Source organism: Pecten maximus, chromosome 2 (genome assembly GCF_902652985.1).
Source record: "Pecten maximus chromosome 2, xPecMax1.1, whole genome shotgun sequence".
Classification (NCBI taxonomy): domain Eukaryota; kingdom Metazoa; phylum Mollusca; class Bivalvia; order Pectinida; family Pectinidae; genus Pecten; species Pecten maximus.
In genome coordinates, this window is record NC_047016.1 from 48,381,080 (window position 1) to 48,525,258 (window position 144,179).

General features: G+C 35.7%; 6 protein-coding genes and 1 long non-coding RNA gene across 9 annotated transcripts in view; 4 read left to right on the forward strand and 3 right to left on the reverse strand.

Moving 5' to 3' along the window:
- LOC117322333 overlaps nt 1–2,641 on the forward strand; it is a 4,349-nt gene extending 1,708 nt beyond the window's left edge. Inside the window, 1 exon segment of the mRNA XM_033877194.1 lies at nt 1–2,641. This exon segment is cut by the window's left edge and continues 40 nt beyond it. Within this exon segment, the coding sequence (XP_033733085.1) occupies nt 1–225 (225 nt within the window). The 3' untranslated portion in view covers nt 226–2,641.
- A 6,216-nt stretch (nt 2,642–8,857) lies between these two features.
- On the reverse strand, nt 8,858–48,565 carry LOC117322332 (condensin-2 complex subunit G2-like). 2 transcript variants are annotated; one of them, XM_033877192.1, is made up of 23 exons: nt 48,496–48,565; nt 46,429–46,505; nt 45,780–45,932; nt 44,727–44,844; nt 43,884–44,038; nt 43,377–43,511; nt 42,016–42,110; nt 40,617–40,686; nt 40,096–40,173; nt 39,380–39,472; nt 36,022–36,147; nt 33,896–34,075; nt 30,345–30,497; nt 29,420–29,642; nt 28,946–29,079; nt 22,873–22,992; nt 22,561–22,638; nt 19,638–19,708; nt 14,973–15,153; nt 13,519–13,689; nt 12,841–12,954; nt 11,170–11,522; nt 8,858–8,996 (listed from the first exon to the last, which is right to left on the reverse strand). In XM_033877192.1, the coding sequence occupies exons 2-22, from the start codon at nt 46,501–46,503 to the stop codon at nt 11,247–11,249; spliced, it is 2,799 nt and encodes a 932-aa protein (XP_033733083.1). In that variant the 5' UTR covers nt 46,504–46,505; nt 48,496–48,565; the 3' UTR covers nt 8,858–8,996; nt 11,170–11,246. The 2 variants fall into 2 exon arrangements, with proteins under 2 accessions (XP_033733083.1, XP_033733084.1); XM_033877193.1 differs by having other exon boundaries at nt 48,461–48,543.
- A 37-nt stretch (nt 48,566–48,602) lies between these two features.
- On the forward strand, nt 48,603–76,115 carry LOC117322334 (membrane progestin receptor gamma-B-like). 2 transcript variants are annotated; one of them, XR_004531516.1, is made up of 3 exons: nt 48,603–48,753; nt 68,740–74,570; nt 74,769–76,115. XR_004531516.1 is itself a non-coding variant. In XM_033877195.1 (2 exons), the coding sequence occupies exon 2, from the start codon at nt 68,758–68,760 to the stop codon at nt 69,736–69,738; it is 981 nt and encodes a 326-aa protein (XP_033733086.1). In that variant the 5' UTR covers nt 48,603–48,753; nt 68,740–68,757; the 3' UTR covers nt 69,739–76,115. The 2 variants fall into 2 exon arrangements, 1 of the variants encoding a protein (XP_033733086.1); XM_033877195.1 differs by having other exon boundaries at nt 68,740–76,115.
- Nucleotides 76,116–77,297: 1,182 nt separating this feature from the next.
- Nucleotides 77,298–100,863, forward strand: LOC117322335 (serine hydroxymethyltransferase, mitochondrial-like). Its single transcript, XM_033877196.1, is given in 13 exon segments — nt 77,298–77,415; nt 79,550–79,699; nt 80,161–80,240; nt 80,668–80,868; nt 81,683–81,764; nt 90,723–90,845; nt 91,562–91,701; nt 95,210–95,252; nt 95,255–95,371; nt 96,019–96,118; nt 96,825–96,980; nt 97,980–98,087; nt 98,814–100,863. Coding segments are annotated over 13 exon segments (1,464 nt in total). The 5' UTR covers nt 77,298–77,379; the 3' UTR covers nt 98,942–100,863.
- A 1,749-nt stretch (nt 100,864–102,612) lies between these two features.
- LOC117322336 (GATA zinc finger domain-containing protein 1-like) lies at nt 102,613–105,595 on the reverse strand. The gene is made up of 4 exons (XM_033877197.1): nt 105,121–105,595; nt 104,289–104,351; nt 103,408–103,588; nt 102,613–102,986 (listed from the first exon to the last, which is right to left on the reverse strand). The coding sequence occupies exons 1-4, from the start codon at nt 105,424–105,426 to the stop codon at nt 102,697–102,699; spliced, it is 840 nt and encodes a 279-aa protein (XP_033733088.1). The 5' UTR covers nt 105,427–105,595; the 3' UTR covers nt 102,613–102,696.
- A 1,448-nt stretch (nt 105,596–107,043) lies between these two features.
- LOC117322337 lies at nt 107,044–109,717 on the reverse strand. The gene is made up of 2 exons (XR_004531517.1): nt 109,561–109,717; nt 107,044–109,087 (listed from the first exon to the last, which is right to left on the reverse strand). It is a non-coding gene; the product is annotated as an uncharacterized LOC117322337 (long non-coding RNA).
- A 3,695-nt stretch (nt 109,718–113,412) lies between these two features.
- LOC117322339 lies at nt 113,413–117,264 on the forward strand. The gene is made up of 2 exons (XM_033877198.1): nt 113,413–113,525; nt 114,228–117,264. The coding sequence occupies exons 1-2, from the start codon at nt 113,463–113,465 to the stop codon at nt 116,775–116,777; spliced, it is 2,613 nt and encodes an 870-aa protein (XP_033733089.1). The 5' UTR covers nt 113,413–113,462; the 3' UTR covers nt 116,778–117,264.
- Nucleotides 117,265–144,179: the final 26,915 nt, after the last annotated feature.

Consider the following 144,179-nt stretch of genomic DNA (forward strand, 5'->3'; position numbering starts at 1 on the left):
AAGGCGAAGATTCCTCCCGTTGAGAAATATCGAGAGAGGAGAGTCAAGAATAATATTGCGTCCAGGAGATCTAGGGAAATTCGCAAACAGAAGTTTGCGAACATGGAAGACGAGGCAGAACGACTAGTTGTCGAGAATGCCAAACTTCGTGAGCGCATCACTGAAATGGAACAAATGGCGAAAGAGATGAAAGCTACTCTGATCAGTAAATTGGCAGGGAAGTAAATGACATGTACCTTCGCGGCCGTGAAGGGACTGACAATTTACTGAGAAGATAGAATTGCCTCCAAGCCATTGTCCAAGCCATTGTGACAATTCCTAATATGTTGCCATAGCTATGGTAATTATATATTCTATTTATCATTAATGGAAAAAAATGTATTGTACAGTACAATGTACAAAAAAAGTTTAAAATACGAAATATAAAAAAAAAATGAATTTCAAATCTGACAACATGTATATGTTTTTGTTGGTCAGTTTGATTATCATCTTAAATTCATTTTGAAATGTTTTTATTGAAGCTTTGTATTATGTGTTGTTAACAGTGAAAGCTGTTTTTCATTATAATTTACCTCAGGAGCAAGTGGTTTTTAATTATCATCGGGAGTCCGAGGTTATACATCTTACGAGCAAGTCTATGATGTTGAAATTATATTTGTGCTAGCAGAGGCCAAGCACTGCCCTCCCATGTACATATGTTAAAACCATGGCGAGGGCAAAAAAAAACCTGGTGTCCAATTATTTGTTAACATTTATTTATTTTCCATTTTAAGTTAAATACTATTTATCATTTCATTTTGATTGTTCAAGATACTGATTTAAATAATGACAATATTTTTTATGAAACAAAATTTTGAATAATTGATGTTTTAATTGTCAAGTGCTAGAAGAATTCTGTGGTAATGATCAAGTACCTAAAGACGATGAATGGATATGGTTTGAATACATAATTTTGTGAATTTGGCATACAATAACTGTTTTATGCAATTTAGTAAGTGGGTATCTTGCATAAATATAGAATCAAAATGAAATGTATTTCATTTTCTTTAAGTTTTGATAAATGGTACTATTATTATTTGTTATATTTTTGTTACTAGTAATGCAGATGATGTTTTTTTTAAAGTAAATAATGTCAGCAATTTTTCTGTGACTTTATTGAATTTTCAAGTTCTTTTTCTTCAACTGATGATTGATATTCATAAATCTTGTACAGTAAATCCTTGGTACAAGATTGCATGCATCTCAACATTAGTTTGTTTTTGTCTTTATTTTCTTTCTCACTTTTTTTAAACTGTTTACATTTTTATATTCTTGATATAATGCCAAATCTATAATGGCAGTATAAGGTTTTACTGTTCCAAATTTTGTAAAAGTATTGTGTAATTGATGAAGCTGACATTGCTTACTGAGTGAACAAACATCTGAGAGAGAGAGAGAGAGAGAGAGACAAAGACTTGTAAGGACTAAGATGTAACATGGACATTACGGTTAATATGTATTGGGTGGGAACATTTTAAAAGTTACAACTAGGACAGTGTGTTGTGAAAAGTGACCCAAAATCTGATGTGTAGTAGTGATATAAATTAATTACTCCGGGATTATTTTAATGACTTAAAAAATATTTTGGAATGTATTGAAATAAAAGATGGGAGTTGGGGAAGAACAAAGAAAAAATATAGAAATATTTTAGAATGTATTGAAATAAAAGATGGGAGTCGGGGAAGAAGGAAGGAACAATTATTTTTTAATAAACCGAAATATTTTCTAATAAGTGAAGGGTTGGTTGGAGAACATTGATGAGAATTATTTACAATATGATGACAATTATTTACAATAAGCTTGCAAGGACTGAGACCATTAAACCAGGTTTGCTGCAGTCGTTATAGGGTTACACAGAAAATCATATACATTTATGTATATGTATATGTAGACAAAATCATATAGATTATTCATGATGCATGGCAACTAGTCGTATTTCTGACAGAAACCTGGTTTAATATTTGAATGTTGTACATAAACGGTTGTCTACCTTAGCCTTATTTTCCATGGTATGCCATCATTTTGCACATTAATTTTACACTCGCTTATCATTTCAATAACTTTTACATTATAATGGCAATCAGGTGGGGAAAACGTTGAAAAAAAATAATTTTTTTTTGCAATTTTTTGTATTTGAACTTTGTAAAATTGATGGATGACATTTAGTATAGATTACATTGAGATTTTATTGTGTAGATTGATATGTTTTATGTTGAGACAGCAGATAAACATTGTGATGTGATGGTGAATGTATAACTTCAGAATAAATTTCACAAAGTACTAATTATAAGACCATGGATAATGTGAGAGAGTGTTCGATATTTACATTTGGTGTTTTTGTCAAGGAAAAATTGTTCATTGTTTTTGTGATGCAAAAAGTATAGAGGATGAGGAATTTGGAATATATGAAATTGGGAAAAATATTTTAGTACTTGCCTTTGATATACTGTAAATCAGCTCTTTAAACAGTTACTGATACACTTGAAAAATATTTTGAAAGAGAGAGTTGGTGGGTAAAATTGTTACAAAACCTTGTTGAAGTTGATACATGTGAAGAAAAGAAAGAAAAAAAACCTTAAAAAATAAAAAACATCAAAATGAAGTTAAGTGTCTATTTTCTTTTAGTGAAGTGTTATTACCAGTGGAGGGATTTCATTCCCGTTAAATTATTGACAGATTTACAACGGAGGAGTGGACAATTTTGTAGAATTCTCCGACATTCTTTAGAAATTACAGAAAAGGCACAGGAAATGCTTCATTCTGAGAAATAAAACATTTCATTTGATGTTAAGTTTTCACACTTCATGAACTTTATGAACAAATTTGTTGTCATGTTCCTGTGCTAATACAAAGTTGCAATATCCTACAGAAATGAAAAAACATGTTTCACAGAATGAAGAGATATCAGTGATACTGAAAAAATCCTTTTCAGGGCATCATATAGTTGAAGAACGTCGCAGAAGGATTAAAATAATTTAACAGTTAATGCCAACTTTATTCTTATACATTGTGGCTGACATGACTTGGTGAAATTTTTGAGATGGCAGCAGTTTACATATCCAACAACACTGCCAATATGAGAATGATGGATGCTGTAACACCAAATCCTTATACTGTACTAAGGTTTACCACAAAGCAAAGCAAATACACTTATACAGTGGAACTTTGTTAACTCGAACTCGGAAAACTCGAATACCCCGCTTAACTCGAAGTACTTTGTCAGTCCCTGCCAAATTCTCTCTTAATCATAGTCAAAAAACTCGGAAAACTAGAAAAACTCGGATAATACGAAGTGAAAATTTGGTCCCAACAATAAAAATCCTACTTAAAATGATGGAATAACTCGAAGTATCATTTTTGTGTCCCAACGATCGGTGGTAAACGCCGACATTTTTTCAACATCGAAATTCCGCTTGTATCGGCACCACAATTCTACCGATTATTATACACGATTATAAGTGTTTCATAAATTCATGAAAGAAATTGTCGGTGGAATCTTATAACAATAACTGTCGGTGATAAAAAGTACTGTTTTACTTACATCAGGTAATTTCCTAAGGCGGTCGCCGATAATAATACACACGATAGTCAACAACTCATCTACCCGCTCGCTCAAGCGGAACTAATCTCTGACACACCGGTAGATCTACTCGGCTGATGTTTTTACAGGTGTAGAAATGACACAGTCACCGGTGCCTATTAAATCTGTAAACTGCTGAAACAATAGCGTAATTACTGCCGAGGTGTTCAGAGTACAACTGTAACGGTCAGTGCGGTCTATTAAATCGAATAAAACGACAACTCAGTTACAGTAACATTTTATATGCACATGCGCAGTACCAACTTCCTGTGTTAATACACATGGAAATGGCGTGGTTTTCGGTAAAACGTAAGTTGGACTATCAAACACTATTTTATATGTCAAATATAAGGTAATGGTTCTGTTACGTTTTACATACAATCTGTGTTAAATTTAAAAGGTTATTTGATATAACATTAATAAATTGTTATTCGGTTGAATTCCATTTTATCGGTATTCCTTTTGCAAACATGACATGAACACCACATCGTTATTGAAGTGACTAAGTGAAAGAAACTTTATCGAGACTGTGTATCGGCAAAACTACACCAAACTACAAGTGACAGAACGAAATATTACATATACATTTACATGTATTGACCAGTCTTTACACTGAACTGATGAGTGACAGAGCAGAGTTATAATGATTATATAATGTTGACAAATATTGACCAAACTTTGCACCAAAAATGACAACTTGCTTAATTCGAACACTCGGATAACTCAAAGTTTTCTCGTGGTCCCGTCGACTTCGAGTTAACGAAGTTCCACTGTATTAATAATTTATTCTATATAAAATTGGGCAGTTATTGCACGAAAATGTGTCGACACTGACATCAAAGATAGCTTCCACATCTAAACTAAATGTTTTTTGTTATAGTATGCGATAAATCCTTAACCGAATACAAGATTAAAGATACCAGTAAAAAAATTGCGAAAATCCTTTTACGATACAAAAGGTTTTCATAATTGTGGTTAAACTGTTTCAGTTTTTCATTGTTCACTGGAATTTTTGACACAATAAATAAACAATCTTTCATCGTGTATCTCTATGCCTCTCTCTGCGGCAGCCGACTTCCTCAATGCCAGTAGGATTCGGTTATGTAGCCAGTCCAAGAGTTTGCTGACATTCACGCAGTTTTGATGCGAGGGACTGCAATAAATCCCTGGAATAATACGTATGGTATAATTAGTCAAAACTGCTACAGTGGTTGCCTTGTAGACATTTGAATATCATAGTTTAATACAGGTTACAACAATTTTTCTACAGATTTAAGAAAAAAAGAAGAGAGGAATGAGAAATTATTTCAAACTGAGACTTGACTAAATATCTTGAGCTATCTTTTTATATCATTTTAACTCCCACTCCCCAACCCACACATACTTGTACTAAATAAACTAAATCCTTCAGCCTAAGGTACTAATGACAGCCCTTTCTCCTCCATACGACATTATAGTACATACAGGGTTTGTTAAAACTTTCTATGGCCTCTAACTCTATAATAAACCTACGTCTCTCTCACATCCTCCTCGTCGGTTTGGTCCCGCTTCATCTTATCCGACTGATTCTGAACTGCAAGCCAACATTCCTTCATTCCAGGTATCTTGGGTTTACCTTTGTAAAATCAGATTGAAAATATATTGATAATAATTTGAAGAGTTTATATACCACTTCATCACAGCTGTCTCAAAGCGATTCATAAATCATTATTCATGCTTATTGGGCCTTCAATCACCACCTGTCTTTCTCAACTTTCTGGGGAGCATACAGCCGGAGCTGCCATTCCCTGCTAACAGCTTACACATCACATTTCTTTGACTGCCATGTTATTATAACACAATGAAGTAAAATATTATACTCGAACTAGCAACCCTTCAATCACACAGCCCACCACTACAGCACTGTGCTTCCATAAAGTGATCATTGAAAATGAGATGTACATATTAAAATGGAGATTTACAGATTCCATGTATTTTTTTTTTTTTTTATTAAAATCTTTTTATTCTAGCAAAACATGTTGATATTACAAATATGTCCTCTCACAGTAGGGCTTGCACACGTCATTCATATATTTCCACGCTACATATTTTTTTTTTTTTCACTTTCATTCTACTTGCATATTTTGTCTTTAAATAAAATTGATAAAGTACTCATTTCGGTAATATACTCTCTCTCTCACCACATAATTGATTGGACCAGTAAATATACAAATAAAGTAATAATAGATAAATAATTCAACAACTCTTTCAATAAAAGAGTACTACAAAAAATAATGACAATCAAGTGAATTCACTTGATTTTCTTCAGATTCCACATGTAATCTTCCAATGTTACAGTTAATAGTCATAGGAATGCAGTAAGTAGTGATGATGATCTATTGATGTCAGACAAAGGGCAAAGGACAGAAAGGAAGCAAGAATGAATAACTTCTCTACATCACACATCAATGTCTAAAAGCTGATAGTCAGCTATAGATTGTATCCAACCCTGAGATATGTAATATATTAAACGCTTGACAAAAGATAGCAATGCACTCCAAAAGATCACAAAACTGAAGATGTGTGATGATATGGGGTTGCTAAGGGTGATATCCTGATTTATTTATTAATAGGGCGGGTCAGCGGTGTACTGACCTCATTATTACTAGGGCGGGCCAGTGGTGTACCGACCTCATTATTACTTCGGCGGGTCGGTGGTGTACTGACCTCATTATTACTAGGGCGGGTCAGTGGTGTATTGACCTCATTATTACTAGGGCAGGTCATTGGTGTACTGACCTCATTATTTATTACTAGGATGGGTCAGTGGTGTATTGACCTCATTAGCAATGAATCTAAGATAATGGTACTAGTAGAAACCCTCCTCTTCAGCATGTCTATCTCATGTTATGATACGTGCCAACAGGGTCAGTTTTGTTGATTTTAGTCCAAAAAAACAGGACAAATTGGATGAGATTTTTTTTTTAAAGCCTGAGCTAAGGATCTTATTCTAAGGATATTATTCTACTAACTAGTAAGCCATGACAAAGATTTTCGAGGTCTGTATAAACATCTGACATAGACAAACAATTTTGTCCCATTGAACTGGACTCAGATTTGAGATAACTACTACATGCATTATCCATACCAGATACTTACATTTAGCAATGGACCCTAGCATGTGGATGGCACCGTGCAGGCTGTGTAGATCATCTACAGAGTCCGACTCCAAACATTTGGTCAACTCAGCAACAAAATGTCTGTAAACATAAGATTACTAGACTATACAACCAGTAAGTAGTTGGAACGACACGGATGCATGCGCTGTTAACCGAGGCAATGTTTGGAACTTTTAAGATTTATTGATTCTGCAATATGCATTTTGTCTATACTAAAGAAATGTTTAAAGAAAAAAAAAGTAAATGGCTTTAACAATTATTGAGGGACAACAAGAGATTTGTCACTTTTGCTAAAAAATTTGATGACATCATGTGATCTTTTTCAAATTTCTTTGAGTTAAGCAAAGCTTTCCATTTTGGTCACATAGTTTTTGTGAAAGACATAATTAAGATTCTTAAAAGTTTAACAAATGACCATAACACTAGAAAATATAAACTGTACCCGGAATGAAAACTCTATATTTAGTTCTGAAATTGACTAAAGACACAAATGTGGCATCTTTGCTGATCAATTAAATTAGCCTCAAACTGGGAGCAAATATCTTATCACAATGCAGACTGGCACATAAATCTGAGGAGAACCTGGTTACCGTACATACTTTGCTATATAGTTTTTCTTGCACACTGAATCACACAGCCAACCAGACAAGGGGGGTAACTGTGTAAGATCACCACTGGTTTCTTCCAAATCGAACTGAAATTGAAGCCATGCAGATACATATATCATGAAGTAAAAATAAGACATTTTTTACCCAAAATTACTCTTTCTGAAAAGTGATCAAGATAAATTTGATGCAGTCAAGAATTTATTCCAAATGGGCTCTAAACTGATTGATAAGTCAACTGAAAGAGCAGTAAAGATTTTGTGTCAATTTCTCAAAATCTTTTTCAGTTTTAACCTAAAATACAAAAAAAAAAACAACAAAAAAAAAAAACATTTAAAGTCCAGATTCCCAGAGCATGTATTCTTTATTTCCAGAGTCACTAGACCATGAATTCTGATTGATATTCCGTCAATGAAAAGTGTGTTGAGATATTCATTATGTGATCTAACATATACTTATACTTTTTGAGCCACACATCTTAATAATTAACACAAGTTTTAAAAGAGAAATGTTGGGGACAATGCTACCCCAAAAGCAACATGGTCTTGACTTCTGTGGCTGAAATATTTTAAATTTAAGAACCTTTTACCTATATATTAAACTTTCTAATCATTTAGACAAATAACTAACCTTTTGACTTGTGTGGACAAGTTCTCCAAACAGAGCTCCAATAACTGTGGCCATGATCTCACTTAGTGTAGCATTATCCATCAGAGGACTGCCGTATACAAGGCTGAAAATTTCCATTAAATGATTCCGCACCCCTGGCAACAACTGTCAAACACAAAAATGTCACTGATAATTCAGGGTAGTGATTCATGTGTTAAAACCTATATTTGGTAAAACATTCATAACACTTTTTCTACCTTTATGGAGCTGAATATGAAGTTTTAATATCCGAAATTGCTGAAATAGAGAATTTAGGTATAGAAATATATTTATGTGACACTAATACATGAAAAAATAATGACTGTGTTCAAAAATGATCACTGATAAGACTGAAAGTAACACACCAAATACAGAAGTGGAGTATGATCATAGACTATCTTTGGGATATAATTAATTGTTTATTCACTTCAAATTAAAAAGATAATGAGCCATTGCAACAATTTAATCCTCTTGCAATAAAGACTAGTACATGTATTAGTAAATGTCCACCATATTTAATTTTAATGAAACATATCTATTGTTTGATAATACATTTTTCCTGCAATAACCCCCAAACTTTTTACTGGGAACGACAGAATGAATTAGAAATCACAGAAAGATGTGCAATGAAGAACAAAAGAAGACGATTTTGAGTAAGAGTATGAATTTTCAAAAATAATTATTAAAGTCTTGTTTATCTGTTTTAAATTTATCGTAAACAGTCATCACCTATTTAATCTTTAAAAACAAATTATTTTCCAAGTCTTTAAAGTGAAGGTGAGGCCCAAGCACTGACCTTTGCCACATGGTCTTTCTCCTTCAGTAGGGCTGTTGCTATGGCTACAAAGACTTTACCCAGATAAGCAGCGATACTGTTGCGATGAGCAGTGGTTCCTTGCAGGAGAATGTGAGCTGTGACACTACACAGACAGTTCATCACAGAAGACAAGGCAGACAGGGACTCGTCTGGAAGGTAAATTTCGTTATATATCATCCACACTGGAGAATATGAGAAGATACCTCCAGGGAAGTTTTAGTTAAACTACAATGGTTTTCCTCATTCCAACAGAGAAGTGTTGACTCACAGATTTTTCTAACTGATACAATGTGAGAACAATGTGAAGTTGTAAAATCACAACACTAATAGTGTATTTTTAAGAAACTATTTATAGGAAAAGTTTCCATGTGAAATCACAAATCACAGTTTAAAAACCCAAAATACACTTTTTAAGAATTTTGAATGTCAAGACTTCAACAACAACTGTATGAAGAACACCTGTATGTACACATGATCATGTACACAATTTATTGTAAACCTGTATGCTTCATTCATGAATACTCTGGATTCAGAAGAAGCTATCATCAAAAAAATTTATCTGTTGAATACCGTATACGGGACTATGTTTGTCCTACGACAAAACTTACGTTTTCATTGAATTCTAAGTTAGGCCCAACGATATGGGAGATGTTTATAGTAGGGAGTAAACGACAAAAGTATATAGATATACAAATTCCTGGTATACAGTAAAATCTGATGATACAAATTCCTGGTATACAGTAAAATCTTAAGATACAAATTCCTGGTATACAGTAAAATCTGAATACAAATTCCTGGTATACAGTAAAATCTGAATACAAATTCCTGGTATACAGTATAATGTGAATACAAATTCCTTGTATACAGGAAAATCTTAAGATACAAATTCCTGGTATACAGTAAAATCTGATGATACAAATTCCTGGTATACAGTTTAGTCTGAATACAAATTCCTGGTACAGTGGAACCTCTATAAACCGAACATGCATGGGACATGACTATTTGTTCGGTTTATAGAGGGTTCGGTTTGGAGAAGTTGATTGAAAAATGACCGGTCAAATTCCGGATATAATTGGTTGAACGATGTTTTATTAGAATGCACCCGATTACAAAACTTAGACAATTTGGATTGTCTGAATAATATGCATATTATGAAAGTTAATCAATGTTTATATTGCAGAATATATAAGAAAGGCAAATGACTATAACAATAGTTTTAAACAGTATTTTCACATGTACAACTACACTTTACGATCGGCCTACATTTTGTTACATCCGGTGAAGCTTCGTCATGTGGATGGGGCCAATAGTCCGATACAGAATATTTTACACATCAAATAATATTAAAGGGCGTGAAGATGTTTTGTTTCAATATCAATTACAATTGATCAGATGATACTGGTCGTATTTCCAACATCGCTGTTGTCTAAAAAAAACATCACGGGCTTCTTTACGAAAACAACCCCTTTTGGGCCTCATTTAAATTAAATGCGAAACTCAGGCTTCTAGCTCTACTTGCATTGAGAAAATAAACGAACCGACGCGCTTCAATGAAGTGTGGCATTGTTTCATAATTGTCGTGTTGATTATACACTAGGCCTTCGGTCATAATGCACCCTTGGGGTATATATTGGATACCTGTACAAATCACCTACGTAGGTCCCGAGACAATAAGGCTTCACACAATACCTGTCACAGTTGTTGTTTCACGGTTGACTGGCCTGACCTCGTGTCATAATCGCTCAGGTAAGGCCGGTTTTCAGAAGTAATTTTTGGTATATTTTAACAGGAACCGGACACAAAATCAGACCGGTGTTCGGAATTCAGAGGGATCGGTATTTGGAAGTTTTTTAATACTATAATAAAGAAGGACCAATTCCGTACAATGACAATTCGTTCGGTATTCAGAGGTGTTCGGTTTTTAGAAGGTTCGGTTTTCGGAAGTTGCACTGTATACAGTAAAATCTGAAGATACAAATTCCTGGTATACAGTAAAATCTGAATACAAATTCCTGGTATACAGTTTAGTCTGAATACAAATTCCTGGTATACAGTAAAATCTGAAGATACAAATTCCTGGTATACAGTAAAATCTGATGATACAAATTCCTGGTATACAGTTTAGTCTGAATACAAATTCCTGGTATACAGTATAATGTGAATACAAATTCCTGGTATACAGTAAAATCTGATGATACAAATTCCTGGTATAGAGTAAAATCTGATCATACAAATTCCTGGTATACAGGAAAAATCTGCAGATAGAAATACACAACCCTTCTTATGAATTCACACAAAAGTAGATCGGGAAATGGCCCTTACCTGTCTGTAGACAAAGAACACAGAAGTTGGCGAGGTGTACAGCGAAACTTGTATCTCCTACCCCTATCAGGAGGAAATCACCTCCAGCGGCCAGAATCATCTCTAAGACAGATGTAGCCAGTGTCAAAGAGCTCTGTCCGGCCTGTCCTAGATGTACGCTTCCTGGACATGTCTGTCAGTGTATCCTGTGGGTCAGGGCTTGGCAAGAGAAACGTATCTGTCAAAGAAAGTAGTGTACGCTTCCTGGAAGTCATGTCGGCCAGCTTTTCCTGGTTGCCGAGACTGGGTAGGAGATGTACATCTGCCCAAGAAAATAATTCCTCAAATATGGAGGTGGCGTCATTTTTTGTATTCTGCAGAAAAAAAAATTACATTTGAATTATGGATATACGTTTGAGTAGCTATAATTAGTTAATACCTCCTCATCCAAAGAAATCAGCCATAAATTAGATTAACATTTTTGTGTACAGTGTAAATGTAAACCCCGAGTGTCCTCATTACAGATACAGCTATCATGATCTGGACCTAATACTTCCCCCTAAGAATTTTACAAGCCAAAACAAAGTAATTCTGATTTCAAAGATATTGACAAGCCTTTTTTTGTACAATGTCACTTAATTTGCTACTGTGACCAGTGTTTTGATCATTTAATTCTACACAAGATAAAGAGTTATATCTAACACTGGTCAGTCTAATCCATCATCCGAGATAAACTACCTTCATCTACCTTTAGGTAGTATCTATGAATGGAGTAAAGACTTCCATCAATGGTTTGATTTAGTTTGGTTTATGTTGTTTATCGTCCTATAATTAATTTTTCTTTGTTTTCATGGTAAATACTCAAATGTGATTGGTCAAAAAATTCTTTTCATTCTTCTATGAAAGAAATTCAGAGAATGGCGCGAAAAATGTGACGTCAAAATATGACAATTGACGTTGCGTATTGATATGAGAAAAAGAATCCCATTTAAAACCAGTAAAATTGTACATAAAACATGTTTTAAATTAGAAAATCATTTTCAAAAATTAATTTAAATATAAGCGTTGATGTCAATTATTTTTTAGTTTCATCGGGGTATGAAACAAATTTTGTTTGCAAACTTCTGTAAGAATCTGCGTAAAAGGGTCATTTAAGCACGTGCTAGGTTTTGAGGGGTGGAGGAACGCCGGAGTACCCGTATAAAAAACCACCAACCTACGGACAGTACCAGGCAACTGGCCCACGTGGGTTTTGAATACACAACCCAGAGGTGGAGGGCTAGTGATAAAGTGTCGGGACACCTTAACCACTCTGCCAGTGCAGCCCCTTAATGGTACATTTACCAAACGGTCAAAAAGGGGAATTTATTAATTTATTTTTCATGTACAGTAACTCATATTTTATTCCAGAGACTTTTCAAAGACAATGAGAAAACTGCAGATCTTTTTCCATAACTTTTTATGGCCTGCATATCAAAGCAAAAAATAGTACAGTACTATTTGTAAGCTTCTGCATATTGAAATCTTCATATGCAGTGTATCAACACAAACTTTCAGAGATTTCCTTTTGACTTTTAATTTATGAGATAATCTCTGGAAAGAAATATGTTGACAAACAAGCAGACAGTTTGATTACTTAATACACTTTCAGATACAGGGCCTGAACTCTACCAGTACGTATGGAAGACTTACCGACTCATGGAGAATGCCCACTAGCTTACAGTAGAGACTAAAACAGGCAGTCAGCAGCTCATCGGGAACGGGTTCTGTATTGGACGCTTCAGATAGACCCTGCTCCACACATGTCTGTTGATAACACAGAATTATCTCCCTTGACTAATGCTCATAATATCACCACCTATATATAAAGTTTTCATTTTGAGAATGTGATATCATATGATGGGGGGTATCATCACTGAAACAGGAGGTACTTACTCTTCAGGAACACCTGGTCCTATTATTGTAGTTTTAGGGGTCTCTGTGTCTATATACTGACACTGTTTAATCAGTTTGAGTTTAGAATTATGGTTTTGCTTGTATGTGGATAGTCTGTCTAATCTTGGCACCACTTGTAACTACAAAGCTCAGTAAATCAAGATTTGTCAAAAACACTCACTCAACAAGGAAATAAGAACTCATATTGGTGGCTAAGGAGATGGCATTTACACATATTTAGTTTCAATTTCTGATACAAAAAAAGCATGATTTTAACTATCTCTTGTATAACTTCGAACAGGGAACCTCAGTTTTACTAACCGGTCAATTTGGCCGGCGACCGGTTCTAAATGAAAACACTGTAGAAGATATTTCAATAACTTTTCCCAACATTTATTGTGAACACTGTATGAGAGCACTACATCTGCTATTTACCCATGCAGTCTTTAGTTTAGTCTGAAGTTGTGCAAGTTCGTTAACATGACTTGTGAGGATGGGACGACATATCGGGCTCCGCAACATGTAGGTCACAAAATCTATCCCAAGTGTTGGTGCTGGTACATGTGGTACAATAAACCCAACACTCTTTCGGGTCTTCTTTCCCACCTAAAAAATACATAAACTGTACGTAAAGATTTATGCTCTTGCAAATTACAAAGGTAGAAAATGTAATATGTGTGTCTCTAATCTCTGTCCTAGTGTGAACACAGATGCTAGAATAAGATGACATCTTTATACATTTTATCTCTTTTTATTCATATTCAGATCACTGACACAAAATATCTACAACAGCATAAACAAAGCACAATAATTATGAATAAGAATAAGAAATATTTTTCCCTTTATGATTTCCTCCAAAGATAGACCCCGAAGAAATCAGCACCACAAAACAGTAAACATGTATACATGTACCTTGTGAGTAGGTATCTGTGAGGGGAATTCTCTCTATTATAAACTCTCCCACCACTAGAAAATACATACCGTGGCAGTAGGTGTCTGTGAGGGGAATTCCCTCTATTATAAACTCTCCCACCACTAGAAAAACACATACCTTGGGAGTAGGTGTCTGTGAGGGGGATTCCCTCTATTGTAAACTCTCCCACCACTAGAAAAACACATACTTTGGGAGTAGGTGTCTGTGAGGGGGATTCCCTCTATTGTAAACTGACCAAATGACTAGAAAAACACATACTTTGGAAGTAGGTGTCTGTGAGGGGAATTCTTTAGTGCTAACTGGGCCCAACAACAAGAACACACATACCTTGACAGTAGGTGTCTGTGAGGGGAATTCTCTCTGCTATAAACTGTCCCAACGACTAGAACACACATACCTTGACAGTAGGTGTCTGTGAGGGGAATTCTTTAGTGTTAACTGGCCCAACAACAAGAACACACATACCTTGGGAGTAGATATCTGTGAGGGGAATTCCCTCTATTGTAAACTGACCAAATGACTAGAAAAACACATACTTTGGAAGTAGGTGTCTGTGAGGGGAATTCTCTCTGCTATAAACTGTCCCAACGACTAGAACACACATACCTTGACAGTAGGTGTCTGTGAGGGGAATTCTTTAGTGTTAACTGGCCCAACAACAAGAACACACATACCTTGGGAGTAGATATCTGTGAGGGGAATTCCCTCTATTGTAAACTGCCCAAATGACTAGAAAAACACATACTTTGGAAGTAGGTGTCTGTGAGGGGAATTCTTTAGTGCTAACTGGGCCCAACAACAAGAACACACATACCTTGGGAGTAGATATCTGTGAGGGGAATTCCCTCTATTGTAAACTGCCCAAATGACTAGAAAAACACATACTTTAGAAGTGGGTGTCTGTGAGGGGAGTTCTCTCTGCTATAAACTGTCCCAACGACTAGAACACACATACCTTGACAGTTGGTGTCTGTGAGGTAGCACCGTCCTGTTGTAGTCCCTCGGTCAGCCACTCGTCCACTAGGTCCAGAATGTTGACCACCTTGTCCCACTTACAAAGGGCATCCAGATAACAGCTGTAGTCTTCTGCAACACTATCCACCGACATCTTTTTCAACTTGGATAGGCATGTACGGCTGTAATGGAAAACAGACCATGATATTGGAATTATTTCTGGTGAATATGACAAAGAAGTTATAGACATATTTTTTTGTTGTTGCAACTTTTAAGGGGCCATAGTTCAGACAGATTTTTCTATCCCAAAATTCAAGCACTTTTCAAACACTTTTTCTCAATTTCACATCTCCATTTTTTGCCAAACTTGTAGGGAAATGTATTTTTTTTCATTAAATCTTTGATGCCATAAAAATAATAGAATATTACTATTTATGTTTTATATATTACTATTATCCCAGAATTGATGCTGAAATCTGTCTTTTTTTGTCTTTGGAACTCATCAAATAAAATGATGTGATCTTTAGTCAACATCTCTATATTGTTCTGCAATGCCATATACGCCCATGCATGCTGTTTTTCCCTCTCAAGCAACAGCACTTTTCAGAAACATATTGTGATGAAAGTCTTGGAAACGTTTTCATTCAATATATAGGACATGTGATTTATTTCAGTTTGCATCAACCACAAAATTTCTGATTTCAAAGAGGATGATTTACTTCAACATTGTAAAGAAAAGGAGATCCTGGAATGGTTTGAATTGTTGGCCGTTGAGCTGCCAGACCTTTTCAGTATTGTACTTGTGTGACGAAATTTTCCCATTAGCATCAACCATTCTTTAGTTTCAAATGATTCTCCGACTACCGATGGGATATGAGGGCACTTTTACTCATCTAACCAGTTTCTTTATCCACCAAGCTGTATATATGTCATACCACCAGTATCTGCTTCTGGTTAGTATTAATAGAAAAACTATCAGCCCCTACTCCTACTATATCAACAAGTTCAATCCAGCTAAAATATCAAATGCACACTAAAGGTGGTCCTAGAAACCTACCAGCAAAATTCATGATTATAGGACTTTCGGTTTGTGAGAAAAAGTCATTTGAAAGTTTTAACAAAGTTGACACCTGTGATATTGATAATAGGTCAAGGTCATGTCTTTTCACAAATTTTGTGGGGCTCTATCTCAGAAACCTTTCAGCCAACTATGACTCTGGGCCTCTTGTTTAATGTCTTTCAAAGGAAAAGGTGACGCCAGACCACGACATATGCTCACTTGGCTCTTCAGAATAAATGCTGTCAGAATAAATCAAAATATATATTTTTTGTATAATATTAGTGGTTGCTGGATAGTAATACATTCGTTGTTCCAGCCATACCTGATTGTAGGAACTGAGTTGTAAGGAACAAAGCCAGCCAAGTTAACCAGGGCTGCACACACTTCAGGATCCTACAATAAAATTAAACACTATTATAATCTCAACAACTCAGTGTGTTTTAACATTACAAACAAGTTTATCATTATTGGGACACAATGCAGGACCTTTTTGAGGAGTTAAGGTCAATAATGATTCCCAAATGAAATTATTTAACAAGAGGCCCAATGGGCCTGTATCGCTCACCTGGCTCTACAGCAACTTTGAAGTTGAGCGAGGTCATTTCTACAGATACTATGCTGATTACCTCTTTATTCAAATATCATAGTAAGCTAGGTTTATTCATATTAATAAATTGTCTAGTCCTTCATTCCAGCATTCTATTGGCCTAATATCAGGTCTCGGAGGCTCTTGGCTATCGCAAAATTATTGTTTACAGATTTAAGCCGATTTCACCCCTGTGACCTTGAATGTAGGTCAAGGTCATTTATTTGAACAAAATTGGTAGCACTTCACCCCAGCATGCTAAAAGCCTAATATCAAGTCCCTGGGCCTCTTGGTTATTAAGGAGAAGTCAATTGAAGATTATAGCCTATTTGAACAATGCGACCTTTAGTGACCTTGAATGAAGGTCATTTATTTGAACAAACTTTGGAGCCCTTCACCAAAGCATGCTACAGACCCAATACCATGTCCCTGGGCCTCTTGGTTATTGAGAAGAAGTTGTTTGTAGATTATAGCCTATTAGACCCATGTGACCTTGAATGAAGGTCAAGGTCATTTATTTAAACAAACTTTGTAGCCCTTCACCCCAGCATACAACAGGCCCAATATCAAGTCCCTGGGCCTCTTGGTTATTAAGAAGAAGTCGTTTGAAGATTATAGCCTATTTGACCAATGTGACCTTGAATGAAGGTAAAGGTCATTTATTTGAACAAACTTTGTAGCCCTTCACCCCAGCATGCTACAGGCCCAATATCAAGTCCCTGGGCCTCTTGGTTATTGAGAAGAAGTCGTTTGAAGATTATAGCCTATTTGACAAATGTGACCTTGAATGAAGGTCAAGGTCAATTATTTGAACAAACTTGGTAGCCCTTCATCCCAGTATGCTACAGGCCCAATATGAAGTTCCTGGGCCTCTTGGTTATTGAGAAGAAGTTGTTTAAATGAACAAGAGGCCCATGGGCCTTAACGGTCACCTGAGATTTGAAATATTTCAGTTTATTTAAATGAACCTTTTTGAATTCCAATAGAAATCAAAACAAATCAGTCAAAAATGTGATTTCCCTATATAAACTATAGTAACACAATGGTGACAATGTTTACAAAATAAGAATGAATTCCAATAGAAATAAAAGTCAAAAATGTGATTTCCCTATATAAACTATAGTAAAGTTTAGCCCCACCCCAGGGGCAAACTTGAGACCCCAGGGTCCTAAATTCACAATTTTGGTAAAGAACCTTCAAACCCAGCCATCTATGAAGTGTATTTGATTCCAGCATATCTGAGAGTAGAGAAGAAGATATTTGAAGTTTTAGTCAATTTGGCCCTTTTTAGCCCCACCCATCAGCCCCTGGGGGTCAGTCAGGGCCAACATGTGCATGCCATCAAACTGTCATCTCATGCTGACAATGTTTACAAAATTAGAATGAATTCCAATAGAAATAAAATAAATTAAGTCAAAAATGTGATTTCCCTATATAAACTATAGTAAAGTTTAGCCCCTCCCTAGGGGCAAACGTGAAACCCCTGGGTCATGAAATTTACAATTTTGGTAAAGCACCTTAAGACCCTTCCATCTATGAAGAGTGTTTGATTCCAGCATATCTGAGAGTAGAGAAGAAGATTTTTGAAGTTTTAGTCAATTTGGCCCTTTTTAGCCCCGCCCATCAGCCCCTGGGGGTCAGTCAGGGCCAACATGTGCATGTCATCAAACTGTCATCCCATGCTGACAATGTTTACAAAATTAGAATGAATTCCAATAGAAATAAAATAAATTAAATTCAAAAATGTGATTTCCCTATATAAACTATAGTAAAGTTTAGCCCCTCCCCAGGGGCAAACGTGAAACCCCTGGGTCATGAGGCTGTAATGGAAAACAGACCATGATATTGGAATTATTTCTGGTGAATATGACAAAGAAGTTATAGACATATTTTTTTGTTGTTGCAACTTTTAAGGGGCCATAGTTCAGACAGATTTTTCTATCCCAAAATTCAAGCACTTTTCAAACACTTTTTCTCAATTTCACATCTCCATTTTTTGCCAAACTTGTAGGGAAATGTATTTTTTTTTATTAAATCTTTGATGCCATAAAAATAATAGAATATTACTACTTATGTTTTATATATTACTATTATCCCAGAATTGATGCTGAAATCTGTCTTTTTTTGTCTTTGGAACTCATCAAATAAAATGATGTGATCTTTAGTCAACATCTCTATATTGTTCTGCAATGCCATATACGCCCATGCATGCTGTTTTCCCCCCTCAAGCGACAGCACTTTTCAGAAACATATTGTGATGAAAGTCTTGGAAACGTTTTCATTCAATATATAGGACATGTGATTTATTTCAGTTTGCATCAACCACAAAATTTCTGATTTCAAAGAGGATGTTTTACTTCAACATTGTAAAGAAAAGGAGATCCTGGAATGGTTTGAATTGTTGGCCGTTGAGCTGCCAGACCTTTTCAGTATTGTACTTGTGTGACGAAATTTTCCCATTAGCATCAACCATTCTTTAGTTTCAAATGTTTCTCCGACTACCGATGGGATATGAGGGCACTTTTACTCATCTTACCAGTTTCTTTATCCACCAAGCTGTATATATGTCATACCACCGGTATCTGCTTCTGGTTAGTATTAATAGAAAAACTATTAGCCCCTACTCCTACTATATCAACAAGTTCAATCCAGCTAAAATATCAAATGCACACTAAAGGTGGTCCTAGAAACATACCAGCAAAATTTCATGATTATAGGACTTTTGGTTTGTGAGAAAAAGTCATTTGAAATTTTTAACAAAGTTGACACCTGTGATATTGATAATCGGTCAAGGTCATGTCTTTTCACAAATTTTGTGGGGCTCTATCTTAGAAACCTTTCAGCCAAATATGACTCTGGGCCTCTTGTTTAATGTCTTTGGAAGGAAAAGTTGACGCCAGACCACGACATATGCTCACTTGGCTCTTCAGAATAAATGCTGTCAGAATAAATCAAAAAATATATTTTTGTATAATATTAGTGGTTGCTGGATAGTAATACATTCACTGTTCCAGCCATACCTGATTGTAGGAACTGAGTTGTAAGGAACAAAGCCAGCCAAGTTAACCAGGGCTGCACACACTTCAGGATCCTACAATAAAATTAAACACTATTATAATCTCAACAACTCCGTGTGTTTTAACATTACAAACAAGTTTATCATTATTGGGTCACAATGCAGGACCTTTCTGAGGAGTTAAGGTCAATAATGATTCCCAAATGAAATTATTTAACAAGAGGCCCAATGGGCCTGTATCGCTCACCTGGCTCTACAGCAACTTTGAAGTTGAGCGAGGTCATTTCTACAGATACTATGCTGATTACCTCTTTATTCAAATATCATAGTAAGCTAGGTTTATTCATATTAATAAATTGTCTAGTCCTTCATTCCAGCATTCTATTGGCCTAATATCAGGTCTCGGAGGCTCTTGGCTATCGCAAAATTATTGTTTACAGATTAAGCCGATTTCACCCCTGTGACCTTGAATGTAGGTCAAGGTCATTTATTTGAACAAAATTGGTAGCACTTCACCCCAGCATGCTAAAAGCCTAATATCAAGTCCCTGGGCCTCTTGGTTATTAAGGAGAAGTCAATTGAAGATTATAGCCTATTTGAACAATGCGACCTTTAGTGACCTTGAATGAAGGTCATTTATTTGAACAAACTTTGGAGCCCTTCACCAAAGCATGCTACAGACCCAATACCAAGTCCCTGGGCCTCTTGGTTATTGAGAAGAAGTTGTTTGAAGATTATAGCCTATTAGACCCATGTGACCTTGAATGAAGGTCAAGGTCATTTATTTAAACAAACTTTGTAGCCCTTCACCCCAGCATACAACAGGCCCAATATCAAGTCCCTGGGCCTCTTGGTTATTAAGAAGAAGTCGTTTGAAGATTATAGCCTATTTGACCAATGTGACCTTGAATGAAGGTAAAGGTCATTTATTTGAACAAACTTTGTAGCCCTTCACCCCAGCATGCTACAGGCCCAATATCAAGTCCCTGGGCCTCTTGGTTATTGAGAAGAAGTCGTTTGAAGATTATAGCCTATTTGACAAATGTGACCTTGAATGAAGGTCAAGGTCAATTATTTGAACAAACTTGGTAGCCCTTCATCCCAGTATGCTACAGGCCCAATATGAAGTTCCTGGGCCTCTTGGTTATTGAGAAGAAGTTGTTTAAATGAAAAAGTTGACGCCGGACGGCCGGACGACGGACGCCGCACCATGGCATAAGCTCACCTGCCCTTCGGACAGGTGAGCTAATAAATACTTCCCTAAATTTGACGTTCACTCCTGATTCAATGTATACTCACCAATTTTCAGTTTAAACAAAATATAATATGGCTACATCTCAAATTGACAGAGAAAGCATCCTGCTATAAACACCATGTGATGGAAAAGTTACGATTCAAATCTTTTATTACCTAGAGTATCAAGTAACACTATAATTGATGTTTTTTTTCTAGGTATTTCATGTACTTATAATATGCAAAAGGATGAATAAAAAGATTTTAAAACTGAAAAAAGTAACACAAGAAAATTATTACCTAGAGTATCAAGTAAAACAAGAAAACTAGAACTGTCGCCAGGATGGCTGACTAATACCCCCGCAATCTGTATGAGCCAATGGTGAATTGGAACTGTTAATTAGAGGCTAACTAAGATAACCCAGTAATATAGTGACCAGTTGCCATAGCAACCATAATTTTGAGAAAAATAAAGTGGCATGCATATCTACACATGGTCCTCTATATTTGTGTGAAGTTTCATTGAAATCGGCCCTTTGGTTTAGGAGGAGTTGTCCGGACAAACTTTAAGTTATGGTTCTTATCAGAAAACCTGTTTATAGTGACCAGTTGCCATAGCAACCATAATTTTGAAAGAAAAGAAAGTGGCATGCACATCTACACATGGTCCTCTATATTTGTGTGAAGTTTCATTGAAATTGGCCATTCAGTTTAGGAGGAGTTGTCCGGACAAACTTAAAGTTATGGTTCTTATCGGAAAACCTATTTATAGTGACCAGTTGCCATAGCAACCATAATTTTGAGAAAAATAAAGTGGCATGCACATCTACACATGATCATTAATATTTGTGTGAAGTTTCATTGGAATTGGCCCATCGGTTTAGGAGGAGTTGTCCGGACAAAATGCGTCTACAGACAGACGGACGGACGTTGCGGGGGTATAATTATTACCTCGAGTATCAAGTAACACAAGAAAATTATTACCTAGAGTATCAAGTAACACAAGAAAATTATTACCTAGAGTATCATCAAGTAACACAAGAAAATTATTACCTAGAGTATCAAGTAACACAAGAAAATCATTACCTAGAGTATCAAGTAACACAAGAAAATTATTACCTAGAGTATCAAGTAACACAAGGAAATTATTACCTAGAGTATCAAGTAACACAAGGAAATTATTACCTAGAGTATCAAGTAACACAAGGAAATTATTACCTAGAGTATCAAGTAACACAAGGAAATTAGCAAGTGGTTTGTGCTTGTACCTTACTAATTTGGATACAAAGCTGAAAAGAACAAAAAATCTAGGGTTTCTTTTCCTGATTGTGCCACACCTGCATACTTACTGTTGTGCACCCTAATAACTGTCTTGTGTTTACATTCACTTCAGAACAAGTAAAATAGAGAATCATGAATAAGTTTTCATTTCATATGAGATTTCATGAAAATGCTTTGGCAATACAGATTGAAATTTAAACGAAATTTGCTTATAAAAGGGAAATCCTGTCCGATCTGACACATACAATTTGAAAATGAAATAAAATGAACTTCAATAGATAAAATACAAAAATTTCCATTAAACATATATATACAAATATATCTCCCCCATCTCACATGGTCATCCCATCTGTGGCTAAAACTAAATTTGTCAGAGACGACCAATCAGAAGACACAGAAACATGTATACTTACATCAAAGAATTTCATCATTTCTGCGACAGCAATACTGATTTTCGCTTGTAAGTTCTGCTCGATGGTATGGTTCTGTCGCTAGAATATTAACAAACTTCTGGTTAAGTGGCATTAAGCAGCAATAATGCTGGGGGAATAAAAAAAAAAATTAAAAATAAAATTAAGCAGCAAATTCTAAATCAATAACTCAATTCAATATCTCGGGTTTACAGCTAAAAAAATATTTTGCGAAAATTTAACAGTTACAGTTGGAGCTTTAAACAAAGTCAATGCATTTTCTGTGACATGTGACATGCTGTTTGTAGATTTCACCTTTTTGAGGTCGTTGTTGATGACGGACCAGAGTATAACGACAGCCTCCACCAATCCTGCCATTACTTGTGTATTATGTATTGTCAGAGTGTCATCTTCCTCCTCCTCCTCTTCTTCAACCTAAACCATGAAAGTAACAAAACTATACCAGTACTTTATGAAAAACATTCCAGATACAAGTGTTTAACTTGCCTAATATTGTCCTAGCCTATTCTTATTGATTGAGCATTTAATAGTCAATCTGAAAATCACTGACAGAGATATTGCCAATTCTCAAAAATCACACAAATCGCATCTTATTTCACCTAAAAATAGGATCAAAATCATCTTTGATCATATTTTAAGTTGCATAAATATTATTCAACAACACAAAGTTTGTTGCTGTTATACTAGGCCTTTCTGACACATTAAGATACTGGGAGTAATTATAACTTCTTAACGATGACAAATAAAATATAGTTGTATACTGCATGACAGACTGTAAAAGAGTGAAAATTTGTTGGGGATTTCATTTCGTGGATAACTGGCTCTTGAAGTCTGAAGGCTACTTTTAGATACAAGTACATGGTGTTGTATATAACTATTGAATGTAACCGTTTCGTTTGGTCCCTACCGGGTAATAACATCTAACCTGAACTTACCTTTACATGTTTACCTGAGCTTTGTAATTTATATTTATAGACCAGTTTAAACTTTCTTATACAGATTAAATTTATAGACAGGGTTTGTTATACAGATCACCTTATAGACAGATTTTGTTATACAGACAACCTTATAGACAGTGTTTTGTCATACAGAACACCTTATAGACAGTGTTTGTTATACAGATCACCTTATAGACAGATTTTGTTATACAGACAACCTTATAGACAGTGTTTTGTCATACAGAACACCTTATAGACAGTGTTTTGTCATACAGATCACCTTATAGACAGTGTTTGTTATACAGATCACCTTATAGACAGTGTTTGTTATACAGATCACCTTATAGACAGGTTTTGTTATACAGATCACCTTTTGTTATACAGACAACCTTATAGACAGTGTTTGTTATACAGACAACCTTATAGACAGGTTTTGTTATACAGATCACCTTATAGACAGTGTTTGTTATACAGATCACCTTATAGACAGTGTTTGTTATACAGACAACCTTATAGACAGTGTTTTGTTATACAGATCACCTTATAGACAGTGTTTGTTATACAGACAACCTTATAGACAGGTTTTGTTATACAGAACACCTTATAGACAGAGTTTTGTTATACAGAACACCTTATAGACAGGTTTTGTTATACAGAACACCTTATAGACAGTGTTTTGTTATACAGCCAACCTTATAGACAGTGTTTTGTTATACAGACCTTATAGACAGGTTTTATTATACAGACAACCTTATAGACAGTGTTTTGTTATACAGAACACCTTATAGACAGTGTTTGTTATACAGACAACCTTATAGACAGTGTTTTGTCATACAGAACACCTTATAGACAGGTTTTGTTATACAGATCACCTTATAGACAGGTTTTATTATACAGATCACCTTATAGACAGTGTTTTGTTATACAGAACAACTTATAGACAGGTTTTGTTATACAAATCACCTTATAGACAGTGTTTTATTATACAGAACACCTTATAGACAGTGTTTTGTTATACAGAACACCTTATAGACAGGGTTTTGTTATACAGACAACCTTATAGACAGTGTTTTGTTATACAGAACACCTTATAGACAGGTTTTGTTATACAAATCACCTTATAGACAGTGTTTTATTATACAGAACACCTTATAGACAGTGTTTTGTTATACATATCACCTTGTAGACAGGTTTTGTTATACAGACAACCTTATAGACAGGTTTTGTTATACAGATCACCTTATAGACAGGTTTTATTATACAGAACACCTTATAGACAGGTTTTATTATACAGAACACCTTATAGACAGGTTTTATTATACATAACACCTTATAGACAGTGTTTTGTTATACAGCCAACCTTATAGACAGTGTTTTGTTATACAGACCTTATAGACAGGTTTTATTATACAGACAACCTTATAGACAGTGTTTTGTTATACAGAACACCTTATAGACAGTGTTTGTTATACAGACAACCTTATAGACAGTGTTTTGTTATACAGAACACCTTATAGACAGGTTTTGTTATACAGAACACCTTATAGACAGGTTTTGTTATACAGATCACCTTATAGACAGGTTTTATTATACAGATCACTCACCTTATAGACAGGTTTTATTATACAGACAACCTTATAGACAGGGTTTGTTATACAGAACACCTTATAGACAGGGTTTTGTTATACAGATCACCTTATAGACAGGTTTTGTTATACATATCACCTTATAGACAGGTTTTGTTATACAGATCACCTTATAGACAGGTTTTATTATACAGAACACCTTATAGACAGGTTTTGTTATACAGAACACCTTATAGACAGTCTTTGTTATACAGATCACCTTATAGACAGTGTTTGTTATACAGACAACCTTATAGACAGGTTTTGTTATACATATCACCTTATAGACAGGTTTTGTTATACAGATCACCTTATAGACAGGTTTTATTATACAGAACACCTTATAGACAGGTTTTGTTATACATATCACCTTATAGACAGGTTTTGTTATACAGATCACCTTATAGACAGGTTTTATTATACAGAACACCTTATAGACAGGTTTTGTTATACAGAACACCTTATAGACAGTCTTTGTTATACAGATCACCTTATAGACAGTGTTTGTTATACAGACAACCTTATAGACAGGTTTTGTTATACATATCACCTTATAGACAGGTTTTGTTATACAGATCACCTTATAGACAGAGTTTTATTATACAGATCACCTTATATACAGGTTTTGTTATACAGACAACCTTATAGACAGTGTTTTGTTATACAGAACACCTTATAGACAGAGTTTTATTATACAGATCACCTTATAGACAGAGTTTTGTTATACAGATCACCTTATAGACAGGTTTTATTATACAGAACACCTTATAGACAGTGTTTGTTTTACAGACAACCTTATAGACAGGTTTTGTTATACAGACCTTATAGACAGGTTTTATTATACAGATCACCTTATAGACAGAGTTTTGTTATACAGATCACCTTATAGACAGTGTTTATTATACATATCACCTTATAGACAGTGTTTGTTATACAGACAATCTTATAGACAGGTTTTATTATACAGACAACCTTATAGACAGGTTTTATTATACAGATCACCTTATAGACAGAGTTTTGTTATACAGAACACCTTATAGACAGTGTTTTGTTATACATATCACCTTATAGACAGGTTTTGTTTTACAGACAACCTTATAGACAGGTTTTGTTATACATATCACCTTATAGACAGGTTTTATGATACAGAACACCTTATAGACAGTGTTTTGTAATACAGATCACCTTATAGACAGGTTTTATGATACAGAACACCTTATAGACAGGTTTTGTTATACAGATCACCTTATAGACAGGTTTTGTTATACATATCACCTTATAGACAGGTTTTGTTATACAGATCACCTTATAGACAGGTTTTGTTATACATATCACCTTATAGACAGGGTTTGTTATACATATCACCTTATAGACAGGGTTTTGTTATACAGATCACCTTATAGACAGGTTTTGTTATACAGATCACCTTATAGACAGTGTTTGTTATACAGACAACCTTATAGACAGTGTTTTGTTATACAGAACACCTTATAGACAGGTTTTGTTATACAGAACACCTTATAGACAGGTTTTGTTATACAGAACACCTTATAGACAGGTTTTGTTATACAGAACACCTTATAGACAGGTTTTGTTATACATATCACCTTATAGACAGGGTTTTGTTATACAGATCACCTTATAGACAGGTTTTGTTATACATATCACCTTATAGACAGTGTTTTGTTATACAGAACACCTTATAGACAGTGTTTGTTATACAGACAACCTTATAGACAGGTTTTGTTATACAGATCACCTTATAGACAGTGTTTTGTTATACAGAACACCTTATAGACAGGTTTTGTTATACAGAACACCTTATAGACAGGTTTTGTTATACATATCACCTTATAGACAGGGTTTTGTTATACAGATCACCTTATAGACAGGTTTTGTTATACATATCACCTTATAGACAGTGTTTTGTTATACAGAACACCTTATAGACAGTGTTTGTTATACAGACAACCTTATAGACAGGTTTTGTTATACAGATCACCTTATAGACAGTGTTTTGTTATACAGAACACCTTATAGACAGGTTTTGTTATACATATCACCTTATAGACAGGGTTTTGTTATACAGATCACCTTATAGACAGTGTTTTGTTATACAGAACACCTTATAGACAGGGTTTGTTATACATATCACCTTATAGACAGGGTTTTGTTATACAGATCACCTTATAGACAGGTTTTGTTATACATATCACCTTATAGACAGTGTTTTGTTATACAGAACACCTTATAGACAGTGTTTGTTATACAGACAACCTTATAGACAGGTTTTGTTATACAGACAACCTTATAGACAGTGTTTTGTTATACAGATCACCTTATAGACAGTGTTTGTTATACAGATCACCTTATAGACAGTGTTTGTTATACAGACAACCTTATAGACAGGTTTTGTTATACAGATCACCTTATAGACAGTGTTTTGTTATACAGAACACCTTATAGACAGGTTTTGTTATACAGACAACCTTAAAGACAGGTTTTGTTATACAGATCACCTTATAGACAGGTTTTGTTATACAGATCACCTTATAGACAGTGTTTTGTTATACAGATCACCTTATAGACAGGTTTTGTTATAGACAACCTTATAGACAGGTTTAGTTATAGACAACCTTATAGACAGGTTTTGTTATACAGATCACCTTTTGTTATACAGACAACCTTATAGACAGGTTTTGTTATACAGAACACCTTATAGACAGTGTTTTGTTATACAGATCACCTTATAGACAGTGTTTGTTATACAGACAACCTTATAGACAGGTTTTGTTATACAGAACACCTTATAGACAGTGTTTGTTATACAGACAACCTTATAGACAGTGTTTGTTATACAGAACACCTTATAGACAGTGTTTGTTATACAGACAACCTTATAGACAGGTTTTGTTATACAGACAACCTTATAGACAGGGTTTGTTATACAGATCACCTTATAGACAGGTTTTGTTATAGACAACCTTATAGACAGTGTTTGTTATACAGACAACCTTATAGACAGGGTTTGTTATACAGATCACCTTATAGACAGGGTTTGTTATACAGAACACCTTATAGACAGGTTTTGTTATACAGAACACCTTATAGACAGTGTTTGTTATACAGATCACCTTATAGACAGGGTTTTGTTATACAGATCACCTTATAGACAGGTTTTATTTTTATTATACAGAACACCTTATAGACAGTGTGTTATACAGAACACCTTATAGACAGTGTTTGTTATACAGATCACCTTATAGACAGGTTTTGTTATACAGATCACCTTATAGACAGGTTTTATTATACAGAACACCTTATAGACAGTGTTTTGTTATACAAATGGCATTGAAAGACAGACTTTGTTTTACATTTAACCCTTATAAATAGGTTCTGTGTTTACATTTGACCCTGATAGGTTGTTTTTACATTTGACCCTGATAGACAGGTTCTGTTTTTACATTTGACCCATATAGACAGGTTGTTTTTACATTTGACCCATATAGACAGGTTGTTTTTACATTTGACCCATATAGACAGGTTGTTTTTACATTTGACCCTTATAGACAGGTTCTGTTTTTACATTTGACCCATATAGACAGGTTGTTTTTACATTTGACCCTTATAGACAGGTTCTGTTTTACAGTTAAATTATTGAGAGGCTTTGTTATACAGGTGGTGATTAAGAGAGGTTCAATAAGTTGAAGCCAAAATACATTTGAAGATGAATGAGTACTTAATATTCCCACTATATTCATAACCACTGTTGCCACATTACTTTAAGGTGGATGGAATGTATACCTCTTCTGATGCTCCACCCTGGCTGTGCAAGTTTTCTTCCACTTCCTGTTGCGAGTTATCTCCTCCTTCCTGCTTTGATTTCTCCGCTTTAATACATCTTAGAATACAAGCGACAATGGAAATCATATATGTGACTGGAATAAAAAAAAGAAATCCAAACAGGACATAAGCTAAAGTGTAACACCTCATCTGGAAACAAATTATCAAATTGATTATTCCACATTTATCTCCAAATTAGCACTACCCAGGAATAAACCCCTGTATTGATTTTTTTCCCTAGAATAGTCAATCTTAAAATAGATAAAAGTGGTTCACAAATAATTCTTCCCCAATCTTCAATAGTAAACTTTTACAATAGGGGAGAGGGCTGATTTCAGGATAAATGTGATAAGTTTGTGAATTTGAATTTTTTAAAGGAAATATTTATCTTTCAACAACATCCTAGACTTTCAAACAAACAGCAATTAGCATTACCTGCTTCCTGTGTAGACATATGTGCTGGAGCATGATGAAAGAACTGTCTGGCTGCCCCTCGACTAGACTCTATGAGGGCAACACAGCGGTCAAGCTGGACACTCTTTGGCTTGTCCAGAGGCATAAATGTGCTTTGGAGGAGTTTCATGATACGGCGGACCACGGGATGAGAGTCGATCTCCAGACGAGCCAGTATGTGTTCCATGGGGACAATATCCCAGTACTACAAAAACATGTTGTTAATTCCATACGAATAATTTTACTTCATTATCTAAAATATCATGTAAACAATAACAACATAACGTAAACAAAAATGATGATACAAAACAGGGTTCAAAGTGGCGCCTATTTCAGTGGCCATGATGCCTTAAATTCGCCCATTAGCGACCAGTTATTGACCTATAAGGCACCTGCATGGCCACTGAAAATTTTGTAAAATTGTGATTTGGTTTATCTTTCAAAGGTTGTAGTCAATGCTAAAATGATGTTCTCAATTGAAAAAGTTACAGAGAGATGTTATACTGAACTAAAGAATTAAAAGATTTATTTTTTAAAATGCAGGACAACTTGGCCGGGTGACTAACTTTTCCAATTGGCACCTAGATTTTATGACTTGGTAGCCAAACATGCCACCTGGCAAAAATATCCACTTTGAGCCCTGCAAAACTGCATGGATCATTATATCAGCATTGTTAGATTTTTCAAAGAACTTTGGACAAATGTTGTCTTATCGTGAATTTGCAATTGATAAAAATTAAGCAGAATTTGTAAAAGATACTTAATATCACTATTAAAATATGCTATTTACTTTATAGATGATTTTCAATTTTAAACAATTTTTATTTTTTTTGGGGGCTTGGTTTTGTATTGTTAAATGTCCTATCAACAGTTATGGTCCTTGAACCTGTTTTGATAGTAGACTGACCTTGATGGCTCGGATGCCCTTGACCTTCAGAAGAAGTTCTATCATCGCGACCCGGACCTTCTCCGACACGTCATGGATGTGGTTACACAGCTGGGGCAGGATAGGTTTCAGCATAGGAATAAACATTGGGTTGTCCAGTAGGTTCATCATACTCTACAATGCAAGAACTTCACATAAGTGTGACCAAATTTTGACACTTGACACTTGACTCACCATATCACTTAGTTGAAGCCACACGTATAAAGTAACAGTGTCAAGTAGTGAAGGTCACTGGAGATAGAGCCGAGACAAGATAATGTGCAGAAGGAGAGACAGACGCAATGTAAAACAATATTCCCCTGCCCCTGAGGACTAAAAATCTCTATTTGAAAGCATCAAAGCACCCTGTATACATTATAGACTCATGTAAAAATTGATGCATTGCAAAATAAATATCAAATTTCATAAAATCGCTAATTTTCAAAATTCTCCTGAATGTGATTTTTATCCATTTTCTGAAAGGTGAGAACATCTGATTTGTGTTCAAATTTGTTCAAATGTGAAAATGAACAATGGAGTAAAACAAAAGTTTAAGGCTTAACTTTCCATCCGAACGTGTTTTTATTTTCCAAGATGGGTTGAATGGATAATCTTCAAAAATCTATTTCCTGAAATAAAATTTGTGCTCATATTCTTTTACTTAGTACACTCAATAGCATTTCCCTTTTTCAACTTTCTTTAGCATTCTGAATTCAACAAACCAGCTGGGGTCGGCAGGAAATATATTTCACTATGGTGAATTATTTTGGTATTTGTTTCCTGAAGTAAGTTGGTTGCAGCAGAAAGGCATTCTCCAAGAGTTTTCTCTTTAAAACAACACTCGCCCTGACAGTAAATTTAAACAACACTTTACTCACCAATATAACACTAGTCCCGACATCAGTAAACAACACTTTACTTACCAATATAACACTAGCCCTGACATCAGTAAACAACACATTACTCACCAATATAACACTAGTCCTGACATCAGTAAACAACACTTTACTTACCAATATAACACCAGCCCTGACATCAGTAAACAACACTTTACTTACCAATATAACACTAGCCCTGATGTCAGTAAACAACACTTTACTTACCAATATAACACTAGCCCTAACATCAGTAAACAACACTTTACTTACCAATATAACACTAGCCATGATGTCGGTAAACAACACTTTACTTACCAATATAACACTAGTCCTGACATCAGTAAACAACACTTTACTTACCAATATAACACTAGTCCTGACATCAGTAAACAACACTTTACTTACCAGTATAACACTAGTCCTGTCATCAGTAAACAACACTTTACCTACCAATATAACACTAGTCCTGACATCAGTAAACAACACTTTACTTACCAATATAACACTAGCCCTGATGTCAGTAAACAACACTTTACTCACCAGTATAACACTAGCCCTGACATCAGTAAACAACACTTTACTTACCAATATAACACTAGTCCTGACATCAGTAAACAACACTTTACTTACCAATATAACACTAGCCCCGACATCAGTAAACAACACATTACTCACCAATATAACACTAGTCCTGACATCAGTAAACAACACTTTACTTACCAATATAACACTAGTCCTGACATCAGTAAACAACACATTACTTACCAATATAACACTAGTCCTGACATCAGTAAACAACACTTTACTTACCAATATAACACTAGTCCTGACATCAGTAAACAACACTTTACTTACCAATATAACACTAGCCCTGATGTCAGTAAACAACACTTTACTCACCAGTATAACACTAGTCCTGACATCAGTAAACAACACTTTACTTACCAGTATAACACTAGCCCTGATGTCAGTAAACAACACTTTACTTACCAATATAACACTAGCCCTGATGTCAGTAAACAACACTTTACTCACCAATATAACACTAGTCCTGACATCAGTAAACAACACTTTACTTACCAATATAACACTAGCCCTGTCATCAGTAAACAACACTTTACTCACCAATATAACACTAGCCCTGATGTCAGTAAACAACACTTTACTTACCAATATAACACTAGCCCTGACATCAGTAAACAACACTTTACTTACCAATATAACACTAGCCCTGATGTCAGTAAACAACACTTTACTAACCAATATAACACTAGCCCTGACATCAGTAAACAACACTTTACTTACCAATATAACACTAGCCTTGACATCAGTAAACAACACTTTACTTACCAATATAACACTAGCCCTGACATCAGTAAACAACACTTTACTTACCAATATAACACCAGCCCTGACATCAGTAAACAACACATTACTCACCAATATAACACTAGCCCTGATGTCAGTAAACAACACTTTACTCACCAATATAACACTAGCCTTGACATCAGTAAACAACAATTTACTCACCAATATAACACTAGTCCTGACATCAGTAAACAACACTTTACTTACCAATATAACACTAGTCCTGACATCAGTAAACAACACTTTACTCACCAGTATAACACTAGTCCTGACATCAGTAAACAACACTTTACTCACCAATATAACACTAGCCCTGACATCAGTAAACAACACTTTACTCACCAATATAACACTAGTCCTGACATCAGTAAACAACACTTTACTCACCAATATAACACTAGCCCTGACATCAGTAAACAACACTTTACTCACCAATATAACACTAGTCCTGACATCAGTAAACAACACTTTACTCACCAATATAACACTAGCCCTGACATCAGTAAACAACACTTTACTTACCAATATAACACTAGTCCTGACATCAGTAAACAACACTTTACTCACCAATATAACACTAGTCCTGACATCAGTAAACAACACTTTACTCACCAATATAACACTAGCCCTGACATCAGTAAACAACACTTTACTCACCAATATAACACTAGTCCTGACATCAGTAAACAACACTTTACTCACCAATATAACACTAGCCCTGACATCAGTAAACAACACTTTACTCACCAATATAACACTAGTCCTGACATCAGTAAACAACACTTTACTCACCAATATAACACTAGCCCTGACATCAGTAAACAACACTTTACTTACCAATATAACACTAGCCTTGTCATCAATAAACAACACTTTACTTACCAGTATAACACTAGCCTTGTCATCAATAAACAACACTTTACTCACCAATATAACACTCGCCCTGACATCAGTAAACAACACTTTACTTACCAATATAACACTAGTCCTGACATCAGTAAACAACACTTTACTCACCAATATAACACTAGTCCTGACATCAGTAAACAACACTTTACTTACCAATATAACACTAGTCCTGACATCAGTAAACAACACTTTACTCACCAATATAACACTAGTCCTGACATCAGTAAACAACACTTTACTTACCAGTATAACACTAGTCCTGACATCAGTAAACAACACTTTACTCACCAATATAACACTAGTCCTGACATCAGTAAACAACACTTTACTTACCAGTATAACACTAGCCCTGACATCAGTAAACAACACTTTACTTACCAGTATAACACTAGCCCGAACATCTGCAGATGATGCATCCCATACAAGATCCTGCATCATCTTGACGATAAGATTTCTGATGGTTTCCACAGGGATAAATTCACAGAAGGTACTTAAGATCTTACTCAGCTTGCGGACAGTGACAGAACGAATGCTTGGATAGGAATCCTCCAACAAAGCCTGAAGGGGAAAACTCATTCTGTATTATATATGAATATAATGAATGCATTAGAAGCATTTTTAATTCAACCTACACAAATTTTCAAATCTGATGTATAAACACCTGTGGTGTCACATTGAACTAAACTACAATTGAAGTATTGAACAATTCCTAATTTATGCAAATTAGTTTAACACTTTCAAAACCAATAATTAAATAAGTATTTATATAATAATCCGAATTTTTATGTTAATGACCGAAGCGACTAAACAACAACTGTTCTGAATACATTATGACAAAATTAGATGATCTGACCACACGGGAACTGCTTCTAAATGATCTTGTGTTACAAATTTTAAGATTATAATAGAAACGAAATATGGATTTTAAAATATTTTGATTTAAATTACTTATACATTAGGTTAGTGAATCGTAGCAATTATTTACAATGCATTCTAACGTTGTACTCAATACTGATCACAATGTTTTTATTTAGACATTTTCTATATCTTTCGCTTCATATCATTTTAAGAATTGATTTAGATTTCCCAATAATTTCGCTGGAAATGAATTTGACGACGTAACATTGTCTACAGGCTATATAATCAGGCATCTATAGTCGATAAATGGAGGTTTGTAACACTTCGCTCCATTAGTTGTATGATATTTCGTGGCGTCGGTTATTAGAACGTGACACGGAAAGCACAACGATAATAAAAACAGAAGACCATTGAACATTCCCGGATTATTTTCGCAATTTTTGAGACACCAACGTGCTAAAATACAACGGAAAGTAATACAGATTTAATTCATAGCTATCGTATCGTAACCTATGTAGTTGGACTAGACCTACTTTCGTTTTACAGTTTACGGATATGGTCATAAAAAAATAATTCATATTCTGAACCATAGTCGATCTAATTACTTAATTGCAGGATATTTCTATCAAGTATATTTGTACTTCTCATGTACAGGGTGCATCTTTGTTTAAAATTGACTGGTCTGCAGGTCTGATCTGACTCCCTCAGCTGACCCTGACCACAGGGCCACGTTAATATCGTATCCTTTTGTAAACACTTCATAATAAATGTATCAACGGCAGAATCGTCTGGATTACAATTTTTACCGTTTAAATACTTTAATATATAAATACTTATCATCGGTTAACTTGTAATTGAATACAATAATTATAATTTCTGTTTATTTAGAATTAAAATAACCACCATATTTTTTTCAAACAGAATATATCTACAATACAATATCCTAGTACAACAACAACATGTCAATAAATCCATATCATATTAAAATAATACTACGTATTAACATCTGTTTCGGTGTGTTACAAAGAACAATCAATAATAAGAAAAACGAGGAAAGTCCATGAAACATCGTTTTTGAATGTATTTCATTTTTACAACCATATGCAAATAAAAAGTCCTTAGGCTAACACGTTTGAGATTTCGAAGTCTTTTGAGGGATGGAAATATATTTTCTTTCAATACTGTAAATTTGCAAGGTACTCTCATACCTGACCATTATATGAAGATTCCTCAAAATCTGCTGAAAAATGAAGTCACTAGCACTGACAAAGATTTTGTGTAAATAGTAACAGTGGCATTTTCTTGACCTTGGCACCATGAAACACAAACTGGTTCCAGTTATACTCATATTTTACCAACATATGAAGTCTGAAATTTGAAATCTGTTTAAAAATGAAGTCACAATAGTCAAATGAACATATGTAATTATGTACACACCCAGACACAGGAATGAAACACTACCCGACTGCGAGGGGATAAAATGTAAAAGCTATTTCTTGTATCTCAACAGCAAGTATTTTGAACACACATTTTGTTACCTTTGATAAGGAATGAGTGTGTTGATCATCTGCTTCGTTCTGAGCTATACTACACTCATTTCTTCACGATTTATTTGATAACTGTTAAACACTTGCGAAGACACATACCTGGAAGATATCAAATTGTTTCTGTAGGAGCTGGTCAAGTTCTTCATTACATAAATCCTGGTCCTGCAGTGGAAAGGCGTCCAACAGAAGCATGGCAGCATTTTCCCTCACGTGGCAGTTAGCAACCTACTCATGGTGAAAAAGAACCTATGTATGTATCAAATATTACAATATCTCTCACAATAAAGTCATCAATTTTTAAAAGTTCAACAAGATTAATTCCAATTTTTTCATTTTCTGATATCCCAATAAGCATTTCATAAACAATAACTTGAACTTCTCACAACTATTGTGAATATCAACAACAGGCAGATATCAAGGAAACTAAGGCAGATATCTAGGAAACTTAGGCAGATATCTAGGAAATTTAGACTGATTTCTAGGAAACTTCAGCAGATATCCAGAAAACTAAGGCTGATATCCAGGAAACTAAGTTAGATATCCAGGAAACTTAGGAATATATCCAGGAAACTTAGGCAAATATCTAGGAAACTTGGACCGATATCTAGGAAACACTGACAGATATCTATAAAACTTAGACAGATATCTAGAAAACTTATGCAGATAACCAGGAAACTTATGCAGTTATCCAGGAAACTTAGACCGATATCTAGGAAACCTAGACCGATATCTAGGAAACATTGACAGATATCTAGGAAACATTGACAGATATCTAGGAAACATTGACAGATATCTAGGTAACATTGACAGATATCTGGAAAATTTGACTGATAACTAGGGAACATTGACAGATATCTAGGAAACATTGACAGATATCCAGGTAACATTGACAGATATCTGGAAAATTTGACTGATAACTAGGGAACATTGACAGATAACTAGGGAACATTGACAGATATCTAGGAAACTTACACTGCTATCCAAGAAATTTTTAATTTCCTATTTTCCATTTGTATCACAATAATTATCACCAAACAAATTGAATTTCTATTTTCCACAATCACATTAAGGGCTATTCCAGTAAAATGTCCACCCAACAGAAGGACACCAGATTTGTCAAGTAAGAACCACCAATAGAAGTTATTTATTTAAAACAGTACTGTATGATGAAGTACATTTCCTCCCGCACAAACCAGGCATAGAATTTCTTTATTTCTGTAGTCATCTCACAGGACATTTTACTGGAATAGCCATAAGCAATTCAAAAACCATAACTTCAATTAATTTTTCCATATCAAATTCCTGAATTTCCATAATCACAATAAGCATTTTATTCATAACTTTAACACAGTGTTCCAGCTAGGATTTGAAAAGGGCAGGGCGCTGCCTAAAAAAAGGGCATTTTTGTGCGCGACATTTTTTTCAGGCCTATCTTTCTTCTACCTTATTATACAGGACAATTCAAGTACATCCATGCATTACATATGACCTGATTCATAGAGACAAATAGAAATCTGTTGATTTTTTTTTTATTATTTCGTTTGTGTGTAAAAATATCTTCTTTCTTCTCTTTATTCTTCAAATATTGTTTTAAATTTTGATGGTAAAAGTAATGACCTAGAATAATTCAAAAATAAAATGATATTAGCATTATTTTAATTTAAGGGTGTATTGAGAGAATCCATATACGATAATTACGTCCAATCAAAAAGTTACGATCAGATTATAGTCAACAGAGCAATATTTTCAACCAGAAGTTGGTCTGTCCATATACCTACTAATTAATATAGGTATCTGGTCTGTCCGTTGTGATTGCAAGACGACTAATTGTAAGTGAAGATATTATGGAGCAAAGGAGAAAATGTGGTCAAGCATATACGAGAAAAAATGATTAAAAGAAATTCCATTATTTAATATCTGAATAAACTTCGTCCAAATAACTACGATGCATCTTGTAAGCAGCGGTAAATTTCTACTTTCACTTTAGACTCTTTAGAAATAACGGTAAACAAAAATCAGGAAATTATAGCAAGTTAACATTTTCTTGAATTAATTATAAGAAATGGTAAACGAATTAGGGCCGGTTATGATTCGCAAGTTTCTGATCAAACATATGTTCCGTTGCTCTCGTAAACAAACGGTCCCCGCGTGTTGTTAGAAATGTAATCACTTGGCTATCACATGACCCGCAGTTAATGCAGAGTCGGCATTTCAGATACGAAAATAACACAATATAAACTAAACTTTTGCAACCATTATTCACATGAGAAGATATTTTATATGTCCTTTATTTATTTATGAAAAATAAACATTTTGTATAGAAATCCGTCAATCCAACAAGGAATTTGCGACATCTGCATTTACAACGAACCATTTCCGGCGTCCCGCCAAACTTCATCAAATAAAATCAACCGAAAGCTAATTTTGATCACTGGAAAATCACTGGAAAGTGATCTCATGATCATTTACCTAAAAGTTGCTTGGTTAAAACCAGAAGGATTTCGTGTTGTCATGTGAAGAAAATTTCAAAGATATATAGATCGATCGCCAATGAACACGTGCTCATGGGATAACTTTACGACAAACGTGCGGCTCTTTTCGGTCTTGTCAAAAGTTGTTTACATTAGTAAAACAACATTTCCATCCATTATCATTACTTTGTCCATCTTCAAAAAGCCGTCGTGATTATGATTTAATTAGATTACCAACTGATCCTATCGTCAGTATCGACTCGTCTCGGTTAAATGAATCTATTAAAACACCATCTCGATCCCCAGCTGACCGATCACTGCCTCGGGCAGCGTCCATCAGTACCGTGGATCAGGGTCTAACACAGGTAAGGGGACTAGTGTTACAGGTGGCCAATTAGTGACTGACTGTATATTGCATGGCTTCAGCAAATCGGATCTAGAGTATACGAGGCAAAATGAGCATCAATGACACTTAGAAAAAGGGCAGTACTACAGGAAAAGGGGCGGGGCGCATTTCTAACTTTGAATTAGGGGCAGGGCGCCGCGCCCTGCTAACCCGACCTAGCTGGAACACTGTAACAGATCATGACTTTTAAGTTTACTGAGTAAATTATGTACATGTATTTTCCAATATCTCGGCATTTTTAAACAATAATAATTTGTCCAAAGTTAAATTTGCTATATTTTCCATTATCACTAATGACAGTAGTGGACCATTTTATAAACCATACCTTAATTTTACAAAGCTAATTCCCTATTTTTGAGCACATAAAAGCAAGATACTCTACAAGCGAGATTACAGTATTTTTTTCACAAATAAAAACCCTCCCAAGTGCAAAATTTCAGTTTTGAAAATTAAGGAACATTATTTGTGAATCACATTTAGGTTAGTGTCAATGTTTCAAAATTGTAAAATCTCGAAAATAGAGGAAAAGGGGACATTTATGGACAGGGCTTATCTACACATAAATATGGTACAGACTGACCTTGAGTGACCGCCACAGCAGTGGACCATACAGCCTCAACAGCATGCTGTCCACACCACTGAATTTCCTTTGTTTGTGAAAGTAGCCAAGGAGCTGTGGATTCAAACAGCGCCATTAGATTTGATAATCACTACAACATGTGTTTATTTCTAGAAAAAAATAATCTTTTACATGTGAAGCGTCAAACCATGGACCTTTTGTTCCTGAAATTTCAATTAACTTGAGGTCTGTGTCTTAATACTACATGATCTTTGTATATGGTCTGATCAAAATTCATTCAGAAGAGAAGTTACAGGTACATTGTCAATCAAATTGATTGACCAGAAAACTAAGAACATGATCGAAGGATTAGAACAGTAATTTAATACAAGGTGGTATTTGGTAGAAGAAAATTATTTATTTATCAAAGTACAATGTATATATTAAAGGAAAGTGAACCAAAAGGTCTGGAAATCCTACCACCAGACAAAACACTAGCAAAAGATTGCATGAAGTCAAGTTGATGTAAAAAAAAAATAGCTTGTTCGTTTTAAAAGATTTGGATTTCTTTTACAATACCTAAAGCTATTCTAAACATGTATCAAAAACTTACATTTACTTAACAAAGGACTGGAGATTTTTCACACATTTCATGACATGCTGGTTCACAAACTTTATTTCAGACAAACAGTAGTTTTAGAACAGTGCTTGTTTTGCATAGTGTTATAAATACTTACACATCGTAAACCAGGAGCTAAAGACTTCTTAGCATGAACGGCATGGTCCATAAAGTTTTGTATGGCTGATTCCAATTTCTGCAAATTTCATTAATGTAATATCATATCAGAGAGTTAGACTCATATTTAGTTTGACATTTTACCGTGGAAATTTAAACTTATTTAAAATTAAATTAAATTCAAATAGATATTCTCACAGTAACATTTTAATAATGGCATTAGTTCTTTTCTTTAAAAAAAATTTTTTTTTAATTTTGACATCATTGAGAAAGTCATATTTTTCAGAAGTCACATTATTTTGCTGACAAATAGTTGGCCTTTGAGAGTTTGTTTATTTGACACAGTAAATTTACATAAAATTTGATGTTAAATGTCAGTTTGATGTATAATTTGACCCTTCAGATTTCTGATAAAAAATAAACTGGAAGCCGAGTTCCTATTCAATTGTATTATATTTTGCAACACAGCAATGACTACAAAATTACACACTCAACATGTTGGGTTGAATAGTTTTAATTTACCTCTAGCGTAGATCCAGTAGCTGTTTGCCAGGCTCGGAAGTAGATTTCACCATACTTTTCCATCATATTTCTACAGAAAACAACAGCAGTATTAACATTCAGGCCCAGAAGTTATAAATCTTATCAGTACTAATAGCAAAAACAGAGATTTGACTTTAAAGTAACATTTAAATAAGAAGTTTTTATAACTAATGTTATTTGTCCTTGAACACTTTTTAATACAGAATGTGTTCGAATTGGGCTTCACTAAAAAGTTGTACCAAATATATCATAGTCTCTGTCTAAATGAAAAAGTAGTTGAAATCAAGGAAGTTTGCTTTTCTGGCAAAATGGCACTAAGGCTAATCATAAACTAGAAACTTTCTGTAAGACATGATTGTCCCTACTCCGATGCAGAAGGGGTCGAATCTCAACCTTTGACCCTTCAACCTTGACCAATGACCACTAGAATGTAATCAGGTGTAGAACTTGATGTTATGACACTATGATGTAAATATGAACAAACTCTGTGCAGGGGTTCTCAAGATATATCACTGGTTTGGAAAGGAACAGGACACAGCACAATATCCAACAGACATGACTAACACTATATGCCGGGTTGTCCTCCATTAATGCATAAAATGGAGGATATACCATCATTACAATGGAGCCAAGTTGCTAATATTGTGCTAGGACAAAAAGTTATACAGCTTTAATATCAAACTTCAGTGTAAATAAGCCAACATTGTACCGGGACAAAAAGTTACACAGAATTATTATCAAACGTTATAAATACAGATTTAATATCAAACTTCAGTGTAAATTAGCCAACATTGTACTGGGACAAAAAGTTACACAGAATTATTATCAAATGTTATAAATACAGATTTAATATCAAACTTCAGACTAGATTTCCCATTTTTCAAATCAGTGTTATTATCACCCAGCTGAAGTTTGATTTGGTGGTTTGGTGGATATCACACTCAAATGTTACCAGCAAATAATTAAAATAATCTGATGTTTCATACTCCAACTGGATTTGAAAAGCTATGGGGGTAGCCTGCCAGACAATGCGGATTTTCCTTGGGTTTCTTCCCCCATTTAGACCCACTGCACTTTCTTCTGGGCCAACAAGAAAGATTATGCAAGTTAAAATAAAAGTTTAATGATCGATATATTTGGTTTTGAATAGAGAAGAGAAAATTTAAGGCATCGGTCCTGTTTGGTGATAAAACAATGTACATCCCTGAAATGTCTGGATCTGAGTGGATAAGATTTCACAGAGATTTTACACCACACAGATTTTACACCACACAGATTTCACAGAGATTTCACACCACACAGATTTTACACCACACAGATTTCACAGAGATTTCACACCACACAGATTTCACAGAGATTTCACAGAGATTTCACCTACCTGTTGGTTATCGGCATATGACTCTTGATGATTTTGTGGAGACAGTCTGTCAAGTTCTGGTCCAGACTCATAACACATCCAAGGAAACGACAACCCTGTACAGACAACATTATCTTAAACATTGGTATACATTTTACAACTCTTACAAAAAGTAACATAAATATTACATTGAAAAATCAATTGATTTTTTATCATCTTTTTTGGTTTCTAACATTTATTCATATTATGCTGTTCCAGTCATCTAGATGCCGGTATTTCATATGATATATAAACGACAACTACTCAAGCGATTGATTGTGAGAAGTTTTTTCTCACATGTTGTACTAATCAACTAAATATTTTTTCGTTTATCATGAAGTCAGCATTTTTGACAAAGCTTGATTACAGATTTCTAACACGATTAATTGGTCAAAAACCTCAAACAAGTGATACTAGTCGAGGAACTCAATTAAAATGAAAACAGCAATGTTGTTATTACATCTTTGTCTTACAAGTTTTATGATATGCCAGGGCTTTTTTTCACTACTTTGGGAATGGGGTCTATGGCTTTGGGATTGGGAAAAAATGTGTGGCAACAGGTTAATTGGGAAAAATGGACATAATGGTAAAAATAACAAGTGAACACAAATATGGATCTATGCTATTTAAACTCTAGCGCATTATCTCCCTTTATCAGGCCAGAATAACCAATAAAACATAGACGGGACGCCGGGGACGGCACTATCCGGATTTTTAAAGACAATTTTTTATAGATCATTCGATTGGGAATTTTAACTGGTCGGATTGGGAAAAAAATTCAATTTTGCAGTGGAGAATGGGGCCGAAATTTGGTCCCAATGAAAGCCCTGTATGCTTATATGACATGGCAGAACAGGTAAGCAATGTCCTCAAAATTATTTGATAAATTGACGGAAAATGGGTGGTGGGCCATTGTCACATCGAATTGCACTACAGACTACTACGCTTATCACTCATGGGTCAGCTCTGTGAAAAATCCTCTTTTCAATAGAGGCTATCTGACTGGCTCCGTCACTATATATACATTGGGATTTCAGTCAATTCGAATGAAGGTAATTCATTTTACAGAAGCTGCATATCAAAAACTGTGGCAGCTGTGTTCCCAAAAAACGTCTTTCAGAAATTTAATATCAATGGTTTTAAACCATTTCAGGAGAATATCATCGATATAATTATGTATATTTTTTGGCTAAAAATGAAGAAATAACAAAAGACAAATTTTGACAGAATACGATTTAAATATGAATAAAATGATTTTCCTCTCAAAGTTTCAGGATTATGATGCGGCCTATATTCTGCTAAAAAAATGCAAATATCTATAAGACAATTATGATTAAGATTACCTCGTCATATTTCAAAAAAGGCATGCTAACGATGCACTGACACAGTAGGTCACGGAGCATGTCACTGCTGGCATCGGAGATGTTGAAGAGTGACAGGGCATCCCGCAAAAACCACAAACGTTTCAGCACCTTTCTCTGAGAAGTAAAGATATATACCATGAAATGTACATAAAACTGTGAGAATTAACTTTAAATTTGTGACAAAATGATTGATGGAAATATACTATAAATATACAAGAGCAACAAGCATTCAAAGGAAATGTGATGAAATTCCAAGGGGTATCAATAGGCATAATACATTTATTATGATGGCAACATAAACTTATATGATGTATCAATTCGTGGTACAGTTTTTGAGATAGATGTTTATGCTCAGGAGACATCTGTGGTGATATTGGCTACTAAGTAAATATCTCTTGATGTCCAAAAGATTTATTTTAAAGATTAAATCAATTTTTGAATCATGGTTAACTGCAGTTAGGCAGTAGCAATTTCCAGAACTCTTACAGTTTGGATTTTGAGGCTTCGCTGTAGTAGGTAAATTAGGGCATTGGTAATCAAATCCTCCTTTCCTGACAGATTCTTTTTCCACCACTGCTCACATAGCTCACAAATGTTGTTCTTCAGTCTGTCTGCAGTCTCCGGCATAGGCAGAAGTAAACCTGTAGAAAAAGCATTATAAAGAAAGGTAACATCTTCTTCTGACAAGATTAAGCCTAGTGATTCATTCCATATTACTTCATTTGTGAAACGCAAAACATGATTTCACCAATGTCAGACCACATATAATTAATGGAAAGTGGTAAATACATTAGAATTTCAATCATACACAATACCATATTTATCTGCAAATCAGCCCCTGTTCCCAAATAACCCCCCTTCTTTAATTTTGCAGAATCATCAATTCTAAAATGGTAAGCATAAAAGTGGAAATAAACCCTCATCAAGCTTTCAATACTAAATATTCATATAAAGATAAATACGGTATAATTTTTTACACTAGAGGAAGGGGCTTATATGAAGATAAATACAGTATTAAACTTTTACACAAGAGGAGGGGGCTTTTCATGAAGATTAATACAGTATTTAACTGTTACACCAGAGGAGGGAGTTCTGAGCTTGTGTGCGGATAATTACAGTACTATTTTACACTAGAGGAGGGGGCTTTTCATGAAGATAAATACAGTATTAAACTTTTACACCAGAGGAGGGAGTTCTGAGCTTGTGTGCGGATAATTACAGTACTATTTTACACTAGAGGAGGGGGCTTTTCATGAAGATAAATACAGTATTTTAACTTTTAAACTGGAGGAGAGGTTTTATATGAATATAAATACAGTGTAAGCTTACCGAGTAAAAGAACTGATGTAGATTTTAAACACGGCGAGATATGTGGGTCCTCCTGCTGTATAGCGGCTGATGCCAAGTTGACAACACATTGAAGCACTTCTAGAATCTTTGTTATCTCCTGAAAGGGATTGATATAATAAACAATTTGGGGAAAATTTGGGAGGAATTTTGAAATAGAAGGCTCAGCAGAGGTCACAGGCCTCTGAATGAGTAAAGCAGGCAGGAGCCAGCAAGAAAGTACCAAAGATCTAAAAAAAAAAATCAGTTGGGAAACTCAACTATACCTAGTATTGATAGTAGAGCTGGATAGCAAAATTGTCAACCAGATAGCAGAATTACAATAAATGAACCGTAATTGGATAAACGACTTTGGATTTGAACTATACTCTGCAGTATGATCGATGTCAAAAATACAGTACAAATGTACTGGCAAAGTACATCCTTCAAATAGTTCTAACATGCAACCTATATATCCACATTTAGGGTATTTTTCCGGTAAATCTGCATATTCAAATGTTTGGACAGACAAAGTAACCAAGCATTTGTACGATGGCCCAGTTTACAATCGAGGTGAACTTGGTCAGATTATGAAAAGATTAATATTGTTGACGTTATACATTCTTTTGACTGCTACAATGTACATAATTTTTTTTTTTTAAAAGCTGTAAAGTAGTAGTCAGGTATAACTCTGGAGGGGGCCATGGGGCCATTTGCCCCATATTTTCCAAAATGGCCCACCAAAACTCACAAATTTCTTTAATTTTCTATGTTTTGTTTGGCCCATACGATTTCTGAAATCTTGTCAAAATGGCCCATGATTTTTGGGTCCAGGGTGAACCCCGAGTAGTCATGGAAATGAGGTGTGGATATGGAAACTTGACCAGAGGAGATGTGCTTTTCTCGTAAAGGACACTGATGGTGGCTAAATGCTAATCAGCTAACAATGTCAGGAGCTGTGATACCAGCCGAACGGTTAACCTAGTATCAGATGACCTGTACTGGCACTACCTGATACTGACAAAACAGCTGCTGCAGCCTCAGCTACATATATACCTGCTCCATATGATCTTCGTTGGCGTTGTCCTCGACCTCTATACTCAGCATGGTGACCGCACATGACTGCTGAACTCCCTCCCATAGCTTGTCTAGTTGCTTCTTGCTACAACCACTGAGAAGCTCCACTAGGTCTACAGCCTCACTCTTACACTTGAAAGAAAATTTAATGTGATAAGTTAGTGAATTGGGTTTATGTTCGCTATTTATGTAATTGAATGCAAGTTTTTATCACAATACTTATCATACTTAAGCACTAAGTTACTACTCTGGGCTTTTCTGGAAATAGTCATTCCACAATTTTGAAATAAATAAATAAATAAATGAGCATCTTTTTCATTTATTTTCTGTTTTCTTTTTACTTCATTTTTCTAAATGTTAAGTTCATTAGTTTGACTTTTCTGGAAATGGCCATTTCACTATTTTGAAATAAATAAATAAATGAGCACCAAATTCATCTATTTTCTGTTCTATTTTTTGAAATTCATTTTCTTAGATGTTAAGTTTATAAGTTTGGGTCCCTTTATGTTCAGATTTGAAAAAAAAGAAGAGTAAATCTGAAATTGAATCAGTCTTTATACATCTTACATGAATTTTTTTTTAGATTTTCAGAGTGAAATAAAATGAAGTAAATCCAAATCAGTCTCACCTTCTGGATAAACTTGACAAATTGTTGCAAGTCCCCACTGTCAACAACAGACAGCAGTTCTTCCCTTTTATTCATTTCTGAAATAAAAAGTAAGAAAACCACTTTTTAAGATATTTTAGAATAAAGAATGCTGGTGAAACATGTATGTCCACTTTGGTGAATGATGGAAAATGAGCAAAACTCAACTACAGAAACATAATAAAAATGGGTGATTCCTGAAAAGTTTGCATTTTATAAGATGTTTTTTCCACTTTAAAAAAAATAAAAAATAACCAAACTGTACAAAAATAATTATTTCTGTTTGTAAAGTTCAAACTTAAATTTTTAATATGATATAGGCACCTATATCAAATTTTATAGCAATTCTAAAGATCTAGCTCGTTCAATTTACAAATGTTCCTGATTACCAGCACATCATAGAAGGTTTGCGCTGGCATATTTATCTTAATGGGAAAAATGTCTTTTCCTAATTTACTCTGTCAGCTATGGCCGATTTGTAGCATGCATCATGCTATACATTGTTTTGGTCAGGTGGTCTAATTTTTCATTAGTCAGAGTATAATTTCTATCAGTTTTTCATGAGGCAAATCACCACTGGAATGAGATATTTTGAGGTAGAGAATACTTAAAAATAATCAGAAACAACAGGATTTTTATAATTTATGTGTCTTGGTAGGTGCAGGTGTTTTGGGTCTAAAAAATACATGTGTTTCCGCTTACCCTACCAACCCGCTTCTACCCTGAAGTGTTTTTTTTTTTACATTTTCAAGGAAAGGCTATTAAAGTCAAGATTCCTGGTCTATTTAACCTCAGTAAAAACTATTTTAAAAATAAAAAGATTCTTACCTACCCTATTTATTTCTGGCATGTTAGTGGAAATACATATTGATTTTTCTAGACCTTACTTGACCTTGTATATAGCGTTTAATACTGTCTCTTCATGATCACTCAGCTAATTACAGATCATACTTCTTTGGCCAATGAGGCAGAGCAGGGGATCATCATGATGGAGATCTGGGTTTGAATCTTGTAGAGGGCACTTTGCAGGAATGTGTTTTTTCCTGTTCCTTCAAATTTAATTGCACACAAAAATCCCATAGTGGTAGTATATGTTGCAGAGATTTCTCTCAGAGACAGATGTCTGTTAGGCCAGATGACTGACAAGTTGCAACTTTATGACACATACGGTTATAGTTCCAGCGGGTTGATAATTCTTGTAATATCTAAAACATTATTTGTTTCATTGGTGACTGAGTGTAGCACAAGCCACAAGCTTCATTTTTTACGGAACTAGTAAAACATGTATCGATTTATTAGTATTTCATCGATTTTCAGTTAGACTATAATATATCGGAATACACAATGTCAATAATCAGAAGTGATGTTGGGAAAGTGAATATATAGAGAGAGTGACAAAGTTTGCATCAGATATTTTACATGTTGACTTATTTGTGGGTTAAATAATAAAAATGTTATTATAGTTGTAACCCTGGTAAATACTAGCCGCAATATACCGCTCGGCTCTAGAGACCTTCACTTTAAAACTAGTAAGCCAGAGGTCCCGGGTTCGATCCCTAGCGGAGGCAGTGATTTAAATTTAACTAATCGTGCGCTCTGTTACATAGTATTTATAAGGCCAAGATATAATACAAGTTTTCTAAAACAAATAAGCATCTGATCGTAACACAATAATTTACTCGTCTGTGTATGACTACACGTAACACTTTGATTAAAAACATCATAAAATAAAATAAAGGTCCACATACACCTCCGATTGTTTATTAGTTTAAATAGAATTCCCGAAAGGTAAGAGATTTAAAAAAAATGATATCTGAAGCCTGGGCTAAACTCAAGTAAACATTATGGATTCGGCAGGGGCAATTTCATGAATAAAAAGTTTTAAATTTTAAAATCAAATGTTTTGATCGGCAGTGGTGCAGAGTATCGTATTCACTATCAGTTTTTGAATACCCAGACCCCTACCATGCCATCACATTTCAAAAATATATGGGCACCATTTTGTCGCACTTACCAAGTTAAAATTTGTATGCATCATAACAAATTTACCTGTAGTATGTTTGTAACGATCAATCACAATATGATCACTTCTTCGAATAGGGCGCCATATTTTGGAAAACGAGATCTCGCGAGAGTTCATTAAGTAGGAAGTGCGGTCTGCTATGGGGCCCTGCCCAAATATTTGCCTAACACATGTGTCAGAAGGTCCGAGGCATGCCGACTCATGAAGAAAATATAGGATGTAAAGGGCAGATGTTTTGGTGTTTGCTCTAAACATAATTAAACGCTAGATATACACCAACTAAGGTAAGTGACAGGACAATCGAAGCGTCGCGGATTGAAAAACAAACCGATGCTGAGCCTTGAAAAAAAGATTCAAAGTAAAATTGAAAGTTGGCAAAGAAAGTTACAAATTATGCTTTAATGATCTGAAGCGCTTGTGAGTTACACTAACTTTATTTTCAAACTTATATATCGCACTTGCTTTTTGAATTGAATTTGTTATGGTTGCATTTGTTCGGTATTCAATAATCATCAGCAACACCTTACCTGCAATGACGATTAGGCCTTACAGGTAATGCATATTCTATAAATAGACATAATAACAAGTATCCCACGCCTGCCGTGTGGTTCTGACACTTATATATATACTAGATAAACATGGTGGTCTCGGTTTATTGAACATCAAATCATAAAAAAAAATCATACAATTTATTATTTTTACATTTGTTCATGGCCGTTTCTCCACATGGTTTATTTTAAAAAAAAGTGATTGATGTCAAACATCAGAACACAGAAAATTAATAAATGGATAGGTATAAAATAAAGAATAAATTCAAGCTAAAAAGAAGTACTGTTGTATTATTTATTATAAGAAAATGAGATTGGAGGAATTAAATGAGCAAATAAACTATTTGAATAAAAAGATATATATGATTTAATATTAGTCTGATATTTATATACTTATGCAAAAGAGGGTTGATGAGAACAATATGTTTATAAGATACGCAACATGATATTAATATTTATTGCAGAATTGTTATTCAATATGTGATAACAACCTACATAAAAATACATATATGTATATTCAGAAATGTCACCCATGGTTGTACACATATGTATCATTTACATCTTTCCATGGTGACTAAGATCTTGGCATACATTCAAGTAAGGCATTGTCAGCTTAAAAAAAATGTTAAAATTTAAATTAATTGATTTTATTTGATTGAAAAAATTTCCCACAGAAAAATATGATGTATGAAACATAAGATTGTCTTTCTCACATTTCTGGAACAAAAAATAAATTATTATGTATTATTCACAGTAGTTAACAATTATATATACAGTGTGTATTACTGACTGCTCTTCTGTGCATTTCACCCCTAAAAGTGACTTAAACTAACCTGTTATCATTAAAAAAGATTCTACTACAATGTTTAGAGGGATGAAAGGGTTGCAATAAAAGTAATATCATTGAAACCTTAAATATATATTATATTAGGATTCTGGTAACACAACATATATTTTCAGCCTAAACCAGTCAGGAATTGGCTGATTATCAACTAGAATCAGACATCAAAGGGAAGTCTATTATTAGATTTAGGCGTGGAAAGGTGAAATCTAAAGATGAAATCTTCATGTTGCATATTAAATTTTAATGATTGCCATGTAAATATAAAATATAATAACTAATTGTGGCCAGCTGTTGGTTCCAATAATGGATTTCTGTAATCAATCCAGGAGATAATGCATTATTTATGGTAATTACAAATCAACCCCCCCCCAACAAATACTCTTCCCTTTTATGTATGTCATTTCAAATAACAAAATGACTTATTATAACTTCATGGAAAATCTTATTAAATATTAAATATATTGTTTTGCATTGTTAAAAATCTCTTTAAATTATTATTTTTTTTTATTTGAAGTGAAGATTAAGTTCAGAAAAAGATAAGATTCCAAAGACTTTATAGGTAAGTCCTAGACATAAAGTTAAAACTGAAACTAGATTAAAAAGATATTTCTGCGTTGATATAAATATTGATGTTTATTTGCTTTATTCATTGTGATATCAACGCAGAAATATCTTTTTAATCTAGTTTCAGTTTTAACTTTATGTCTAGGACTTACCTATAAAGTCTTTGGAATCTTATCAGTTAATAAAAATATCTGTCTTTTCCCAAACTAAGACTAGACATTTTTCAATAACCATATTGCCTTTACTGGTCATTTTAGGCGAAATTGTTTCCTAGCAAAAAATTGGAATTTCTTGTTCAGCAATTGAATCATAAAATTAGGACTTCCTCATCAGTCCACACCCAAAAAGAATACCAGATTCTAAGATTTTATGAATTTTCATGACAAAAGAACACAAACAATTGTGAATATAGAATCAGGAAAAACACTGATAGCTGTCATTTTTATTTAGTCACACACGTGCTGGTTTTATCTAGTCACACATATGTGCTGGTTTTATCTAGTCACACATATGTGCTGGTTTTATTTAGTTACACATGTGCTGGTTTTATTCAGACACATATGTGAGAGTTTTATTTAGTCACACATATGTACTGGTTTTATTTAGTCACACATATGTGCTGGTTTTATTCAGTCACATATGTGAGAGTTTTATTTAGTCACACATATGTGCTGGTTTTATTTAGTCACACATATGTGCTGGTTTTATTTAGTCACACATATGTGCTGGTTTTATTTTCATTTAGTCACACATATGTACTGGTTTTATCTAGTCACACATATGTGCTGGTTTTATTTAGTCACACATATGTGCTGGTTTTATTTCCATTTAGTCACACATATGTGCTGGTTTTATTTTCATTTAGTCACACATATGTGCTGGTTTTATCTAGTCACACACATGTGCTGGTTTTATCTAGTCACACATATGTGCTGGTTTTATTTTACACATGTGCTGGTTTTATTCAGTCACACATATGTGAGAGTTTTATTTAGTCACATATGTGCTGGTTTTATTTAGTCACACATATGTGCTGGTTTTATCTAGTCACACACATGTGCTGGTTTTATTTTCATTTAGTCACACATATGTACTGGTTTTATCTAGTCACACACATGTGCTGGTTTTATCTAGTCACACATATGTGCTGGTTTTATTAGCTCACCTGGACCGAAGGTCCGGTGAGCTTATGCCATGGTGCGGCGTCCGTCGTCCGTCGGTCCGTCGTCCGTCGTCTGTCGTCTGTCGTCTGTCGTCCGTCAACATTTGCTTCAAATCGCTACTAGTCAAAAAGTTCTTATTGGATTTTGACCAAATTTGGTCAGAATCATCCTTGGCAGAAGGGGATCAGATTTTGCATAAATGGTGACTCTGACCCCCAAGGGGCCTGAGGGGCGGGGCCCAATAGGGGAAATTTAGGCAATTCCTTCAAATCACTACTAGTCATAAAATTATGAATGGATTTGAACCCAATTTGGTCAAAAACATTCTTGGGGGAAGGGGAACGGATTTTGCATAAATGGTGACTCTGACCCCCAAGGGGCCTGAGGGGCGGGGCCTAATGGGGAAATAGAGGTAATTCCTTCAAATCGCTACTAGTCATAAAGTTATGAATGGATTTTAACCCAATTTGGTCAGAAACATCCTTTGGGGAAGGGGAAAAGATTTTGCATAAATGGCTACTCTGACCCCCAAGGGGCGAAAGGGGCGGGGCCTAATGGGGAAATAGAGGTAATTCCTTCAAATCGCTACTAGTCATAAAGTTATTAATGGATTTGAACCCAATTTGGTCAGAAGTATTCTTGGGGGAAGGGGAACAGATTTTGCATAAATTGTGACTCTGACCCCCAAGGGGCCTGAGGGGCGGGGCCGAATAGGGGAAATTGAGGCAATTCCTTTAAATCGCTACTAGTCATAAAGTTATGAATGGATTTGAACCCAATTTGGTCAGAAACATCCTTCAGGGAAGGGGAGCAGATTTGCATAAATGGTTACTCTGACCCCCAAGGGGCCAAAGGGGCAGGGCCTAATGGGGAAATAGAGGTAATTCATTCAAATCGCTACTAGTCATAAAGTTATGAATGGATTTCAACCCAATTTGGTCAGAAACATTCTTGGGGGAAGGGAAACAGATTTTGCATAAATTGTGACTCTGACCCCCAAGGGGCCTGAGGGGCGGGGCCGAATAGGGGAAATTGAGGCAATTCCTTTAAATCGCTACTTGTCATAAAGTTATGAATGGATTTAAACCCAATTTAGTCAGAAGCATTCTTGGGGGAAGGGGAACAGATTTTGCTTAAATGGTGACTTTGACCTCCAAGGGGCCAAAGGGGCGGAGCCTAATGGTGAAATAAGAGGTAATTCCTTCAAATCGCTACTTGTCATAAAGTTATGAATGGATTTGAACCCAATTTGATAAGAAACATCCTTTGGGGAAGGGGAACAGATTTGCATAAATGGTGACTCTGACCCCCGAGGGGCCAAAGGGGCGGGGCCCCACATGGAAAATAGAGGTAATTCCTTTAAATCGCTACTAGTCATAAAGTTATGAATGGATTTGAACCAAATTTATTAAGAATCATCCTTTGGGGAAGGGGAATAGATTTTGCATAAATGGTGACTCTGACCCCCAAGGGGCCAAAGGGGCGGGGCCCCATATGGGAAATAGAGGTAATTCCTTTAAATCGCTACTAGTCATAAATTTATGAATGGATTTGAACCCAATTTAGTAAGAAACATTCTTTGGGGAAGGGGAACAGATTTTGCATAAATGGTGACTCTGCCCCCCGAGGGGCAAAAGGGGTGGGGCCCCATATGGGAAATAGAGGTAATTCCTTTAAATCACTACTAGTCATAAAGTTATAAATGCATGTTGTAAACTCAGAGAGTCTGGACTTCATTATTTCTTTAAAGCAGTTGGGATCCCCACGCTATAACCATATATAGCATTGTTTGAGGTTAACAAACAAAAGGAATTGAACAGGAACATTATTTTGACATTTGGTCAAATCCAACCAGGTGAGCGATACAGGCCCCATGGGCCTCTTGTTCAGTCACACATGTGTGAGTTTAAAAAATTTTTTTTTAAAAACAATTTTGTAAATTTTTTGGGGGGGAAATTTTACGTAGCTTTGAAATAAGTTAATTTCAAAATACTGTCTTTTTAACAATTAAGACTAGCCGGTTTTGGGAAGTGCAATGAATCAGCAATTATAAATGGACTTCCCATCAGTCCACCCCAAAAGAATACAGTTCAGTTTAATTTTCTGACAAGACACAAAAATTGTGATTGAACAAAAACATGATAGCAGTCATTTATTGTAACGTGCTGGTTTTATCTAGTCAAATAGGCTGGTTTATCTGTACCCGGTATGTACACATGGTGGTTTATTCAGACATATGTGAGAGTTTATTAGTCACACATATGTGATGGTTTTTTAGTCACACATATGCTGGTTTTATTCGTCACATATGAGAGTTTATTTAGTCACACATATGTGCTGGTTTATTTTACACATATGTGCGGTTTTGCACACATATGTGCTGGTTTTATTCATGTCACACATGTACTGGTTTTATCTAGTCACACACATGTGCTGGTTTTATTTAGTCACACATATGTGCTGGTTTTATTTCCATTTAGTCACACATATGTGCTGGTTTTATTTTCATTTAGTCACACATATGTGCTGGTTTTATCTAGTCACACACATGTGCTGGTTTTATCTAGTCACACATATGTGCTGGTTTTATTTTACACATGTGCTGGTTTTATTCAGTCACACATATGTGAGAGTTTTATTTAGTCACATATGTGCTGGTTTTATTTAGTCACACATATGTGCTGGTTTTATCTAGTCACACACATGTGCTGGTTTTATTTTCATTTAGTCACACATATCTACTGGTTTTATCTAGTCACACACATGTGCTGGTTTTATCTAGTCACACATATGTGCTGGTTTTATTCAGTCACACATGTGAGAGTTTTATTTAGTCACACATATGTGAGAGTTTTATTTAGTCACACATATGTGCTGGTTTTATTTAGTCACACATATGTGCTGGTTTTATTTTCATTTAGTCACACATATGTACTGGTTTTATCTAGTCACACACATGTGCTGGTTTTATCTAGTCACACATATGTGCTGGTTTTATTCAGTCACATATGTAAGAGTTTTATTTAGTCACACATATGTGCTGGTTTTATTCAGTCACACATATGTGAGAGTTTCATTTAGTCACACATATGTGCTGGTTTTATCTAGTCACACACATGTGCTGGTTTTATCTAGTCACACACATGTGCTGGTTTTATCTAGTCACACATGTGCTGGTTTTATTTAGTCACACATATGTGCTGGTTTTATTTAGTCACACACATGTGAGAATTTTATCTAATCACACATATGTGCTGGTTAGATGTAGGGTATACATACCTGTACAGTATTAACACAAATGTGCTGCTTTATACTATAAATGTGTAGTGTGAGTCCAAGGTTAGCGTTGATGTTATAGTTCTATATTGTTTGAAAAACACAAACATATGATCAGCTTTGACATAGATATCATATCTTAATATGTGAATGGTTAAATCCACCCAGCTGTACTTAATTAGTAGATCATATTCAAAGTCACTGGGTCAGTTAAACATTGGTGACAAAACCTTTATCTTTCCTTTGTTGAGTTACCTTGTGGAATTAACACAGACACTTAGGGTTTAAATAGAGGCTATGTTGTTATTTTGACAAGGGATAAATTTACAAGGATATTTTGGATGATTGAGTCCTTTGTTTCTTTGTAAAACACATTTATGTATGTGTGTAATAAGTCTGTATGCTATGTCATTCATGTAATCACTTCTGGATTGTGTGTTCTTTGTATCCTCATAAAAAAAAAGATTAAAATTAACCAAAGTAATAAGAAATATGTTCTGCTGAGAGCACTTTCTAAATAAATCAACTTAAAAATCAACAGGCATATATATATATTGAAGCTGGGGTAAGATATCTGTGATAAACCATGTAAATAATGCTTGTTTGGGGTGGATGCTTATCAGATATGTAGATATACATTAAATACTTTTATAAAACAAAGTTCAGTAGACTCAAATACAAAACAAAATTATCCTGTTTTTACCAGGGTAATGTACATGTACTGTAATATACTCGTCAGCCCTTCCTTTGAATTTAGAATTACCGATAAACTCCATTTATTTATCCTTTGAAGTTATGTTAGACTAATCGAGTTATCAGTCAGTTCTTTTTATCAATCATAATGTAAAATATTTCAACTGAAGGATCATCTTCAAATATGCTGTTTTAAGGTAAAAGTTATGCATCAGTAAATACCAGTATCCACGATTTTGTTCATTAGCACATACACTGTATGTAGTGTTGTATATTTTGTAAACAACACACCCCCACGTCACTGGCTGTTGGCAAGTTGACTTGAAAGCAATGTTTGTAGCTTAAGATTTCTTGATAAATGTTATTTGTACACTAGCTCAAATTACGATGAACCTATATATCTAAAGCTTTAGATATTCATGACTTTCAAATGGCGTTCCTTCTACAATCAACATGCTCTGAGCCTCTCAGGACAAATTAGTAAACATTTTAAATTTTGTAGACTGTAAAATTGAGAGCCTACTCCAATATGGATGTCTGTTTTAGATAATTAATATGTAAATCTGAAATAAGAATTTTGATTTTTATAACTTAATTAAGCTCATCATAATTTGCAAGGAATCATTGTCTGGTTGTTTGAAAACAAACTGCTGTGGGGTTTGTTTCTTTTGGTAGCTAAGTTTAGATATAGATTGTTCACGGAGCAACTTTGCTTTGCTAAATTAATATATCTTGCATGTATAGATCTGGATTTGGCTGACTGTGTTTGTTGTGGTAACCACGGGTTAAGTTTTGTATATGTTTGCATTTTGTTATCAATAAATCAATTTCAATCACCATGTACATTGTTAAGGAAGCATAATGATCTGTAGTCCGAGTTTCCTCTGGCCCTGACACCATGTTTGGTGTAGAAACAGGTACACCAGAAATGGTTTGCAACTGTCTGTCAAGGCTTTGTGCGGACTATTTACCAATTCCATTCTGTGGGTTGGGTGAGGGGAAGGGAGAAAAGGGGCTTCTTTATGTGGGGTGAAGTGAGGGAAGGGGACAGATGGGCAAAGAGAAGGGACTTCTTCCTGTGGGATGGGGTGCTGGGAGTGGACAAAGGGGCAGGGAGTAGGGACTTCTACCTGTGGGACGGGGTGTTGGGAGTGGACAAAGGGGCAGGGAGTAGGGACTTCTACCTGTGGGACGGGGTGTTGGGAGTGGACAATGGGGCAGGGAGTAGGGACTTCTACCTGTGGGACGGGGTGTTGGGAGTGGACAAAGGGGCAGGGAGTAGGGACTTCTACCTGTGGGACGGGGCGCTGGGAGTGGACAAAGGGGCAGGGAGTAGGGACTTCTACCTGTGGGACGGGGTGTTGGGAGTGGACAAAGGGGCAGGGAGTAGGGACTTCTACCTGTGGGACGGGGTGTTGGGAGTGGACAATGGGGCAAGGAGTAGGGACTTCTACCTGTGGGACGGGGTGTTGGGAGTGGACAATGGGGCAAGGAGTAGGGACTTCTACCTGTGGGACGGGGTGTTGGGAGTGGACAAAGGGGCAGGGAGTAGGGACTTCTACCTGTGGGACGGGGTGTTGGGAGTGGACAAAGGGGCAAGGAGAAGGGACTTCTACCTGTGGGACGGGGTGTTGGGACTGGACAAAGGGGCAGGGAGTAGGGACTTCTACCTGTGGGATGAGGTGTTGGGAGTGGACAAAGGGGCAGGGAGTAGGGACTTCTACCTGTGGGATGAGGTGTTGGGAGTGGACAAAGGGGCAGGGAGTAGGGACTTCTACCTGTGGGACGGGGTGTTGGGATTGGACAAAGGGGCAGGGAGTAGGGACTTTTACCTGTGGGACGGGGTGTTGGGATTGGACAAAGGGGCAGGGAGTAGGGACTTCTACCTGTGGGACGGGGTGTTGGGAGTGGACAAAGGGGCAGGGAGTAGGGACTTCTACCTGTGGGACGGGGTGCTGGGAGTGGACAAAGGGGCAGGGAGAAGGGACTTCTACCTGTGGGACGGGGTGTTGGGAGTGGACAAAGGGGCAGGGAGAAGGGACTTCTTCCTGTGGGATGGGGTGTTGGGAGTGTACAAAGGGGCAAGGAGAAGGGACTTCTTCCTGTGGGACGGGGTGTTTGGAGTGGACAAAGGGGCAGGGAGAAGGGACTTCTTCCTGTGGGATGAGGTGTTGGGAGTGGACAAAGGGGCAGGGAGTAGGGACTTCTACCTGTGGGACGGGGTGTTGGGAGTGGACAAAGGGGCAAGGAGAAGGGACTTCTACCTGTGGGACGGGGTGTTGGGAGTGGACAAAGGGGCAGGGAGTAGGGACTTCTAACTGTGGGACGGGGTGTTGGGAGTGGACAAAGGGGCAGCAAGTAGGGACTTCTACCTGTGGGACGGGGTGTTGGGAGTGGACAAAGGGGCTGGGAGTAGGGACTTCTTCCTGTGGGACGGGGTGTTTGGAGTGGACAAAGGGGCAGGGAGAAAACACTAATCTTTAAATGTGGTGGGGTGGTGGAAGGGGACAGGGCACAAAGAGAAGGGACTTCTTCCTGTGGGATGGGGAAGGGGACAGACAAACAGTGAAAGGGACTTCTTTTTGTGGGACAGGGAATTAAGGGACAGAGGGAGAGAGTAAACAGACTTCTTCCTGTGGGGTAGGGAAGGGACAGAGGTAGAGAGTAAAGGGACTTCTTTCTGTGGGGTAGGGAAGGGACAGAGGGAGAGAGTAAAGGGACTTCTTTCTGTTGGGTAGGGAAGGGACAGAGGGAGAGAGTAAAGGGACTTCTTTCTGTGGGATGGATTTGGGGAGCTAGCTGACAGAGGATCAGATGTACGTTCTTCCTTTGAGGGTGAGTGGTGTGGAAGGGGACAAACGGACAGTGAAAAGGGACTACTTTAAATATGTTGTGAGGTTGGGGAATCGAGGACAGACGATCACGATCATTTGATTCAGTTTTAGAGTTGACAAATTAATATAGTTATGATGAAGAACAATTTCTGAATGTCTTAAAAATGCCCACATAAACTGTGTGAGGACCGAAAATAATGCTAAATGCACATAACAGATATAAGAAATAATAAGACATTTTCCCCAGTTGTAGGCTACAGGACTGATTGTTTGTACTGCTATACTCAGATCACAGTGACCTAATTAGTAAAAGTAACAGAAAAGTTGGTCTATATATAGAGAGAGAATGTACTACATGTAGTTAAATACTACTACAGGTAGTTAACGTACTACAGGTAGTTAACGTACTACAGGTAGTTAACGTACTACAGGTAGTTAACGTACTACAGGTAGATCATACTACAGGTAGTTAACATACTACAGGTAGTTAACTTACTACAGGTAGTTAACGTACTACAGGTAGTTAATGTACTACAGGAAGTTAACGTACTACAGGTAGTTAACATACTACAGGTAGTTAACTTACTACAGGTAGTTAACGTACTACAGGTAGTTAACGTACTACAGGTAGTTAACATACTACAGGTAGTTAACTTACTACAGGTAGTTAACGTACTACAGGTAGTTAACGTACTACAGGTAGTTAACGTACTACAGGTAGTTAACGTACTACAGGTAGTTAACATAATACAGGTAGTTAACATACTACTGATATATAACAGGTAGTTAACATACTACAGGTAGTTAACTTACTACAGGTAGTTAACGTATTACAGGTAGTTAACTTACTAAAGGTAAGTTAACGTACTACAGGTAGTTAACGTATTACAGGTAGTTAACGTACTACAGGTAGTTAACGTACTACAGGTAGTTAACATACTACAGGTAGTTAACATACTACAGGTACATGTAGTTAACGTACTACAGGTAGTTAACGTACTACAGGTAGTTAACGTACTACAGGTAGTTAACATACTACAGGTAGTTAACATACTACAGGTACATGTAGTTAACGTACTACAGGTAGTTAATGTACTACAGGTAGTTAACGTACTACAGGTAGTTAACGTACTACAGGTAGTTAACTTAATACAGGTAGTTAACGTATTACAGGTAGTTAACATACTACAGGAAGTTAACGTACTACAGGTAGTTAACATACTACAGGTAGTTAACGTACTACAGGTAGTTAACATACTACAGGTAGTTAAAAACGTACTACAGGTAGTTAACATACTACAGGTAGTTAACGTACTACAGGTAGTTAACATACTACAGGTAGTTAAAAACGTACTACAGGTAGTTAACGTACTACAGGTAGTTAACATACTACAGGTAGTTAACGTACTACAGGTAGTTAACATACTACAGGTAGTTTAAAACGTACTACAGGTAGTTAACATACTACAGGTAGTTAACGTACTACAGGTAGAATATACTACAGGTAGTTAACATACTACAGGTAGTTAACATACTACAGGTAGTTAACGTACTACAGGTTAACATACTACAGGTAGTTAACATACTACAGGTAGTTTGATCCATGTTCAATGAAATTAAACGGTATACGTTAAGTCAGTGAAAAAGTTGCTATGACCCAGTATAAGTTAAATATAGAACCCTGAACAAATTCATACATTGAGCAGATAGACACACCTGAAAATTAATGATCCGATATGTGAATATGTACATACTAAAATTAAGTTTGCTTACATTTGCGGTTGGATGACTTGTGTAAGGGAAAGGTCTGAAGTTAGTTAAAATAACAACAACAACAACAAAACAATAATTATAATTTTAACACACTACTAGACTGGTGATTTTCATATGAACGTATCAAAAGACAATAATTGAACTAAAATTCAGCACTAGAAACAAAAATTGGACTTAAGCTAAAGGTTGAATTGACCCCAAACCTATGTTAGGTCATGTTCTGTGAAGCATTGAGACATTACACTATTATCCAGGCTTGTGACGTCTTAAGCTCTTTTATATAGCTCCGTCTATTTACTGGCTGCCAGGACAACTGTGTAAGGTTTTTAATTCCAGTCCTTGTGAGAAGATGAAATCAGTGCATGACTGATCGAGCAATTTGCCACATCTTTGCCCTTTTGCACCTGTAATTAATAAGTTAATACATATATATAAAAGATACAGTACACCAATAAGTTATAAGTACAATATCTTGGGATATCCTGTCAGGTGGGGTATTGTTGGTACCGTTTAAGGTGAGGAATGTGATAGACTCATATTATTTACACATAGAAAGGCAACAAGAAAGGCAAAAGATTAATATTACAACAGAATCGAGTAGGAACTACAGTAGCATTTCATAATCTGGAGATATTTCATTTGGTGAGTTGTAATTTAAGATTAATTTCTTTTTCCTTTTAAATATTGAGTATGTAAAGTTATAAGGGTACTGCAGCTGTACATTTAAAAAAATATTATCGGAAAAGATATAAAATAAATCACTCAATTCTAAATCTGTGGCAACAGTGATTTTTGAAACTGATGTATTTTGAATACCCACTCTCTTAGTATTGAGACTCGTCAAATTTCAGGAAAGGTGTTCTGGTTTTGCCTTAAAAAATCCTTCAAATATAACTAGTCTGTGAAAAAAAAAAAAAAAATCTTTGGATATGACCAATGCAAAAAGGTTATGGGTCAGATTTACGCTATGAATGAGAGAACAGCAATTTTAACTTAAACACTTTCTTATATACAGTCAAACCTGCTGTAACGACTGCCTGTCTATAACGACCATCTGTCTACAATGACCGATTTCAAGATTCCCAGGAGATTTTACTATATAACAACCCTCTGTATAGCGACCATCTGTCTAATGTGACTAACGAATGATGATTTTGGAACGGCGGTTGCTGTTTGTTTTCTATAGCGTACGTGTGAAGATTTTTTTTTTAAGAATAATTTGTTTTGACAAATATACATGTACACCTCAAACTTGTTTGGATTGGTTTGATAAATATTTGTTGTTGACTGAGGGAACGGTTTTGATATCATAAGATTCATTTTACAATGAAAAGTACATTATGACTATATGAAGATCGAAGTGTTGCTTTGTGTTATTCTTTTTATTCAGTCTGTTGCCTTCCAGAAAATGTATATCATGTTCTTTGACAGCTGTGATTGATCTGCATATATATTTTATATACATTTAAGATTCATATTTTTTATTTAAATTTGTTTCATACTTTTTGTAATGGAACCATCAGGCTATGATTCTAGAATCTAGGGAAACTATTATACATTAATAAAATTTCAAATAATAAAATACAGTATGTACATGTATGTAGATTGTATGCAGAAACTGTTATATCTGACAAAGGTTGCAAATATTAATGAAATATTCTGTGTATTAAAAAGATTTGAGATTTGAAAGCTGTTGAAGTTTGATACATTTTTTTGGCTGGTTTTCATAAAGTTTAAAAATGGTGTTTGACATCGACATGATAAGTGTAATAGATAGATAAAATGCTTAAGTTGAGTGGATGTGTGACAAACAACAGCTTTCACAGACTCAAGAGGAAGAATTATATCCGGTATATAGCTTACGTGGCTATACAATTACATTATAGATCTATGTGTATATAGAATGATTCTAATTCAAATTTAAAGTGTGTATACACTGATTTTTGTATGCATACTGTATATACATACATGTATGTACAAATTAGGATTTAAAATATTTCTTCATAAAAAAATTTTCCCATTTTAATTTTCATAACATTTTGTTATTATCAATTATTTACATTTTAATAACTATAGAATATGTCATAATAAAAAAGTATCAATTAACTTTGATTTACCTTGTATATCACTTGAGAAATGTGATTTTTGTATGTTGGAAATAAATTGATAAGTACCTGTAATTATTATGTGTATGAACATCAATATGTCCGACATTCCCTTTATGAGAGTGAAAACAAAATGATGTAAGTTTTTTAATACATTTATTCAACTTGAGAACTTGAGAGTTGCATTCCTGAAAATTTACTGGACACATATTTTTTTCACATGAATATAGTAGACCTGTTAAGTGACAATGTTTAGTAGTAAATGTAGATTTAGTTGTAAAAAACAGTACTTGTCACATAATATTATAATGGAAGTCGTTTTTTATGTCACATAATTTAGACTTCATTAAAACAAGATAGTTATTAAAGTTGTGCCATACAGCAGTTTTAACTTGTAGAATTTTACATTAATCTTTATAACTAATAAGTCCTTGCTAGTGATTAGAATTTTACATCAATCTTTATAACTAATAAGTCCTTGCTAGTGATTAGAATTTTACATCAATCTTTATAACTAATAAGTCCTTGCTAGTGATTGTGCAACCGCCTATATTAGGTATACGTATATAAGTTCATTCAGAAATGACAATAAGCCTACCCCTATCTATTATTATTTCATCAGAAATGTCAATAAGTGTGATTTCACTGCCCTGTTTTTAAATAAACCTACCCCTGTATTTCGTGTGATATTACATGTTAGCCCACTGGTCTTTATGTAGGATAATTACGGTAACAGTTCTATGCAGTTTTCAACGTTGATGTTTGTAATTCAAATTAGCCTTCATGTTTAGATGATAAACAGATTTAGTTGCAATAAATCAGTCTGTGTATCATTTTGTCAATATGTCAGCGTTAAAGTTCCGTCAAAATAGTCAAGTTTTATTGTAAATGACTTGGCATAATGAAAAAAAAAAAAAAAAATCCAGGCCAAAAAACTTCATCAAAGTTTACATGTATATAAACATTTATCTACACACCCTGACTACCTGTACACAAGCTATGTGTTTATTTACCAGTCACATTCGTAGATTGGCAGTACTGGCTTAAATGATCCTCAAACCATCATATATACCTGTAAGTATACATTACTTTCTGAAGGTATCAATAGCTATCATCCTCCTCCTTTATAACAGATTTTCATTATCAGTTCAAGATTTTCCTGGTTACATATAGTAAAAGATGTAAATACTTATATTTATTAGTCCCCTGAAAACCGTAAGGACTGTAGGTTTCTTCTCCATCTGTCTTTTACATAATTTATTATGTACATACTGCCAGGGCAATTCCTCACTGGTTTGGGATGGGGATTTTTGTGTCTTCAGTGAAAAGTTGGAAAGAATATTGGTGAATGGGGAAATATTTTTTCATTGGTAATTCAGAATTGTGGCCATTAAATGCCCTAAAAAGCCCTCAGAAAAAGCCCTGTCTGCACTCTAGCCACTTTATTCCTCGAGGGATTTTGATAAAAATTCACACAATGATAAAGGACCATACTATCTCTGACAAGTTTGAGTTTCAAGTTTTTAGCCCACCATCATCAGATGGTGGGCTATTCAAATCGCCCTGCGTCCGTGGTCCGTCGTCCGTCCGTCCCTCCGTCCGTCCGTCCGTCCCTCCGTCCGTCCGTCCGTAAACAATTCTTGTTATCGCTATTTCTCAGAAAGTGCTGAAGGGATCTTTCTCAAATTTCATATGTAGGTTCACCTTGGTACCTAGTTATGCATATCGCATTTTGAGACCTATCGGAAAACAACATGGCCGACAGGCAGCCATCTTGGATTTTGACAATTGAAGTTTGTTATCGCTATTTCTCAGAAAGTACTGAAGGGATCTTTCTCAAATTTCAGATGTAGGTTCCCCTTGGTGTCTAGTTATGCATATTGCATTTTGAGACCAATCTGAAAACAACATGGCCGACAGGCAGCCATCTTGGATTTTGACAATTGAAGTTTGTTATCGCTATTTCTCAGAAAGTACTGAAGGGATCTTTCTCAAATTTCAGATGTAGGTTCCCCTTGGTGTCTAGTTATGCATATTGCATTTTGAGACCAATCGGAAAACAACATGGCCGACAGGCAGCCATCTTGGATTTTGACAATTGAAGTTTGTTATCGCTATTTCTCAGAAAGTACTGAAGGGATCTTTCTCAAATTTCATATGTAGGTTTCCCTTGGTGCCTAGTTATGCATATCACATTTTGGGACCAATCGGAAAACAACATGGCCGACAGGCAGCCATCTTGTATTTTGACAATTGAAGTTTGTTATCGCTATTTCTCAGAATGCACTGACGAGATCTTTCTCACATTTCATATGTAGCATCCCCTTGGTGTCTAGTTATGCATATTGCATTTTGGGACCAATCGGAAAACAACATGGCCGACAGGCAGCCATCTTGGATTTTGACAATTGAAGTTTGTTATTGCTATTTCTCAGAAAGTACTGAAGGGATCTTTCTCAAATTTCATATGTAGGTTCCCCTTGGTACCAAGTTATGCATATTGCATTTTGAGACCAATCGGAAAACAACATGGCCGACAGGCAGCCATCTTGGATTTTGACAATTGAAGTTTGTTATCGCTATTTCTCAGAATCTACTGAAGAGATCTTTCTCACATTTCATATGTAGCATCCCCTTGGTGCCTAGTTATGCATATTGCATTTTGAGACCTATTGGAAAACAACATGGCCGACAGGCAGCCATCTTGGATTTTGACAATTGAAGTTTGTTATCGCTATTTCTCAGAATGTACTGAAGGGATCTTTCTCAAATTTCATATGTAGGTTCCCCTTGGTACCAAATTATGCATATTGCATTTTGAGACCAATCGGAAAACAACATGGCCGACAGGCAGCCATCTTGGATTTTGACAATTGAAGTTTGTTATCGCTATTTCTCAGAATGTACTGAAGAGATCTTTCTCAAATTTCATATGTATGTTTCCCTTGGTGCCTAGTTATGCATAAAGCATTTTGAGACCTATTGGAAAACAACATGGCCGACAGGCAGCCATCTTGGATTTTGACAATTGAAGTTTGTTATCGCTATTTCTCAGAATGTACTGAAGAGATCTTTCTCAAATTTCATATATAGGTTCCTCTGGGTGCCTAGTTATGCATATTGCATTTTTGAGACCAAACGGAAAACAACATGGCCGACAGGCAGCCATCTTGGATTTTGACAATTGAAGTTTGTTATCGCTATTTCTCAGAATGTACTGAAGAGATCTTTCTCAAATTTCATATATAGGTTCCTCTTGGTGCCTAGTTATGCATATTGCATTTTTGAGACCAAACGGAAAATAACATGGCCGACAGGCAGCCATCTTGGATTTTGACAATTGAAGTTTGTTATCGCTATTTCTCAGAAAGTAATGAAGGGATCGTTCTCAAACTTCATATGTAGGTTTCCCTCGGTGCCTAGTTATGCATATTGCATTTTGAGACCAGTCAGAAAACAACCAGGCCGACAGGCAGCCATCTTGTATTTTGACAATTGAAGTTTGTTATCGCTATTTTACAGAAGGTACTGAAAGGATCTTTCTCAAATTTCATATGTAGGTTCCCCTTGGTCCCTGGTGTTGCATTTTGGGACCAATCCGAAAACAAAATGGCCGATAGACAGCCATTATCGCTAAATCTTAAATTTTATATATAGGTTTCCCTTGTTTGAAAAGTACTAGAGGGCTGTTTCTGAATTTACACAGATTAGTAAGACTTAGAGGAAGGGAAAAGTAGAGAAAAGATCAATCTGACATGGAACCTATAAAGATCATTCAATGGTGGGCGCCAAGATCCCTCTGGGATCTCTTGTTTAAGTCAAGGTCACTTACTATTTTTAGAAGGAGCTGGTAGGGGACAGCATTCACAGTGTCCTCATGTTAATGACAAGTGGGTTGTAGCACTTTAAAAACCATTATCTATCATCAGAATTTCTCAAATGATCAACTATTGATTGATAATAAATAGAAAGAGAGATGTAAATTTTTATATCACAAAATTATTCACAAAATGTGTGAAAATGAGGTGGATATTGTATAAGGGTACCTTACTACTAAAATATCGTTTTAATGCATCTTAGTAATTTTGTTAATTTAATCACTTTTCATGTCTGCTTTGAATCTCAATTAATTCCTGAGAGAAATCATGATCAATCATAGAAAATCTTGATCAAATAGTCATTGGACAGGAGGAAAAACAAATCAACATCGATCTAAATCAATTAAACAGAACAACCGTATTGGAAATCGTTTAATATACAATTTCTATAAGGATTTGTACTTCTATACATTCCCAGGGTTGAATGTAAGTAAATATCCAGGGAAATTGACCTCATTGATCTCTACCTGTCAGGTGTATATAAACGACCTACTTTCACCTGTGTAGTGACATCGTTAGTCAGGTCAATCAATAAAAATACTCCATGCATCAGTCACCTAACTTATGCCATAGCCTAACCTTTTACTGTACATTGGTACATGAACTCTGGATGTATTCTTTCTTTCTTTCTTTCTTTCTTTCTTTCTTTCTTTTACTCATATCATACAAAACATTAATTGTTGCAATATATTCACGCATTTTGATAAATTTTCCATGAATTTTTATTACATTGTTTTTAGCTCACCTGGACCGAAGGTCCAGTGAGCTTATGCTATGGCGCGGCGTCCGTCGTCCGTCCGTCCGTCCGTCAACATTTGCTTCAAATCGCTACAAGTAAAAAAGTTCTTATTGGATTTTGACCAAATTTGGCCAGAAACATCCTTGGCAGAATGGGAACAGATTTTGCATAAATGGTGACTCTGACCCCCCGAGGGGCCAAAGGGGCGGGGCCCAATAGGGGAAATAGAGGTAATTCCTTTAAATCGCTACTAGTCATAAAGTTATGAATGGATTTGAACCCAATTTGGTCAGAAACATCCTTGGGGAAAGGGGAACAGATAGTGCATAAATGGTGACTCTGACCCTAAAGGGGCCAAAGGGGCGGGCCCAAATATGGGAAATAGAGGTAATTCCTTTAAATTGCTACTAGTCATATGGATTTGAACCCAATTTGGTCAGAAACATCCTTGGGGAAAGGGGAACAGATTTTGCATAAATGGTGACTCTGGCCCTAAAGGGGCCAAAGGGGCGGGGCCAAATATGGGAAATAGAGGTAATTCCTCTAAATCCCTACTAGTCATTAAGTTATGAATGGATTTGAACCCAATTTGGTCAGAAACATCCTTGGGGGAAGGGAAAGAGATTTTGCATAAATGGTGCCTCTGACCCCGGAGGGGCCAAAAGGGCGGGGCCCAGTGGGGGAAATAGAGGTAATTCCTTTGAATTGCTATTAGTCATAAAGTTATGAATGGATTTGAACCAAATTTGGTCAGAAACATCCTTGGGAGAAGGGGAACAGATTTTGCATAAATGGTGGCTCTGACCCTGGAGGGGCCAAAGGGGTGGGGCCCAATAGGGGAAATAGAGGTAATTCCTTTAAATTGCTACTAGTCATAAAGTTATGAATGTATTTGAACCCAATTTGATCAGAAACATCCTTGGGGGAAGGGGAACAGATTTTGCATAAACGGTGACTCTGACCCTAAAGGGGCCAAAAGGGCGGGGCCCAGTGGGGGAAATAGAGGTAATTCCTTTGAATCGCTACTAGTCATAAAGTTATGAATGGATTTGAACCCAATTTGGTCAGAAACAGGGGAACAGATTTTGCATAAATGGTGACTCTGACCCCCGAAGGGCCAAAGGGGCTGGGCCCAATAGGTGAAATAGAGGTAATTCCTTTAAATCGCTACTAGTCATAAAGTGATGAATGCATGTTCTATAAACAATTCTTGAGGTCTTTCAGACCTTAGAGAGTCTGGACTTCATTAATCTCTAAAGCAGTTCGGATTCCCACACTATAACTATATATAGCATTGTTAGAGTTTTACAAATAAAACAAATTGAATATGAACATTATTTCGACATTTGGTCTAATCCAACCAGGTGAGCGATACAGGCCCCATGGGCCTCTTGTTCATTGAATTTTACCGAAATTCTATGCACTAGTAGATAATTTTAAGCTCTTTTACATGATAGTTATTACATATCTTTCCCATGGTCAGTTTTCATGAAATCGATGAATTTATGCACTGAACAATATGCAACGTTCAATATCGGAAATTGGCTATGGACAATTATACAAATATTATCAGGGGAAGGAAAAAACAATTTTCTACATATCTTTTAAATGTAAATGAAATATCCTTATTGAAAAACAAAGAAGAAAAAAAGTCATTTAATGGATTAGTATACTCTAAAACAATCTGGTGACTGGATTACAGTGTAAAAGAATAACCTTCTGACAAATCTTTTTAAATGAATATGTTTCTCATGTTTATAACCCAAATACATTGTATTTCCTTGGAAACAATTATTTAAGAATGTTCACTGATTTCATTTGAAATATGAAGAAATCTGTTTATGTATTTTCAGGTATTGACCCCCATCAACATGTCAGCCATGGGGTTGAGTGGACCTATCTACACTGTCCATCAGGTCCCGGAACATTTCAAAGAACATTTCATCATCCGCGGTTACCGTCACCCAAAGAGCACTGCAAAACAATGTCTTCTCAGTGTCTTCGATGCCACCAACGAAACTCTCAATTTCTGGACACATTTCCTACCCTCCTGCTACTTTCTTTGGGTGCTAAAGGGTTTGTCAGACACCCTGGACTTCAAACATGATCCGTACACGTGGCCGCTACTTGCATACATGTTTGTGGCTGTGATATTTCCCCTGGCTAGCGCTACGGCCCATACATTCAACACTATGTCTGATGAGATGCGCCATTTTTGTTTTTTTCTCGACTACGGTGCTGTGAGCATTTTCTCACTAGGTGGTGCTATTGCATATCGTGCGTATTCTTTCCCGTCAGCATTGATAGATACATGGTTCAGCCATAATTTCATCTTCATTGCTACGATGATTTCCATGATTGCTGTTGTGCTTTCCTGTCAGACAAGGTTTATGAAAAGGAGCTATTTGCGAAACTTTATACGACTTGGATCATTCGGCTTTTCGTACCTTTTTGATTCCATTCCAATAATGTACCGCCTGATGTTTTGTTCTCCGGACGAATGTGCCCTACCTTCGCAGTCCCAGCATGCAAGGCAGTTTATATTTGCTTTTAGTGCTGCAATTTTTTTTGCAACACATTTTCCGGAGAGATTTTATCCTGCGAAATTTGATATTTTTGGCCACAGCCACCAACTCTTCCATGTGGCTTCGATTCTGGGTACCATGGACCAAATGCAAGCCATTCTTCATGATATGGTAGACCGGCGTGATATACTTCAGGGAAGTTGGTGGTTTCCATCTCTAGGGGGCAGTGTTGGGGTCATTACCGCTGTTATGGCTATCAACACATGCACAATTGCCTTGTTTTCGTTTCGATTAAGAAAATTTGTCAAATCATCGAAATCTTCTTGATCATCATTCCATTATAAACTGCCAAATGTCAAAAATGCAAAATTGTGATAAATATATATATTTTATTCCATTTGTATATCTCAGATATATTTCCAATTTAATATTGTAGTTTTATTTTATACCAATTCAGATGGTGATATATCTAAAATGTCTGTTGTATTTAGTCCATTCAGACTTTAAAAGAAGTGTAATATGTTGATGTGCTACAACGGACAAAGTTTGAACGGTTTGTACTGATTCTGAATCTCGTATCTATGTTTAATTGATTTTGGTAATGATTTTAAGAAATTATTTTAGTTGTTGATAAACAGATGCTTATAAATAAATATCCTTAACAGTGCTTGCATGAATCAAGTGTACAGTAAACCTATCTGCATATGATCTAATATGTGGAATATGTTTGCTGAATAGTAATGGATAAAAAGGTTCATTACTGGTGATGATGCATTTTGTTTTATAAACAAACCCATTATTTTTGCATATTTATTTTCTGCTGTGTTAAGAAAATCGGTGTTAAAGATTCCTATTATAATTAAAATGTCATATTTACATGTATATCTTTTGAATATTTTCAAATATTCAAATTGTCATATTTTTCTATACCAATGCAACCATTAACCGTCGGACATGACTGTTAGTGTAGGGACGTAGCTTTTCCACAATGGCGCTCTATTCTCATATAACTACTGTAAAAATTTACGATATACATACTGTGCTTTTCCATCCCCTTAATTCTCCCATTCTTATAAGGATGTTCCTAAAAGGTGCCTCTATCTCAGCATTTATTTATACATGCCAGCCTCATTGTGTATGAAAAACAGTTTCTTTATATCCTGATCAAATATTCATTCATTTTCCAAGCAACCTAAAATTTTATTATTTTATAACTTGGTCAAAAAATTGATATTAATTTATGCTTTTCATACCACAATGTAAGTGTGATATTTACTAGATAAAATTGTTAACATTGTAACTACATTAAATTGTTACAACACAACATTGTTACTACATTAAATTGTTGCAACACAACATTGTTACTACATTAAATTGTTATAACACAACATTGTTACTACATTAAATTGTTACAACACAACATTGTTACTACATTAAATTGTCACAACACAACATTGCTACTACATTAAATTGTCACAACACAACATTGTTACTACATTAAATTGTTACAACACAACATTGTTACTACATTAAATTGTTATAACACAACATTGTTACTACATTAAATTGTCACAACACAACATTGTTACTACATTAAATTGTTATAACACAACATTGTTACTACATTAAATTGTCACAACACAACATTGTTACTACATTAAATTGTTACAACACAACATTGTTACTACATTAAATTGTTACAACACAACATTGTTACTTATACACAGTTATGATTCTATGCAACTTAATTACAGTTCTGTGTTACCATATTGTTACAATATAACTTTGTTTCTACATAGCAATGTTACTGTAAAACTTCATGATCAGATATAATTGCTATGCTGACTGGAGTGTATATGTCATGAAAATCTCTTTTGATTTATAGAACATTGGAATTATGATCTGTTTATTTTGAATGGCACTTTTGCAACTTGGTATTTATACAGTGGGAATTTTGTAATATCCATGGCTAACAAATTAAGAATTTACATTCATTTTTTCATGCCGTGACGTTCTTCTGAACGTTCTTTTCATGATTTACTCAAATAAAATGGCATGTTTTCTGAGTTTCTATCGCATGGAATATATTGTGTAGCTAGGATTATCAGGAGATGAAGTTAACATGCCGAAAAAAACATTTCTATGTCACAAAGGAGTTTTCGGAACTTTTTGGTTACATAATCCGATAAATACAATATCTATGTTTTGTTTTTATGAGCCATTTTGTCTTTTTCTTTCACATTTCATGCCTTCACTTTGACTCTGAGAGAAATTTAACAAAAAACAATAGCATTTAATTGATGAGGAATACAAATCCTCTTCATGTTTATTTTCTTCTTGTATGTACATCAAAATTAATTTGTCTCAAACCTTTGTGCAAAGTATACATGTGTTTCTCCGGTTATCACCAAACCTGATGCCATTTTTCAGTCCTTGATATGAACATAGTTAGTAAACTTGAATGATTATATTTTTTTTTACATTGATCATTTTCACTCATAGGATATTTTGTATAGACATATTTTGAACATTTTGCCAAAATGTTTTTGCGTTACCTTCCCAGAATGCATTTCATATATCATACCTCATTCTTAATACGTAAACTCCAGAGAGAACTGTCACTTTCACTTTGTACCCTTGGAATATTTCATTACAAAATCGAAGACCAACTCACCACCATCTTTTGGATAAAATAGAAAGCGACTAGTTTGATCTTTTTATACACACGAAACAAATTTCAAGGTCGCAATATTTGAAATGGAAAAAAAAAAGAAATAATATAAAAAAAAAATGTCTGTCATTGAACTTTGTTGTCGCTCCTCTGTAATGTTCAAAAGAAATGTATTAGCTTAAAGATTGGTCATGATACCCAAATGAATAACTAGTTGGGTGAGACTTTATCACTAGTCCTCCACCTCTGGGTTGCGAGTTCGAAACCCACATGGGGCAGTTGCCTGGTACTGACCATAGACCGGTGGTTTTTCTCCGGGTACTCTGACTTTCCTCCACCTCCAAAATCAGACTTGTCCTTAAATGACCCTGGCTGTTAATAGGACAATAAACCAAACTATGAAATATTCCAGGGGTACAGAGAGTGAAATTTAGCACTAGCCCTGGAGTTGTGAGGATGATCATATCTATACTCGTTGGATTTGTTTGTGGCCTATTTACAAGCCATTTTGTTATCAAACAGTTAACAGGTAGATACCTGTGGTATATTTTGTCAAAGTGTTTTACATCTCATCATCAAGCAATTTACTTTTTTATTGTAATCTTGAACAACATCGAATCATATACATGTACATGTATATATACATAACTATTGGTTACGTAGCTCTTTTCAAAATTCTTAGTTAAGCTCAGAAGAGTTACTCCCCTTTATTCTGACTTTATATATTGCAAGTGCAAATATTGATAAATTAATTAAGATAAGGAAAAAACAAAAAAAAGGAAAATTAAAGGGCAATAACATCAGCACTGTATATTCATGTACTATAAATGAAAACAAGGAAACAAAATGACTTTACATATTTCCAATTTCAGCTCTTACAAATATCATGAACAGGATGACATGGCTAAAAGGAATATTTTTTTTATTTTGACATTTAAAAAAAACCCAGATGTCCTATAAAGCAGCCTTTGTTGATGAGTACACAAAGAAATATTGTATTGTACTTTGAAAATGTAGATGAGGAAAAAAGAACAATTTTGCCGGCTGCCTTGTATAGATTTCTGATTTTGTGACCTTATCGTTTTCTAGATATACTGTAACATTCTGTGCCTTCTTCCATTTTATACTTATTTACATATCTGAAGTATAAAAAACTTCACATTGTTGACAGCCCTAACATCATGATCATGATCATCTGTTATTAGTTAATAGACCAACACAATATTTAACAAAAGTAGGGGGCGTGCTTTGTGTAGGACAATGAAAGTATTTTGTATTATTTTTACTAAACTGCAATAAATATGGATAGGCTTATTACTGGATCAATGTAGAACAGTTTTTTTTCAGTCAAAGTTTACAATTAAAATTGATCTCCTTGTGCAGAGAAAAAAAAATGTAAAACTAAAGAAACGTATGTATCTGTGTTTGTTTTAATGTTGATAAATTGATGTCATATTTCTGTTAAAAGTTGAATAAAAAATCACTCAATTTACCTTCCTTTGTGAAAGTTATTCTATAGATAGAGATCTTTATTATATATAGTAGCAACGGAAAGGTATTCTATTAAATGAAAGACTGGAAATATATTTAACATCAGGGTAATTATAATGCTTTTTCAGTGTGAACTCACTATGGAAATGCACAGGGACTTGGCAAAAATTTCCTAACTACAGTCAGGATGTGTATTGTTATATAATGGAGAGTGGGGTTCGGAATTTGGGCCAATTCCCTGTGTTAAAGAATATCTATACCTGTAAATGATATTGGGTCCTGTTATAATATATTTACAGAACCAACATCTAATACCTGTAATACAAAAGGAAGTTTATAGATAATCTAGACATACCAGCCATCAGGAAATACATGTAATATGATTATAGTTTATATAAACAAATCTGCAATTGTTCTTTTTTGTTTTTGTTTTTAACTCTGTATATATGTTAATATTCCATTTTTTACACGATATAAGTGCTTGATTAATTATAATAACATGTATGTGTAATGATATGTTACAAGAATGAGGGCATAGGAACATGGCACAAGTTCACAAAACTTGTGCAAAGTTTGTGTGTAGTAACAGTATGAGCCCATAATTTGGTTATATGATAGAAATTCCTTTCAGAAATAGAAATGATGAAATACCAAATACATTAGAATGTATTGTTTTTCTGATGACAACTTATATATACTCTTAAAAATATTTGTTTTTTAAATATTTTTCATAAAAATAGTGCAATTATATGTGAAATTTGAAAATGTAGCATCCTTGTGATTTTCTTTTATTTATTTCCTATTGAAAAAGTTTTGTGTGGGAATGATATCAAAACGCATCTAAGAGAGTATACTGGTAATCATGTTATCAAAGGGAGATAATTAACCAACGACAGAAGTGTTATCAAAGAGAGATAATTAACCGACAGAGGTGTTATCAAAGGGAGATAATGAACCGACAGAGGTGTTATTAAAGGGAGATAATGACCCGACAGAGGTGTTATCAAAGAGAGATAATTAACCGACAGAGGTGTTATCAAAGGGAGATTATGAACAGACAGAGGTGTTATTAAAGGGAGATAATGAACCGACAGAGGTCTTATCAAAGGGAGATAATGAACCGACAGAGGTGTTATTAAAGGGAGATAATGAACCGACAGAGGTGTTATTAAAGGGAGATAATGAACCGACAGAGGTGTTATTAAAGGGAGATAATTACCGACAACATAGCCATCAATGTAAACTATAAAAATTACCAGGTTTAGTGTAATCTGCACCTTGCACATATAGGAACATGAATGTCCACCTGGTTCACACTTTGTATTTCGGAGAAAATAGGAAGACTGTAGAATATTATATTTTAATCAAAATGTTGGTTTAATATTTACAATGTAATGTAAGATTTTCTCAGTGAAGGATTGGGATTCATTGAAAAGCTAAGTATAAGGGGTACTTATAATGAGAGTCAGTGAGTCTCTGGAATCATTTTATTTTAATGTGTTAATTCATGAATATGTTACAATGTGCTATATTTCCATGTAGTTATTCTTTTTTTTTTAATTAAAGAAAAATTTATCTGATGAAAATATATTTCAGAGAAATCTGCTTCAAGCTCATCATATGACAAATGTTTAGATAACTGCAATCGACCAATGAAACACAACAGTATGAGTGGTGGCGCTGCACAATTTATTAGTTAGAAAATTCACAAAAATAATATGATCATTTATTTATCATTTATTATTTTTTTACTAGCTAAGATGTTCAATGTTTATATGTTTTATATACATTTTTTACAATCTATGTGTTTCTTCTGGGTTTTTTTTGTCAAACCAAATCACCACTGATCTTAAGACTTTTTTCACACATTGACTACCAGTAACAAAAATTTCATTTTTTTTTTTTTTTTTTTTTTCATTTTTTTTTAAAGAGTGGTTAATTGGTCATGTACCAAACATCCAATTCATGTTTATTAAAAGCATTTTATTCCACAATCTCTCTATTCTCTTGGCTAAAATTGACTGTGTCTTCTGATCATTCCATAAACAATCTGTTTTGTCCACATGTGGTGATCAATAAGGTTTTTTTTTCTTTTCTTTTTTTTTTTAAACAAAAGAAAACTTGAAAATAAACTTTTTTTTTTTTTTTAAGAATCTGAGATTAATTATTTTATGACCATCATGTTATCTTTCCTAGTTCTAATTAGTTATGTAACAAAAAATTAAAATGCTTTATTAGTGTATCTTTTGAATGTTTTCAGATATTTCCTTTGAAAAAACCTGTTTGTATTTACACAATCAATATGAGAGGAAATTTCAATCTTGTGGATTAACAAAAATTCATGTATTAAAATTCAGCTGTAGAACTATAATTATTGATGGAATTAGGAATATCTATATGACATCCAAATTAATACAAACCATCGTGAATTTTAAAGAACTGAACCCAACTGATTTTGCGTTTGAGCAATATTAATGTGTTAAATTTGTTATGATTTATTTTATCTTGAGGTACTAATAAACTACAACAACATCACAGTTAATGACTTTTTTGTGTTTTTATTTCTCAAAAGTTGGATGTTTGTTAACACAGGGGCCTGCGAATTACTAATACTACCGTGTAAAGGTCAGCAGTTCACTACTGACCCCTGGGTCTGTAAACACATTGATAGAGTTGAAGCTGAAAAAATTACAGCATGTGTACAATGAATAATTAATATGAGCGAAAAAACAAAAGAATATTGACATAATAACAAAACCATTATTTCAATCCAAAGTTGATAAAACAAAGGAAGAAATGTGAAAAAGAGTTTGTTTGTGTGTTTGCTGGGTTTATCACCCTTTGAACAGCCACGGTCATTTTAAGGCAGGGTCTCCTTGTAGCAGTTGGTGACTACCTCGCTGTCGCATGCCATCAAGTGCATTTAGGTAAAGTAAAGTTTCTTGCTTAAGGACACAACAAAGACCATGCACACCGATTGGTTGGATTCCCAGCATCCCAAGAAAAACAAACTGACATGGGTAAAGATCATCGAACCACACACTTGAGATCTTCACCTGAGGCTACGTGGCTGGCGCTCTAACGGATTGAGCTATCACAGCCCCCACACCTGAGATTATGTGGCCAGCGTTCTAACCAATGGAGCTATGGCGCCCCCTGATATGCATAGAGTCATGATCTAGGTTCTAGATCTCCGAAAATGAGTATAAATTATTATGGATGGATTGAAAACAGGAATAATTTGTATAGTTTTTAAACATTGTTACATACTTTAAGCTACCACCATCCAAACGTTTGGGATTCAAATTTTATTTATCAATTAATCTACAGGTACCTGTAGAATGGAGTGTGGTAAAAAAAAACCAGGGACTTGAGAATTAGTTACAGTCTACTTGTATTTGGACATTCCCCAGTGTGTATAGCACATTTTGAGACGTTTTGGTGGGCTAGATTAAAATTTGGGGGTATTATTTTTACCGAATTTTAATCTAGCACCCCAAAAAATCTCAAAAAGGTGCAAATTAATACACGTAGACTGTAACAAATTCTCAAGTCCCTGTGGTAAAAACAGAACAAATCGTTTCAGCAATCAGATGTTTATAATATATACTTATCACTGAGGAAGCATTTTTAAAATTAAAGCACCTGATTGGTATAAAACGATATAATTGCTAATATAATGGGGAAATCACACTTCTGCACACCATTTAGTCGAAAAATGGCGCCAAAAATACGTAATTAACTTTTCGGAAGTCTTCACGTTTTATTATTTCCAAGGTGAAGGTTACCGAAGACTCTCTCCCAAGATGCTGTCGACAACTCGAATCCAGGGAATCCTGACTGTAAGTTTCTAATTTATCGATTGATAAGCAAAATCTTCCAAATAGTTCCAGTTTGATGTTGAACAATGCTTGTGTGGGTGATCATATTGCAATCGTTTGATTGTGCTGTCGGTTTGGGTTGATTCGATTATAAAAAATAACCACGTGAATTTTTCCTATGGAATGACCTATATCCGTTATTCGTTGTTAAGGAAGAAACTCATTCTTGCGGAACTGAAATGCACTGCTTTAATCAAGAATGCATTGTCTATTTTTCGTTATTCATTATTTTATGGATAGTTTCTTTGATGATAATCCTCATTTTACGTAACCGTTTTATTTTACCGGCGATACTAAGGGGCAATATGTCTGTCCTAATTTGCATACCGTTGTAAACTCGCTCCACATGGCATCGGATACGATGGAAATGTTTCAGATAAATATATGAGTTTGATTACCATAAATCAATTAGCCGAATATAAAAAGAACTCTCAGACCGTTAAATAAACGACACTTGCATTTTTTTGTATTTTGTATTAAAATCAAAGCAAATTTTTCCAGAGCGTTCTATTTTTAGACTAGTGATTGACATGACCTTATTTAGTACATGATAGGTAGCGGTCACGGATTTTTTTTTTCATAAAAAAATCCAAGTACTAATCTCTAACAAGGACTGTGGTAATGTTCTTGTTTGTGATGTTTTGACTTTTGACAGCCTTAAATTTGTAAATTTATATAAGGTCTGTTGACTGTTCACATTGACACCGGCTCCAGTTCTTGTGTAGCAGTTAAGCTCCACGCTGCAATTACAAAGCCCTTTATAAGTTTTTAAAGATTACACATTGTATGTTGATTCCACCAAGTTTTAAACGAAGTCTGTGTTCACATTGGCACTGCCTGCAGTTCTTGTGTAGTAGTTTATCTGCACGCTGCAAGTCTGTGAAAGAAATTACAAAGCCCTTTAGAAATTTAGAAAAAATATATTTGGATCTAAGCACTTGTAACACTTAGTGCTGGTACACAGGGTTTGTATAATATCAGTTCGTGCTAGAGTGTGCAAGAAATTTAATAGCGAGTAGTCAGTTACATAATCTACCTCACCTGTGGTTTAAGTGTTTACAGTTTACATTTAATAGATGTAAGAGTGCAGATATTTTTCTTAATGTCGGTTAACATCTGCTTTAAATGAGGATATTGGAGTATGGTACGGTGTCAAATTTCTTTGCAAATGTAATTAGAGTTTTCAGTATATGCCGAGCTTCTTTTACATGCTAAAAAGTAAATTATATATATATAGGGCTAACTATAAAAATATCTTGGTTTGCCGTAACCCGACCAGGGGGTTTTACATATTTGAGTAGGTAGGTAGTGCTGAACTTTTTTTATTCAGTTCTGAAAACAGATTTTCAACCTTTAATACAAAAACAAACCAGAATATAAACTGTCTGGAAATCATTCATTTTGTGATCTTAAACAAAAGAAACACACACCAAGCTTATTTGGGTTTGTGAGATGTATTTTTAAACTTGAAAAGCAACTTCGGAACATAAATATCTGTAACGGTCAAGTCATTAAAAAAAAAAAGTTGTATTTTTCCCAATGAAAATTATAAGTATGCATATTTTTTCTGGGTTGGGCGGGTTACGCCAAACCAATATTATTTTTGTTTTGGCCTAGATAAGTTGATTACACCTGTAACAGAGTGGTTATCTACAATATAAATGCTATGCTACATCTCTTATTAAAATGACAGCCAAGTGATTTTGTTCCATTTTTTTGTGTGTGTGAATTTCAGTAAATCAAAGAATGCTGTAATTTAAAACATTTAGTTCCAACTTAAAAGGGAAAATTATGATTTTAAATCTAAAGGCAAAGTAAGCAACTCTTAAACTTGACTTTAAAAATACTGCCAAATCACTTCTAGCACTGCAGTAATTAAAAAAAAAATTGCACTATAAAATATCAGAAATCCATGAGACTCTACTCTACGGTAAAATGATGGAGCAGAGTCTTGCAGGTTTTCAACGATGGACTGCATTATGCTACTGATTATTTGCCGTTGGATCTCAGCTTAGTTTCTACCAAGGCATTGATGAATTCGTCGCATCAAATTGTAGTACTTACAATATTCATGAAATTATTTTATTGTTAACAGGCTGCCTGCAGATCTCATTCCGCTCGGAATGTGGCTCGGGCACTATGGACAGGGAGGGAATCCATTGGAGAGGATGACCCGGACATGATGGCCATCATAAAGAAGGAGAAGGCCAGGCAAGTCAGTGGTCTGGAGCTGATCGCATCAGAGGTGAGACTTTGGATTATGTGTGAAGTCATTGTATTGGTTACAGCATGCTCTTTGTACTACTTGGGAGGATTAACAACTGTTTTCTGTCTGCCTGATGTTCTTTGTCTGTGCATTGTGTTGTCGGGGGGAAAATCTCTTGGACTCTTTCACAATCAACTGACAAATATTTTATCTGATTACCTCTTTGGATGACGAAGTTTTGTATATGTTTAAATCACATCTAGTTCTCCAACATATTCCAGATAAATGCTGTTCAGTATTTGTCTTTGGTGTATCGTGTATACTGCATCACTTCATTTGTTTTTTTATAATAGTCTAATAATTTCAGATGAACCAGGTGAAGAACTGCTGTAAATCAATGCTCTTATCCTCTATTTTTTTTTTTCTTCAAAAATGGATTTTCCCAGTTTGATATGTATCCCTTTGTGTATATTTATTAACATCAACATTTTCTTAAACAGAACTTTGCCAGTCGAGCTGTAATGGAAGCCCTTGGTTCCTGCCTCACAAACAAGTACTCCGAAGGATATGCAGGAGCTCGGTGAGGCAGCATCACAAAATCTTTTTTAACCACATTAATACAATTTCCATATTTATCTATTAAGCATTGCCCCTAGTACAAAATGAGTAGCTCCTTTTCATTAACTGAATTGCCTTTGATAATTCAAGTAGCGATGCAGGCACATTGGGCCTTTTTGCAGTTATTTTTTTATGAAATTTGGGGTGTCAAGTGGCAGCAGGGGCATTTATGTACAGACATTTTCTAGTTTTTGTTAAAACTGTAGAAAGTGTGAAACTATTCTTCTTCATAGGTTTCTTGGCATGTAAGTAGTTAAAACATTGCATTTTAAAAACAATGATATTTTTGTATGTTTTAAAATCAATAAATTTGTATACTTAAAAAAACTGATTTGTGAATATCATTCAGACTGTGAATACAAAATGTACATTGTACAATTTATATGCAGGTACTACGGTGGTAATCAGTTCATCGATGAGGTCGAGAGACTTTGTCAGAAGAGGGCACTTGAATTATTCAAGCTGGATCCAGAACAATGGGGTGTCAATGTCCAGCCGTACTCTGGTAGTCCGGCCAATTTTGAGGTGTTCACTGGAGTTTTGAAACCCCACGACCGTATTATGGGGCTGGATCTGCCCGATGGTGGACAGTAAGTTTATGTATAGAATTGGTCAAATTTTACAAATTTCTGGTTCTGTAGGTTTTTGTCACACAGATTCATCTCAGGGCTTTTTCTCACATTTTGGGAAGAAAATTAATGAATAAGGACAGATTTTTTTTTGCAGGAGTAAAATATGAAATAATTTCAATTGGGAATGGGGCCCATTAACAGCCCGAAAAAGCCCTGAATCTAGACCAATTTTACTACCCATGTAAAGGATATTTCTTACTGGCTGTTTTCCCCTATGACTAAAAACACCCCAAAGCATGAAAAAAAAAAAAAAGGAAAAAGACATATCTTGACAGTACGAAATATTTTAAATAATGAACAAATAAAATTCACAACACTTCTAGATCTTGTTTTATGAAAACCTTTCATCAAAATGAGATTTATATAAAATATAAATATCTTGTTTCATTTTCTCTTCTGTTGGCTCCTGTCTGCAGACTGTGGTACATCATAGAGGCCTGAGGCTGTTACCTCTGCACTAAGCCTTCCATTTCAATATCCTCCATTTAAAAATGGGTAATATTCGCCAAAGACTAAATTAATCCCAGTATCCGCACTGAAATATGGTTTCGGTGACTAATTCTTCTGTAACACTTCACCTTAAAAAGTATTTCTCTACTCCCATGTTTTATACCCTCTAGATACATGTCAAATTTTAACTTAGATAAATTTGCTCCTGTTGTGTGGAGTTTTGATAGAAAAGAAATGCATATTTAAAAAAGGTCGTTTTGGAGAGCTTTATTACATGGATTACACTTGGAGTTGTATTATAAAAAGAATATCTATGTTACAGTTTAACTCACGGTTTCCAGACCGACACAAAACGAATCTCAGCAACCTCTATCTACTTTGAGTCAATGCCTTACAGAATCAACGTAAGTATCACATATATATCTGTAATACAGATTCTCATACATCGAAAGTCCCCATTTTAGCAAAATTTGCATCTATGATAAGCCTTACAGAATTATTGTAAGTATCAAATATATATCTGTAATACAAATTCCTATAAACCATTTTAGAAAAAATTGCATCTATGATATGCTTGCTTACACTTAGTTTATGTTGACAACAGTCTGGAACAAATCAAACCGGGAGCTTCAGGACAATATCAATTTTCCATTTGGTCCAAAACTCAAAATTAAAACTGTAAGAAATTGGCTGCATTAAACCTAAAATATATATATAGAAAAAAAATTAGCTTCAATGGATATACTTTTTCAAGGTCCAAAACAGGAAACGTGTCTTTGTTTGTAAGTCATTAACAGCTGCAGTAAGAAATTTGTAGGAATGTGTGATCAATTCAACTATTGGCATCACTCACAGGGGACAAGAAAACATCTTAGAAATTTCCATTCCTAAGTGTAATAGATCTGTCTTGAAGTTGTACAAGATTACCCCAAATCAGTAAAGATAACATTATTCTGAAGTGTGATTGAACATTTTCACTTTTGTTTGCCTGTGTTCAAATCTAAATTAATAATAATAGCAAATCTCTAGTTCAATTCAATCCATTAAATCACAGTTATGTCCCTGCAATATTTCTTATTGGGACATTGAGAGGGCTTTTTTGTTCCACAGAACATAACTATGGCCGATGGGAGTAAACATGTATGTGGCTTTTACTGTCTGCATGTAGAGCGTGACCCACTTAACAATGCCAATCTTTATTTGTCAAAGCAAAACCTTTGATAACAACGACAAAGTTTTATGGCATGGATTTAAACCATTTCTAGTTACTATCTTGTCGTTACAAAGAAATATTGTTACCCTTCCGTCAGGTCATTGTCAAAGTAACATTTGTTTTTAGTTAAGTTTCTCAGAAAGTGTAAGTCCAAAAATTATTCTTATTTACCTACCTAAAGTTGTTCAACCATTTTCGAGGAATTATTGTAGAGAAAACTAGTGTGTTATGTGTCACCAGCTTTTTCTAAAGACTCTAAAGCTGCTCCCAGGTCCCAAAACCCAAACAATTAATGTAGCGAGATACCCACATTAGAGGTCTTTCAGTGTTGAGGTTCAGGATTGAAGAGGGTGCTCTCCGTCGCGGGATAGTATACGAGGGCGCATCGCCCGCCCATGCCCATGTACCGAGCGAGTTCCAACCAAGGGAGATTACCCCCCGGGTTTTCGCTACATAAAGTTGGATTTCTTCTCCATACAACTATAGTAAAGGTCTGAAAGACAATTTATACTATGGTTAATCACCCGGTATCCAATTTCTCTGGCAGTCATATTAGATTTTGTTTTCAAAACAAACTTAATGGAAAGTTATATAAAACGGCAAAAGTACAACGAAAGTATTGCATAGGTCACCATAGCAACAAAAAAGCATACTCCTCTGCCATTTGGAGGAAAAATTACAGTACTGTGTGAAATTATTTGCTCTATATCTTGTTTGATACTTTGAATTAAGAGATTGCTGCACTGTTAAATTGACTTGCTTTGAACTTGGTTGTTCAACAGAAACGCATTAGTTAAGAGTGATATTTGTTCAGTTTTGAGACTGTCAAGTCACTGATTGGAAAATAAAAATGGCTGACAGATGGTCCATTTTAAATTTTGACTGTTGAAAGTTGTTTCTGGATGGATCTTTCTGAATCTCAAATTTTGGTTTTTGGTTTCCTTTAAGGTATTCCCTCTTTGTGCATTGATAATTTTGTGGCTGCTCAGAAAACAAAATGGCTGAAAGGCAAACTTTCTCATTTTCTTCAGTCTTGCAGGGGATCATTTGTCTAAATTAATATCTAGATAAAAATGATTGTGACAAAGACAAAATGAACCAAGGCTAAACATTGTTAGCTCACCTGCCCGAAGGGCAAGTGAGCTTATGCCGTGGTGCGGCGTCCGTCGTCCGTCCGTCCGTCCGTCCGTCCGGCCGTCCGGCGTCAACTTTTTCATTCAAACAACTTCTTCTCAATAACCAAGAGGCCCAGGGACTTGATATTAGGCCTGTAGCATGCTGGGGTGAAGGGCTACAAAGTTTGTTCAAATAAATGGCCTTGACCTTCATTCAAGGTCACATGGGTCAAATAGGCTATAATCTTCAAACGACTTCTTCTCAATAACCAAGAGGCCCATGGACTTGATATTGGGCTTGTAGCATGCTGGGGTGAAGGGCTACAAAGTTTGTTCAAATAAATGACCTTGACCTTCATTCAAGGTCATATGAGTCAAATAGGCTATAATCTTCAAACGACTTCTTCTCAATAACCAAGAGGCCCAGGGACTTGATATTGGGCCTGTAGCATGCTGGGGTGAAGGGCTACAAAGTTTGTTCAAATAAATGACCTTGACCTTCATTCAAGGTCAAATGGGTCAAATAGGCTATAATCTTCAAACGACTTCTTCTCAATAACCAAGAGGCCCATGGACTTGATATTTGGCCTGTAGCATGCTGGGGTGAAGGGCTACAAAGTTTGTTCAAATAAATGACCTTGACCTTCATTCAAGGTCATATGAGTCAAATAGGCTATAATCTTCAAACGACTTCTTCTCAATAACCAAGAGGCCCAGGGACTTGATATTGGGCCTGTAGCATGCTGGGGTAAAGGGCTACAAAGTTTGTTCAAATAAATGACCTTGACCTTCATTCAAGGTCACATGGGTCAAATAGGCTATAATCTTCAAACGACTTCTTCTCAATAACCAAGAGGCCCAGGGACTTGATATTGGGCCTGTAGCATGCTGGGGTGAAGGGCTACAAAGTTTGTTCAAATAATTGACCTTGACCTTCATTCAAGGTCACATGGGTCAAATAGGCTATAATCTTCAAACGACTTCTTCTCAATAACCAAGAGGCCCATGGACTTGATATTGGGCCTGTAGCATGCTGGGATGAAGGGCTACAAAGTTTGTTCAAATAAATGACCTTGACCTTCATTCAAGGTCACATGGGTCAAATAGGCTATAATCTTCATACGACTTCTTCTCAATAACCAAGAGGCCCAGGGACTTGATATTAGGCCTGTAGCATGCTGGGCTGGGGTGAAGCACTACCAATTTTGTTCAAATAAATGACCTTGACCTACATTCAAGGTCACAGGGGTGAAATCGGCTCAAATCTGTAAACAATAATTTTGCGATAGCCAAGAGCCTCCAAGACCTGATATTAGGCCAATAGAATGCTGGAATGAAGGACTAGAAAATGTTTAATATGAATAAAACTAGCTTACAATGATATTTGAATAAAGAGGTAATCAACATAGTATCTTTAGAAATGACTTCAATCAACTTCAAAGGTGCTGTAGAGCCAGGTGAGCGATACAGGCCCATTGGGCCTCTTGTTATCCTTTAAGTTCTATATCCTTGTGGATTTTGTTGTAGAATCCTTAATTATTTAGAGAAGAAACCTGCTAATTAATTAATAGTAAACAATCAACACTTTAAGTATATGGCAGAAATTAAATAATTTAAATGGTAGTTGATCATGATCAGTCTTATTTTTCATGCAAATATTTTGTGTATGAACAAATCTAACTTATCAATGGTTGACTGTGTATAGTGAGTTATTAGAGCTTGAAAGCCAAACCAGTATGTTTATTTAAATAAACTCCCTCACTGCAATTTAGATTTTGAATTCTTTTATTACTTCCTATAAAAGTTTTTAAATATCTCACTCTGAAATCTACATACACTTTGACAACAGTTACAGCTTGGTGATGGAAAATTTTCAGCTATTTCTCCTTGGTATGTTACAGATGACTGCTTATATGTAAAAAAAAAAAAAAAAAAAAAGCCAACTTTTAATGGTTTTGTATACATTATTGTATTTGTATATCCTGGTTGGTACATTTCCAAATGGAATATTTAAATATATTTTAACCCACATTTAACATGCAAACAAGCGCCTTGACATGTGAATGTCACTCCAGCGCATGTAGGATTATATGTGATTCTGTAAATTAGGAATGCTCGGAATCTGGACTCTAATTAAAGTTTTTTGTTAGCTCACCTGGTCCGAAGGACCAAGGTGAGCTTATGCCATACCGTTGTGTCCGTTGTCCGTCCATCTGTCGTCCGTCCGTCAACAATTGACTTCTTCTTCATAACCACACATCAGAATTTGACCAAATTTGGTCAGAAGCATCCCTATGGGTAGGGGACTCAAAATTGTACAAATGATGGGGCTGACCCCTGGGGGCCTCCGGGGCGGGGCCAAAAGGGGTCATTTTTTTGCGCTATTGATATAAACGACTTCTTCTCTGAAATCAAGCAATGGCTATCACTCATATTTGCCTGGTCCATCACTATGGGGTAGGGATTCAAAATTGTACAAATGATGGGGCTGACCCCCCAGGTGCCTGAGGGGCAGGGCCAAAAGGGGTCAATCTGGCTATATTGATATAAACAACTTCTTCTCTGAAACCAAGCAATGGCTATCGCTCATATTTGCCTGGTAGCATCATTATGGGGTGGGGATTCGAAATTGTAAAAATGATGTGGCTGACCCCCCAGGGGCCTGAGGGGTTGGGCTGAATGTGGTCAATTTAGCTATATTGATATAAACGATATATTCTCTGAAACCGAGCAATGCCTGCCATTCATATTTGCCTTGTAGCATCACTATGGGGTTGGGATTCAAAATTGTACAAATGATGGGATTGACCCCCAGGGGCTTGAGGGGCAGGGCCAGATGTGGTCAATCGGGCTATATTCATATAATTGACTTCTTCTCTGGAACCAAACAATGGATATCTCTCATATTTTACTGGTAGCATCACCTTGGGGCAGAAATTTGAAATTGTACAAATGACGGGACTGACCCCCTGGGGTCTAAGGGTCGGGGCCAAAAGGGGTCAGTTTTACAGAATTGATATAAACGACTTCTGCTCTGACACTAAGCAATGGATATCACTCATATTTACCTGGTAGCATCCCTATGGGGTTGGGATTCAAAATTGTTCAAATGGTGGGGCTGATTCCCCAGGGGTCTGAGGGGCAGGGCCATAAGGGGTCAATTTGGCTCTCTTAACATAAACGACTTCTTTGAAACCAAGCGATGGATATCGCTCATATTTGCCTGGTAGCATCATTATGGGGTGACGGTGGGGATTCAAAATTGTACAAATGATGGAACTGACCCCCAAGGGGCCTGAGGGGTTGGGCTGAATGTGGTCAATTTAGCTATATTGATATAAACGACTTCTTCTCTGAAACCGAGCAATGCCTGCCACTCATATTTGCCTTGTAGCATCACTATGAGGTTGGGATTCAAAATTGTACAAATGATGGGATTGACCCCCAAGGGGCTTGAGGGGCAGGGCCAGATGTGGTCAATCGGGCTATATTCATATAATTGACTTCTTCTCTGGAACCAAACAATGGATATCTCTCATATTTTACTGGTAGCATCACCTTGGGGTAGGAATTTGAAATTATACAAATGATGGAGCTGACCCCCCAGGGGCCTGAGGGGTGGGGCCAAATGTGGTCAATTGGGCTATATTGATATTAGCGACTTCTTCTCTGAAACCAAGCAATGGATATTGCTTATATTTGCCTGGTAGCATCACTATTGGGTGGGCATTCAAAATTGTACAAATGGTGAGGCAGATCCCCCGGGGGCCTGAGGGGCGGGGCCGAGAGGGGTCAATTTGGCTGAATTGATATGAACAACTTCTTCTCTGAAACTAAGCAAGGGATAACGCTCATATTTGCCTGTTAGCATCCTTTTGGGTAGGGATTCAAAATTTTATAAAGGAAGGAACTGACCCCCACTCCCCCCGGGGTGTAGAGGGCGGGTTCAAAAGGGGTCAATTGGTTTAAACAACTTCTTTTCTGAAACTAAGCAATGGATATCACTCACATTTGTGTGGTAGCATCCCTATGGGGTTGTGCCAAAAGTTAATTTTATTTCATCGATTAATGCATTTTTGCACATAAAATCCTCACGTACCCATATGAAATGCCTATGATATATTGACATAGCAATACCAGTGACAAATATACTTAATCATCATTCTTGTTTCATATCTCATGAAATCCAGGTGAGCGATACAGGCCCTCTGGGCCTCTTGTTTAGCTCAGTTTCTCAAAAAGTATCAGTGTTAATTCAACCAAACCTGGAATATAGTTGCATTGTAATACATACATTTCAACCCATTTTTTGGGGAAAAACCCAAAGACTTTGAGAAATTAATATAAAATCTTTATTGCTTCTCCAACTGATTTACAAATTAGTTTATAGTCAAATGGAAATGAATTGTATCATATACCTGACATATTATCCTCTCACTTTTCAGAAAGAGTGATCAATATTTACACATGGCAACATTTTATTTCATTGTCCTATAATAAGTTGATCCCGTACTTGGAGACAGGCTCAATGGTTTGGCCCACTGAGCTTATTGCCAGATATTAATGATTAAATTCTTTGACGAAAGATGATTGAAATGTAGGACTAATTTAAAACTCAGCAAACTGTCTATACTAAATACAGATAGTAATGTTGCCTGTCATATATAACGTCATAAAATCACAGTAAACTTTTTAGGTCACCTGAGACAAAGTCTCAAGTGACCTATTCTAATCCCCTTTTGTCCGTCGTCGTGCGTCGTCCGTCGTCCGTCGTGCGTCGTGCGTCGTGCGTCGTCCGTCGTCCGTCGTGCGTCCGTAAACAATTCACATTTTCAACTTCTTCTCCAAAACCCACAAACCAAATTCTATGAAATTTGGCAGACAGCTTCTATGGCTAAAGGTCAACCAAAATTGTAAATTATATGGTCCCCACCCCCTAGGGGCCTGAGGGGCGGGGCCAAAAAGGGTCAAATTGACTAAAACTTCAAAAATCTTCTTCTCTACTCTCAGATATGCTGGAATCAAACACTCTTCATAGATGGAAGGGTCTTAAGGTGCTTTACCAAAATTGTAAACTTCATGACCCAGGGGTTTCACGTTTGCCCCTGGGGAGGGGCTAAACTTTACTATAGTTTATATAGGGAAATCACATTTTTGAATTTAATTTATTTTATTTCTATTGGAATTCATTCTAATTTTGTAAACATTGTCAGCATGGGATGACAGTTTGATGACATGCACATGTTGGCCCTGACTGACCCCCAGGGGCTGATGGGCGGGGCTAAAAAGGGCCAAATTGACTAAAACTTCAAAAATCTTCTTCTCTACTCTCAGATATGCTGGAATCAAACACTCTTCATAGATGGAAGGGTCTTAAGGTGCTTTACCAAAATTGTAAATTTCATGACCCAGGGGTTTCACGTTTGCCCCTAGGGAGGGGCTAAACTTTACTATAGTTTATATAGGGAAATCACATTTTTGACTTAATTTATTTTATTTCTATTGGAATTCATTCTAATTTTGTAAACATTGTCAGCATGAGATGACAGTTTGATGGCATGCACATGTTGGCCCTGACTGACCCCCAGGGGCTGATGGGCGGGGCTAAAAAGGGCCAAATTGACTAAAACTTCAAATATCTTCTTCTCTACTCTCAGATATGCTGGAATCAAATACACTTCATAGATGGCTGGGTTTGAAGGTTCTTTACCAAAATTGTGAATTTAGGACCCTGGGGTCTCAAGTTTGCCCCTGGGGTGGGGCTAAACTTTACTATAGTTTATATAGGGAAATCACATTTTTGACTTTTATTTCTATTGGAATTCATTCTTATTTTGTAAACATTGTCACCATTGTGTTACTATAGTTTATATAGGGAAATCACATTTTTGACTGATTTGTTTTGATTTCTATTGGAATTCAAAAAGGTTCATTTAAATAAACTGAAATATTTCAAATCTCAGGTGACCGTTAAGGCCCATGGGCCTCTTGTTATTTCTACATACTGTTAGTATATATATATAAAAAAAAAACTATAATGATATGATATGGTGATGCAGTATCCTGTGTAGCAATGCTGATAACTGTGGGGCCGCGGTGGCCGAGTGGTTAAGGTGTCCCGACACTTTAACACTAGCCCTCCACCACTGGGTTGTGAGTTCGAAACCTACGTTGGGCAGTTGCCAGGTACTGACCGTAGGCCGGTGGTTTTTCTCCGGGTACTCCAGCTTTCCTTCACCTCCAAAACCAGGCACGTCCTTAAATGACCCTGGCTGTTAATAGGACGTTAAACAAAACAAACCAAACCAAACCTGATAACTGTACGCCGTCTTTTTTCTACATACTGTTTGTATTTAAGATCTGTGTAGCCATGTTGATAAATGTACACTGTACGTCCTCTAATACCTGGTACATATAATGCATCCCTCAGTCATACATCTGAACCCTTCATAACATGTCACATGTTTATAATAATCTACATGCTTGTTATATTTAAACAAACAAAAAACATAACCTTCATCCATATGATTAAATGTAAGTTTTTCTTGAGGCAGTTTATAGAAGTTGCTTATGCGTACCTGTCAAGATAGGATTTCTGACGATAGAGAAAATAAATTCCCTTTCTGGTGTTCGTAAATCTTCTATTTAAATTATACTGTAAATTTGATTAATAAAGCATAATAATGAAATGGCTTTTATTTAAATTTCTGAAGTTAAAATTTAAAAAAATATATATAATATGTAAATTCTATTAAGTAAAAGCTTCATCTCCAACCAATATACAATGCTACAAGGAGTGTAAAGAAAATGTTCCTTGTTCCAGTAATTCAGACTTAGAGCAGTATTTTAAGTTGATAGACTGATTTTAGAGCAGTATTTTAAAGTTGATAGACTGATATGGGAAAACAAATTTATCCGAACAAATATTCATTATGTTTGTTGGTTAACTTAGAAGGCTTGAACATTTGACTGGTAAATTGAAATTTGATATTGACTCTTAAGTGATGTTTTGTTTTGTGTTAAATACATTGCAGCCTCAGACCGGTTATATTGACTACGAGAAAATGAGAGAGACTGCAAAACTGTTCCGCCCCAAACTGATCGTAGCCGGAACTACCGCCTATTCAAGACTGCTCAACTATCAGGCATACCGAGAGGTGGGTATTGTGTAAATTGATTTGATAATGATTTTTTAAAGAACAGAAAATTTAGGACTAGATATACGGTTGAATACCTAACAAAAAAATTTACAGGTGCAGGATTGTTTCAGAAAACTAGAGCAAGAATTGAATTATTGCTGCTGAAAAATCAAAGGTGTAACAGTATAAGGTAGCATATAGCCTTAACTCAAATATACATTTTAGTGGTAAGGTGTTGACAGTAGCATATAAATTAATCTGTAAAGCAACTCAGCAGATATGTAGTATAAGGAAACATATAGTCTTTACTCCAACACAAATCACAGGTGTAATGTAGAATATTCTCTTAACTCTAATGCAAATTACTGCTGTAAGGTAGCATATTCCCTTAACTCTGACACAAGTTACAACTGTAAGGTAGCATATTCCCTTAACTCTGACACATATCACAGCTGTTAGGTAGCATATTCCCTTAACTCCCAACATAAATTACAGCTGTAAGGTAGCATATTCCCTTAACTCTGACACATATCACAGCTGTTAGGTAGCATATTCCCTTAACTCCCAACATAAATTACAGCTGTAAGGTAGCATATTCCCTTAACTCTGACACATATCACAGCTGTAAGGTAGCATATTCCCTTAACTCTGACACATATCACAGCTATAAGGTAGCATATAAGATATTGCCTCTAAACAGCATTAAACCTTTAAAACATGATGTTATTTTACAGATTTGTGATGAAGTGAATGCAATCATGATGGCAGACATGGCCCACATTTCTGGTCTGGTAGCAGCACACATCATTCCAAGTCCATTTGATTATGCTGATATAGTGACATCTACTACTCATAAAACACTACGAGGGCCCAGGTATGTTATCCGACATCTACTACCCATAAAACATAATGAGGGCACAGGTATGTTATCCGACATCTACTACCCATAAAACACTACGAGGGCCCAGGTATGTTATCCGACACTACCCATAAAACACTACGAGGGCCCAGGTATGTTATCCGACATCTACTACCCATAAAACATAATGAGGGCACAGGTATGTTATCCGACATCTACTACCCATAAAACACTACGAGGGCCCAGGTATGTTATCCGACATCTACTTCCCATAAAACACTATGAGGGCCCAGGTATGTTATCCGACATCTACTACCCATAAAACACTACGAGGGCCCAGGTATGTTATCTGAACTCTACTACCCATAAAACACTACGAGGGCCCAGGTATGTTATCCGACATCTACTACCCATTAAACATTACGAGGGCCCAGGTATGTTATCCGACATCTACTACCCCTAAAACACTACGAGGGCCCAGGTATGTTATCCGACATTTGCTACCCATAAAACACTAGGAGGGCCCAGGTATGTTATCCGACATCTACTATGAGGGCCCAGGTATGTTATCAGACATTTACTACCCATAAAACGCTACGAGGGCCCAGGTATGTTATCCGACATCTACTACCCATAAAACACTACGAGGGCCCAGGTATGTTATCCGACATTTACTACCCATAAAACACTACGAGGGCCCAGGTATGTTATCCGACATCTACTACCCATAAAACACTACGAGGGCCCAGGTATGTTATCCGACATCTACCCATAAAACACTACGAGGGCCCAGGTATGTTATCCGACATCTACTACCCATAAAACACTACGAGGGCCCAGGTATGTTATCCGACATCTACCCATAAAACACTAGTACGAGAGCCCAGGTATTATCCGACATCTTACCCATAAAACACTACGAGAGGCCCAGTATGTTATCGAACATCTACTACCATAAAAACACTACGAGGGCCCAGTATGTATCAGACATACTACCCATAAAACATTACGAGGGCCCAGGTATGTTATCCGACATCTACTACCCATAAAACACTACGAGGGCCCAGGTATGTTATCCGACATTTACTACCCATAAAACATTACGAGGGCCCAGGTATGTTATCCGACACCTACTACCCATAAAACACTACGAGGGCCCAGGTATGTTATCTGAACTCTACTACCCATAAAACACTACGAGGGCCCAGGTATGTTATCCGACATCTACTACCCATTAAACATTACGAGGGCCCAGGTATGTTATCCGACATCTACTACCCCTAAAACACTACGAGGGCCCAAGGTATGTTATCCGACATTTGCTACCCATAAAACACTAGGAGGGCCCAGGTATGTTATCCGACATCTACTATGAGGGCCCAGGTATGTTATCAGACATTTACTACCCATAAAACGCTACGAGGGCCCAGGTATGTTATCCGACATCTACTACCCATAAAACATTACGAGGGCCCAGGTATGTTATCCGACATTTACTACCCATAAAACACTACGAGGGCCCAGGTATGTTATCCGACATCTACTTCCCATAAAACACTACGAGGGCCCAGGTATGTTATCCGACATCTACTACCCATAAAACACTACGAGGGCCCAGGTATGTTATCCGACATCTACTACCCATAAAACACTACGAGGGCCCAGGTATGTTATCCGACATCTACTACCCATAAAACACTACGAGGGCCCAGGTATGTTATCCGACATCTACTACCCATAAAACACTACGAGGGCCCAGGTATGTTATCCGACATTTACTACCCATAAAACACTACGAGGGCCCACGTATGTTATCCGACATCTACTACCCATAAAACATTACGAGGGCCCAGGTATGTTATCCGACATCTACTACCCATTAAACATTACGAGGGCCCAGGTATGTTATCCGACACCTACTACCCATTAAACACTACGAGGGCCCAGGTATGTTATCTGAACTCTACTACCCATAAAACACTACGAGGGCCCAGGTATGTTATCCGACATCTACTACCCATTAAACATTACGAGGGCCCAGGTATGTTATCCGACATCTACTACCCCTAAAACACTACGAGGGCCCAGGTATGTTATCCGACATTTGCTACCCATAAAACACTAGGAGGGCCCAGGTATGTTATCCGACATCTACTATGAGGGCCCAGGTATGTTATCAGACATTTACTACCCATAAAACGCTACGAGGGCCCAGGTATGTTATCCGACATTTACTACCCATAAAACATTACGAGGGCCCAGGTATGTTATCCGACATCTACTACCCATAAAACACTACGAGGGCCCAGGTATGTTATCCGACATCTACTACCCGTAAAACATTACGAGGGCCCAGGTATGTTATCCGACATCTACTACCCATAAAACACTACGAGGGCCCAGGTATGTTATCCGACATTTACTACCCATAAAACATTACGAGGGCCCAGGTATGTTATCCGACATCTACTACCCATAAAACACTACGAGGGCCCAGGTATGTTATCCGACATTTACTACCCATAAAACATTACGAGGGCCCAGGTATGTTATCCGACATCTACTACCCATAAAACACTACGAGGGCCCAGGTATGTTATCCGACATCTACCCATAAAACACTAGTACGAGAGCCCAGGTATGTTATCCGACATCTACCCATAAAACACTAGTACGAGAGCCCAGGTATGTTATCCAACATCTACTACGAGGGCCCAGGTATGTTATCCGACATCTACTACCCATAAAACACTACCGAGGGCCCAGGTATGTTATCAGACATTTACTTCCCATAAAACACTATGAGGGCCCAGGTATGTTATCCGACATCTACTCCCCATAAAACACTATGAGGGCCCAGGTATGTTATCCGACATCTACTACCCATAAAACACTACGAGGGCCCAGGTATGTTATCCGACATCTACTACCCATAAAACACTACGAGGGCCCAGGTATGTTATCCGACATCTACTACGAGGGCCCAGGTATGTTATCCGACATCTACTATGAGGGTCCAGGTATGTTATCCGATATCTACTTCCCATAAAACACTACGAGGGCCCAGGTATGTTATTTGACATCTACTACCCATAAAACACTACGAGGGCCCAGGTATGTTATCTGACCTCTACTACCCATAAAACACTACGAGGGCCCAGGTATGTTATCCGACATCTACTATCCATAAAACACTATGAGGGTCCAGGTATGTTATCCGACATCTACTACCCATAAAACACTACGAGGGCCCAGGTATGTTATCCGACATCTACTACCCATAAAACACTACGAGGGCCCAGGTATGTTATCTGTCGTCGTATAACGATTCATAGATACTGCAGAGGGCTGTAGACTGATTTTCAGGTCAAGAACAAAACTTAAAACTCAAGGCGATGACCAAAACAAGTGATGTTGTAATACCATCAACTAAATGATTATTCAATTTCGGAGATTTTGGATGATATCCCAAGAAAATGGAGCCTATGATATATTAATAATCTCTGCTTGAATGCTGTTTCAGATCCGGAATCATTTTCTACCGTAAGGGTGTGAAGGGTGTTGATAAAAGGGAAATGAAATTAAATACGACCTGGAAAAGAAGATCAACAATGCTGTGTTCCCGTCTCTCCAAGGAGGGCCACATCAACACCAAATCGCTGCAGTAGCTGTGGCTCTCAGACAGGTAGGTGGGCCACACAAATCGCTGAGGAAATGTCAAAAATTGGTCATATTGTCTTCTAATGAGGAAAATTTAGATATTCGGGGAACCAAAGTATTCATTTATCATGTAGATTGTAATTAGGATAATATTTAGATGAATTATGTTTTAGAAATTGTTTTGATTAAAAGAAAACAAAAAAGTTTTTTGTTTTCGGATTGATATCATGTTTATTTCAAATCTAAAAAAATTGATATTGATCAAGCTGTGTCTAACATAATCTGAAATGAAAAAATTGCTTTCTTGTGGATTACCATGTTTAATTAAGATTTGGACAATTTAATCACTTTGTCTAACATAATCTGAATTATGAAGTGTAGTTATTTGGGAATTATCATGTTTAACTAAGAACTAGAAAAAAAATGTATGTCCTGCATTATAATCATGTAGAAAGTACTTTCCTCTTTGAATTTCACATTTTGCATTCAGCAGGGGTTCTGGAATCATATGCAGTGAAATACATTTGATTGTGGACTTGGTTAAAATTTGTTCCCGTTATAGATCTGATTTTCTCCCTTGTTTGTACTGCGCACGTACAATAGGTACATTGTTTTATCTAATTTTCATTGTTCTTTGGTGTTAACAATAACATCCATGTTGATGTGTTTCAGGCACAGAGTCCAGAATTCAAAGATTATCAGCTGCAAGTTGTCCGTAACGCACAAACAATGGCCGATGCCTTGATCAAGAAGGGATATGATGTCTTAACTGGTATGTAGCGGTCCAGGGGTGTAAAAAAATGTTTCTGATCACAAACTCCGGGCTAGTCGACACCAAAATCCACTTGCCTGAACTAAAAATCTACAGGCCCAACAAATATGAGAGGAAAAAAATCAGAAAATTAAAGATTTAACTAAAAACATTTCAGAAAACTCTTTTAGATTACATATTAAAATCTATGCTAATTATTGTGATAACGGGAGGTCTTGCATGATCAATTTGACACAAATGACTCCATATCATTCAGATTTACACTTCGGTAAGATTATTGCAAAAAATATTAAGGTTTTAAAGTGTGTTTTGGACACCCCTGTGAATAGAATTGAATTTGAATGTCTCTCTATCTGCTGAAACGTAACGGGCAAGTCACTAGCCCCGGGCCTGTATGGTTGTAGTTTTCACTAGCCCAGGTTAAAAATTTGGTAGCCCTGGATGTCGGACTAGCAGATATTTACACCCATGCGGTCACTAAGTGGTCAGTTTGTTATCAGGGCACCCAATACTTGGCTAGAAACTTGGCTAGTTCCTGGATCAATAGCAATTGGCTTACAATCTTCATGAACTTAAATATGACAGTTGGTTATTTGTGAACTTATGTTTGAACCAATCTTTCAAACAATTCTTTCAAACAATTTTGTTTGAAAACTCATATATTTTTTATGTTTGATGGTACAGCTAATGTCTCTGTTATGTGTAGGTGGGACAGACAACCACTTGATACTGCTTGACTTGAAACCAAACGGCACGGATGGTACACGTGTTGAGAGAATCCTGGAATTGTGTGAGATTTCGGTCAACAAGAATACAACAGCCGGTGACAAGAGTCCATTCACCCCCGGTGGCCTTAGAATAGGTACGTAATCAGGATGTTATTTATTGATGTCTGTTTAAATCTGAAAGTAGTTGTTTCTATTAGCTCGCCTGCCCAAAGGGCAATGAGCTTATGCTGTGGCGCAGCGTCCATACGTCCGGAGTTAACTTTTACTTTATCTGTACTTGCTTTATGAGGCCATGGAAATTTAAGAGAAGTCCTATGCATGGGGGTGCAGGAGAAAACAGGTCTGATTATATAATGCGGTTTTAATTAAATACTTTTGGTAATTCTTGTTTGAATAAACCCGGAGTCCTGGCTGTGTCAATATTAAATAAGAATAGCCCTTACATCCACTGTATTTTACCAGCAATAAGCCTATATCTGGTATCGATCACATCCACATGTTGGTCTTCAATAGAATTGCCAGCAGGTGTAATTTCTTTGTCCCATCCTTAGCTGTTGAAGGTCATATTAAACAATACAAACCAAACCGTTGTCCTGTAATAAGCTGATTTCATGATATCAGGTCAAGTTTTGGGCCTCACGGCTTTACTTTCTTTGCCCCATTGACCAAAAAGATTATGAACATCTGCCATCAGCTCGTCCTTCCATCATTCCATCCGTCTATCATCCATCATTTATACCTTACAATCTTGTTCTGTCTAAAACATTGTATTTCAGCCAAATTTTCTATTTTGTATGGTCTCTGAGAATAGAAAGGTGTAAGGGTTTCAGAGAGAAATGATCATCCTGCAGTTACCGTATTTATCTGCAAATGAGCTCCTTCATTTTTGCAGAATCTTGAATTTAAAAAAGTCAGCCATTCAAAGTGGTTCAAAAATATGTCTCCGCAAAACTTTGAACCAGTGGTGGGGCTTACATGATTTGGTTTGTTTTTATTAACAGCCACGGTCATTTAAGGACGTGCCAGGTTTTGAAGGTGGAGGAAAGCAGGAGTACCCGGAGAAAAACCTTACATGAGGATAAATACAGTGTACATTACAAATGAAATGAATAATGTCATGTTTTGTCTTGAAGGAACTCCCGCCATGACTTCAAGAGGAATGAAGGAAGCCGACTTTGAAAAAGTGGTGGATTTAATAGACCGTGGTGTACAGATAGCCATAAGTGCTCAGAAAAACACAAGTATGTTCCCCTTTCTTAGAATCCATGTTAAATGGAAAAAGAAAGTATCAGCTTAGATAAAGATAGCTGTTTTTTCTGTGATAGCACAATTTCAAGAAAACCTATAACAAACATGTAAACATGGACAAGATATGGTTTCTGAAAAACTTCCTTTTGTGTTAAATTTTGATGTTAAAAAGGATGTTAAGACTTGATGTGAATACCTCTAATGAAATAAAATTATCAAATTTTATCTCAGTTCATTACAGTACAGAAACCGAGATGTTTTTATATGTTTCGGTACTGCAACCAATACGTTTTTATATGCTTACCAAATTTTGATGGACATATTATGGAATACCTATACAGTATTCCGATTTGTCCACCTATCCATCAACACTGGATTTTAAGGCTTTTGGCAAGTTTCTTCAGATGCCTACAACTTTGTCAAAAACAGTGCTTGATTGTTAATTCATCACAAAAAAAAACTTAGATAATCTTGTTAGGTCTTACTTAGAGGATAGGATTTTTATTTTTTGTTTGGTAAATTTTTGACGTTTGCAACTGCTTTTTTTTTGGCAGGATAAAAAAGTTTTTTGCCTTTGATGCTAAAACTATCATTATATATGCATGGACTATCAAAACAAGGTTGTTTAATGTATAGATATATTTGAATGGCCAAAAGGGCCTGTAAGGACAATGGTTAATTGATACACTTATTAACATCATGATGTATATTTCTTTCAGAAACAATTAAGGAATTCAAGGCATTTGTGGATTCTGATGCTGATACCCAATCACAAATAGCTGCTCTCCGTGATGAAGTGGAAAATTTTGCTAGGAGTTTCTCCATGCCAGGATTGGAGGAGCGATAGACAGACATTTAGGCATTTTCACTATTCATATCACTGCGGGAAAAAAATCTTGTTCATTCGGACATTTTCCTCTAGATCTGATACATAAGGTTTTTGGTCTTCACATTTCATGACACAAAGTTCTGAGCATATTCTATTTACATATGTCACCACAATTTAAGCTGCTTTTATTAAACTAATAATGATTTAAAATCCCTTTATACCCCTGTATACTAATAAAGTGTACAGCAATTGCATTCTAATCATTGTCAGCTCTGCATTGTTTTTTAAATCGTAAAAAATTTGCTGCCTACATCCAATTTAAATGAAGTGACAAATTTCTATAAAGTTTGCTTTCTTTATATTTTGACTCAGCAACTTTTATTTAAGGACGAGGTAGCCTCTAGGTGTTTTAGGACATTTCTGACATTAAATATGAAAAGCACAGTAGTGCCACCAACTGCAAAAACAGTTATGTAATGTCAGCAAATGAGCTTGGCATTGTAGAAATTATACTTTTTTTAAACGAGTTGTGTAAACATGTTATATATTAGCTAACTGGTCATGTGCAATTTTGGTAAAATTAGACGTAGTCACAAGGTGAAATGTAACGGTTGGTTTCTACGCGAGAACTACAGAATATCATCTCTGAGCAACAAATGAAGGAGTGATTTTATAAAATAAACATACCACGTAGTGTCTGAATAAGCTAACAGGTCTATGGTCTAAATAAATAAAGATGTTTTTACATATTGAGATTTTTATATATGAGATTGTTTTAGATTTGTTTCACAAAGTAACAATATTTTTTATCTTGAATAGTCAATCTTACTAGGTGTGTAGTTTGTACATTGTCATTGACTCGATCTCCACATACTGAAATCTAATCTGCTAACATGAAAACATTACTGGTAATAATTCTTATCCTATGGATTCAATTTTACATTAAACATTGCTACAAGTAGTCTTCTGGTCAAGATTATTGAGAAAGGTACATGGTAGAATGCAGATAGTGTTAGGTTTAATGATTGATAAAACTGCAGCTGATGCCCGTGATGTAAATGCTTTGCTAGTGTTCATTTTTGTTTGGAAAGTATGTGAACGTTTATCCTTTATCTTTGAAAGGAAATAAATAAATTATTGATATTTAGCGGGCAACCTTTTAGTGATATATTAAAGATCTCTATATGGTGAAACGGGATTTTTTTTTTTAATTTGAAGTTTTAATTTCTTATTTTACCCCTGCTTTATTGTATATTTATGTGTACAATTTTTTAGTTGGGGCCATTTTGAACTCTTATTCACAGTGCCATTTTATCTTGTGATCTGAGCCAATATTTCATTCAGCTTTGGAGTCTATATTACTCTCAAAGAAGAAATTAATTTTAGCGATTTGGAAGCCTTGGTTACTTGGTGTATTGATTTGAGGTGATTTTTTGTATTATATCTTAAATATGTTCAAAATAGGCAATTTTCTTTTCAGTATTTATGGACCTGTCAAATTTTTACAATTTAGAAAAACAAGTTTTAAATTTTTCATTGAAATTTTTTTTCATAAATTTGTGAAATTATTCCTCTCAAAAAACAACATATTTCAATATTAAAAAATGGTCCTCCTTGTTTAAGATTTTTTTTCTCAATAAGAAAATGTGTTGAAGTCGTTAATATGTACGAGTTGTGAATTACTGGTATATTTTACATGTGTTTGACAGATTATACTTAGTTGTGTCATGTTGAAAGGTCATGTTAACAGTACTCTGCTTTGGTGATTAGATCTGAGGAAAAGATTTTTTATTTGAATCTTTTTCAGCTTATATACGGTATATCACAAATTTATACATTACTTTTTATTTTATTTTCCCACAATGGTGTTGAACTTATCATCGAATTACAATTATCTGTAGAGAGTTTAAAAACATCTTATTAAAATATATTGAAAATTTGGTATTGTTCTGGTTTTCTGTGTTTTACTACTGGGGAATCATATCTGTAACAGGCCAAGTAAACTACGTTTTGGACCTTAAGAAGATGTTTGAACAAAACTTCCTGAAACTTGGTGAATGTATACATCACATACCAAGTTGTGAACTTTGGCTTATTTTTGGACCCACTTTTTCATGGCAGTTGTGCCCCTTTCAGTTACGACAGTAGACAGCGTTTTATACATAAATACATGAAAGTGTTCTGGACACAGGTTATTATGAGCTCAATATCAAGATCCTTGTTCTCCTCCAGGGCTGACTGCGTGATGTCACTCTGGGTATGGTTGCTGTTGTAATATAAATCAATGTTTGCCTAATGTCTATTGAGTCTGTTCTTGAAAAGATGTCGGATTGTGCATTCACATTTGTTTGGTAGGGAAGGGGCCGAGTTGTTAAGGTGTCAAGACACTTTATCACTAGCCCTCCTCATCTTGGTTGTGAGTTCGAATCCCATGTGGGGCAGTTGCCAGGTACTGACCGTAGGCCGGTGGTTTTTCTCCGGGTACTCCAGCTTTCCTCCACCTCCAAAACCAGGCACGTCCTTAAATGACCCTGGCTGTTAATAGGACGTTAAACAAAATAAACCAAACTAAACCAAACATTTGGGAGGGAGTTCCAGGGATTTAACACACTGGATAAAATTATGATAAATGAACATATATATTGCTTGCTTGTTCTTTATAACAATATTTTTGTAAATGATGACCTTCACACATCTAACAATATGTTATTTATGACCTCTTGTTCATTGGTTGGAATTGAACTTTTAAGAACTTTCTGCGACTAGGGTATCATACCCCTCTGTTGTGTGTAATCTTGTACACTTGAATTATATCACCACTTTTGGTCTTATGAATCATAATTTTGAAAGTTTTAAATGCCTTCGTCTTTCTTCATATGGTAAGTCTTTCATTCCTGGTATTTGCGATTTCCCTATAAGACATCTCTATACATGTATATATAGTAATAATAATAAAAAACACAAACCAGAAATTCACACTAGCGCTTTCAACATGCTATATATAAACCATAGTAAAGTTTACCCCCTTCCCCTGGGGCAAATGCGAGACCCCAGGGTCATGAAATTTGACTACTTTTAGGTCCCGCTCATCGACCTCTGGGGTTTGTTAAGGGCCAATATGTGCATACCATCGAACTGCCATCCCATATTGATAATTCTAAACCAAGTTTGTACCATTTCTCAAAAATGTAATTTCCCTGGTATATAAACTATTATAGTAATGTTTACCCCCTCCCCAGGGGCAAATGTCAAAACACAGGGTCATGAAATTCAAAATTTTGTAAAGCAGCTTATGGTTCCTCCATCAATGAAAAGAATTTGATTCTACCTTATTTACGTCTATGGAAGATTTTTGAAATTTCAACCAATTTGATCACTTTTTGCCACTCACTCAAGTGAGTCTCCTTGAGGATGGAGGCCATATATTCCACAATTCTGGTCGACGTTGCACAACAATGGACAATTAGAATAAGCGACTTGAGACTTCATCTTAGATGACCTTAAAAGATATACTTTAAATTCCAGTACACAGGGCTTGGCAGGCATTTCTGTAATACATATATGATACATATATAAAATATGGACCGTGGGTTGGAAATCCATGCCAAGTCCTGTGTTCCAGTACATGTATATAACTTGCTATTTCTTTTCAAACAAGCGATGAGATTAGAAAAAGGTAAAATCATTCAATATTTTGAAATATTTTTAATAACATAGACATTAACATTTATGTATTATGGTTTGTACAACAAATTTATTTCATTACGTACAATTCACTCATTTTCAACTTTCTCTTTTTCCTTTTCTTTTCCTTTCCCACAGTCTTTCTCCTTGACAGTTTTCTTAATCAATGTCAGATCTTTTGTCCTTTCCTTTATACTGAACAAATCGTCTATGGTTGAGTGAACTTGTATGGGTTGTCGAATATTTGTCCACACATAGCACAAATTTGGATCACGAGAAATTGTTGGGTATGGACCGTATTTACATTTGAAATAGTCTGAAGGTGCATGACAAACAAATTCCATGAACTCCATTTTCCTTGGTAGATCTTCTTCTGGGCCTACAATTAAAATAAAGTATGAGAAAATTTATATAGAATTTAATTGAAATGAAACTGAACACCATTTACCTAAATTCCTATAATATTCCTTATAATATTCCTATAGAATTGATTTTTTTTTATAAAATGTGTATTGAATGACAGATAAGAGTATGCATCTTCAATACTTCATATATAAATAAGACAATTGAATTGCTTGAAACTTTTACTAACTTTTGGACACTTCCATAAGTTATAGACATTGGCTGACTACATTTTCTATGCTGAAGATGCAACACAGCTGGATATTTGTAGAACTGTTTACATACAACTAACACACTTGGAGAATTAGAGCTTTACACATAAGTTACAGATGCTGAACTTAAACTCAACATGAAAATAACAGACAAAATCACAATGGATAGCTTAAACATGAGTTTACCTAATATATATGTTGCAGGATCAAACCTATCCTTTGGACTACTTTGTGACGGCAGAAGCCAGGAGATTATGGCACTCTTTTCATTGTATTGGTCCTTCATGAATCCCCGTATTTGTGCGTAGTACACAGAAGAGTCGTGGTCAACCAAAGAAACTATATCTCCAATTTGAAAGTAGCTGCCCTGTAATGAAGATGAAATCAGAAAACTAATAAGTTTATGTTTTACACATCTTTAAATCATATCTTTTTAAATCATATGCTTGTCTGTTTAAATATCTCATTTGAAGATATGAGGTGTGTAGTTTGCTGCTCCCTACTCATGTTAGCTTGAGTTTCTCAGGAAAATGAGAAACAGACAAGGTCTGTGCTGTAGTGGTTGTGTCCCTGGACAGGACACTTTACCGTAATTTCTCTGGATAACATATGACAGGCCTCTTGTATGTTGTTAAGTGAGGTAGTCACCAACTACTACACGCAAACCCCTCCTTAAAATGACCCTGGCTGTTCATGATCACTGGACGATAAACCCAACATTAACACACAAACAAAAAACGCCTCAGAAATGTTTTAACTTAACAATTCAAATCATCTAAGAGAATCACTAAATGAATCAAACAATGGGTAAGGGGATTGTTATGAAAATTCTCTGTTCACTGCTTCCATACACATGTACAAGTATATTGTACTTTCAATTACGGTAAGTAAGCAAATGTTGGATGAAAGCTGGACTAGTGAAAACTAGTGATTATAGCTAATTTTGAAGTGACAACAGATTATAATAGTATAGCCCATTACATAGATCTATACAGGTATCGATAACTGCTGTGCTATTACTTGTTTGGCAAGTAGGTCAAACATTGAATACCAAAGGACAGACTTACATCATGGAAAACACTGTCCCCTGTTATGACTGTAGAAATGGCAGTCGGTGCCTTCACTGGTTGCTGAAATCAAAACAGTAAATTATGTTATTATATGACAGTCTCAGTCTGTTCAAAATATACTGCTCAGTGTTGACAATAGCGTGTCTGAAATGCTGGACCATCTGAATATGCGCCCCCTTGCAGACAGACAATGAGATGCTCGTAAGACCATGTTATATAACATTGTCAACAACAAAGTTGCTATGATGAAATATGATAGGCTAACTCCCCTTACTAGGTATTCCAAGCATGTTATCTTAATATACATAGAAAAATGTTTTAAAAAACAACAACAAATAAACTTTTTCCATTTTCACTCCCATCGGGCATTTATCCTTCAAATTGTTGGAGTTGACCAGTACCCATATAGATGCAGATGGAATTAATGTGCATGTCTAGAGTATATGGATACCTGTCATGTCAGGTTGGACTGGAGCATCCGTATCATTCCAGTATTTATTTGTTAATCTTCAGTGCAATATGTCTTAAATCCATTATTTTCACTTATATTACAACCAGCTGTTTTGAGAGACTTTCCAAACTGGGGATCTCCAGTTTTGACACAACCCATTGACATATATATGTAAAATTATATTTACAGCTGTGTTTTTCACTAAAAAAATGTACTTAATTGAGATTGTGTGTGCATACCTTGTGCTGTTGTGTAGTTTATAATGTTTGCCACCTTGCTACTTGCATTAATTGCTGGCATATTTATATTATCAATGCATTACAAATAACTATATGTCTGAGACTGTCTCTTGAGTTTCTCCAACTCATTCAAACTTACACTTTTCTTGAAAATTATTCTTCGGCTTTTCCCTTTCGTAGCGACTGCTTTTGTTACCGACTGGAATTTATGTTTGGACGGTTTGATCCTGGCACTTTTTCTGAGAACCGGTCCAGATCCTCCGTTACTGCCATTAGATTTCGCTAAGATAACAGATCCATTGCTTCCGTTACCGTCCTTTCCGTTCGTCCCTCCATTTTTTAAGCTGCATGAATTACAAACCACCTCTCCGTCGCCACCCTTCCTCCATATAGCCGAGTTACCCGCTTTACAAGTCGAACAAATCGGCTTTGAACCAAGTGGCATTTTGGTGTAATGTTCTAGTGTCTAATCAAATTAATAAAACCGATTTTCTTCTTACTGCCTTTGAACGTGAAGTGGCGTTACACATTTGCCTCCATATTGGTTTTCTCAGAACAATGTTAGAGAAGTAAAACGCTTGATTTGCTGTGAATTTACGTTGGAGCAAGCGTCATCGGGACAAGGCAATCGGAACTCCTCGGGTATTCTTTTCAATAATCAACACAATAATGTGTTTCAATCGGAACCCCTCGTCATTTTCTCTGAAACTAGACTCGGACCAAAGTAGTAACCATTTTGGACTACTTTCGATCACATGACACAAAAAATGGCGGCGCCCATGTTTCATTAAACGGCGAGATTCAGCGATCATCATAAATCGACATGATGTGAAAACGGTAGTTAATGGGATGTCAAAAGTTTTCCTCATCACGATTGTAGTATGTCGTTATATTTCTCATATTTCGATCATTAGGAAGTCGCTGATTTACCTCCAAGTAAATATTTGTCTAACAGTCTCAAATGGTAATGTTTTGTTTTGTCAGCGAGTGTTCGAGTGTCAAGTAGGGTATTTCTGTTACTCAATACATATTAGTTCTCTAATTTTCTTAAATGATTTCGACAGATCTCACCCTGGATTCTTTTATCTTTTAAGATATATATCTATATATTTGTCATGACGGGTCTGATATAATATATATGTACATCAATATACAATACAATGTATACATTTGTATATGCCAAGATATCTATAAACATCATCATTCCTGCCATCTCATTATGACAGCCACATTTTTATCAATTGCAAGATTTGCAGAACATCATGATCACCTTCAAATATGATATTTTTGTAGATATATTTATATGTAAAAACACTGAAATTTAAGACTCATAATTTGGAGGAATTAGCATACCTGAATGTTATGATTATGATATTTCAAGTACAATTGTATTTCTTATTGATATACATCCAAATTATCACTAGCATAAAAAGACTTCTACAATATCTTAATTACATGTTTATGTTATAAATGCATATAAATTATAATATGAAATCTAGACAAAAGTAAAATACAGAAACCCTTAGCAAAATGCAATGGCATTAAAATACCATTGAAATAGCATTACTTCAAAACCATTGATAAGCCATTGAAATACCATTTATTTAGGTTGATCAATGCTTCTCATGAAGAACCATTGAAACACCATTTGAACACCATTGAAACGCCATTGAAATGAGCCGAAATATTTAAATTAGTTTGCTAAATAAGGTATCATGAAACAATGGTATTTCAATGGTTTTTCAATGGTATTTAAATGGTATTTTAATGGTATTTTAATGGCATTTCAATGGTCTTGGAAATAAATTTCAATGGTATATCAATGGTTTTAAGAAAAAAACAATGGTAATTCAATGGCATTCCAAGACTCCGTCTATCTACATGTATCTGAACCCAGGAACCTAGAATAATCAAATCACTTCTATATTCATGGTGTGGTTTTCTAGTGTTCAATTTACGGTGTTCATCAAAATTATTAATAAAACTCGAAGGGTGGTAACTCTAAATATGACCTGGGTGTCCTAGGGTGGTGGTAGATTTTTTTACTGGACTATCCCTCAGACATTGTTTGATCTCCATCAGTCACTCCATTCATTAAGCAGTCAAGCAGATCTTTTCCCTTGAATCTTCTTGGTTTTGTTACATTATGCTGTATTGTGACTAACATTGATAGGTGAATTGAATAATAGCCCACAATGAATCTGATGATGGGCTAATAATTGAGAAAACATATCCAACTTTAAATAAAGATAACCTCAGAATATTGCTTCTTTTTCATTTGCATGTGTTTATTTTATTAATTTCTGGTATCCAAAAAGAAGTACATAGAGAAACATCACTGGTGACAATATGTGTTTCTTTCAAAATAGCTTTCACCTTTTTGGGCATACTCAAGTATTTGAGATACTCTACAGAAATGCCTAGCTTAAATTTCAGTTTAAAAAAAAAAGAGAAATCAATACGAAAGCATGGCACATATTTTTTAGATTTTCATATTTGGTAATTATCTTAGACCAATATCATAAGTCAGGACAACTGAAAAAAAAGTCACATTTTTGTTACCATTGCAACAGTTTCTGGCCATGGTACAACATGCATGTCCGTCCTAGGCCTGTTACAGACATTCTATTTTGTCAAAAATTTAATTTTACATGATATGAAACATTTCTGCATGGATAAATATCATAATGTTTTGTATTTTAATCTTTGAATAAATTTTTAAAATTTGGATTTCCGGAGTTGCGTTTTTCTTCTTATATGAATTTGAACAAAGAAACAATTTATACAAAGGAATATGCCATTTCTACAGGTAAGAACAATCCAAAGACATAATGTTTATAACAGAAAAAAAGGTTTCCTTAAATGCATAGTGGTCCTAAACCAGTATTAAATGTTAATTACAAGAGTGACAATTACATAACAGGAACCGATTTAACAAGATGGACATTTTTGCAACATGGTTTAACAGTGTTGTTCCGATGATCGATCATATTTGATATCTAATCGAAAGGCAACCAATTCTTATTAATTGATTATGAGGTTCACTTTCACTTCATGTACTACCTAGAAGAGAACGACAGTTCTGTATTAGATTAAATTACTACCAATCATGTTATTTAATATAACAAGTACTAATTGTAAGGACAACCGTTAAATTAATGTCCCCCAAACTACCCCAACGGTCGTAAATAATGATAATGGAAGAGTTTTCACCGAAATCAAACAATATCTAAATTTGGGGGAAAAAAAAAACCAGAAACCTCAGACAATTTTGTAAGTAGTACCATTCTGATCAGCTTCCCTCAATCCCATATACCAATCTGTACCAAAATCAAACAATATCTAAATTTCGACCAATCAGAGGCCACGAAATGGCAGCCATTTTTGAGTTTTGTTCCAAGACATGCACGTTGCACACCTTCTGCCCCCCAAGCAATACTCATGTGAAGTTTCATAAGGATCTGTCCAATAGTTTAGGAGGAAACTGCCGGACAAGTTCACCATGAAAAGATAGAAGAAAGCTAAAGAAGAATTTAATAAGAAATGAAACAAACACAATATGGCCCCCCAACTTTGTTAGGGGGACATAATTAATTATAAAATATTAATGATAACTGTTCATCGGTGAAGACTGTAACTCTGAAATGGTATGAATGAAAGATAAGAAACTGCGAGTGAGCGGCAGCTAGACATAAGACAAAATGTCCAAAGAAAAATCCCATTTGTTAAGCATTATGTACGTACTAGTATGCCAACCGATTAATCCTTAAATTCATTGTAGAAACTGCTAGAAGGAATGAAATAAATGCAAATTATCAAAATATTTATAAATGTTTGTCCATCAATGTTGAAATATCAACTGATTCCCAACACTACTTCTTCAACATCTGGGGACACAAAGCGATACATTTCTGTCGAATTTCTCAAATACTTATAGTTTGTCGTCACCCTCAGACTTCTTTCTTCCTTTCTGCTCTGCTCCCCTTACTTGCAACTCTTTCGTTTTGATAACCTATGGTTCCCAATCTTGTTCTGGATAGCAGTGATGTACTTCTTCTGGGATAGTTCTTGAAAGTTTAATGCACTGCATCTTGTATGGAGATATTCTGAAAGAATAGTACAATTATTAAGGCATTAATGTCCATTCTTTTAAAGTCGGTATCAAACTACAAAGTATTAAAGCTGTAATTCACATCCCTCGCTTTCGCCTCAAATTGCGTTAATCAATGGACCATGAGTCACTGCGGCAAAAAATGTCTCTTTTCGTTAATCAAGGGGTCATAACTCCTGCAAATAATGTCCCAACAAAACCTGCGACCTAGCCCTTTAGGCATTTGACCATGTCACCAACTTCCTTTTAAGCAAAAGCGGGGGATAAAAATTGAATGCCTTCCTGTTGAACATAACATATATTTCACTCGTATGACAGAACTTTGCGATATTCTGTCATACTCGTGAAATTACTGAATTACGTAGCTGCTTCTTGCAATTAACAAAAAAGATCTGTCATATTTTAAGTTAATTTCTTTTATAAAAAGCTATATACTGTTTTTTCTTTTACTCCTGACATTACTCATACCTTGTATAGCCTCTCTCTTGTTGATAGGGAGGGAACTAACACCTTTGCTGGCGGCCATTTCTTCAAATGAAAATACTAAGTCCAGAACTTTATTCAACAGGTACAATGCTGGATTTTTCATGGATCCAGCCTTGTTCTCTATGCCCCTTAACTGTGATGGATTCGCAAGAATTTCAGCAAAGTGATCTTTGTCATCTGGATCTATGATCAAGGGAACGAGTCTCTGGGAAATATAATAAAGTAAATAGGTTAGGGTACACATTAAAACTTAATACACAATGTATTTATATAGCTATATTTTGGATACTTTGCAACAAAAAGATTTTTTTTGTATTTCAAGTTTCTTGAAACAAAGTCATTTTATCAGTTGTGTTGATAATTTGCAAGCAAATAAAAACATTTGTTATAATAATTACATAGAATATGAAAGCCATTAATACAGAAATTTAATGTGTACATTTTACTTAACCTGGGATTGATACTAGTGGTGGTCAATAATTCTTACTAATTTAAGTTGTTCTAAAGCATGGCAAAGTTGTAAATTAAACAATAACATATTTTTCTAAGAAAGAAATTCTCTTTCATTTTTAAATCTTTTTCTTTCAAACTGAGAAAATATGTACATGCAAGTAAAAAGACTTGACTTTTAATTGGCAAATTATTCAAATCCACACGTCTTTGTTGTTACCACTTTAACAAAATTGTCTGATGTCTTGGAAGGACTACTAGAAATTGTTAAGGATCGACTGAAAACTGTATCTGGTATATGTGGTCTTGCTGGCCACCTGATAAAACAAGTTGTAGTATTTAACACTGTTAACGAAGATTTTATGTGAAAGATAAATATTTCTAGGTACTGCATGAGTATGAGGCATATGTACATACCATTTCACTTTTCTGTGCAGATTTGACAGATGATCTTGGATTCCTGTCAAAAACCTGAGTATTTGGCGAGTTCATGGAGTGCTGGTTGTTCCCAAATATTTCTCTTCCATTAGATTCCCCCTGTTGACGTAATTGCAATGTCAGTAGCTCCAGAAACCCAAGCAAGGTCACTCTTTGGTTGTTGTCCAACTCTCTAAAGTAATCTATTAAAGGATGAAGAGAAAAAAAAGGAAATTTTCAACAAGAATTAATATGTTAAATCCCTATTTACAAGTATCGATCACTGTGTGATCTAAATAGTATTCTCAAATTGAATAGTATCATGATCAAGAATATAAGACAATGTCAAGAAGGATTTGTATACAATATGTATAATATACAACCCCTTTTAAGTTATCAGACAGAGTTTAGAGTTATTATCAAATAGCTGAAAATCCAACTAGTAATTATATGAACAAAGAAAAAATACCAGGCCTCACCGGACAAGCAAAATCAAATTTCAAATATTTACCTTAATTTGAATTTTAAAATGATATCCAATATATATGACTAGGGCAACAATCCACCAAGGTTACATATTGTAAAATTGGATGAATTTATTCAGTCTTCCAAGCCATTGTACTGTACAGACAGATGGATAAAAAAAACATACAATAAAAAGCATGAATTAGATTTTAAGATATATATCGAAACACTTTTTATAAATATTTTTTTAACACATACCTGTGATCGGATTACAATGCTGGGACATGGGCATGTGCACTGGATACACTGGGGTACTTGATATTTCATGCTGTACATCCTCTTGTGATTCCTTCGGGTTATCCCATGAATAATTGGCGTTGTAGCCATAGTACTGGTTTTCACTTCCAGAAGCCGATTGAACTGATGGCATTTCTGAATAAGAGAAACCATTGTGGTCCTGGTCATTCAAAACACTAAGGCCAGAAAACACAGCTTGTGATGTTTCCTGTTGACTATCCAAAACCAATTCTATCTTTTTTGTTGAGTACGCTTTCTTGGAGGGAGTCTTGGAATTTGTAATTGTTACAGAAGTAACTTCTGATGTGCATGTTTCTGATCTTGGCCTAATGCAAGTGTCAAATAGTCTAGTTTTTGTATGGCTTGTTTTTATGGATGGTGTCTTTTGGGTATCGCGGATAGGTGTGGCTTTGGAAGGAGTCTTTTTGGTCCCGCGGACAGGTGTGGCTTTGGAAGGAGTCTTTTCAGTCCTGCCGACAGGTGTAGCTTTGGGAGGTGTAAATGTCTTTTTGGTCCCACCTACAGGAGTGACTTTGGACGGTGTCTTTTTGGTCCCACCTACAGGAGTGGCTTTGGACGGTGTCTTTTTGGTCCCACCTACAGGAGTGGCTTTGGACGGTGTCTTTTTGGTCCCACCTACAGGAGTGGCTTTGGACGGTGTCTTTTTGGTCCCACCTACAGGAGTGGCTTTGGACGGTGTCTTTTTCGTCCCGCCGACAGGTGTTGCTTTTGAAGGTGTCCTTTCCGTCCTGCTGACAGTTGTGGCTTTGGGTGGTGTCTTTGATTTTTCAGATTCTGACTCGGGCTCACTAGCTACATTGGCAAATGCAGACATTTCATTAAGTTTTATGATGTCTAGTAATTTTGGTTCTTTCGATTTAACAGGTAGGGGTGTACACGTTTTCCTCTTTTTTTTAGCACTTTTCTTTTCATATTCATGGTCACCTGCTATAGAATCACTTCTGTCCTTTTTTTGTTCTGGCTGTGATGTATGGTGCTGTATTTCATCACTTGCCTGCAGTAGTCTTTTAAGCTTGGTCGCGGCTCCTCTTTTTCCTGATTGCTTTCTCTCCTTTGCCAGGGACAAAAGTGTCTCAACAACTCCTTCATCTGTCAGGTTTATGCCTTCGCTCTTGGTGAAATTCATAAATGCCCGAGCAGATGTTGCACCTGATGAAAAGAAATCAAAACATTTATAAATAATTCGAAGTCTTAAAAAAAGGAAATGGATACGAATACATTAAATGGTTTAAACATTCACAATAACTCGCACAGTATATAAAAAATATGGCTCGAGCTCGATATATATAACAGCAGTCGTGCATCCATAGGCAATTAGTTTATATACTCTACATATACAAATTTACATGAAGCCAAAAATTCAAGGGAAAAAATATGAAAATGCGTGAAATACAGAAAGTCAAAAGTTGCATCAATTTTGGCTCGTCAATCATCAATGTAGATTATCTCGATCGCGACCTATACAGGTGCCCGATCGCGATCGTACATGTATCAATACACGGCGCCTAATATTAATGTTCAGTATTGAAACCAAAAAATATTGATTAACGTAATAACATTGTCTAAAATAAAATTTAAACAAAGAGAAATGAACCTTACTTAATCGTAAAATACTGCATGGATTTTATTTTAAACTTACTTCCAGAGAAAACAGTTGAGCCTTCATACGGTTCGTCCCTTATCGATACTGTTCCGTCTTCATTAATTTCCTCCGTTGGATAATCTACGGAGACTGTACTTGTTGCTTCGTCTATGCATCTTACAGTTTGTTTTTTGCGGTTGACAATTTGCAGAGCTCTATCTGCCGTAAAGTATACAACAAGGTAATCTTCTTGTGTCGCCATCTTGCTCAAATTTGGTTTTGGCGCAATCGCAGCATCAGTGCAGCAGATATGCTTGAGTACAGTACCGGACACGATCGTGGTCAATTTTGTGAAATTATTTTTTTCCTTAATGCTTTAATAGCACCGCAATTTATATTTCTTTATCATTTTTTAAATAGGTTTAATTTATTTTGAAAGAAAATTTATACATTGTAATATTTCCCTCCCAAAAGAAACTACAGAGTCACGGAAACCTGTTTTTATGCTATGCACATCAAGCGCTGAGGCGATCAAGATTGAGTCAGGATACATGTGGTTGCATTGTCAACTAAGTAATTCCCATTGCCAATATAATGGAATGGTAAAACCAAGCCAAACTACGACGGTAGGAAGAGTGTATGCAGGGAGAAAATGGATCAACCGTACGCGTCAACTAGTAAGAAACGCAAGAGAGGACCTTATGGTTCTAAAAAGGTAAGATCGCCCCCATGTTCACTGCGCTAGAATCTAACTCAGAACATCAAATGTTTTTGAGATTGTCATATTTTCCTATCCGTCATTTAACTTACCCCTGATCAAGCATTTTCTTCATGTAGTTTGATTTTCTAACCAATTTTTTCGTCGTATGTTAGACGTAATGCGTACATACTCGCTCGTGCCGAAATGCATCGTTAGGCGTAGGAATTCTTAGACTTTTTTATAGTATGAAAAGCATAAGCTTACACACGCGGTTAATTAATTAATTATTAGCGGTACATAGTGCCATGCTGAGTCTTTAACGTTTTAGGGGTTTGTTTTTTGCTATATTTCTTTGTATTTCCTACTTTATTTTCAAAATTGTTTCCTGAATTCGGTACTAGATTTTAGAAGGATTTTGACAATCGTAGACAATTTGGTACATAAATATCCCAAGTTATATTCTTTTCATAATAGGCCTATTAATTAAATTATTATGCACCTGGTCAAACTGGAAAAGCTGTAAGAAACTGTCCATAAAAAAGTTGGGGAAATTCATAAAGTTTGAAACACAAAGAAAATAAAGCAAAATAAGAAAGAATTATGTGTGACAAAAAATTGGCAATTAAATCACTGTATTGGTAAAATTAATAACAAGAAAGGGAATGGAACAACTTTGTATTAGACAGTCTTATCATTTTTGTTTCATAATCATTTCAGGGGTCTGATGAGGACAAGGATTTTCAGTGCATGAACTTGGTTGTAAAAGAGGACCACAGACTTCAGTCAACTATCAACATTGTTTCCCCAATTGCATCACATCTGTCAGCTGAACAAACAGTACAGGATGATAATCAGGGATGTGTTACAACCGTTGATGACAAACAATTAACACAAACAGATGATGATGATGATGATGATGATGAAATATCATCAGCTGATGATCATGATGAACGATGTCGTGTTACGGATGAGAATATATTTGTTGAACATGAAAATGTCCTCAAGAACACACCTCAGAAACCAGCAGGAGCTAACAGTGATGTACAAGACTCTCTGACACATGAGGCTATGGATACTTTTTTCTCCAAGATGGAGGACAAAGATTTGGATGATGATATTGATGATTTGATAGACCAAATGTTACATGATAATCAGCTGCGAAACCAAGAAAATCTTGTGAATGATGAACAGACGGCTGTAATTCTTGAGGAAAGGGTTGAGGTCCTGCGGCAAATTACAGAAATATTTACAGACAGTGAAGAATCTAAAAACCCTGCAAATGATGAATCAACTGGATCAAGCAAGTTATTTCCAGACTCCCCGTACAGTCTCGGGCTATTGGTACTTCTAATATGTTGTTTCTTGATTCGTTTCCGGTTACCTGATGAAGCAGCAGCATACATGTTGAAAATATTCGCTGCTGTGCTTCCACAAGGACACAGTTTATTCCGTAGCTTGTATCACTTGAGAAAATTCATAAAGAAATTCACAGAAGACATGTTTCCCACCTTGCATTATTATTGTAGTAGCTGTTACTCAAAGGTTGAGAAAAATGACAAAGTGTGTATATCGTGCAGAAAGGATCTCACAAAGTCCGGAGGAGTTGCATATTTTGTACATTTAAAGCTTATATCACAACTGAGGGCTCTATGGAAAACTCAAGACTTTGTGAATGACGTTAGAAATCACAGATTCCAACACATTAAGAACAATAAAAATGGTAATCTTAAAGATGTGTATGATGGACAATTATACAAAAATCTTTTCGAAAACGGCATTCTGCAAGAAGAAAATAATTTGTCATTTTCACTAAATACGGATGGTGCCCCTCTGTTCAAATCTTCAAATGTAAGCATGTGGCCTGTGTACATGCTTATTAATGAACTTCCCATCGCAAAACGGAAACATCGACAGAATTCAGTGTTCTATGGTGTTTGGATTTCATCCAAAAAGCCTCAGATGTGGTCTTTTCTTCAACCCCTTTATTCAGAATTGAAACATTTGGAAACTGAAGGGGAAACATTTGAAGACTGTGATGGAAATTCATTCTTGTGTAAATGCTTCTTGCTTACGTGTACATGTGACTTGCCTGCCCGAGCTATGGTATACAATGTAAATCAGTACAATGGGGATTTCAGTTGCTGGTTTTGTTTACATAAAGGTGAAACACTTAAACTTGATACTGGTGGAATAGTTCATATTTTTCCATACAATAGTAGCAATCCAAAAGGAATTCCAAGAACAAAGGAAAGTATTCTTGAAGATTTGACAAAGGTTCAAACCAATGTGGAAAATGGTGTGAAAAAGTTCACAGTTCACGGACATAAAGGACCTTTCTGGTTTCTGTATCTGACATATTTCAATGCAGTATATAGTTGTGTGATTGACTACATGCATGGTATTTGCCTTGGAACTACCAAGCAACTCATGAACTTGTGGTTTGGTGCCTCGAATAAGAGTAAACCGTACTCTGTATATCATGCGAAACAAACTGTTAACAAATTCTTGTCAGAAATTCGTCCGACACTATTTGTAACCAGGGTCCCACGGCTGATAGATGACATCGCTCACTGGAAATCATCAGAATTTCGTAACTTTTTACTTTATTGGGGTATACCAGTGATGAGCAAAATCTTGAGAAAGGAATACTTTGTACACTTTTGTTTACTTGCTCGGGCAATCTTTTTGTTGTCCATGGAAAACATATCCCCGGTAGACATTGCAACTGCTGAGGGAGCTCTTCTTCTTTTTGTAGAGAATTTTGAAAGGTTGTATGAAGCAAGGTATACGACTCTGAATCTTCATCAATTGATTCATTTGGTTGATTGTGTTAGGCACACAGGACCTCTGTTTGTGAACAATTGTTTTATTTTTGAGGACCTTAATGGGTACATAATCAAACATGTACACGGTACACAAGGTGTTGAAAACCAGCTCGTAAATATTATTGGACTTGTAAAGGCCATTCCTATAATGTATGACAGATACTTTAAGGGAATAGATGATTGTGATTATGTTTTTGAGCTGTATCATGAGTTATCTGACAGTATAGCTTCAAGAAGAATTCATAAACATGAAATTGAAGATGGTATAGTCAGAGTAGGGAATTTATTCAATGGGGAACTAAGTGATGATGAATTTGCTGCCATTTCTAATTATGGAGTACAGTGTACTAGGAATGTTTCAAAGTATTATAATATCAATATGTATAAGAAGGGGTTTTATGTATATGGGAAATTGTACAAAAACCTTGTAAAAAGACAGTAGCATGTTATAACATTTTTTCATGAGAATGACTACAAATTTGGATCTGTGGTGTATTTCATGGAGTCAAATGATAAGACCGGTAATAAAATCAACCTCGCACTTGTTGAACCGATGAAAAAAGTCAAGTCTGTTGGCAGTGTTTGGAAAATAGAATTTAGGAAAAGTTGCATTGCCATCCCATTGAAGTGCATAACTAATATCAACAATTTTGTGGGAATAACTGGTGATTTCTTTGTATGTCCTCCTCCAAATAGGTATGACCGTGACTAGAATCAAGTTCATATAATTCCAGTTTACATGTAATGTTGTATAGGGGTATAACTTCTACAGAATTTGAAGTTGAAACTTCAAAAATATAGTACTTTACTTCTATACATTTATTTTATTGTGTAAAGACAATTGACATGCATGTATTTGCATTGCATATTGTTTACATTAATTATGCAAATGTACTTTTATACTATAATAATAAAAGGTAGTATCATTCTGTAGAACTCAGAATTTATATATCCAAAATATATACTGGTAGTAATTCTCCAGTGCAGGTGAATATGAAAGTCTAGATCTGTGGCCATTATTTTTCATTTCTCAAAAAAATGGTCAGAAATGGTTGAGCCAAAGCTTTTCTTTCTAGAGCATGGATGAAAATAATGGTCAAACAAAGTCAATGGTATTTCAATGGCATTTAAATGGTTCACCTGTGAGTAAACCATTTTTTTGTACCATTGAAAGACCATTGATCTGAAAAATGGTATTTTAATGGTCATATAACCATTGAAATCTAATGAATTAAATGGCGTTTCAATGGATTTCTGAACAAAAATGGTCTTTCAATGGCATTATAATGGTGTTTCAATGATTTTTGGACCATTTCTTTTTGCTAAGGGAAACTTGTAAACACGGCCGAGATAAGTTTTCATGAAAGATGTGTTCTCCTTTCTCTAACTTTGGGTCTATATTATACCAGACCCAGAATATCTGTGCTGTTCTCCCACAGCTGGATTATAGTCTGATTTATATTACACCAGACCCAGAATATCTGTACTATTCTCCCACAGCTGGATTATGCACTCATATACAGGGTATAATGATCATACCTGCACTTTGATAAAGTCTATTTTTTTTCAATATTAACAAATCTTTGCAAATATTATATATATATGTATATACTATTATATTATTTTCATCAGCATTATACAGAACACAACCATGTGTCATCCACAAAGGCAATTGAACCAGGATGTTTTCTTTAGGAAAGTGGTTAACATGGAGTTTTTTTTCTTCCAAAAAGCAAATAAAATTCCTATTAGAACATTATTTCAAATAATACAAAACCTGTTAAAGAATGGTGAAATAAAATATGTTTATGTTTATGAGGTATAAAAATACATAGTTAACCCTGAAGCATATCAATTTGGTATGATTCTATTAATATATTATGATAGAGGATAAAGTTTACTAATGGTAAAATCATTATCCGGTTCTCCAACTTTTCTTCTATCATGCATGTCTCCACATATATGTCTCCAGAAATGTGTTTTTTCTTATCTTGTTGTGTTTCTTTTTGTTTAAAGTTCACGGATTTGATTTTTCTATATGATTACATCCATATACACTGTACATACCAGAAAAAATATTGATGTGATGGAAAATTGCCTCCTAGGCCGGTGAAGGAAAGCTTGGAATAGCCCTTTATGAAAACCGGAACATTGACAAGTCAACTTTTGTTGCTTCATGCTACAGCTAAAACAAAATGTGTACCAGTGTAAAAAAAACACCAGCTAAAAGTGACTTGACATTTTAACAGTGACATTGACTGTTGACACAGTGATAATTATCTCTGGTCAGCTGAACCAAGACTGAATTTTGTTAAAAAAATAAACTTAAATAATTCATTAAAACCTGGAGTAGAAGGTCATTAACTGTTGTTGACAGATATCATATGTAATTAAATCACTGATGATATCACAGTTTAATCACCTTTTTATTTCACTCCACAATCCAAGCGAAATATATTCTGAAGAAGTTGAATTCTAGTCTTATTTACTTTTTAATTAAAATTAAATTGAATTAGAAGATTGTTCCAAACTACACTTACTGTACTTACAGATTTCTGTTAATTATTCACCTATAAATAGGATTGATAATGAAATTATCATTATTATTGAGCAGTATCTATACCAAATGAGGTGTTTTCACAACTCAATACCTATAAACTCTTTAATCAACACAAAAAAGGACATTTATTATAAAGTTCAACAATCTATTGCTTCTGGTAGGAGTGACTGTTAACGAAAAGTTTGAAGTACAATGGAGTAAATGGTAAAAAAAAGTTACAGTAGTTAATTCATAAGTTGGGTATTTGGTTTGAATTGCCAAGTATGATTAAACTATTACTATTACAACTATTATTGATATCATTTTTACACTTCACAAGAAGCACCCTTTGTACTTACTCCCAGCCCTTGACAAAGCCAAACATACTAGTATTTTTTTGTCTTTTTTTCCACTATCTTTCCTAACTTCTTCTCTCTTTCACACTTTCCTGTCCATCTTGACAATAAAGTGAAATATTTATCATAATTAATAAATTAGGAATACCATTTTGATATAAAATAGGCAATTCATTAGTTCATATGTGAATGCCCCCCCCCCCCCCCCCCCCCCCCCCCCCCCTTCCATCTTTTTTGTTTGGTGATTGGATTGGAAGTTCAATATATGTATGCCATATATGCATGGTAAAAAAAAAATTCTGATGGGTATTTTGATGAATATGCAATGACATGTTGTTTTTATGTCAATATTCAGCTTGTAATGAAAAACAGTGTTAAAGAGGCTGATGATGAGGGTGAGGATGTAACAATCGGGTATCTAACAGTATATATCAGGATAGTACATTCACATGATGATGATGATGATGATGAGATTGTTGGTTGTACATTTGAGAGTGAGATGATACATTATAATTTGACAACAGTTGTGTTGATATATCTTGTACATGAAAATGAAAAAAAAAAGAATAAATTACACTTGTATATACATGTACAAGTAATAAATCTCTGGTCAGCTGATGTCTTATTCAATTAAAAACTTTGCTTGATAAATTAAATGGCATGTCACTTTCATCCATTAGAATACATGTACTGCAAGTGCATTTGTTCCTAAGTTGAACTTAGGTTGGTTTGTTTGCTAGTTTCATCACCACACATATGGTTCAGTCATGCAGGATCATTTTGAGGCTGGGTCTGCTTGTAGTAGTGGGTGACTACCTCACTGAATAACACACAGGAGACCCTGAACATATGCTTGGATAGATGTCAATTGATGTCTCATAATCAATTAAAGTGTCATATTCCAGAAAACTGTGAGAACAATCACACTGGTAACCCCAAACTTTTCAATTTCCTCGTGCCAGTGTTAATTTTTAAACATAATTGAGGATTTAAATGTTGCACGAGTGAATGAAGTGCATGTGTGGTATTATTAGTAAGTGAAAGTGAGGAAATTAAGTGCAAGGTATTAATGTTAAAGGAAAGGAATTTATTTTTATCCATCTTTCGTGTTCCACCAGAGTTATCGCCCCTCACTACACCCAAGCATATTGACTAATGAGTGAAAAGTACAAATTAGATCCAAGCTATTATTGTTGAATCTCTTAGATAACCTCACAATCTTCAAAGTAAATGGTTCAACTGACCAATCACAACAGTTGTTAATTGCCAACAGATTTCATATCAATTAGCTCTACAGAAACATACAAGTGCCATGAACAAATCAAACATAAAAACTGCCAGGAAAAAACTGAGAATTGACAATACACCATAGAAATTGTAATTAACTCAATTTCAATTTTCAATTTCTTTATTGACCGTAGGCCTTGTGGCCCATAAGTACATAATACAAATACACAATACATGAAAATGACAATGAAACAGCAATGCAATACATTGTGGAGAACGGGTTACATATGTAAAGATCGAATCTTATTTGCTTCGAATATGAATTTACCCAGGTTACATAATTCTTTGGTATTATTGACACTTAATAACTGTATTAATTTAAACATTGATGGCTTTTGCCAGTAGTACTTTTCAGAAAGAATATACCATTACATGATAAAACACCACTGAAATTATACACAAGTGCATGGGTTCGGGAAAATTTCTGTAATATTATTTTTAAAACATCCACTTCACTAAAAGGTTTTTTTTTTATAAAGTTATATATGTATATAGGTTTCAGAATCAAGGTTGCTACCTGTGAATTAATGTAAAATTTAAAATCATATATAAAATGCATTTCAAATACGGTATTTGATGACTCAATGATGTAATGTCTAATGTTTAAGATTTTATTTTATGATAATCATACTCATGACACTTATTTTTTTGACTCAAGCATCTACCCGAATTAAATCAGTCTAGCTATTATTAATGTGTATTCTGGGTGAGTTAACTAACATTTATGACATTTGGCAGACAATAGGACTTTTTTGGGATAATTTTGTTGATATAAGGAATGCATCGCTGTCGATAAAAAAATAATGGATCGAATAAAAACAATAACCTGGCTGTAGATGTTACATGTACCGGTACACACACAGTAGTTCTGTAATCTTTACAAATACGGTTGGATCATAAATATAACACAAAACTAAAATGAAAAACATGTCAATAACATTTATATAACGCTTTCTCTTCACATATACAGTGAAATACTTAAAAACCGCATGGAATAGACTGGGTGCAGCCATGTTGTTTACCCTATCGACAGCTATAGTTCGCGGTAATTTGGTCATCGTCCGGCGAATCACCTGGACCCATCATTTTCATGTGTATTCATACACTTACCTCCGAGCCTACGTTCGCAGACGGAGGCGAGGTGTTCCGATTGTAATGTGTTTTTCCGAGCTTGCCGGAAAGGCCCGAGGTTATCCGATTGAGGTCAATATTCTATACCCTCTAACCGTTAAAAATCAAATGAATATCTATTTGAATGTTAAATAACGTGGTATATCCCACGATTAATGACTATCAAACGACTGAAACGTGTAAGTATTTCCAAATATCATGTAAAGTATTACGTCTAGAAATTAGGATTATAACTTTTAGCATAGAGAGTATCACATTTTACTTTAATATCGCTGTTTGCGAGAATCTCGTTAGCGCCAGTTTTCGAAACAATGAATGCGGGTAAGTTGTAACCGAAGTATGCCATTGCACGATGCAATTGTTTTATAGGATAATTAGAATCAACCTATAGATATGTTGCCCGAATATGATATTAAACATCGCCTATATGTAACAGTGTCATTACTTAATGACATTGGTATCTTGATAGATATTATGTATGTTTGCTCTAATGTGGGTTTTTTTTATATCTATATACACGCTGTATATAGCACCTGTAAACCGGTTTGTCAAGGTTCAAGGGTTATTCTATTTTTACGTAAGATTGACCATGGGTCAGTACGCACCCGCGCTTTTGGGAGCTTTGTCACTCCCGTGCAAGTCTTCAATAGTGTTGGACGTGTATACGTAGGCTTCCGTGATGTACAGAGTGCTCCTAGGGTAATAAGAAATCCTAAATCGTAAGTACTTTGATAATAGTTATGGCCTTTATATTATCTATATTTCTTGTTATACCATTTGCAGTTGTAAATTATTTACTTTATAAAGTAATTTAAACTGGTTAATCACTGGAGTCGATGTTTTTTTTTAAATTTGCCTTTCCCGCCATTTTGTGCTTATTGTATTCTTTGACAAAATGGTTTAATGTAATTTGATGTTCTCTTTTGCATCATATCAGTTATATTGAATATTCTTGTAAACGTCCAGCGTCGGTACATTTTTGGTAATTGTAATTATTTTCTTAGTTGTAGCGTAATATTGCACTGTAGACGGTTTGCCAGGTACGGGTTGTCTCCCTGGAGTAAAACCCTCTTCGTTTATGAAGAGGTAGGTTTCTTGTGTGATTCTGTATGGTGCATATAATTGTTGTCAAACCATTATTAATGTTCATGTATATTTTTAACTATGATATCTGTCAGAAACTGTATAATGCATTTGGAAAATAGATAGACATAAGCGTTAGGCTCAGATGATTTAATTTGTGTAATGATAACGCCTGTGTTATTCAGTGTAATTGAATAGCAGTATTTATATAGTGAAGCGTAAAGTATGTAGCTGGTAGCAGGTGCGTTAACCTGTTGTGTTAGTGTGTATGGATGATTCCATTGGAATGTATTAGCTACATTACTGGTAACTGTAAAAGTCTGAATTTTGCCGAAAAATCTGAGTTTTACCGAACATATCTGAGTTTTAGCTGAAAAGTCTTAGTTTTTCAGATATACATTTTATATTAAGATAAGTTGGGGAAAACTCAGATAAGTATTATAAAATTCCGATTTGCATGCTAAAATTCAGATATGTTCGGTAAAACTCAGATGTTTTCTTATTTGTGCCCTCGGGCACCCCTTCTTGCCGGCGTAAGCAGCACGAGTTTTCATACCTCCCGCGGAGCCGAGTGTTCATGGTCCACCGGCACCAGCTTACCTTTACATTTCGCTCATTTCGCTCAGTTGACATCGTTGTAAGCTAGCTAGCTTGTGGAGATGTATTTATGTTGTTTTCCCTCTAATGGATTGGTGTACACCGACGCGTACTATTCGACTTCCGGTTGCTCAATATTTACACTTTGTACATGTACAGTTATTTCATTAATAAGTCACTTGGTTGGAGTTTTTTTTCCAAGTAAACACATGTAAATGTACGTTGTAGATCAATATTAAAAATAATGTCACAGTTGATCTATTTACACATGTATGTATTAGTATTTCTTGTTTAAAAGATAAAAAAAAAAAAGACAACCTTTCCTTCATTCGACTGAATCACTTTGGGTAGTGAGAAACACAGGGATTCATATAGATCTTTCCTGTTAGAAACACTTTCCTTAGAGAGTTGTAGTTATTTTGTTTTTGTTTTTGTTTTGTTAGTAGAATGTTGGCCGAAATTGAGCTGGGTGATGGTTCCAATGCTTGTTGATTCTAGATTTGAAGGCATTTATGGATGGAGCACTTATTACTTCTTCGGGTAGAGAGTTCCAGATGTTTATTACTCGATTGCTGTAGAAGTTTCCAGTTTTGTTGAGTCTGAATGGTCTTTTGTATAATTTTCTGGAGTGCCCCCTGGTTGTGGTTCGACCTGTTTCCTGAAATAGCGTGCCAGTTTCAAGAATATCCAATTTGTTGAGGATTGTGTATGTTTGGATGATGTCCGCCCGCTGTCTGCGATATTCGAGTGTTGGTAATCCTAGTTCCTTGAGTCTATCATGATAAGAAAGATGTTTCAGACTTGGTATTCTCTTTGTTGCACGTCTTTGGATGTTTTCTAAGATGATTTTGTCTTTGATTAAGGCTGGTGATGTTACTGGTGTTGCATATTCTACAATCGGACGGATTAAAGTTTTGTATAGTGCCAGAAACATACATGGGCTCATGTATGAGAATGTCCTGAACATTAAGCCAGTTATCTTGCTTGCCTTTGAGCTAACTGCGTTTGCATGAATGGAAAATTGTAGATTGTGGTCGATATTCACTCCCAAGTCCTTTTCTGAGTAAACTTTTTGTATTGGTGTTGTGATGTCATCTTGTTTTATTGTATATATATTGTTTCCTTGATTCTGGCCAATCTCTAAGTACTTGCATTTTGCTGTGTTGAGCTGCATAAGCCATGTTTGTGTCCAGTCACACATACGGTTAATGTTGTTTTGCAAGTCTTGTCTGTCATCTTCGGAGTTTATCTTTTTGTACATCTTAGTGTCATCAGCAAATAGTTTGATGGTACAGTTTAGCATGTCTGGCATGTCGTTGACGTAGATTAGGAAGAGAGTTGGCCCTAGAACACTCCCTTGGGGTACCCCACTTGTGACTGGTACGGATTCTGATGTAACACCATTGATGGAGACTCTCTGGACCATGTCGTTTAGAAAAGCTTTGATCCATCCCAGTAATTTTCCACTTATTCCATACTGGTCTAGTTTGTGTAAAAGAAATTTGTGGGACACTTTGTCGAATGCCTTGCTAAAATCCAAATATATGACATCAACATTTTCGCCCGAATCTAGAGAGCTGATCCAGTTTTCCATTGATTCGAGTAGTTGAGTGACACATGATCTTCCTGTTCTAAATCCATGTTGGTGAGGAGTAAGAAGGTTGTGAGTGTCCATATAGGCGATTATTTCATCTCTTATGATTCGCTGCATAATTTTTGATGGTACAGATGTTAGACTGATGGGTCTGTAGTTACTGGGGTCCTTTTTTGAGCCTTTCTTGTGGATCGGAGTGACGATGGCCTCTTTCCAGGGTAATGGTAGTTTGCTGCTCTCCAGTGATTTTTTGAAAATGATTCTTAAAGGTGCTTTAATTTCTTCTGCCGTTTCAAAGATAAATTTTGGGTGTAAATTGTCTGGACCAGGGGACTTGTTTGGGTTTGTTCGTTTGATGGCTTTAAGAACGGCTTCTTCCGAGATGTTAGTGTTTACTATTGCTTCTTGTTGGTGTCTTCTTCGGAAGGGAGGTGTCACTGCATCTTCGTCTTTAACAAACACACTCGCGAAATATTTGTTTAGAGTGTCTGCTGATTCTTTGTTGGTTTTTGTGTACTCCCCATTTGGTTTGTTGATTTCCCCTATGGTTGGGTGCACCCTTGACTTTGATCTGACATGAGACCAAACTAACTTGGGATTTGTTTTAATTTTTTCTGTGAGGTCCTTCTCATAGTTGTATTTTGAGATTCTGGTTTGACTTGATGCTAAGTTTCTTGCAACTTGATATCTTTTGAAGTTTTGTTCTGTTTTGCAATGTAGGTATTTCTTCCATTGACGGCTTTTAGTTTGGATGGCTGATATTGCTTTATTACTCAGTTCTCGGTTTCGACGATTGTTGGAGTTACTTCCCTTACTCACTGGTATAAATTTTTCAATAATGATTTTGAGTTGATCAGTAAGGTAGTTCCATGCATCATCTACATCTTGAATTGAGTCCAGATGTTTACAGTCTATGTTAGCAATGCTTTTCTTGATTTCTTCGTACTGGCCTTTAAAAAAGTTTCGTTGTGTGGGTTTTTGGTTCTCTTGAGCTGTTTCAGTGTAGCATATTAGTTTAAAACTTAAGGTAATGTGATCGCTCTTTCCTAGTCCTGCTCCGTAGGTTATGTCTTGAACCATTTCTTCATCGTTTGTAAAGATGAGGTCTAGAGTAGATGGTGTTTGATTTTCCCGGTACCTAGTAGGGCTAATAACATGTTGGATTAGTAACTTGTCACGAATTGTTTCCAAGAATTTGGTTGAGGGGTGATTTGGACCTGTTGATGACATCTGTTTTTCCCAGTCTATTTCTTTGTAATTAAAGTCTCCCACCAGTAGTACGTGCGAGGTATGGGTGTTTTCCCATAATGTCTATTAGGTTGTTTAGGTAGTTGTTGTTTTCGTTTGAACTGTTAGGGCTTCTGTATACACAGCATACCAAGAGTTTATCGTTTCCACCGAGTTTGATCATGCTTGACGAGTATTCTTGGAATGGTGATGGCAGTTCTTCTATTTCTGCATTGATGGTATTCCGGATATAAATGACTACACCTCTGCGTCCCTCTTTAGAAATGTTCGCAGTATAGTTGGTGATTTGATAGGAGTTTTCGTCTAGTGGAAGGTTGGTATATTTGGGGAAAATTTCTGTAAGGCATATGATGTCCGGGCTGTCCTTGTCTATTATATTCATTAGTTCTAGCCTTTTATCTGAAGATAGTACATCGACATTTGAATAAAAGATTTTCAGGTACTTGGTGGTGTCATTGAAAGAGCAGTCTTGGTTTAAAGTAGTGTTAAAATGGTTAAAACCTGTATCCTATGAACTGTCTACTTCCGACACAGTTGGGTGGTCTGTTGATGAACTATCGAGCAGTCTGGAGTCAGAGTATACCATGGTTGATTCTTCATTGGTGTTGTCGTCCATAAATGTGTTGTAATGATACACACTTAGGTTTTGGGTTTCTGATTCTCCTTCTCTTGCTATTGGACTCGGTGGTTGTCTTACTTCCCTTTGAGTGGCCCATGTTTTCTGTTTCTTTTTGTCATATTGTGCTGGTTTCTGTGTAATATCTGGTATATTGATACTCAATGTCTCGGGTTTTTTATGAGGTTTCACAACAGGAGGTGTGAGAGGTGCCGAGTCGGAGCATTCCCCATACATCGGTTTACCACTCATCCTATGTTGATTAGTTCTCATTAGCTGCGATGTTGTAGCTCCTGTAGACAATGTTTTAGGACCATTTCCTTCCGCTAGCATGGTTCGTTTTTCTTTTCTTTCATTCCTTTGCTCTTGAGTTAGATCCTTGGTCAAAATGATCTGTTTTAGTTCGACTGGTACTAGTTTTTTTTATATGTCGGGCTTTCTCTAGCATGAGTTTTCTCTGCTTTTTATTGCCGAGAACAGCTACTAGTGGTCTGATTTGGCCTGGTTTCTTTTTTCCCATCCTGAACTGTGTTACAATTTCCAGGTCTTTGATTTCCATGGCATCCGAGATTGTAGTGATTATCCTTCCATCATTGTGTTTGTTGAGGAGTGGTTCTTGGCTGGTCTGTTCTGGTACATTGAACAGTATTATATTATTGCTCTTATTTTTCCTATCCTCCAGTTCCTTGTGTCTGGCATCTACTAGGGCATTGATATTAGATGTTATGGTTGATTCAATGTCAGATTTAGCCTTTGATATTTCTTTATGTACCTGTTGTGGGGTTTTAACTTCTAATTTGGTGACTCTGGCTTCTATGTTACTCATACGTTTTTCGTTAGTAGTTGTTAATTTCTTCATTGAGTCATCTATCTTTTGAAGTGTTGGTTGTATTTGTTTACATGACTTACAGTGGTATGATGTCCCTATGGAATTGTTCTCAGCTAGGTGTGTGTAAACTTCCCTCGGTATTCCTGTACATGGCTGGCAGAATTTCTGTCCACAGCAATCACACTCTAAGTAGTTTGTATCACTTCTGAGTTGTTGGTCACATTTCCCACAATATACTGATCCTGAGTGGTCTCTTCTTCTTTTGTTTATGTTTGTTGTTACATTGTCATACTCTTCTTCACTGCTATAACTATCCACCCTGTTGTGTATGAATGTCTGTTGTTAATGACAGTGTTTTTCAGTTGAATTATTTCTCTTTGTGAAGTCGAAAAGCTGTATCATACACAATGATTTTTAACTAGGACAAGCATTATCCGTCTTAGCCAATGTTTGGCTAGTAATTCTCCAGGGTGGACACCATCTCTTAGTAAGTTATAGGAAATTTTTCTTGACACATTGTGTTTGTTGTGTTTACGCGACGTGCACATGTCCTCTGGAAATTTTGGAGCAGGAATGCCTAGGGTGACGTTAAGAATCCTGATGCCTTCATTTAGTTTATCAATAGTTTCCTCTAATATTTTTGTGTTTTGTTTGAAAATTTCGCTGGTGTTGTGTCCTTTGGTTCGATTCCAAATTTCTATTGAGTAATAGGGGCACTCCAGAATGACTATTTTGAGACTGTTCCCATAGTGAGCACTGATTGGAATTAATCTTTCATATTGCTCAATGATGGACTGCGGCGTGTTTTGTTGATTTATATCAATAAATTGGTCGACTTTCCTTGTTAAGTCGCAAGTACTTGACCAGATTGCCACTAAAATGGGACCATATCTTCTTGTTAGATCATTTACATTATCTACTACGAAGTTTATGAGATATCCTGTCCCTTTACCGGGTTTTACAATCCAAACAATATAACTTTCCTCTTCACGAGTTGCTTGTTCTCGTAATTGCCTCCCTCTACTGTCAGAGATGATAATTAGTTTGCGGGAAGTACATTTCAGTTGTACAGTATCCCCCTCTGTCTTTTCCAGGTATTTTGATAGTTTTTGGACACTCATAGAGATAGTAAAGTAATTAAGAACATACTCACAGAAAATCGGGCACTGAAATACTCTGTCACTTAGGCCTACGACGTGTTGAGTAGTTTTCACTCGGGTTTGTAGCACTACTCCTAACTGCTAATGTTGCTGTTTTTTCCCAGAAGTAGATGTTCAATCGAATTTTTCTTCTATACACAGTTTCCTTGTCTATTTCTGAAGATCTTGAATATTTTTTTGGCGATTGTTGACAATAATTATTGAACTATTTGATGATTTTTGTCCAAGTTGCCTCTACGATATTTTTGTACGATCCGCCATCGCTGCGCGCGCAACCGGAAGTGCTGTAGGCCTATAAATCATCCGCGTGCGACTCGGTCGGTCACCATATTCAATCATACATAATTATCGATAATTTCTATTTGAAATCATCACCAAGATCCAATTATGTGCTTTAATTTTATTAATATCAAAGTGCAGAAGTGCCATCAATATGAAATATATCACAATTTGCTGTCCAAGTGTTTGTATTTTGAGTATGAAAGTCAAGCACACCACAGGAAAGATCGGCGGGAATCTCTCATTTTCGAAAAGTCCCTATGGGGTTTTCGAGAATACGGATAAATGACAACAATGTGCATGATAAACAAGACCATATTCCATAACTATGATAGTTTTTGGTTAATGTGGTAACTTTTGTAGTGGCCTAGATAAAACGATGTGCTTTTTGTGTGTATTTAAAATGACGATGTTTTGGTCTGTGACGTAATGGCGGATTAACCAGGACATGTCGAATAAGTGTGTGTTGATGTACTGGAACTTATTCGACGTGTCCTGGTTAATCCGCCATTACGTCAGACCAAAACATCGTCATTTTAAATACACAAACGTGTATGGCAAGCCGTTTGGGTTTTAACCTATTGAAATGAAGATATCTCTATTTAATTAAAGATATCTCTATTTAAAATGAAGATATCTCTATTTAATTAGAGATATCTGTAATTTAAATAAAGATATCTCTATTTAAATAAAGATATGTCTAATTTAAATACAGATATCTCTATTTCTACTGAAAATAGAGATATCTTCTTTTAAATTACAGATATCTCTATTTCAAATTCAGATATCTCTATTTGAATTACAGATATCTTTAATTGTAATTGAGATATCTTTATTTCAAATAGAGATATCTTTAATTCTTGTCCAATTAAAGATATCTTTATTTAAAATAGAGATATCTCTATTTGAATTAAAGATATCCCTATTTTAAATAGAGATATCTTTAATTTTGTTTAAATAGAGATGTCTTCATTTTAAATACAGATATCTCTAATTCAAATACAGATATCTCTAATTCAATTAAAGATATCTCTATTTAAATAGAGATATCTTTAATTGAATTAGAGATATCTGCAATTACTTTGCAATACAGATATCTCTATTTCAAATACAGATATCTCTATTTGAATTAAAGATATCTGTATTTACACGTGTTTGCTCAGTGCGAAGATTAATATTGAAACACAAAGAAAATAATGATTACTCCCTAATCCTGATCAGTGTTAACGAAACGCTTGTAATTAAATTGGACTATCCGGATCCCATATGCATGCGAGAGATGTAGGTCTAACCCGATAAACTTGCTACCTGGAGGGGATTTCTAAAGAACAGAACATGGCAACTGTTCTACGGGAAATAGAGCGAACTGTTGCGGCTATACGCAGTACCATTGAAAGCAGCACACGGTCTGCATTTCCCGCCATTTTGCGTCACTACTGCTTTACTTCCGTCATGCGCAAAAGGGAGAATCAAGGGAGCAGTCGTTTTTCCTATTTGATGGTTAAATACAGATATCTCTATTTCATGTCAAATAAAGATATCTTTAATTCAAATAGAGATATCTGTATTTAAAATAAAGATATCTGTATTTCTAAAACAATTAGAGATATCTGTATTTGAAATAGAGATATCTTTAATTGAATTAGAGATATCTGTATTTGAATTAGAGATATCTGTATTTGAATTAAAGATATCTTTATTTTAAATACAGATATCTTTATTTACAATGAAATTCAGATATCTCTAATTGAAGTAAAGATATCTTTAATTGAATTAGAGATATCTGTATTTGAATTAGAGATATCTCTATTTCGTGTTTAATTAGAGATATCTGTATTTTAAATAGAGATATCTCTAATTCAAATACAGATATTTCTAATTCAATTAAAGACATCTCTATTTAAATTAAAGATATCTCTATTTGAATTAAAGATATCTTTAATTTTTATATTAATAATGATATCTTTATTTTGAATACAGATATCTGTATTTAATAGGTAAAAACCCAAACGGCTTGCCATAAACGTGTGTTTGATAGGGGACAGGGCGCTCTCGGTAAGGGATATGCTTCAGTGGTCACGAATAAAGGGAACCACCACTTGTACGGGGAAGTATCGATGTTACTTATCTCTCTATATATGTCTCTGATGAAATGTATGAATAAAAAGATAATCTTCACGAAACGTTTCGGATTTCATTGACTTTATGAGGGTCGGGAGTAAAACACGTAAAATGAACGCAAAATGACGCTTTTAAATCCCGATACATTTAGAAAATTATATATAAAAAACTATTCTATTTAGAAAATTATCAAAAACGTTACACAATTTATACGTCCCATTCTATTTAGAAAATTATCAAAAACGTTACACAATTTATACGTCCTATTCTAATTAGAAAATTATATAAAAAAAAAAACGTTACACAATGTATACGTCCCATTCTATTTAGAAAATTATCAAAAACGTTACACAATTTATACGTCCTATTCTAATTAGAAAATTATCAAAATCGTTGCACAATGTTTACGTCCCATTCTATTTAGAAAATTATCAAAATGTCACCAGGGTGTGGAAACAAAACCAGAGACACAGAGGTTGTTCTAATCAGGTCCTGAAACCTACAAAGAAGAGACAAACATTTACTCACAAAGTCTTCCAAACCGAACACACTCACCCAGTCTCGAACGCGAGTTCAACTTCCACACACCATTCACCATTACTACTATGTCAACTTACCGCAGCCTCCCAAAACACACATACGCACTCACCACACCCATACATGTCGCACGCACGGGAGGCCGTCCTTAAATGACCTTAGATGTTAATAGGACGTTAAACAAAATAAACCAAACCAAATTCTATGGCGACAAATTCAACTCGGTCATCTCTCGATGACCGATGCGAGTGCTTTGCGCTGCTGGACCGCTTGCGCCGACGTCCAGCAATGGAATGATAGCTATAGGGAGAGAGATAGAAAGCCAGAAGGGAAGTTATGTAGACAGGTGTGGGAACGCAACGAGCGTGCAAAGCAAGTGCAGGTGTTAATTGCTGAGTTGCGTTCATGCTGATGTCCATGTCACGTCGGACTGGTCCGGCTACTTTGTACACATACATGTACCTTACATTCCATAGGACAGGTACTTTGACAGGATCATATAAACAACATGTCACGTACACAGGGACTTGACGCACACATACACAATGCATACTTATGTATACATGGACAGGTATACAACGTACAATACGTATACTATGTTATACATATGAATATGTATATAACACCTGGGTTACAAAAATGTTGCAGGATATATCAAGAACAAAATCTACATGGCACACCATTTACCTCTGTCCAATTATTTTAAGAAAATGATCAAATTTTCGTCACTGTCTACCCTCGATTATATTAAAAAAAAAAACGAAAAAAAAACATTAAGAAACTTTGATACTCGAGTTCTATTCAGAACATCATCAAAATGTTACACATTACCAATTGGAAATAAGAGATATTGGTTGTCGATTGTTATATATGCCCTTGTACAAAACGTCGTCGGTCCGATTGCATCACCGCACCGTGCAGTCAGATCTTTTGTTATCGGAGGTAGAAAAGTATCAAACACACACGGAACAACGACACTGACCATTACACTAAAAACAGATGAAGATAAGCACAAATTAAAACACTTTACCGGCCGTAATGTTGAAGTTTGCAGCGACCGATGTATGATTGAATATGGTGACCGACCGAGTCGCACGCGGATGATTTTTACAGCACAGGTAAAGGTAAGCTGGTGCCATGAACACCCGGCTCCGCGGGAGGTGTGAAAACTCGTGCTGCTTACGCCGGCAAGAAGGGGTGCCCGAGCACAGGTACTTGTGGACATGATTATGATATTTAGCTCACCTGCCCGAAGGGCAAGTGAGCTTATGCCGTGGTGCGGTGTCCGTCGTCCGTCCGGCGTCAACTTTTCATTTAAACAACTTCTTCTCAATAACCAAGAGGCCCAGGGACTTGATATTGGGCCTGTAGCATGCTGGGATGAAGGGCTACCAAGTTTGTTCAAATAAATGACCTTTACCTTCATTCAAGGTCACAGGGGTCAAATAGGCTATAATCTTCAAACAACTTCTTCTCAATAACCACGAGGCACAGGGACTTGATATTAGGCCTGTAGCATGCTGCGGTGAAGGGCTACAAAGTTTGTTCAAATAGATGACCTTGACCTTCATTCAAGGTCACATGGGTCAAATAGGCTATAATCTTCAAACAACTTCTTCTCAATAACCAAGAGGCCCAGGGACTTGATATTGGGCCTGTAGCATGCTGGGATGAAGGGCTACCAAGATTGTTCAAATAAATGACCTTGACCTTCATTCAAGGTCACATGTCTCAAAATGGCTAAAATCTTTAAACAAATTCTTCTCAATAACCAAGAGGCCCAGGGACTTGATATTGGGCCTGTAGCATGCAGGGATGAAGGGCTACCATGTTTGTTCAAATAAATGACCTTGACCTTCATTCAAGGTCACATGGCTCAAAATGGCTAAAATCTTTAAACAACTTCTTACCAATTACCAAGAGGCCCAGGGACTTGATATTAGGCATGTAGCTTGCCATGGTGGAGGGCTACAAAGTTTGTTCAAATGAATGACCTTGACCTTCATTCAAGGTCACATGGGTAAAATAGGCTAAAATCTTCAAACGACTTCTTCTCAATAACCAAAAAGCCCACAGACTTAATATTAGGCCTGTAGCATGCTAGGCAAAGGGCTACCAAGTTTGTTAAAATGAATGACCTTGACCTTCATTCTAGGTCTCATTGGTCAAATAGGCTAAATTATTCAAACGACTTCTTCGCAATAACCAAGAAGCCCACTGACTTAATATTAGGCCTGTAGCATGCTTGGGTGAAGGGCTACTAAGTTTGTTCAAATGAATGATCTTGACCTTCATTCAAGGTCACATGGGTCAAATAGGCTAAAATCTTCAAACGACTTCTTCTCAATAACTAAGCAGCCCAGGGACTTAATATTAGGCCTGTAGCATGTGGGGTGAAGGGCTACCAAGTTTGTTCAAATGAATGACCTTGACCTACATTCAAGGTCAAATAGCCTGAATTCTTTAAACAATGATTTCTCGTTAGCAAAGAGACCCGATATTAGGCCAGTTGTGTACTGGAATGAAAAACTAGAAAATTTATTGACAGGAAGAAACTTAGCCTCACTGATATTTGAATAAAGTGGTTATCAGCATAGTATCTGCAGAAATAACCTAAATCAACTTCAAAGTTGCTGTAAGGCCAGGTGAGCGATACAGGCCCATTGGGCCTCTTGTTCTAATTCAAATGTTTCATTATAGACGAGTAAATAATTGTATTACAATCGCATGCTTAATTTGGAAAAAAATATCGTACCTCGGCCTTATAAATACTAAAAGGTAAGCAAGTAAAAGAGCGAAAATCTAGGTCACCGCCTACCTTCTCGAGGAAATCCCTGTTCTCCCTGAAATATGCATTGCTTTACTGCTACAAGCCTTTGTGTCATCGATTCAGAAATTATTTTTCTTCTTAGCTGGCCATCATTTATTAACTGTTGTGCACGCATTACTCGGAAATTTATATCCGAACTCAAATTAAGCTACGATCACAACAACCATTCAGTCTCACTTTACGGAAGTGACGACAACACAGTTAGTAATGGCGTTAACACCCGATGCAGTCCGAAACATTATTTTGTAAATTATATCCGCGAAATTTAAATATTAATTTCGGACTGCATCGGGTGTTAACGCCATTACTAGCTGTGTGCAAAAGCAGACGAGTGGATTTTCGTGACGGACGAGTGGTTTTAATTGCCAACTAGTCCGTCGGACGAGTAGAATTTTTCTATGTTATTTCAGTATTCGTTAATAGAATTGCTTAAAATTTGATGCATTGTTAGTTATGTATTCTTTTTTGTGCCAAATAGTAAAATTTCTGCATGATAGCAGGTAAGTAGGCCTATCTTCGTCTGTAGATCGGAAGTCATGTACGATGACCGATAACCTCCGAGTGTTCCGGGTGACATGTAAGTATAATGGGTGTTGACCGAGGATGTCTGCATAAAAATGGCTCAGCGAAAATTGGATTGTTATTTTTATTGTCAGTCAACGTAAAAAAACAGGATGACAGTTGTGTTGAGACGACCGATTCCAATGCAAACGGTAACCATTATGATCTCTAACAAATAATTGATTAAGTCACTGCTATATTTTATACTGGTTCATCGAAAACTTTCTCACAATTTCTCGCGTAATGTGACCTATTTCCCGAAGTTTACATTAGCTACATTCCTGTATTAGTTGAATCATCAGTCTTTCTATCGATGTATTAAAATTTACTAACGTAATGAACATTATAAGATCAAGTGTGAACGTATTGAAAACAATTGGTAAACAGCCATGTGAAAAATGAGAATGTTGTATAGCAGATAATTCTGAAATTTTCCGGACAAGTGAATTATTTGTTCGGACGAGTACTTTTATTCAGGCCACTAGTCCGATGGACGAGTGCTTTTGAAAGTTTTTCCTGGGCCCTGAAATTTAACTATTCAGGTATAGATCCTAGCTATAGATCAGATCATTCCTTTCCCAAGATAGAAATAAAACTTAATGAATTCAAAAGAGGTAAAGGGACATGGAAGCTTAACAATTCACTTCTTCATGATCCAGAATACTTCAAAGTAGTAAATAATTGCATCAATGAGATTAAGAAACAATATTGCATTCCTGTTTATCAGTTAGATAATATTGCAACCATTCCAAATTCAGAGATTATGTTTACTAATTAGTGATCAATTATTTTTAGAGACTTTATTGATGGAAATCAGAGGGAAAACCATATCATATTCAGCATACAAGAAAAGACAACAGAATTTTCAGGAAAATAATCTTCGTAAAACAATTCAGGAACTTAAGGAAAAAGAAAACGTTAATTTTGATAATTTAAATGAAAAAAGATTGAATAAGAAAAGATAAGATCTCACAAGATAAAAGGCAGTATAGTTAGATCAAGGGCAAAATGGGTGGAGGAGGGTGAAATATCAACAAGTTACTTTTTAGCTCACCTGGACCGAAGGTCCGGTGAGCTTATGTCATGGCGCAGCGTCCGTCGTCCGTCAACATTTGCTTCAAATCGCTACTAGTCTAAAAGTTCTTATTGGATTTTGACCAAATTTGGCCAGAAACATCCTTGGCAGAAGGGGGACATATTTTGCATAAATGGTGACTCTGACCCCCGAGGGGCCAAAGGGGCGGGGCCCAATAGGGGAAATAGAGGTAATTCCTTTAAATCGCTACTAGTCATAAAGTTATAAATGGATTTGAACCCAATTTGATCAGAAACATCCTTGGGGGAAGGTGAACAGATTTTGCATAAATGGTGCGTCTGACCCCCGAGGGGCCAAAGGGGCGGGGCCCAATAGGGGAAATAGAGGTAATTCCTTTAAATCGCTACTTGTCATCAAGTTATGAATGGATTTGAACCCAATTTAGTCAGAAACATCATTGGGGGAAGGGGAACAGATTTTGCATAAATGGTGACTCTGACCCCAAAGGGGCCAAAGGGGCGGGGCCCATAAGGGGAAATAGAGGTAATTCCTTTAAATCACTACTTGTCATAAAGTTATGAATGGATTTGAACCCAATTTGATCAGAAACATCCTTGGAGGAAGGGGAACAGATTTTGCATAAATGGTGGCTCTGACCCAAAGGGGCCAAAGGGGCAGGGCCCAATAGGGGAAATAGAGGTAATTCCTTTAAATCGCTACTAGTCATAAAGTTATGAATGGATTTGAACCCAATTTAGTCAGAAACATCCTTGGGGGAAGGGGAACAGATTTTGCATAAATTCAATGCATTAAACAGGGATCAGTACCCCAAGCGTCAGCGTCGATGTCCGATCCCACTTTTGAGTTTTTGGGGTAAGTTTTTGGAAAGCGTGTAAATCCACACCCTTCTAATTTGGTTTTTACATTCATTAGAGGTCTAGGAGTGATGTTATATGACGTAAAATTTCAAAATGACATACTTATACATACATAAAAAATGAGTGCATAGTGTGATTGCTGCCGCCGGTGAGCTTCGCAATCATTGATTGTACTTGTAAATGATATACGTTATATGTATGTATCAAGGGTAGTAACTCCCAAGAAGAGAAAACCATTTTTAGTCCCCTACCGGTGAAACCGGGGGACTATAGGTTTTGCCTGCCTCCGTCTGTCTGTCTGTCAGTCCATCCGTCCGGTTAAAGTTTTGGTTAAAGTTTTATAATGGCACAGCATTCACTAAATAATGGTATTAGGATGCTGATTCTTTGCGTAGAGGTTCTTTGGATGTGTGGCTTTACTTGTGTATGGATAAAACTGAAAAAAATTATTTTCATTTTTTGAAAATTTTGGCATATTATGAACTTAACTTTTTTCTCTGTATTCTTCAGGTTAAAGTTTTGGTTAAAGTTTTATAATGGCACACCATTCATTTAATAATGGTATTAGGATGCTGATTCTATGCGTAGAGGTTCTTTGGGTGTTTGGCATTTCTTTTGTAAGGTTAAAACTGAAAAAATTATTTTCATTTTTGGAAAATTTTTAGCATATTATGAACTTAACTGTTTTCTCTGTATTCTTGAGGTTACTGTATTCTTGAGGTTAAAGTTTTGTAATGGCACACCATTCACCTAATAGTGGTATTACTACTATGCTATGCTATGCAGAATCATGGTTATATTTTAATCCAAGGCTGTTTTTACACATTTCACTTTAAATTCACTTTAGATTCTTTTACTCTGTACAGTAGACATACCAAAAGAATACCTGAATTTCTCTCATATCGCGCCATGTTGGATAGAGTTTGCCCATGTAAGATAGGTATGTAAGATAAATCTATCTTACATAGCATTTCACGCGCGCGGAGTAATCTACGTTCAAGGGGGACAACTCTTACAACGTCGTGTGCTTGTATTTACATTTGACAGTCCTTAGATTTATTATATCGTCGGTGTCGGTTGAAACGTTGGATTTAACTATAAAAATACACACATTCTGAGATAAATATATATATATCATATCAGCTATAAACTAATAGGGCTACACGGTTAAACGATTAGACATTTCATCTGAGCGAAAATATAACTTCGTTACTAGGCCTATAACATAGTAGACTAGGCCTACAGGCCTGTTGTAACAGTTACCGTACAGTACAGACTTGCCTACCCTACAGGTTTGTCATTTGCCATTAAAAACATGCAAACACACACAATCACCTGGCAATGATAGGAAGTTGAATAAAAGCCATAAATAAACAAAAGTTTATATAAAAGAAAATGTCAAACATCATAACCGATGAAATGGTTCCGTTTCCGTCAGCACAGGGGCCTGGATTGTTCACTCTACTGTCAGTAGGCCTACTGAACTCAGTAATATAACCCGTGTATTTGGAACATTCGGTACAAATGACACCCCTCGATATTCATATAAAGAAATATTTATTATATTTTTAACACAGAGTCTAGGACCTACTGTATATTTGTGTAGAGTAACCAGGGAAACTAACTGTTATCCTAGCCTTTCATCGTTATCGATGGACCTAACGTTACCTTCGTCATTCTATCAAAAAAACTGGTTAAACACATATAATCCTATGTCACAGAAAGGATCGAATACTCGTATCGAGTCACTGTTCGCTGGTTCACACATGAAGTTGCCAAAATCACCGTGAATTTAAAATTACCACCCGAGAAACATCGCCGCGTCATGGCGATCGAGATCAACACCACTCTCAATAGCCTTGAACTATGAATGGAATTCCAGTGACAGTCGTGACGTCATGCAGTTACGTAGTATTTTATAAAAAATGTGACTTGGCAATAAAAAGTACAGTGTGTTCCGTGAAATGATCAAATATGTCGAGGTTCAAATCAAATCATATGTAAAATTGGATAACTCTTTTCAGCGTTGGATTTTTTAAAGTATTGTTGATAGAACTTCTTTTTCTCGGATGTTGACAATTTGGTCACGGCTACGTCAAAAGTCGGTCAAGTTACGGCAATTTTTATCGGCGAATTGTTCATTCAATCATCACTTAACCACAAAAGGAATGAAATTTGTGGTCAAACATAGTTTGCAAAAATCAGGTATGATCTTTCAGAATATCATAAGTATTTTGAGTTAAAACGTCAAATAAAAAAATTACAAAATTGAAGAAAATGGATGGCTGAGGTACACTTTCGCCAGAAATTTGGTAGTGATATGAGAGAAAAAGACTCTTTCATTATGTGTGTATGTAGGATAGGGATATTCTACCCTCGGGATCACAAAATGTGGTAAAACCCTCGGCAAGCCTCGGGTTTCACCACATTTTGTGACCCCTCGGGTGGAATATCCCTATCCTACATATACACATATGAAAGAGTCTTATAATCTTTTAGGGGCAGGAAACATTGTTTATTCAACCCAATAGAGTTGAATTACACATTGTTTGGAATGAACTTATTTTCATAAAATAATCATGTTTCAGTTTTGGCGAAACTTTTTTACTCAAATTTGGCCAAAATTTTAACTTGGAGGCACCGGTAGGGGACATGTATTGGTTTAGCAATGCTCACAGAATGCTTGTTTTAATTTTTTTTTTTTAAATTCAATTTCCATTTTCTCTACTTATTCCTTCTTTCTTCTCTATAAAACCATGGTTGTACAATTATGAGCTCACCAGTTTCGAGGAGGGGTGAGCTAATGCTGTACCCCTCGTGTCCGTGTCCCACCCCAAGACTTTAACGTGTTTTGGATAGGTTTTTGGAAAGCTTGTAAGTCCAAAAGTACACACCCTCAAACCCATCTAATTTGATTTATACATAGATTAGAGATCTTGGAGTGATGTAATGTGATGTACAATTTAAAAATGCTTATACATACAGAAAAACACATTGATTGCACTTGTATTGTATATTTTCGACTTCACGGGAAAATCACACAAACAGTACTATTGTTGTGAAAATACTCGTAATGATATGTGCTTCTCATATGTAGATCACATTATTATTATTACAGGCCAAAATGATAATACCTTTTCCCTGTTTTGTTTTGACAGCAACTGATGAAGACTCAAATAGAACTTCAGGAAGCGAAGATGAATAACCAGGTCGGATCGGCATCAGGGACACGAAAAGAAAACATACCTCCCATATGTCCTTCAACAAGATAAATTGGAAACAGGACTTAAGGAGAAACCCAGAATGTTTCTATCCGGAGACTTTAGCTGACGGACTGGTCGCCTTCTACGGGTGTTATATTGTGTACATATAGCCAATCAGGGACCACTTTCTCTCATCTCTATGACATATGATCTATTTTTACCACATTTATCGTAATCTTAGATTTATTGTCTCAACTTCGATCTCAGGAAGGCAGGTTTTTTCTAATGATTTGAATCAGGGAACTTTTAAATATGTTATTCAGCAAAATGTTAATTTCTGTTTCATTTAGTATAAAGATTGTTGTGTTTGGTATTTCTTTGGGTAGAGTAAAACCATGAAAAAATGTATGTTAAATTGAAAAGTATAGGATAAAAAATATAATTCAAATTAAAAAAACCGCAATCAAATTTGATTTCCTCATTCTTCTCCTTGCGACCTATTTCGTTTTCTTCTATGATTTTGTTTTAGAGTCGAATTCGACATCTTAAGAGTGACAAAAGTTATGGATTCATGACTAAGAAGACTTACAATATTTAAAAAGCTAGATTTAATACAGCTTCAAATTGATTCATTCAATAGTTAAGTACACATACAAGGTACTGTTAAACCCACTCAAGGGAGCAAATAATACAATGAATTACATTACAATAGAACCAAACACATCCACGTTTTTTTTTTTAGCACAGGTTCAACTTCTCTATATCCCAGGTTTTATTCTGCAGCCTTTTTGGGGCCGATTTTCAGAAAAAGGCAAAACTATATCTATAATTTACAAAGATAAAAACCTGTTGCACAGTAGAGGTTTTTTTTTCCACTACTGGCACAAAATAACCTTAAGTTTCAGTTAAATCTGTTCAGATTAAAAATACTTCATTTTTGTATCAGTTAGGGGGGTTTCTTCCCAAATTATTTTCCTTCAAAAATGGTGCTTAAATTCATTGTCTTTAATTTTCATGTTTGTGTAAACACAGCATGGTGCTCAATCTTATTGTCAAAACTTTCCAGTTCATCATACAGTGTACTTATAGCATCATTAGCATCACAACATTTATCATTGAAGCCATCTTAATCAAATCTACCCATATCAGTTTTATGACATACATTAACACAGACCCTATAATGTCTTGTTTGGAACTATCTCTGATACACATAAACTACCAGGTTTAGATTTTTGCTTTTTATAGTTTTCTTTTGTTTGTAGGAAAATTATTTCTTTGTGTAAAATCACTTGTACATTCAGTTTAACTTAATTAATGAAAACTATTTAATAATGTATAAGGAAGTTAAATATAGAACATTTTAATGTCGAAGTTAAAATGATTTATGTTTCGCAAAATTTTGTTCATAAAAAAATGATTAATCTTTGCTCTCTTTTTGCATTTCTTTTTTTTAGCCCACCATCATCAGATGGTGGGCTATTCAAATCGCCCTGCGTCCGTGGTCCGTCGTCCGTCCGTCCCTCCGTCCCTCCGTCCCTCCGTCCCTCCGTCCCTCCGTCCGTAAACAATTCTTGTTATCGCTATTTCTCAGAAAGTACTGAAGGGATCTTTCTCAAATTTCATATGTAGGTTCCCCTTGGTGCCTAGTTATGCATATTGCGTTTTGAGACCAATCGGAAAACAACATGGCCGACATGCAGCCATCTTGGATTTTGACAATTGAAGTTTGTTATCGCTATTTCTGAGAAAGTGCTGAAGGGATCTTTCTCAAATTTCATATGAAGGTTCCCCTTGGTGCCTAGTTATGCATATTGCGTTTTGAGACCAATCTGAAAACAACATGGCCGACAGGCAGCCATCTTGGATTTTGACAATTGAAGTTTGTTATCGCTATTTCTGAGAAAGTACTGAATGGATCTTTCTCGAATTTCATATGTAAGTTCCCCTTGGTGCTTAGTTATGTATATTGCGTTTTGAGACCAATCCGAAAAAAACATGGCCGACAGGCAGCCATCTTGGATTTTGACAATTGAAGTTTGTTATCGCTATTTCTGAGAATGTACTGAATGGATCTTTCTGAAATTTCATTTGTAAGTTTCCCTTGGTGCCTAGTTATGCATATTGCATTTTGAGACCAATCTAAAAATAACATGGCCGACAGGCAGCCATCTTGGATTTTGACAATTGAAGTTTGTTATCACTACTATTTCTGAGAAAGTACTGAATGGATCTTTCTGAAATTTCATATGTAAGTTTCCCTTGGTGCCTAGTTATGCATATTGCGTTTTGAGACCAATCTGAAAACAACATGGCCGACAGGCAGCCATCTTGGATTTTGACAATTGAAGTTTGTTATCGCTATTTCTGAGAAAGTACTAAAGGGATCTTTCTCAAATTTCATATGGAGGTTCCCCTTGGTGCCTCGTTATGCTTATTGCATTTTGAGATCAATTGGAAAACAATATGGCCGACAGACCGCCATCTTGGATTTTGACAATTGAAGTTTGTTATTTCTATTTCTCAAAGTACTGAATGGATCTTTCTCAAATTTCATAAGTAGGTTCCCCTTGGTCCCTTGTATTGCATTTTTGGACCAGTCTGTCTTGAAAACAACCTAGTAAACAAACAGCCATTATCGTTAAATCTCAAATTTCTTATATAGCTAGGATTCCCTTGTTTGAAAAGTACTGGAGGGATGTCTCAATTTGCACAGATTAGTAAAATGAAGGGAAAAGTAGAGAAAAGATCAATCTGACATGGAACCTATGAAGATCATTCAATGGTGGGCGCCAAGATCCCTCTGGGATCTCTTGTTTTAGAAAATTATCAGTTTGTAGATTATGTCTAGGAGTGATGTTATGGCAATATCATGCAGAAAAAAATTGTGATTTTTTCGCATTTTACCGTTTTGTGGACTTAACTTTTTTTTGTACCAAAACTCACTTTAAAGTTTTGGGGGTAAGTCCAAAAGTATACACCTATCACCCTTCTAATTGGTTTATGCATTCATTAGAGATCCAGGAGTGATGCTGTGGCAAATCATGCAGAAAAAAAAATTGACATTTTACTATTTAGTGGACTTACTTTTTTTGACACAAAAACTCTCTTGATGTTTTTAGCTTGCCAGGAAAAAAACATAATGTTGGTTTGGTTGATTCTCAAAAAAAAAAGTGCTAATGACACTGTAAACTGCATATTTGATTATCTTTAAGCGACAGCTTCTCACTATTTGGTTTGGTTTGTTTTTGTTTAACGTCCTATTACCAGCCAGGGTCATTTAAGGACGTGCCAGGTTTGGAGATGGAGGAAAGCCGGAGTGCTCGGAGAAAAACGACCGGCCTACGGTCAGTACCTGGCAACTGCCCCAAGTATAAATGGTACAAGTATAAGGCAAGTAACATGCTTGAATGAAGGGGTACTTTCATTGTCACAGGGTTCACACTGTTTAAGATATCTAAATGACTTCTCAATAACCAAGAGGCCATGGGTCCTTATACTGGGCATGAAGGGCTACACCTTTCCTTGACCAGCTTTCCATGGGCATAAGGGTCGAATAGGTTAAGTTGAAAAAATAAATCTAACAAACGATCAACTGTCCTTGACATGCTGAGGAAAAGGGCTTTCAAGTTTGTTCAAATAAATGACCTAATTTCAAGGCCATAGGTGTCAATTTTGTTTAAAGTATTTAATTTACTTTTCAATAGAAAATGTCTTTGATATATATTTATTTATTTATTTTATCAAAATAAAATGTTTTACAAAGAATTCCTTCGTGGGCCATCCTGCAACAGGTCCTTTCGCAAATTATCCATCGCTACAAAGAATCCTTCATTTGCGCAATAGGGAAAAGCGCCAAGATAAGGTTATCGCAAACATTTAGCACTGGAAATTGTTTATATTACTGATAAAACTTTAGATTAAGTAGACATTAATTAATCAATGTGAAGTGCGCGGAAATA

Excerpts from the sequence above, each read along its gene's own strand:
- LOC117322332 (XM_033877192.1), bottom strand. The coding sequence starts at position 46,503 with ATGAATAAAAGGGAAGAACTGCTGTCTGTTGTTGACAGTGGGGACTTG. Across the intron at positions 40,174-40,616 it reads CTACTGGATCTACGCTAGAG|AAATTGGAATCAGCCATACA; the intron begins GTAAATTAAAAC and ends TGAAATTTGCAG. Across the intron at positions 29,643-30,344 it reads AGGGCATCCGAGCCATCAAG|TACTGGGATATTGTCCCCAT; the intron begins GTCAGTCTACTA and ends ATGTTTTTGTAG.
- LOC117322334 (XM_033877195.1), top strand. The coding sequence starts at position 68,758 with ATGTCAGCCATGGGGTTGAGTGGACCTATCTACACTGTCCATCAGGTC.
- LOC117322336 (XM_033877197.1), bottom strand. The coding sequence starts at position 105,426 with ATGCCACTTGGTTCAAAGCCGATTTGTTCGACTTGTAAAGCGGGTAAC. Across the intron at positions 103,589-104,288 it reads GGGACAGTGTTTTCCATGAT|GGCAGCTACTTTCAAATTGG; the intron begins GTAAGTCTGTCC and ends TCTTCATTACAG. Across the intron at positions 102,987-103,407 it reads TCCTGCAACATATATATTAG|GCCCAGAAGAAGATCTACCA; the intron begins GTAAACTCATGT and ends TTTTAATTGTAG.
- LOC117322339 (XM_033877198.1), top strand. The coding sequence starts at position 113,463 with ATGGATCAACCGTACGCGTCAACTAGTAAGAAACGCAAGAGAGGACCT. Across the intron at positions 113,526-114,227 it reads GACCTTATGGTTCTAAAAAG|GGGTCTGATGAGGACAAGGA; the intron begins GTAAGATCGCCC and ends TAATCATTTCAG.